At 39.1% G+C, this 113,872-nt stretch overlaps 3 protein-coding genes across 5 annotated transcripts; 2 read left to right on the top strand and 1 right to left on the bottom strand.

The window, feature by feature from the left end:
- Positions 1 to 782: 782 nt before the first annotated feature.
- DRC9 (dynein regulatory complex subunit 9) lies at positions 783 to 22,756 on the bottom strand (the record flags this gene model as incomplete). The annotated part of the gene is made up of 10 exons (XM_084232686.1): positions 783 to 923; positions 3,911 to 4,012; positions 5,412 to 5,543; positions 7,156 to 7,230; positions 8,466 to 8,627; positions 10,734 to 10,815; positions 14,436 to 14,564; positions 16,804 to 16,994; positions 19,692 to 19,941; positions 22,749 to 22,756. 10 exons carry the CDS (start codon positions 22,754 to 22,756, stop codon positions 783 to 785), a joined length of 1,272 nt encoding a protein of 423 aa, XP_084088812.1.
- A 2,395-nt stretch (positions 22,757 to 25,151) lies between these two features.
- RPL35A (ribosomal protein L35a) lies at positions 25,152 to 27,870 on the top strand. 2 transcript variants are annotated; one of them, XM_084231717.1, is made up of 4 exons: positions 25,152 to 25,176; positions 25,380 to 25,532; positions 26,791 to 26,935; positions 27,808 to 27,870. In XM_084231717.1, exons 1-4 carry the CDS (start codon positions 25,166 to 25,168, stop codon positions 27,829 to 27,831), a joined length of 333 nt encoding a protein of 110 aa, XP_084087843.1. In that variant the 5' UTR covers positions 25,152 to 25,165; the 3' UTR covers positions 27,832 to 27,870. The 2 variants fall into 2 exon arrangements, with proteins under 2 accessions (XP_084087843.1, XP_084087842.1); XM_084231716.1 differs by having other exon boundaries at positions 25,155 to 25,532.
- Positions 27,871 to 30,827: 2,957 nt separating this feature from the next.
- LMLN (leishmanolysin like peptidase) lies at positions 30,828 to 81,522 on the top strand (the record flags this gene model as incomplete). 2 transcript variants are annotated; one of them, XM_084232049.1, is made up of 17 exons in its annotated part: positions 30,828 to 31,043; positions 34,692 to 34,789; positions 36,026 to 36,056; positions 36,956 to 37,038; positions 37,815 to 37,932; positions 40,401 to 40,579; positions 45,429 to 45,534; positions 47,514 to 47,608; positions 51,828 to 51,945; positions 53,315 to 53,422; positions 59,713 to 59,789; positions 62,875 to 62,985; positions 64,306 to 64,438; positions 66,476 to 66,635; positions 68,516 to 68,646; positions 73,708 to 73,918; positions 81,422 to 81,522. In XM_084232049.1, the coding sequence occupies 17 exons, from the start codon at positions 30,828 to 30,830 to the stop codon at positions 81,520 to 81,522; spliced, it is 2,076 nt and encodes a 691-aa protein (XP_084088175.1). The 2 variants fall into 2 exon arrangements, with proteins under 2 accessions (XP_084088175.1, XP_084088176.1); XM_084232050.1 differs by lacking the exon at positions 62,875 to 62,985 and having other exon boundaries at positions 30,852 to 31,043.
- Between the last annotated feature and the right edge of the window lie 32,350 nt (positions 81,523 to 113,872).

Genomic DNA, 113,872 nt, shown 5'->3' with positions numbered 1-113,872 from the left:
TCAATATCATGTATGTTATTTTAAATTGCCTGTATGCCACCTTACACATTGACATTTAAATAAAAGCCAACACTTCAATAACATGAAATAAAGTCTGATTTGAAAATGCTCATAGCATGGGTTTCCTGGCAAATCGAAAGGATATGTAATTCCCTCACAGAACATCAGTAGAAACTAGGTCCTCATAATAAACCCCTGAGATAGAAATATACTTTTTTAAGGAATTCCTGTTTCCCAGAAAAAGCACTAATGCAGCTTATAATAAGTATTCCTTGCCACCACGTTCCCCAGTAAAAACATTACAATGAGAAATCTAAATAGCAAGCAGAAACTAACCTTTATTAAAATTTTACTGTGTGAGAATTATGCTGGACATTTTATAAACGTCATCTTGTAATATCTCCTTGATGATTTCACTTTTGCTCATAAGAATTTTTCACTATAGATGAATAAAATCAGAGACATAACGGGATTTACTGAAGTTTTATTTTATCACTGCAACTAAGCCCACGGACAACTTTCCGAAGAAAGACCACGTGGATTCTTCACAAGGCTCTTAGTAATATTCCCCCAGCAAAATTTTCCAAAATAAGAAGAAGCCCTAAATCAGTGGCATAATCCTAATTCAGGGCGTGAAAAACAGGCAAGGCGAAATAACCAGGCCTCACCTGGGAATGTCCAAATAAGAAACACTGATTAGTTATCTGTGCTGATAAAATATGTTTCTTACTCTCTTCTCATCTCCAGAATGCCAGGGGTAAAGACAGAAGATAATTGGGTCTCTACTTCTTGCCTCTCCGCTTGTCCTTGGCTTTGCCTTTGCCTTTACCTTTTGAATCCTTGCCATTATCTTTGTCCTTCTTAGGCAATTTGAAAGCACCAATTTCCCTCCGTACCATAGTGCCTCGCCACCAGGCCTGGAGCTAGAAGAGAAGGGAGAAGTGAATACAACTTAGTGTGTCTGACATGCTGCATTCTTTATACAGGTGGGGATTGGTTTTTGATAAAGTAACTTATCTGAAGAATGTCTGGAGACATGAAATTGACCAAGCGTATATTTGCAGAGCAATGTTCCCCTATTATGTAGGCCCAGAGCTTGAGCCATGGACTCTAGAATAAGGTTCTCAAGAAGTAAAAATAAAGGAATATGATTAAACCAAACCTTTCCTTTTTACTCAGAAACCTCCCTTGTACTGCTGCCCTTTATGATCATCCAAGTTCCCTGTGTCTAATATCCATTTAATCCAAAAAAGATGTTAGTTACCTAGACCACCTAGCAAAAGTAAACCCTCAGTTTAAAATGTGCAGATAATCTAGGTGATTTCAGTAGGCTTTCTGGTGTATACAGTATCTTCAATGATTGATTAAAGGATCTCTTTCTATCAAAAAGAATGTAGATTGCTCCCTTGAATATCTTAGACACAACTTCTGAGATATAGTCTGGGCTGCTTTATAATCAGACCAAACAAAAGTAAAAATAAAAACCATCATAATATCAATAGATGAAAAGAAAACATAAGATCCAGCATATATTTATGATAAAACTACTAAAAAAGATGGGAACAAAAGCAACCTTTTGCAACATAATAAGGACCATAATATATGGTCCACATATCATAGGGTCCACATATCATATGGCTCACCATATGATTTTAACTTAATGTTAAAAGATTGAAAGCTTTCCCTTTAAGATCAGGAACAAGACAAGGATGCCCACTATCACCACTTCTATTAAATTTAGTATGGAGGTTCTGCCTACAGCAATCAGACTAATAACAGGAAATAAAGAGAATCCAGGAAACAGATTATGGAAATGAGGAATCCCAGAGGAAGAGTGAGAGCAAGAGGAGGGAGCACATGCACTGAAGTGGTGGGCCATTTGTGCTTTAGTTGTGCTGCACAATGGTAATAACACTTGAAGGGTGTGGGGGGAGTTCTATATTCTCAAAATACAGACACTGATGTAAACCAACATTACCTCAACTAACAACAATAAAAAAGGAATCCAGGTTGGAAAATAAAAAGTAAAACTGTCATTACTATATACAGAAAACCCTGCTGATTCTACCAAAATAATTAGAAATAATACATGAGTACAGTAAAGAGGCAGGTTACAAAACAACACAAAAATTTGTTGCATTTTTATATACAAAAACTGAAGAAGAAAAATTAAGAATACAATTCTAGGGACCTACCTGGTGGCACAAGGGGTTAAGACACAACCTATGAAGCTGACCGCAGGCACTGCAGCACAAGTTCAATCCCCGGCCAAGGAGCAACCCACATGGCGCAGCAGAGCTCCCCTGGGTCACCCACTGCTCCCCTCAACAGTGTATTTCGGTCAGTCTGCCTGTTCTGTTCCCCACTCTGTCTCTGGTGAATCCTCTCACCCCACACACACCTCTGAACTGTAAACCCGTTATTGCATGCATAAATAAATAAATCTTAAAAAAAAAAAAAGAATACAATTCTATTCACAATTGTGTCAAAAAGAATCAAATATCTAGGAATTAATGAGGTGAGGCAAGGACTTACACAATGAAAACAAGCCATTATTAAGGGATTTTGATCATAACATAAGGAGATGGATAGACATTATAGGCTTATGGAATAGGAGAATCAATAGTCACAATGACTATTCTACTGAAAGAAATGTATAAATTTAATGCAATCCCCATCAAAATATCAACAATATTCTTTAAAGAAAATGAACAAAATAATTGAGGTCTATATGGAACCATAAAAAACCTTGAATAGCAAAAGTCATCCTGAGAAAAAAGGACAGAAATGGAAGCATCACACTATCTGACTTTGTATTATAAAGCACCAGTAATTAAAACAGTATCATATTAGAATAAAAATAAATGCATGGATCGATGTAACACAATTGAAAGTCCAGAAACAAATCCATATATGTATATATATATATAACAATACTTAATTCATGAAAATTAACTTCCACCTCTGAAAACAACTCTTACCAGAACCTAGTAGATAAACTGGACTGACTTATAAAAAGGACTTTAAGAAGTAGTAGGATATTGGGCCTCCCTGGTGGTGCAGGCAGTTGATGCTGCACTGTAAGCTGTGTGCAGCCTTTGTGGGCAGGTTCGATCCCCGCTGGCTGGGGAGAAACCCACTTGGCGCAGCAGAGCTCTCTTGTCTCGCCCGCTGCTCTCCTCAGTGTATTACATCAGTCTGCCTGTTTTGTTCCCCACTCTGTCTCTGGTGAATCCTCTCACCCTCCCACACATTTGGCCTGTACCTTGGTTCTTGTATAAATAAATAAATCTTCAAAAAAAATTAAGAAGTAGTAGGATATTAAAAAGAATTCCTTCAAGAATTACTTTGCTTATTAAATTTGACCTCTGGGCACAAGTTCTTGGTTTTGCTTCCACTGCTGACCACCTTTTTTCCCCTCCATGTTAAGAGTTGGGGGCATGAATTTTTCTTTGTTTACTGTCTTTCCATACCATGGACTATACTGGCAAATTTCCAGTATTAGCAAAAGACCATGCTTCTTCACAGATCTCCTGTTCTGTGTTTGATAATAAAAGAGATACTTAGCAATCCTCAGTACCAGTCAGCTGTGGCATTAAAGGAGCCCCGTGATGCTAGTTAAGACTTTCCACCTTGGGCCTCCCTGGTGGCACAAGGGGTTAAGATGCAACCTATGAAGTTATTCGCAGCCACTGCAGCACGAGTTCAATCCCCACGAGGGAACGACCCACATGGCGCAGCAGACCTCTCCTGACTCACCCACTGCTCCCCTCAGCAGGGTATTTCAGTCAGTCCTACTGTTCTGTTCCCTGCTCTGTTTCTGGTGAATCCTCTCACCCCCCACACCTCTGGCTTGACCCCAGTTCTTTTATGCATAAATAAATAAATCTTTAAAAAAAAGACTTTCTACCTTTATGATGCTCTTTAATTCCAACTCATCCTGATCTATCTTCTTCCTGAGCTTCTCCTTTTCAATGCGATCTTCAATGATGACCTGTTCATACTCCCTTATCTGCAAAAGTAGGCAATCATTTGTTACAGTACTCTCTTGACTATGTTTTAACCCAGCCAGCACTGAACTTTTAATATAAAATTTTAAAATAAACCAAAGAAAAAAACTTACTAGATTCCTATATTGTAAAATGTACATATTAATTTTATAATTGTTCCCCAACTTTTTTCAGTTTGAATGACTCAAATTTTCTTTGAAATCATTCATAAAAATTAAATACTAATGTAATTTGAAATAAATAATGGAATTTTTTAAACTGACAGAATATATATACAAGTAATAGCCATCTTTTTAATTTTTTTAAAGATTTATTTATTGGGGGCCTCCCTGGTGGCACAAGGGGTTAAGCGTCAGCACTATGAAGCAATCCACAGCTACTGCAGCACGAGTTCAATCCCTGGCCAGGGAGGTGATCCATATGGCACAGCAGACCTCTCCTGCCTCCCCTGCTGCTCCCCTCAGCAGTGTATTCCAGTAGAACTGCCTGTTCTGCTCCCCACTCTGCCTCTGATGAATCTCTCACCCCCCATACCTCTGGCCTATACCCCAGCTCTTGTATGCATAAACAAATAAATCTTTAAAAATTTATTTTAAAAATAAAGATTTATTTATGCCTATGGGAACTAGGGTGTAGGCCAGAGGTGTGGTGGAAGGTGGGGGTGGGGGAATGTTGATTCACTAGAGACAGAGTGGGGAGCAGAACAGGCAAATCAACTGAAATACACTGCTGAGGGAAGCAGTGGGGCAGACAGGAAAGGTCTGCTGAGCCTGGTGGGTTAGCTCCCTGGCCAGGGATCTAACTTGTGCTGCAGTGGCTGCTGATTGTTTCATAGTGCTGATAATTAACCCCTGCACCACCAGGGAGGCCCAATATCCATCTTTTTTAAAAAGAAATTGAGAAGTTGTATACTTATTCAATGAACCAGTTTCTGTAGTATAGTGATTCTCACATTTGCATGTCATTTACTCAATAATGAAATCAATCAGATGTTTTTCAGAAAACACAAAGTGTTTTCAGAACTCATAGAATATAAATAATAATAGTATATATCTCAAGAGATTCTTGTGAAATACTAGATAAGTACCTACAACAAAGTAAGCACTATAATATAAAAGTGTTAGCTGTTGCTATTTTCTCTATCATCTAATACTGTCATCATCATCATTTTAAAAGAGCCCCATATTGGGATATTGGGGTCAAAATAAGGGGGTTGCAATTGTATGGGGAATATAAAAATAAAATTTATTAAAAAAAAAAGAGAAAAAAGAAAAGGGCCCCATTGATTTACAAGCACAGCTCCACACTGTGACGAAAAATAGCATTACCCAGTTATTGTAGCTTAGCTACTACCCACTCCTCAGTTCTCAACCTTATATGGCTGAGACTCTTCTTCCTTACCATCTTTGCAAGGTCTTGAAGGTGTGATAAGTCAATAGCCTTAGCAGTTTTGAGAGCATTTAGTTCATTCTGTTTCATTTCTGTATCCTTATCAAATTTCTCCATCCAGAACTCTAACTTCTCTTCAAGTTTCTATTTGGAAAGAACATTAAAATATCTTTCCACCAGACATAAAACAATATCTACTGTATGAAATCATTTATATATAAGGTTCAAAAACAAGCAAAACTTTTCTATAATAATAGAAGTCAGAATCTTATTGGGGGAGGGTTGATTTATTGATTGGTAGTGGTGACTGGGGGAGTCTTCTGGAATACTGCAACTGTTCCCTATAGCTTTTTCTGGTCAGTGGCTACAGGGGTATATATGCATAAATATTCATCAAACCGTATACTAACTAAAACCATTTCAGTCATGTAATTCATATAAGGAAAAAAATTAGTAAATACACACATGGAAAATGGTCACTCCTATTAGTAAGCAAAAAATGGAAAGCAAAAACTCATTAAATTATCAGAATTTTTAAAAATATCTACAATGATGGGCCTCCCCAGTGGCGCAGTGGTTGAGCGCTGGGCTGCGAAGCTGCCCGCGGCCTCTGTGGCGCCGGTTCGATCCCCGGCTGCTCCCCGGCCACTGGAGGAGGGTCCCACATGGCGCGCAGACCTCTCCTGCCGCCCGCTGCTCCCCTCAGCAGTGTACTTCGGTTCTTCTGCCTGCTCTGCTCCCCGCTCTGGCTCTGGTGAATTCTCTCACCCTCCCGCTCTTCTGACTGTACCCAGTGCATGTATAAACCAAAAACAAACAAACAAATAAATAAATAAATAAAACATGCCTCTATAAAAAAAAAAATCTACAATGACGAGTGCTGTGAAGGATTAACAAAGTTATTGCCTGCATGCATGGCTGATGGCGGTACAAATCGGAAAGTGTTAGCAATATTTGTGCAGAGTCACAAAATACTATTCTCTCTGACATCATCATCTCACACTTGAGATTTACTTTTAGTAAATAGTTGCAATGAAGAAAAATGGTTATTTTGGCAAAGTTTTCATTACTACATTACTTACAAATATGAAATTTTGGAATTAACCTAAGTATGCAAAGTAAACTGAGGCATAAAACTACATATCTCCTAAGAATCAAAGTGTTATACAAGTACTTTATTTAATGAAGAGTGTATTAATACAAAAAAGTTTTTAAAAGTTGAAGAAACATGGCATTTTTAGAAAGATCCATTTTAAACCTGCTAATGAACAGGAATTAGGAATATGAGATAAGAAAGAACATAATTTCTCCCTAAGGTAGCCACGTTAGTGGTGCCCATCCATTTACCGTTTATGTGTTCCTAATAAATTTATAAGAATAAAGCCACCCCCAAAAAGAGAGAAAATATAATTAGCAATTTAAAAAAATCTTCACTCAACTGAGAATATTATTTTTATGATTTAAAAATTCAGTAAATTTTATTTAAAAATTATGACTACGGAGAAGTATATGAAGAAAACAGTTTCTTATATAATGCTAAACCATGAAAACAGAAGATAAAATTTTACCTATACTCAAATTACAGCTTTATAAATATTCAGATGAATAACTTGGACAGACAACATGGTCAACACCTCATTCATTAGACTAGTAGAATTACGGTTAATTTTTCTTTCCTTAAAAAAATTTTTTTACAGTCCTTGGCATTTTGTAAGTGGAACAAAAGCATCAAGATAAAAGAATTCTGGTGACGCACCTGCTGCTCCTTTTTAAGGAACATTTCAATCTCTGTATGAGTCCGATTCTCTTCTTCAATTTTCAACCTTAGTTTCTATAAAAACAATAAACCAGTATCAGAAGACCTCTCCGTAGTGTTGGAAAGGAGAGATTCTCAAGATTAGAGGGCAGCCATGACCGCAGCACAGGCTTCCTTCACAGTTAGGATCCCAAGAATTCCACATAATTTCTCCAGGGCAGCAATTCAGTTCCATCCAACCAACTCTTGTTCACAAACATTGCTAAGCCAAGTGTTTGGCATTGGGCTAGATACACGCAAGGGCCTATAATGATACCTGTAAAGTGATGCCAAGTCAAGGAGAGAACAGTGTCTCAAGAGCACAAGGTTCTGAGGCTTAGAAAAAGAAAGTCCGGAGAGCATTAAAAGTTTGTTGTAATAGTCCTAAACCACACCTGACAGTAAGCTGTCAAATCAGCTGGGGACTCCCAGCAAGGAGTCTTCTTGCACACTGATGTTCATCCACTGTTCTTGTAGCCATTTAGCCTTCTTCCTCTAGGAAAAAGGCTGCCTCTTGTTTGTTTCGCTTCATATTTTTCACTTTGACTTCTCATCTCTACCAATTTAAGTATGAATGGAGTCCAACTGTTTAGATTTTGTATTTCTTTTTTTTTAGGATTTATTTATTTATGCATACAAGAGCTGGGATGCAGGCCAGAGGTGTGGGGGTGGAAGAGGGGTGATGAGAGGATATACCAGGGACAGAGTGGGGAGCAGAAGAGGTGGATTGACTGAAATACACTGCTGAGGGGAGCAGCAGGTGAGACAGGAGAGGTCTACTGGACCATGTGAGTCACCTCCCTGGTAAGGATCTAACTCAGTGCTGACACTTAACCCTTGCACCACCAGGAAGCCCCCTAGATTTTGTATTTCTTAATGGATGGGTAAAAGATACCAGTTGGGAGAGGAAAGCAGCAGAAAAAACCTGCAGTTCCTAAGTATTTTATTTTGCCCTCTTCCTATGATTACCAGGAGAAATGACAGAAGGTTTTCATAAAATAAGATTAAAGATAAAAGGAACTTGGGGGAAAAGTACAACCCATTTTCAAGATCCTTATAAGAGAAACAGGAGATCTAGGCCACAACCTGTCAGAATCTCTCCTTGCAAATACTCAAGTCCTCATTCAGTTTTATTTTTAACTTCAAAAGAGAAAGAGAAAGGAAAAATCAGGGAAAATCTCCCTCACCCTCTTCCTGTTAGCTGAAACATTATCAGGAATGACAGTTTATACACAATATATCTGGTTCATTCCTCAAGTAGTAGTGATTACCTCAGCCTCCTCCAGTAATTGTTCTTCTGTTTTGTTACATTTTTTCTGGGTCTGGGAAACCTGCAGCTCAGTGTTAATCTTCATGTAGCAATTTTCCATGTTGGTTTTTGCTTTCATTTCTTGTAACTGGTCCTTGAGGTGAGCAATATATTCATTCTGATTCTGTAAAAGGCAAGGCAGGGTCCCGAAATTAAAAATACAATCCACCTCCATTCAGCTGTCAGTGGCTTATCTTTTCTATTTTTGCCTCATTACAGAGACTGGATCTATTTTACTATCACATTATGGAAAATTCAGCCACTAACATAGAATAAATGAAAGTGAAAGATATGTAGTGCTAAGAATCAGAGTTGTGATATTCTGTCCCAAACACTCTATCTAGGTAGTCCAACACAAATTTCCCATTACTATCCACACAAGAGTTCCCATCACTATCTCATTTTGGTAGAAAGCACTGGTCTCAATGATCAAGCCCCATCAGCTGTATGAACTTCCCACCAATTCAGTTAAACTCTCCAAGTCTTACCTTCTATAAAATAGAAAATTTGATAACTATCCTGCTTGAAAGTTCAGCAAGTGGATTATAAGGATTAAGAATATGTGCAAAAAAAATTCCTTGCAAGTTACAAAGTGCTTGACAGTTTTGAGACCTCAATATTCATTTAAAAGATATTTATTCAGTACCAGGCCTTGAACTGGATAGTAGGTAAATAGTGGGTATCTAAGAAGACATGCCCTAAGTAGTCATTGCCCTCAGAACCATCCAGTGGGAGTGATGTAGTTAAAAGGAAACCATACACTTGAAAATTTTTAAGATGGTAAATTTCATGTTATCTGTATTTTACCACATTTTAAAAAATTATTAAAAAAGAATAATGGCCTGAAAATATACAAGTTTTATAAAAGACACAAATTTACATATTTAAGAACCCCAGTAAGACCCAAACAGTGTAAGCATAAAGAAAACCACACTAAGCAAAGAAAAGCCAAACTACTGAAAACTAAAAGGTAAAAATAAAATTCCAAATGCAAACACATTATATACAGAACAATAATTTGAATGGCCAATATCTTCTTAAAATAAATAATGAGGGCAGAAGATAGTGGATAGCCTTAAAACACTGAAAAACAAAATCTGTGAACCCAAAATTCTAAACACAGTAAAAATACCTTTCAAAAATAAAAACATTTCAGGGCAAAAGAAAACTTAAGAGGACTTCTCTGCAACAAACATGAACAAGAAACAATAAAGGAATTTTTCTAGGCTGATAGAAAATTACACCAGCGGAAAATTTATTGATAAATATTTGGGTAAGTATATGACAATTATTTTCTTGTTAATTCTTAAAAACACATGCAGTTATTTTTTGTCAAGTGTGCATTAAATGTAATATATATTATAGACAGAAGATAAAGAACAGTGGCAGAAGGGGAATTAGGATTTCAACATATTACTTTGTGGAGAGTAGGGGGACCACAAATATTCAGTCCATAGCAACAACAAAAAGCCTTGTCACTAAAGGGCATCTCTAAGTACTGCTTACTTCTCAGGATTTTTAGAAACCGCATACTTAACTAGAATCTTGAGATTGTAAATGCCAAAACAATCTATATATTATGTACTTCCCATTTATAGATTATAAGGAAAAGACTAAAAAGATGCACTACAGAAATAAATTAGATATAAAGTTAGGTCCTAATGACCACAAAAGCTCATTAAATCCATTTTGTACTTGAAACAATACCATTGAAACAATTGACATTATTAAACCTAACAAGATTTGTAATGTGCTTAATGTCTAATCTAGAACTATAGCAGGAACCTGAAATGCAAGAAACTGCCTGAAGGAGGCCTGTAGGGAAGGAGTGAAGGGTAAGGTTGGATAAGATGGAATCCAGAGAAAAGGGATCTAGAATTCTAATCTGGACAAACTTGTACATATCAGACCAATTCCCTCTATATTTCCAGTAACAAAGGCAGCCCAGGAGGAATAACACTTTTTTTTATATAATAAATTTTATTTTTATATTCCCCATACAATTGCAACCCCCTTATTTTGACCCCAACCCCTCCCCTCCCGCCCTCTACCCCCCATAGAGTATCTCTGGTTCATAGTTTTTTGTTGATTTTGATTTTCACTTTCTTATAGTTATTCATTTAGGAGGAACAACACTTTTTCAGATAGAACTTTTATTTGCTTAAGAAAGATGACTTCTCTATAGCTATTCTAGATCAATAATTTTTGGTACTGCCTCGGTAATTCTTACCTGTATTTCAACTTGCCATTCTCTTTTGACATTATGATGCTGTTTTTGAAGAGATTTTATCTGTTTTTTTCCATTTTCTTCCCTAAAAGAAATAAGAGTACTTTGTGTTTAGAGCAGTACTTCTCAAATTTCAAAATTCTGTGCCAGGAATTACCTGGGTATTAAAAAGTGGTGCTAATAGTGCCAGCCAGTGGAATACAGTATCAGGAACCCTTTTTAAAAAAAAAATAGTGTGGGGGCCTCCCTGGTGGCGCAGCGGTTGAGCACTGGGTTGCGAAGCTGCCTGCTGCCTCTGTGGTGCCAGTTCGATCCCCGGCTGCTCCCCGGCCACCAGAGGAGGGCCCCGCATGGCGCACAGACCTCTCCTGCTGCCCGCTGCTCCCCTCAGCAGTGTACTTCGGTCCTTCTGCCTGCTCTGCTCCCCGCTCTGGCTCTGGTGAATTCTCTCACCCTCCCGCGCTTCTGACTGTGCCCAGTGCTTGTATAAACAAAACAAACAAACAAATAAATAAAAATCATAAATAAATAAAAATACATGCCTCTTAAAAAAATTAAAAAAAATGTTTAAAAAAATAGTGTGGGGGGCCTCCCCGGTGGCGCAGCGGTTGAGCGCTGGGTTGCGAAACTGTGCGCGGCCTCTGCGTCGCCGGTTCGATCCCCGGCTGCTCCCCGGCCACCAGAGGAGGGTCCCACATGGCGTGCAGACCTCTCCTGCTGCCCGCTGCTCCCCTCAGCAGTGTACTTCGGTCCTTCTGCCTGCTCTGCTCCCCGCTCTGGCTCTGGTGAATTCTCTCACCCTCCCGCGCTTCTGACTGTACCCAGTGCATGTATAAACAAAACAAACAAACAAACCAGCAAACAAATAAATAAAGCATGCCTCTATAAAAAAAAAAAAAATAGTGTGGGGCCTCCTTGGTGGCGCAAGGGTTAAGTCTCAGCACTATGAAGCAATTAGCAGCCACTGCAGCACAAGTTCGATCCCCAGCCAGGTAGCTGAACCACATGATGCAGCAGACCTCTTCTGTCTCGCCTGCTCTCCCCTCAGCAGTGTATTTCAGTAGATCTGCTTGTTCTATTCCCCACTCTTTCTCTGGTGAATCCTCTTCCCCCGACCCCCTGCCCCTCACACCTCTGGCCTACATCCCAGCTCTTGAATGCAAAAATAAATAAATCTTTAAGAAAAAAAATACTGTGATTTGTTTTAGTACACTGGAGGAGGATTTTCTGGCTTATCAGTATTGTATCTAAAATTGCTGCTGAAACATGGATGGAGCTGGAAGAGATTATGTTAAGAAAAACAAAGGCCTTCCTGGTGGCACAAGGGGTTAGGACCCAGCCTATGGGTCTATCCACAGCCACTGCAGCAGCACAAGTTCGATCCCTGGCCATCCAGTGAGCATCCCAAATGGCGCAGCAGACCTCTCCTGGCTCGCCCGCCACTCCCCTCAGCAGTGCACTTTGGTCAGTCTGCCTGTTCTGTTCCCCACTCTGTCTCTGGTGAATCCTCTCACCCCCGCATCTCTGGCCTGTACCCCAGCTCTTGTTTGCATAAATAAATAAATCTTTTAAAAAAAAAAGAGTAAGAAGAAAAAAGATAAATATCAGATGGTTTCACTTATATGCAGAATATAGAGAACCACACAAAATGTCGGGAAAAAAGATACTTGCAAGCTGACCATATCTGAGGCATACAGCAAGGGAAGGGGAGGGAGAGGGAGAGGGGTTAAAACGGGAGGAAAGAGCACAAGGGACTGTGGTGATACATGCCAGGGTGATATGGTGGAGAGAACTACAAAGCGAAATTTTAGAAAATACTAAAAAGTTAAAAGACTTTTTGAAAAAACACCCATGTTGTCAACACATTGGTATTACTTCCTTCCAGTTCATATTGCCTACACATATACCCATGCTAGTTTTATTATATAGCTATAGTATATACTTTTTCTACTTAAAATTGTTCTTTTTCCACTTAAAATTGTGACATAATTATTTCCTACATATCATTACAACTAGATAAACAGTACTTTTAATAGTTTCATATCATCCAGTAAACTATAGACTATCTCTTCCATTCTGTAATTCTATAAATAGAATAGAATAATAGCAGATTATTAGAATAATAATAGAATTACTCTGTTGTAGAATAACAGATTCAGACATTTGTTAATGTGTATTTACATAAAAAGATAAACACTGATGCACTATTTGCTGTAGCAAAAATTGCAAACAATGTAAATATTCAAACACAGGGAATGTTTAAATGCATTATAGAATTATACATATTTGATAGTGAATATTATAAAGTTAAAATTAGGTGTATTTATTTTATTTTTGTAAATGACTTTTAAAAAATTTGTGCCCCTTCATTTCCCACCAGCAATGTTCACAAATGTCCGTTTCTTTGTGTCATTGCTAGCAATGGATGTGGAGTCTAGAATAGCAGTTATTTTTTTTAAGTATATAATAAATATATAAAAAAAAAACAGTATATAAGTACTTATACACACAACAGCTTATGACATGGAACATTGCCACAAATTAATTCTCCTATGTTGTCTTCCCTAGCTGATATTTCTGTGTATCCCCAGCACAAGTAGCCACTCTACTAAATTTCTTGTAATGAACCTCTGGCATAGAATAGCAGTTATTATTGTTATGAGACACTTACAATGTGCCAGTACTTTAAGTACTTTACATGAATTTATCTAATCTTTGTAATAATACTAGCATATAATTTATTATCAATATTAAAGTGCAAAGGAAGAGAAAATGTCAAGGAAAAACCAAAAAAAAATATGCAGACAAGATAATTACTTATTCTGACGACTCAAGTTCTACATAAAGAGAATTTTATATTGGGGCCTCGCCGGTGGCGCAGCGGTTGAGTGCTGGGTTGCGAAGCTGCCTGCAGCCTCTGCAGTGCCGGTTCAATCCCCAGCTGCTCCCTGGTCCCTCTGCCTGCTCTGCTCCCTGCTCTGGCTCTGGTGAATTCTCTCACCCTCCCACACTTCTGACTATAGCCAGTGCTTGTATAAATAAATAAAATCTTTAAAAAAAAATGTATGCCTATGTTTTTTTAAAAAAGAGAGAATTTTATCTTGGTCTCAAAGCATTTTTATTGTGTTGAATTTCTTTATTTTTTTTTAAAGATTTATTTTATTTATGCATACAAGAGCTGAGGTATAGGCCAGAGATGCATGGGGTGAGAGGATTCACCAGAGACAGAGTGGGGAATAGAACAGGCAGACTGAATGAAATACACTGCTGAGGAGAGCAGTGGACGAGACAGGAGATGTCTTCTGTACCATGTGGATAGCTCCCTGGCCTGCAGGGGGTCAAACTCATGCTGCAGGGACTGTGGATAGCTTCACAGTGCTGTGCTTATTGTGCCACCAGGGAGGCCCCCTGTGTTGAATTTCTTAAAGCATAAAAATCTTTGGACATGCCTTTTATTATCACTTGTTATTATCTCAGGATATTAATCAGTGAACTCAGTATTGAGAAAGATTAGAACAGGAAGATTATTCTTGATATAGTTTAAAACAGATAACTGAGGTCCATAAATCTGAGTTATTGTCCCAGCAGAAGAGGTATAGAACCCCTGTTTGTGACATGTAGTTCTCTTCCTTGGTAGACATAAATTTGATTTATAAATCAAAGACTTCTGGTAATACAACAAAATAAACTTAATATTACTCTGACCTGGCAATGATATCATAGAAATGCATTTTTTTCTCCCTTTCTTCATTCAAAGCATTCAGGAGATTGGTGAAAGTGCCTGTATCTTGCAACTCTTCCATAGTATCTATAATCACTTCACTGAAAAATTCCCTGTAAGGAGAAACAAAAAAAAGAAGTTAGTAAGATATATGTTTTTAAGTTCAGCAAGACCTAAGGAAGTCACAGAAGTTAAGACCTAGAAGGACTATCATAACTAAGTTAGAATTGCCCCTGGAATGCAAGAGCAATTCAGTATTAAAGAATAATCTATTAATAGAATTTTATTTATTTATGTATATAAGAGCTGGGGTACAGGCCAGAGATGTGGGGGGGAGGTGAGAGGATCCACCAGAGACAGAGTGGGGAGCAGAAAAGGCAGACTGACTGATACACACTGCTGAGGGGAGCAGTGGGCGAGACAGGAGAGGTCTGCTGCACCACGCCGGAATCTCCCTGTCGGGCCAGGGATTGAACTCGTGCTACAGAGGCTTCTGATTGCTTCACAGTGCAGTGCTTAACCCCTTGCACCACCAGGGAGGCCCCTATTAATAGAATTTTAATACACAAATAAAGGCAAATACACATTTAGTAAAGTAAAAAGGAAAAAAATCATATGGCAATCACAATAGATGCAAAGAAGTATTTGGGGCCTCCCTCGTGGCGCAAGGCATTAATCTCAGCACTATCAAGCTATCAGCAGCCACTGCAGCACGAGTTCCATCCCCAAGTTCTATCCCCAGCCAGGGAGCTACCCCAAATGGCACAGCAGACCTGTTCTTTCTCCTCAGCCTCTCCTGTCTAGCCCGCTGCTCCTCTCAGCAGTGTATTTCAGTCAATCTGCTTGTTCTGCTCCCCACTCTGTCTCTGGTGGATCCTCACACTGCCACCCCCCCTTCTCTGGCCTACACCCCAGCTTTTGTATGAATAAATAAATAAATCTTTTTTTAAAAAAAGCATTTGGCAAAATTCAATATTCACTCACCACTGAAAAACAAACAATAGGGCCTCCCTAGTTGCGCAGGGATTAAAGTCTCAGTGCTATCAAGATATTGCCAGCCACTGCAGCATGAATTCCATCCCCAGCCAGGGAGCTAACCCACCAGGTTTAGCAGATCTCTTCTGTCTCACCCCTGCTCTCCTCAACAGTGTATTTCAGTAGATCCACCTCTTATGCTTCCCATTCTGTCTCTAGTGAATTCTCTCTCACACACACACCCCCAGCACCTCTGGCCTACACCCCAGTTCTTGTATGCATAAATAAAATATATCTTTAAGAAAAATAAATAAAAACAGACAACAAAAACCCCTTGCAAACTGGAAATAAAAGAGAAGTTCTTTAACTTGAAAACGTTTATGTACTAAGGACTATAACAAACATTGAATGTGCAGTATATTATACATACAACATTTTAAAACTATATGCATTTATTTTAATGCAACATATATACATCTAATAAAAAAATTACAATATGCAATATGTACCAAATTCAGAGAGAGTTCATCTTCACGGGAAGAGTGGAGTGGAGATTTGGATCAGAAGTTTCCATTGCATCTGAAGTATTTTAGTTTAAAAAAAAAAATAAAAAGCCCTAAAGCAATTGTGGCAAAATGTTAAGATTTGGTAATTTCATATTTGGACATGCATTATTTCTATTTTCTATATTATTTTATTTTATTTTTGTACAATTTTGAAATAGTTCATAATTTTATTTTTTTAGTATTTAAATTTTTTTAAGATTTATTTATTTATGCATACAAGAACTGGTGTACAGGCCAGATGTGTGGGGGATGAGAGGATTCACCAGAGACAGAGTGGGGAACAGAACAGGTGGATTGACTGAAATACACTGCTGAGGGGAGCAGCGGGCGAGTCAGGAGAGGTCTGCTATGCCATGTGGGTAGCTCCCTGGCCAGCAGGGGATCGAACTCATGCTGCAGTGGCTGTGGTTAGTTTCATAGGTTGCGTCTTAACCCCTTGCACTACCAAGGAGGCCGTTTAAAATTTTTTTAAAGATTTATTTATTCATACAAGAGCTGGTACAGGTTTGTACCAAACACCTGACTGAAGTATTATTTCTAATGCTTGCACTGATATTGAGGGTGCTATCATTATTCTCAATCTTAAAAATTGGAAACAAAAGACTCAATACTTGCCCAAGATCATATAGTCACCATGCTTCTCAATTGTACCATACAGCCACAAAACATCTTCAACTATAATCCTATTACCAGCAATGACTTTGCATATAACCACCAATCAATGAGAAAAGGGAGCAGTTAGCCACTCTTGCACACATTCTTCATCCACCTGTAAATACATTATTACATTTCCAAATATGTTCTTCATTACCTATCAATCTGAATTTTCTTCATTGTCTCCACAGACATTATGGTCTGCCTTACAGGTTTTTGGAAGACAAGATCTTGCATTTTGTTAAACTCCTTTGCAAATAGGCTTCCATTTCTGATTGCTGACAATTGGGATTCTTCTTTAGGTATGGATGGACCAGGTAATTTTGTTTTTGAGACCAGTGAAACTTTCTGTAATTTTTTTCCTTCTAAATCCATTTCTTTGTTTTTCTTCTAAAAACAATAAATGATGCTTTATGTAAGAAACTACAAGTTTATTAACATAATATATTCTAATATGTATCAAAGTTTAAGCAGGTCATTTTTAATCTCAACATACAATGTTAAATAAAAACAAACCAAAAAAAGGGTTTGGTGGTAGTTATTCATGGGTATTAGTCCAAAATGAAAATAAAGAAAATCTTTACTAAATTATCCAGACTTCTAAGAGTAAAGAAACAATGCTATATGAGGACCTCTGCTTACATTTTCAACTTCATATTCTCCCATTTATACTTTATACCACATGGAAATGACTCTTTTTTCAGCTACCCCACACTATACGTCCTGCCAGTTTCGTGTTGTCCTGACTTTAGACAACTTTTTTGCTCTCTGTCAAAACCCAACTGTAACACCTGGTAAATGGTAAGTCTATGAAAGGTAAAGTTCTTTGTGAAGTATCTCCATTAGCAGACATTTATCATATTGTAATTATTTGTATAACTCTCTCCATTAGATTGAAAATTCTATGAGGGAAGGGACAGTATCTTAGGGATCTTGGATCACCACAAATTCCTTTTAGAATGAGATAGGATATTAAATAAATATGGTCACCTTTTTAGTCCCATTGCTTAGAAAAATACCTAGCATATAACAGAGACTGAAATGTTCATTGAACAAATGAATCTTAAATATGAAAAAAGAAAGGAGAGTCATATCAAAAAGCAGAAGTTGAAAAAAAAAAAAAGCAGAAGTTGATAGTATATTTAGTGGTGTGAGATTTTGAAGATTTTTCAGGGTCCTGTGAGGAAAAACCAAAATAAATTTTTCAGAGCTTAAATATAAAGGGTAGGAATAACAATAGGAACAGCACATATGTAAATTAATGACTTCTATTTAATCTGTGACTAACAGTTTGAGTTATTGAGAGGCCCCATAACATAATGATTGCGCATATGTACACTGAAACCAGATTTCCATGTTTGAATCCTGACTCTATCTCTTACTAAAACATATTGACTTTAAGCAATTACTTAACCTCTCTATACTTCCATTTTCCCATTAATAAAAAACAGGATAACAATAGTACCTACCCTCATATAGTTAATATGAGGATTAAATAAATGAATATACTAAAGCATTTAGAATAGTCTACAGAACTGTTATGATTACCAATGTTAGTATAATATCATTAAAACTCCAACAGAATTTACAAATGATAAAATTATGACCAAGAAATTGAAATGAATTGCTATAGCACACAAGTAAAGTGCAAAGCCAAATGACTCCAAATAATAGTTATTATTATTATTATACTTTAAAAATTGTAAGGGACAATGAAAGCAAAATTTAAATCTCTAATCACAATATAGACTTCTGTTAAGTATTGAAAAAATAAAATCTTTTATCTATGTTATCAATTTTCATTTGTTCTAAAATCAGAAATAAGAATATATTCTTTACATATTATGTAATATATTTTATTACTTAGGAAATCTTTATTTCTATTTATAAATTGTTTCTACTTTATATCTACATGCTAAATCATAAAAATTTGCTTGACTAAGAATTTATAAAAATGTATAAAATTTGGGGGCCTCCCTGATGGCGCAAGGGGTTAAACAGCACTATGAAGGAATCTACAGCCTCTGCAGCACTAGTTCAATCCCTGGCCAGCCAGGGAGCAACCCACATGGAGCAGCAGACCTCTCCTGTCTCACCCGCTGCTCCCCTTAGCATTGTGCTTTGGTCAATCTACCTGTTCTGTTCCCCACTGTCTCTGGTGAATCCTCTCACCCCCCACATCTCTGGCCTGTACCCCAGCTCTTGTATGCATAAATAAATAAATCTTTTAAAAAATTTATAAAATTTGGGCCTCCCTGGTGGTGCATGGGGTTAAGCACAGCACTGTGAAGCTATCCGCAGGCATTGCAGCACGAGTTCAATCCCCAACTAGGAAGCTACCCACATGGTGCAGCAGACCTCGCATGACTCATCTGCTGCCCACCCCTGCAGTGTATTTCAGTCAGTCTGCCTGTTCTGTTCCCCACTCTGTCTCTGGTGAATCCTCTCACCCCCCACATCTCTGGCTCATACCCCAGTTCTTGTATACATACATAGATAAATCTTTAAAAAAACTTATAAAATTTTGCTCACTACAAAGCTGACTTTTTAGATAACTCAGTGGTGCTTTGAGGAGGAATCCATAACATCACTAAAAATATAAAGACTGGATATTCAGAAAGGTAGGTTGCAATATATCCAGCAATGACAACAGTCATGTTAGATTAAAGTTATTTTAAGAGGGTCCAGTTGAATTTCTTCTCCCTAGTTGTTTTTAGTAACTAAGAAATATGACATAGATGAGACAACTCAGTAATGTGTCTGATTTCCTCAGAGTTGTATGTATATAAAGAATATATTACCTCTAACTATAGATCTTTTTGAACAATATCAATATATTGGAAGAAAAGGATATTATGAAGGGTAATGTACTTGAGTAATGGCTGTTTTACGCCATCAATTCAGAGTACTTATCTCCGATAATTAGTGTAGCCCTTCATCTGAGATAAAAGTGCTATTTCCCAGGTTAAAGTTAAAGGCATAAGGAGTATAAGTGATGGAGAAGTAAAAGGAAAGCAAAATATAAGTATTGGTGAGTGTGTATACCTTGCTGGAGCTTTGTCTTCCTTCATACTGAACTGGCATGATATAGTTTAGAATAGAGAGCTGGACAGTGGTGTCCTCCAGAACTGCAGAGATCCTCAGCACATCCGGAAGGGAGAGTTGTTCTATGATTTCTGGAGTGACTTCTATTTCTATTTTTTCCTCTACTGCAGAGGGTGGTTCACCTGTCACAGATACTGTTATTTCAGAATGCAAAGCATTTAGAGGAGGAGTTGAGTCTTCAAGCCCATCTCTAAAAAAGAATAAAGAAAAAAATCACAAATACCGGCAGCATATAGACTGGCTCCTGCAAAGTCCATATCATCATATACTGGATGAAGAATAAAAGTAGGAATTTTCATGATTCTGCTAAATACAGCCCAGGAACATTTCGACCAATTAAAGGTAAGCAACTTACTGTTTAATAATGTTATGTGACCTATGCTATTTGGCTTAGTTTCATCAATTTGAACTTCAGCCAAAATTAACTCTTTTCTAGCAAATTAGCAACAGCTTTAGAAGCTTACCAAAAGTGTGATGGCCAGTTTCTAAGGATCCATATGATCCTCATTTTCTCATATTTATGCCTTTTGTAGTTTCCCCGATACCAAACAGGACTAACTTATGTAACCAAATGGATATCATGGGTGATGAAAAACAATGCAGTTCTCTTACTCTGGTATTTTTTGTCTATGGGTAGCTAGTTGCCTTCTCATAAGCATAACTTAAACTGCCCTGTGGAAGGGTCCATGAGAGTGAGGAACTGTGGCCTCTTCTCAAGATCTAGCATGAAGTTGCCAGAGGGTGGTTTTTGAACAATATCAATATATTGGAAGAAATGAGGTTAACTATAACCCTGGCCAACTTAACCTTGTCAGAGACCCCAAGCTAGAACCATCCACCAGCTAAACTATTCCCAAATTCCTCAGCCATAGAAGCTATGTGAAACAATGTTTATATTTGTTACCAAGCTTTAGAATCATTTGTTTCCAAGCAACATACAAATAATACACAGATATGTAGCATAAAGCAATGCCTTATATTATACATATATAAAATAAATTTAATATATGAATTTTATATAAGTAGAATGCAAAAAAGAATACATATCAATAAATGATATAAATTGGAATTTTGAACATACTCTTCCATTCTTCTTTAATTTTGGTAACCTCCTTGGTACATTTATAATCTCACAAAAATATAACAACCTAAAATGGGAAGAAAAACATTGACATTAGTATAAAGGAGCGTTGAATGACATTTAAGTTATTTTTATGCCCTTTCATTAAGAGTATGTAAGAATGACTAGTTGTGTTTTATCTTCTCTTTTTGCTGAGCAGAATAGTTCTAGAGATGAAAGAACCACAGACATAATATGGCACAGGTCTGTTCAGTTGTCCTAAGCTTAACTGTTGGCAGATAAATGCAACCTTCAAACCTTTTCTTAAAGTTAATAAACGTCTAATATGGCTTTTTAAAAAAAATTGTATTCTGATTTTTGAATGGTAATATATATTTATGTTTCTGTGATTGTCATTACTAAAATATTAAATATGATCAATCCTTTCCCCTGATCTGCCAGAAAATAGAATATATTGCACCTGGACTTAGAAAACAATTGGAATTGAACTTAGAAAATTCTCCGCCCCACCACCACAAGCCACCATCATGAGCACAAGTCTAGCGCAGCCCATCAAGCTGGCTAGAGATGCCAAGTGGTGGGCAGGACCAGCTCAGAGACAATGCAAACAGGTGTGCATGGATTCCATGGCTGATATCAGCTGCTCCAAAATCCACAAAGTGAAGGACATGGTAGGCAAGGGTGACATGCTCATGCTATTGGAGTCAGGCCTGACAGGTTCTGAGGCTGCGCCGAATTTGATGCTGGGCCAGGGATGATATGGGGGTCTACCACCTGATCTTATGGGAATGACTTGCTACTGTTAATAAACCATTTCTAGTATACGTAAAAAAAAAAAAAAAGAAAGAAAAAGAAAACAGGGCCTCTCTGGTGGCACATAGTCTTAGCACTATGAAGCTATCCACAGCCACTGCCAGCATGAGTTCAGTCCCTGGCCAGGGAACTAACCTACATGGTGCAGCAGACCTCTCCTGTCTCCACGGTTGCTCCCCTCAGCAGTGTATTTCAGTCAATCAGCCTGTTCTGTTTCCTCTGTCGCTGGTGAATCCTCTCAACCCCCACACCTCTGGCCTGTACCCCGGTTCTTGTGTACATAAATAAATAAATACCTATTTTTTAAAAATAAACTATAATTAGCAAAACTTATTATCATGAAAATCAGGATATTACTAATTGCTGTCAAGATGTTATGTCTCCTCAGTAAACCAAAGACCTTTAGGCTGAAATAAATCTCAGGATGAGAATATACCATGGAGAATTTTTCTTTACCTGAATTTATAGTGAATGGTAAGTTTCCAGCATGGATGTTTTTTGTGACTTTTTTTTTCCCCACAGCAAAGTGGTCCTGAGAATGATGCAACAATTTTATATTAAAAATTCAAGAAAATTTATGTAAACTGACAAAAAGGGTATTCTCAATTTTGTTTCTTTTTCTTTGATATTTATTTATTTATTTATGCATACAAGAACTGGGGTGTAAGCCAGAGGTGCAGGGGGCGGGGGTGACAAGATTCACCAGACAGAGTGGGGAGCAGAACAGTCACATTGACTGAAATACACTGCTGAGGCAGAAGAGGTCTGCTACTCCGTGTGGGTTGCTGCTTGGCAGGCAGGGGATGGAACTCGAGCTGCAGTAGCTGGCAATAGCTTGATAGCGCTGTCTTTAATGCCTGCACCACCAGAGAGGCCCTCTATTTCAAGTTTTCTGGTGCAAGGGCAGTCTTAAGAGGAAGTAGTAGCAAGGTGTCAAGTATATTTTGTATTTGTGTTGCTTTTTGAGGCTTGGAGCATAAGTAAATGTGCCTCACAAGGTAAAACAAGGTTGTGCTTATGCAGAATCTAGTGCTTTCATGCCATTCTGGCTTTTTATTCCTCAACTTTAGGAGCCCAGGAGTCATTCCTGTTTTCTCTTTTACCTTGACATTCCCCCATCACTAATCCTATCAATTTTACTCTTATATCCATATCCCCCAACATGCTAGCTCTTGCTGAATTCTGAGCGCAGGAACCACAACAATGAAGTTCATTATTGTATCCTACATTATTGTATCCGCTGTACTCAATAATAAGTATTTGTAAAATTAATAAATTAATGAATAAAGGAATGAAATTCACAGCATTATTCCTCCCAGGAGTACTTACATTTGGAATCCTAGTAGTGAGATTTTTAATACACTTCATAGTGAGGATTCTAGTACATTGCTGGGAGAAGATTGGATGCAGTAGTGGGCTATAAGGTCCCAAAAGTATCCTGATGTATTTAAGAGAGGATCTGATTTTAACTGAGATACAGATTTCACAAAACTTTGGAATTTTTGTTCTCTTGCATTCCTCATTCATCAGTGAATCAAGTCAGCATTATATTTAAAATATATTCGGAAATTCTGGTCTCAATCACGGCTGTCTACCCACAATAATTTCTCATCAGGATGATTACAATAACTTCCTAACTGATCTCCCTGCTGATGTCCTTGCTTTCCTTCAGTCTCAAGTAGGTGACCCTGTGAAAATGGATCGGTTCACTCCTCTTACAGAACCGTCAAAATGACTTCCCATCCCAGAGTAAAAGTCCCCTTAACTTTTCTCAGTAGAGAAAATTTATCTCCCATCACCTTCTAATGTGTCATATATTTTACATACTTATGTCCTGTTTCCCCTACTAGGATGTTAGTTCCATGAGGATAGAGATTTCTGTTGTTTTGTTTACTTCAGTGGCCTGAACAAAGCTTGGTAAATGGTAGTCATTCAATATACTACTTGTTGAATACATGAACGAATCCATAGGGCAAATCGAATAAATGTGCAATTATCAGGAAATGCAAACCTCTGACGTCCACGAATCTATTTCATTTTCGTCTACGAGTATTTATTTACTACTGGTGGCAGCTGTGCCAGGAGCCACCAGAGTTTGGCAGCTGAACCAGTTACCCCTTCCCCCAAGCAAAACGAAACCAGTAAGATTTTTCTAGGGCAGTCTTCCTCGCCCTAGGGGTCAAAACGAACGATGGGTGCAGAAACTGAAGTAATTTGTTGAAAGAGATAAAGGGAATAGAAGGAAGAAAGATATAAGGAAAAAAATGAAGGACGAACACCCCCGGCTTTCCTGCTCTCAGCCTTTGTCTTTCAATCTAGAGCCCGAACGTCTCTTTTCGCCCTAATCTTGTGTAGAAAGAGGGAAAGACAACCCCTCCCGCGCCCCCGCCGCATGTTGGCAAATCAAATCAGGGTTACCGAGGCAGTGGATAGCCTTCGGGTCTGGCTTCACTGCACCACCTACTGCACCGCACCACGCAGGAAGCAAGCGGAAGTGTTTCTAGGGCAACGTACAACATTGAAGGACCCTTTCTGCTTTAGCTGTCTACCACTCTGCCTAACTCTGTTCCAAAAGAATACGTACTGCAGCTTACAAACACGAAAACATTCATGGTGTGAATTACGAGGGTGCTCCTGAGTGTTCTTATTTCAGTCAGCGGTAAATTTATGAGGCTTGTTTGTTTTGGCGATCTCGAAAGATGCCTAAACAGCGGATGGGGCGGAGAGGTTTCTCCCACAAGGCTGCGCGGCGGGGCCCTGCCTTTCTCTTTCCACCATCTTGGTCGCTGTGGAGGTGAGTGAGATTCCTGCCGCTGAACTTTGGGAACAAATATTTAAGGTGGGCCCCACCATCTGACTCCGTGAGGCACCGGTGTGTCTTGGAGGGTCTGTCAGCTAGGGATGCCTATGGGTTACAGCAACCGGGAGGATAGGATGGAGGGGATGTGGGACGGATGGTGGTAGTCTCCCTGACGCCCAGGGTTCGGGATACTTCCTGTGCCCTGGTGGAGTGAAATATGAAATACTTGGTCTGCAGTTACCGTTTGGCCCAGTGGCTCTCTTGGGTTCCTTTGGCTGTTTTTCTCCCCCTATTTTCATCTATTTCAAACCCAGTTTTACTGGTCTACAATCTCTTCCTCAGCTTTCGCATTCAGTGTTTAAAAGTCTGCGAGTGTGCCACTTTGAGAAGTATTTTTTTCTTGATGATTGCATGAATCTTACTAGTGCTTCATTTTTTAGTTTCTGGGATTATTTATCAGTGTGTTTTGTCACTTTTTTTTGGTCTTTTGGTGTTTTGTCACTTTTTTTTTTTGGTTCTCTGAGGTTTGTATGTCTTGCCAGATTGAGCTTTATGTATCTGTCATGCCATAATTTTGCCCACACTGTTAATTTGAAATGCCGATCAAAAAAGAATTTGTCTAACAAGCTTAAATGAAAGGGAAGAGATGAGAAATTTGCGTTATTTTAATCTGACTTTTTTGGTTTGTTTCAGGCCTGCTGGGAACAGGACTTCTAAAATATGGCTGGAAGGTACGCGTTTTCAATATTGTGGGTTTTTGTTTCCTGGCTTAGACCTAAATGAGAGCCTAAAAAGTGGAGGAGGCAGAGGAATTAGATTTTTGTTATAGGAAACTTTTTGGTAGTGATCGTGATACATAAGATATTGGTGGTTTAAGTTAAATGAGCTGTTATAGGTGATAACTTATGATTAATATGTATTTTGTGTGTCTTAGGTTATGGTCCAAGGCCATTTTTGCTGGCTACAAGCGGGGTCTCCGGAACCAGAGGGAGCATACAGCTCTTCTTAAAATTGAAGGTGTTTATGCCCGAGATGAAACAGAATTCTATCTAGGCAAGAGATGTGCTTATGTGTACAAAGCAAAGAAGTAAGTTTATTTTATTACGCATTTTCAATTTTTACTTAAAAGAACTAAAAATGTTGGTAAAGTTATTGGTAACAGCCCTGGCTGCTACCCTGGGTCTTTAAGTTCATGGGAGCTTTTAGAAGGATGTCACTTTTTTGGATTCTGTCATAATTGGGTATCTTCTTCACTTGGACAAATATAACTGTAAGTTGTTTTCAAGGAAAGAGCCAACATATACTATGATCCTCCTAAGGTTTATTAGAGCACTTATATAACATAATTCATTTTTTTCCTTGAAAATACTTTTTTTTAAAAAAAGACTTATTTATGCATACAAGAACTGAGGTGCAGGCCAGGGTTTGGGGGGGGTTGAGAGGATTCACCAGAGACAGTGGGGAACAGAAAAGGCAGACTGACTGTAATACACTGCTGAGGGGAGCAATGGGCATGTCAGGAGAGGTCTGCTGTGCCGTGTGGGTATCTCCCTGGTGGGAGATTGAACTCGTGCTGCAGTGGCTGCAGATAGCTTCATAGGTTATGTCTTAACCCCTTATGCTACCATGGAGGCCCCGAAAATACATTTTTAAAACATGCTCTAGGGCATTGCTTCTTAATCCTGGATTCCTAAGCACATTCTTAACCTATTAAAATCTGGTGACAGACTTTTATGTTTGCCCTTTCTTAAAAACTCAGAGTGACTTTTAAAATAAGATTATACGAACACTGTATATAAAGTCCCTTCCAGTAAGTGCCAGAGTCATTAAGGAGCCTCTAAGACCTAATGTATTCAGGCTTTTTCTATTTCTATCTTAAACCAGGTAGGAGTTTGTCACTTGGTATTTTCTGTCCTTCTGCAAGCTAAGGGACATACCTTAGACACAGACTGCTTCCTTAGTTTCATTTCAGTGTTAACTTACCAGAGGTCTCATTTAACTATTTAAAATTGCAAACAAATTCCTCCCTCTTGCTACATACAAGCATCCTTATTATACTTGTCTCCCTTTGCTTCATTTTTCAATATCAGTTGTTACCAGCTGACATTCTATGTATTTATTTATTGGTTATTCTCTGAAAACGATTGTTTTTAAGCTATATTTTACAAAATTAGAGAATTAGATTACAAAAATGTCTGGCATAAAGTAGGAACTCAAATATTTGATGGTGTCTCAGATTTTAGTTTCAGAGCTAACTAAGTGGGTAATGAGTTAAGAGCCACTGGTCTAGAGGTTGCCTGGTTACCTGAGTTTTCATGACACTCTTTATCTCCTTTTAAAATCAGCAACACAGTGACTCCTGGTGGCAAACCGAATAAAACTAGAGTAATCTGGGGAAAAGTGACACGTGCCCATGGAAACAGTGGCATGGTTCGCGCAAAATTCCGAAGCAACCTTCCAGCTAAGGCCATAGGACACAGAATCCGTGTGGTAAGTACAGTCTTGGCAATATGGCACCATGCTGAGTCAAACTAAGCTCAAAGATTTGGGCTTTAACTTAGAAGGGCTATTATAAAATGTCAAAAGTAGAATATGCTGCAAAATTAGGCTTCTGTTTACATATATTTTGTAACACCACATTCTTTGTATTATAGAAGATAAAGGCAAAGTGTTTAAATGAATTGCCTCTAGATTTCAGATTTTGCTTGGGCTGGGGGTGGGGAGTGGTATTTTAATAAATAATTTGGCAGTAAAATAATTAGTAGAAGATAAAACTTCACACCCTCCCAGTCATAATTTTTAATATTTTTCCTTCTCTTTGTTGTCACTATCTTGTTAAAATAGGTGTTATTAGCCTTATTTTGTAGAACAAAACATAATCATGTTTCTAAATCTCAGGACTTTGGCTCTAGGTCTTCAAATAGTTCCTGTTTTTCTTGGTTAGAATCTATTTTTCATAGATGTGGCCATATTTTGGGGGCCATGGGGTACTGATGAACCCTGCTGAGCAGTTGAAATTTCTCACCAGAGGGAATTTTTGTTACGAGGAGCAAAATTAAATGAACTTGTAAGTGTTCCCAAGTACTGGTTCCTCAACAGGCATGCTCACCTAGAAACTGAAGGCTATAAAACACACACCCTCCTCTGTCACTATTCTTAATGTTTTTCCTTCTCTTTGTCATCACTATCTTGTTGAAATAGGTGGTGTTAGCCTTATTTTGTAATTCCCCATCAGAATTAAAGTCGTCATTTAATAACTTCCAGAGATGAATTTAGAAATTTATCCATATTGTATTTTATATTTGTGAATTTGTATGTTACTTGCACCTAATGTTTTTATTTGTTCTTTTTTCCCTACCCAGATGCTGTACCCCTCAAGGATTTAAATATACTGAAAGCCCAATAAAAGTGCATTTGTTCTTGTATTTTGTTAAATGGTGTTAAAAACTGTCCTAAATATTGCTGATGTGTGCTTAAAATGGTAGCAGTAATCTGTCATTTTCAGGGTGCATAGATAACAACTGTATATAATGGTGATTACACCGATTTAGACAAGGATTTTAATGAGATCAGGATGTCAGTATCTTAATACAAGGCCTTACATGGTAGGGGAAGGAAAATAAACTTCTGTTTGGAGACCGGAAAGGAGAAGGGTTTGTATTGATGGAGCACTTGAACCAAGCCTTTGAAAAGCTTACAGACAAATGGAGACAACTGGGTATTCCAACGGTAGAAAACAGATTTCAGTCAATATAAATATATACCATGAAACATGAAAAGATTTCTACATCAAAATGGATTCCTAACTTCTCCATAACTAAGTTTACTTCAGCTTGGTTATTGTGATTTATTGCATGTACTGGTAACTACCTTCATTAACTTAAGAGTCAGTGAAAGAAGCTTAAAATGATCCAGGCCTCTTAAAAATCCTTTTAATGTGTACTTGCTCAGTATAGATTAGCTGGGAAACTTAAGGCTTAAAAATGGTAGTTGGCAGAATATTGGTGGTAATGGGCAGATTGTTCATGCAAGCAGAAATGAAAGATCCTTGGGATTTGTGACTGGAAGAAGGTGTTCCAGTATTGAACCAAGGCATCAGTTTGCAGTATGGTCCCTATAGACTTAATTGATGCAGTAGCCACGTTCTTTTATTAACCACATCTTGATATTCCACAGAAAAATTTCATCAGGAATCTGAGTTTGCCAAATTGAGGTTTTTAAAGTTTTGAAATGAATTTGCATTCTTGAAGCAGATGCCAGGAAACAAATAGCATGCTAAAAGTGGACTAGCATGTGAGAGGAGAGGTTACAGAAAAGGAATAAGGGCACTAACTAGTATGTGGCAGTTATAAGATCAGTGGAGGTCTTCAAAGTTACTCTTGTAACTTTGGGCTTGTGTGTATTGCCTTGGGCTAGCAGCAGTTGGAAATTTTGACCCCAAGCAAATGGCGCCATTGGGTTATTGCACCATATTTAACCAGTGCGATTCATGACACTCCCTATTTGGAATTTGAAAGTTGAATTTGGGCAATCTGGGGTCAAAGGGTAGGAAGTGCTAATTTACTAGAATGAGTTCTCAAAAAGCTAACAAATTATAAGTACCTTTATTGTGCCAGTTTAAGGGAACTCTATCTACTGAAGTGGCCACAGATAAGAGGGGCAAAGAGAGACATTTCAGAAAAAGGAAAAGACTTGAAAGCAGAAGTCTTACAGTGATAAAACACCAGGAGTAGTTGGAAAGCGTGTCTACTGAATGAAATGGCCAGATTATGAGAGATCTTGTGTACTGTGGAATTCAGGCTATTGCAGGTAATCAAGTGGTTCTTGCGTATCCACCTTTACTATTTTGGAACCCCCAGAAGCAAACCAGTATACACCAAGGAAAAGGAAAACCACATAGGCTTTGCTGTCTGAACTGAAATTTTTGAGCACTGAAATAGAGCAGAATCTGTAAACACTGAGAACTCTAAAACCAACTAATTGTGAGGAGTCCCATGCTCCTGAATTTGGTTGTTGGATGGTTCGCTACATTTGTAAAGCCAGAACCAGGAAATGGCTTTTGGGGCAGGGGAGGAGTGTGGAGGGGATGTTGAGGTTGAGGGAAAAGGGTGCTCAGCTGTGAATTTGTGCGGGAAGGCAGATGGTTATTCAGGACTGGGTAAGGCACACAGGAGAGGGAAAACGGTACTTGTCACGTTTAAAAAAGTACAATGTGGTATTGTGAATGTGATTAATGGTAGAAGACACATGGGAGTGGTTAAGAAAATGGTTAGGTGTTGAGCAAAGAAGGGAAAAAACCCTTGGAGAAATCTGAGTAAATGCAGTGGCAAGTGAATAGAACAAGCAAATTAATGCCTGCTTTCCACTGGTGGTATGTAACACTTGTAAATGAGAGGATGTGTTGTTTCATGGCTCCCATACTGAGGTTTTGGTCAACTGAAGATAGACTTCAAGCCAAAGTTAGCACTGAAGGTGTGTATTTCACAAAAATGAGTGTGCATGGCTAAGTCCATTGAAAGCCTCACCTCTGCAGGACTAGTGTTAGAACTAGGAACTTGAAGATGGCTGCTGCTGTTTACAGTGCAGTTTTCTTTGTGGTAGTGTTAGGGGGAAAAGGATGTCCTAAAGCTAATTCCATACAGGCTTTGTGGACTCCACCCCCTAACAGTAGTCCTCTTGTGGAAAGAGCACAAGTTTTGAAATCGACTTGGGTCCTAACAAATAGTGGGATGATAGACACATTACGTAAGTCTACTGGTAAAGTGGAGTACATACTCCAATAAATTGTACATTTTCGAGGATTTTCTCCTATTAACATAGTTTCTAGTAATTTACAAGATTCAGTTTCTGTTGAGTAACTTCCAGATCCTGGTTCTCATTTTTTTTCATGGCCTCACGATGATTTGTACAAATTCTCGATCTTGTAGTCCTTACAACTGTTTTAAAGGTAGAGTATCTTTAATGCAAAAATCCAGTCTCTTCTTGGGTAATGCAGTTGCAAATCTTGGTTTTATAAGAGTTAAGGGATGAATATTAATGGGTATATCGTTGGTTTTATTAAAAATTAGCTAAGTGGGACTAAAATTGATAACGAGTCATTTTCAAAGTGAAAATTATTCAGCCTTTTATAGCAAAACATTGCAGCTGTTTCTCAACTGCCTGAGTAAAGACGCCCGCATACCACCATCCCATTACCATCAACAACCACTAGTCTCCCCAGTGGCCGGCTCACATGTTCCGCCCAACGGGTACCGAAAGCCGCGCGCAAAGAAACGAGATGGACGTGACGCAATTCTCCGCGGGTGACGCTAGCCAATTGAGAGGCTTCTTTCCTCCGGTGAGGGGCGGGGCTGGCGCCCCGCGCCGAAGCGTCACGTACTCCATGGTAACGACGCTCGGCCCGAAGATGGCGGCCGAGTGGGCTGGAGGCACGGGTTGCTCTGGGTCAGGCCTAAGCCCAAGCCCGTGGCTGTGGAGCGGTTCTTTGTGGGTCCGAGGGGTTTTACTTCTGTTGGGCGGACTCCGCGCAAGCTCCACGTCTGTTCCTGTCTCCTTGGACAGTTCTCCTTGCCGGCACCACGTCCCCTCTGACACTGAGGTAGGGCGACGGAGGGGCTGTGGCGGGCCTTACCGGGGTAAAGTATTATGGATGGGAATGGCATAGATAGTAGTGATTAAAATAAGGCTATCTGCAGCAAAAAGCGAAATTGAACCAGAGACTGAACTCTTTCAGGACTGTGATCTGCTATCAACTCTCTTCTGGCTCCCAGCAAAGTGACTGAGTTAGGCACTAAGAACATCATCACTTTCTTGTGCGGAGGGTTGTGCTTAGCAGGTAATTCAAGAGCAGTGGTTTTCAAACTTAACATCAGAATCAGCAGGCGGGACTTGTTAAAATACAGATTGCTGCCACACTCCACTTTCAGAGTCTTTAATTAGGTCTGGTGGATTTCCAGAATTTGCAATTCAAATTCCCATGTGGTTGATGCTGCTGCTTTTTCCAGGACCACACTTTGGGAATAGCTGATTTAAAGGTTTGGGAATGAATAGACCCAGATAAAGGCTTTCAGGGAGTCTCTGGAGACACAAGTCAGGTTAATTTTAAAGTGACTTCATCCCATTGCTTGCGGTACCTTGTTCACTAGCCCTGGAAGTACCTGCCTCTTACCCACTCTATTTTTCTCTCTGTCTGAATTCTTTTAGTCTAAATTCACTAATCTCAAGGCAGCCTGCTGAAAATCCCAGCAGAATGCTCTTTTCATTTCTCACTATGTCTTCTCTGTCCTGTCTTATGGCACTTAACCAGGTATTGCTATGTGGCGATGGATTTTTTTTCAAGCATGTCTTGCCTTTGTTCTTAAATTGTAAGGTTCCTTGGAATAAGGTCTGTATCTTATGGAGAAATCTTTGATTTCTCCGCAGTGCATAGCGTAGAGGAGTCCCACAATAATAAGTATTCTTCGAGCAAAGGAGACACGGTACTTGGTGGAGGGGTGCAGATTGTGATTGGGTTTATGATTTATCTTATTACTTTGTTATCAAGAAAGATCAGTTTAGAAATTCTCAGTTCATTCCAGAAATCTAAGACCACTCATTTTTATGGTAATTTCCAAAAAAGTTCTTGATACTGTTCCATGTGGACGAAAAGAATAAGTTTGGGTTTATAGCTGTATTGCGGCTTGTATCATGACACTGCATGTTGGCTGAATATATTTATTTATTTGGTCTCAGCAGCATTGATGTTTAGAGTACATTATTGTTTATCATTATCATTATTGTTTATCATCACTATGCTGGATTTATTTATTTACTGGTTGCAAGTTTATTCCTTTAAGTGACATGTCCCCAATTCTTCCACCCCCCCTCGACTCCCCCCTCCTTTGAAAAACATTTCCACATAGTCCTGCATTTCTCTCTTTTAATTTGGATTAAAACAAAAGAAAGCATTTCAAAGAACCTCAATATTTCAATGCTAAAAGAAACTTAATAACTTTTCTTCTGGTGGTCGTTGCAGGTTTACAAATCTACAATTTGTTATACTTGAACACCTCCATGAATACGGAAATTATCTTGAGAGACAGTTCTTTTGCTTTTTTCCAGCTCAATGGAGCTGAAAACTCTTCCTGAACCTTCTACCCACTATTCCTATTGTTTTTATGTTTTTTCTTTCTTTTTTTTTTCTTTTTTCTACCACTATTCCTGTTTTTGTCTCTTGGTTGAGGAAACTGAGTAGTGATACTGCCTCAGATAGTTAAAGCACGCTACTTAGTTATTTTTGAGAGTTCTCATTCCTAGTTAGTTTTTCTAATTCATTACAGAGTATGTAAGAACAAGCCCTCCTAACCATTCTCTTCAAGCTGGACGCAGATATAAGCAGGAACTGTTTATTGTATCAGTTCAAGTAATTGCACCTCTGTTCATTGCTAGCAGGAAATGACAGTAACGTTTTTTGGTGGTGGTGAAGAACTACAAGGAACTACAAGACATTTTGACTTGTTCTCTACTATAACCTCTAAGTTTTGTTTTTACTTAATATTATGTAAATGACAAGAAAGCCAACACCAGAATAGTATGATTAACTCCCATGGATCTATCATCCAGCTTCAACACTTTATAATATTCTGTCATTTTTGTTTCATATATATACTTCTCTCCATTTCCCACACTTCCAATTGTTATTGTTGCTTTAAAAAAATTTTTTTTAAGCTTTATTGTATTTATTTTTGCATACAAGAACTGGAGTATAGGCCAGAGGATTCACCAGAGACAGAGTAGGGAACAGAATAGGCAGATCCGCTCAAATACTCTGCTGAGGAGAGCAGTGGGTGAGACAGGAGAGGTCTGCCATGTGGGTTAGCTCCCTGGCAGGGCATCCAACTCAGGCTGCAGTGGCTGGTGATAGCTTGATATCACTGAGACTTTAACCTCCTGCACTACCAGGGAGGCCCCTCTTTGCTTTATTTTTTAAATTGAGATATACTTAACCTACAATAAAATGCAATGTATTTTTGACTGTTTGCTGTGGTTATTATATGTAACGTGTATTTATGACACATAGTAAAAGTTTACATTCATATTAAATGTAGGAACTTTCCAACAATATAGTTTTAACTGCATTTACATCCTGCCCTATTGCAATTAGTCTTTGTATATTTTGAATAAGAAGAGACAAATGTAGTGTTATATCTAGGTAGTTTCCACCATATCCAAGGTCATCCTATGATATAAGCATTTTATAGTTTTTCACTTTACATTTAGGTGTATAAGCCATTTTGAGTTTGTTTTTGGGAAGGATGTAAGGTGTGTCTCTATATTCAATTTTTTTTTCTGTGTAGATATCCTGTTGTTCCAGTGCCATTTCTTGAAAAAACTATTAGCTCCAATGTAATTCCTTTGTTTTTCTGTCGAAGATAATTTGACTTTTTTTTCGTGGGTTTATTTCTGGACCCTCTATTCTGTTCCTCTGATACATTTGTCTCTTCTTTTGCCAGTAATATACTCTCTTGATTACTGTAGCTTTGTGGTAAATCTTGAATTCAGGTGGCATCATTCCTCCAACTTTGATCTTATTCTGTGTTGTATTGGTTTTTCTGGGTCTTTTGCCTTTCAGTATTAACTTTAGAGTCTTGCATAAATAAATCTTAAAAATATATATAAATAAATAAACTTTAGAGTCAGTTTGTTAATATTTCCAATATAACTTGCTGAGATATGTTGAATCTATAGATACTGTTGGGAAGAACTCACTTCTTGACAATGTTGAGTCTTCTTATCCATAAATATGGAATATCTCTCATTTATTTTTTCTGGATATTTTATTTGAAATTTGGTTTATTAATTTTATTTTTTTTTATTTTTTATTTTTTTTTATAGAGGCATGTTATTTATTTATTTATTTGTTTGTTTGTTCTGTCTATACATGCACTGGGTACAGTCAGAAGCGCGGGAGGGTGAGAGAATTCACCAGAGCCAGAGCGGGGAGCAGAGCAGGCAGAAGGATGGAAGTACACTGCTGAGGGGAGCAGCGGGCGGCAGGAGAGGTCTGCGCACCATGCGGGACCCTCCTCCGGTGGCCGGGGAGCAGCCGGGGATTGAACCGGCGCCGCAGAGGCCGCGGGCAGCTTCGCAACCCAGCGCTCAACCGCTGCGCCACCGGGGAGGCCCTGGTTTATTAATTTTAAATTGGGGCTTCAATTAACTAATCTGTGCAACATTTTAAAAAATTTCAAATCTATTTCTTTTTTAGGTCATAAATAAGGTCCATCTTAAGGCAAACCATGTTGTAAAGAGAGATGTTGATGAACATTTAAGAATCAAGACTGTCTATGATAAAAGTATAGAAGAGTAAGTACACCTTTATTTTTCATCTTTTTCGTTAAGAGTTTAAGTATTAAAGATCTTTTCCTGAATCTTGCTATATTGTAGATTTGCTATAGGTGCCTCTAGTATTGTAATAAATTACAATTACTGGGAAAAAAAAGATAATTTCACCTGAAGTTTATGTAATATTATATTGCAGTCTTACTTTGATTTAAAAATATGGGGGTAAAGGATATTTTCATCTTTTGCCCAAGTTCCACAGGTGCTAATGCACTTTCAAAATGGAATTAAATTAAAAAATGCTTTTAAGTTTGGAAAAATAAAGACCATAGGATATGATTAAAATCTATGCATTGGACTGTTTACAATAACTAAGCTTTGGAAACAACCCAAAAGCCCAAAAATAGATGACTGGATCAAGAAGATGTGGTACATATACACCATGGAATATTACTCAGCATTCAAAAAAGATAAACACATGCAATTTGCAGCAACATGGATGGCGCTGGAAGGGATTATGCTCAGCGAAATAAGCCAGAAAGAAAGAAAAAAAAAAAAATACCGGATGGTCTCACTCATAGCAGGAATCTAGAAAACTTAAATAGTTCCTTAGGACCAGGAAAAAGAATAACTATAAGAAAGTAAAAATCAAAATCAACAAACAACTATGAACCAGAAACACTCTATGGGGGATGGGGAGGGGAGGGATTGGGGTCAAAATAAGGGGGTTGCAATTGTATGGGGAATATAAAAATAAAATTTATTTTAAAAAAATCTATGCATTTGATAGTTTAAACAGGATAAATGTGGATCTACTTGTGTGTGGACAGTAGCAGACCTGGAAGAAACCTCCTCACTAAATACTTGGGAGGAAAAATAGAAGGAATTATTAACATGCAAAAGAAGAACACTTACAAAATTATTAACCAGAGAGAAGATATATTGATTTTTTATTTAGTATAAGAAGCATCCAGAGAACATATATTACGACTCCGTAGTGGTTTATGTAGTGATGTTAGGAGTGGTTGATGTCTTCCCCCATGTTTAACTTTCCAAATGAATGGATAACATGGGATCATGCCTAGCATTGTGCTTTTGCACAGAGTACACGCTCAAATGCTCATTGAGGTAAATTGAGATTTAAGGGCATTGATAATGCTTCCACATGACATTTCTTGGGGCCCCAGCCAGATGCATTGTGAATAAATAAGTGGTGCTCTGCTCTAGCATGGCAATTCTTATGTATTGTGTCATTTTCAGGTTGCTTCCTGAGAAAAGATACCTTGTAAAGGTATGTAATAAATACTAATGGCTTCAATTGTATATTAAAATGTGTGCATTTTATTGTATGTAAATTGTACTTCAGTAAAGAAAATATACACATGACTATTTTGCAGATGACTGAGTCAAAGATGTAGGTAGTATATATGTTTGTCATTTTTTCCAAAGGTGTTTTTGTGAGGCACTTGCCAAAACTTTGTTAGTACAATCCTCTCATTTTTTCACTTCTAAGTTTTAGGAGAGCAGGACATGCTGAGGATAGGGTTAAATTGATGATTTTTGAAATACACTGAGAACACCATTCTCTTGGAGGAAATGTTTGTTTTCCTGAAGATTAATTGACCTAATAGTGTGATATGCCAAAGTTGTTTATAGAGGTACCAACCTATCAGTTTTTTTTAATGGTGCAGAGTTTTATACTCAAATTAAATCAATTCATTATGGATTATAGAAGTTTCTAAGAAGTTTCTAAGGTTAAAGTACATCTTATAAGTACATCTTATAAATCTTATAAGATTTTCTTAACATATACTCCTTTAAAAAATTAACATATACTCCTTAATGTTGGAATCATCTAAAATCAGTCTCAGATTTGAAGTAATTTAGATTAGTAACTGAGATTTAGGTTTTCTAATATTCTATTTAAATGGAGGTAGGGAAGAAAGTTTCTACCTAGTGGTCTTTCTCCAAACTCAACTAGAAAGCAAGGAAAATTCCTTTTGTCTATACTTACTCTCTCCCCTATCCCTTGCCATGTAACCTTTACTAAGTAGTACCTATATTCCAGAATTTTGAGACTTTTCCTTTTTATCTCTCAGTCACTAACAATTTATGCTTATTTGTTTAAAATGTAATTTACCCCTTAACTATAATTCTAACTGGGTTTGTTTTTCTTAAACTTTTGTTTAGAACAAACTTTTCCCACAAGCTATTTCTTATTTAGAGAAGACTTTTCAGGTTCGTAGACCTGCAGGAACTATCTTACTTAGCAGGTATGTCACATTAAACATATATCATTTTCTTTAGTTATTTAGTATTCTACCCTCCAGCCTACCAATATGGCAAATTTTGAATTTTATACTAGGATATTTAATATACTTATATATACTGCAAATATTTAAAAATAATTAGAAACAAGGCCTCCCTGGTGGTGCAGGGGTTAAGTCTCAGTGCTATCAAGCTATAGCCAGCCACTGCAGCACGAGTTCGATCCCTGGCCAGGGAGCTAACCCACATGGTGCAGCAGAATTCTCCTGTCTCACCAGCTGCTCCCCTCAGCAGTGTATTTCAGTGAATCTGCCTGTTCTGTGCCTCACTCTGTCTCTGGTGAATCCTCTTACCTCCCACACCTCTGGCCTACACCCCAGTTCTTATATGCATAAATAAATAAAATAAATCTTTATAAAAAAATTAGAAAGCATTTCCTGGGTAATCATTCTTTGTCTGATTTTCCTATCATGAGGTAGCCCACTCGATCTTTTCTTAGAGTGTAGTTGTCTCCTATTTCCCACAGCCCCTTCCTCCCTCCTTCCTGTGTTGACAGTATTGATTTTATGAAGTATTTGGGTGTTTGAAATCCCAGATCAGGAAGATTTCACATAGAGCCAAAATTCTTTTTTAGTTCACTTATCTAACTGAAATGGTAACCAGTATTAATGAGCTAATAATATAGAACTACTAGGTTTTTTACAGTTTTTTTAACTGCTGTGAATTTTTCTTTCTTGTTACTTACTTATTTTTGTAATTAAACTTTGATGTACAAATGAAGACAATGTGCAACAAACCAATACCTCCGGAGGGAAAATGACCCCCATAGATACTGTACTGGAGAATGTGCAGAGCATACGAAATGTGGCCCTGTTATAGTTCCTGAGGAGCACCTCCAGGTAATTCATCCTGCTCTTAACCAATGTTTTTTGCTCTTTAGCATAAACTTAGGCTAGCTTTCAAATCTATGTGTCACCAAGAAACTTTTACAGACTTAAGTTCAAAAACTTCTCTTCTACCAAAAATAATCAGAGGTGTGCTGACTTCATTCTTTCATTGGTTTTCAAGAGAATTTAATGATATTTTTTCTTTACCCCCATACCCCTTTTTTCAACTTATCTCTGGGGTTGCTGAATCATTTCAGCTTAGAACTTTATCTGTCAAACATCTTTTAGAAAAACAACATCAATTATTTTGGCTGACAGTTTGACATTATCTGTTAAAATAAAAAATGTCTGTATGCTTCTATCCTACCTGGAAATGTATTCCATAAGAATACTTACAACTGTATGATATATGTTCAAGGAGATTCATTGCAAAACTATAAAAATACTTATAGTCATATTAATTAAATTATGGTGTAACCATATATTGTAATAGTATGCAACTATTAAAGTAGATCTCCATACACTGACTTGAAAAGATATTTTAACTCTTAAATGAAAAAAAAAATAGCAAATTGGTATGTGTAGTTAGCCCATTTTATTTAAAAATTGTAATAAATTATTCAGATTTCAGTAAAGTTTAAAAACATGAAATACAAGTTATGAAACAATCTAGAGGTATATGTATAGTTATAATTCTAGACACAACAAAATGTTGATGGTTTTCTTTAAGAGTTGGGTTGTGATTTTTTCTTTGTTAAGCTATGTATTTTTGTAATGTTCTGAGTATTTTATAATAAGCATATATTACTTGTATCAGGAAAGATAAAAGTTTTAAATGCATATACCAGAAAATCAATTTATTACAGATATGTATTTGAAAATATTGGTATAAACTTTTTTCTTCTAATGAACTATGTTCTCTCATTTCTTAAAGAAAAAGAATACATTAGTGAATATTGACTTTCTAATCAAAATAAAGCATAAATTGAGATGTTTATTTTGTAATTTAGTAAAGGCTTTTAGAACCTTATGTATTGGCATGAATACAACTAACTTACACAGCTTTTATTTCTTCTCTCAAATTTCTTGAGAGTACAAATGGTTTTAAGGATAAACTGCACTGTAGGAAATCCATCTCTTTCCCGAGACACTTAGAGACATTTCCTAGACACTTTAGGATATACTTATTTTCCTTTTTTAAAGGTATTTTTTCTTTATAATTTTTTTGATTTTCCAATTCTGCTTTCTACTTACCTTTTTGGGAGTCCTTTTTTTTTTTTTTCCAAATAAATGAGCGATCATGGAAAAGAATGCGTAAAAAGTCACAACTTTTTGTTACATCATTAGTAGATTAAAGTAATTGACTTTAAAAATTGTAAATTCATGTATTAGAGAAGCAAGAATGAACAATGTAATAAAATGGGGGTTTATGTTTTTTCCTCTCTCTACATACTTCCCTTACAGCTAAAAAAAGAGAAAGAATCACTTCATTGATTTTTCTATTTATAATTTGGAAATTATGTTTCTTTAGAAACTTTGATAGAAATCCTCTAAAAAGCAGACATAACAAGGGCAGTGTAAGATTCGCTTACAAAGTTAGAAACAAAAGTAGTATTATAACAGGACTAACTTTTTAGCATAATATATTTTATCTAAATTTTTAATATGATAGAAGAATTACTTTGTAATAGGAAATATATTTTTGTTACATAAAAAGTTTTATTATTCAATTTTGAAAAGCTATAGATTTGCATGAAGTTGCAAAAAAAATTACAGTAGTCCCCCTTTATCCATGGGGGATGCATTCCAAGACCCCCTAACTAGAAGCCTGAAACTGTGATAGTACCACACCTTATATTTTGTTTTTTTCCCAGCCTATGATAAAGTTTACGCATACCTATGATAAAGTTTAATTTATAAATTAGGCACAGTAAAAGATTAAAAACAATAACTAAAGCAGGATAATAATAATAAATGTTATGTGAATGTGACCTCTTTCTCTAATTCTCAAAATAATCTTGTAGGTAATATATTTTGACTGTGGTTGACCATGGGTAACAGAAACTGTGGAAAGTGAAAAAGCAGATCAGGGGGAACTACTTGTATATGCAGTAAAGTCCCTTTCACTTACTTTCAGGGTTTAAAATCCTTTTCTGTCTTTTTTGCATCCTGATTGGTGCTCTTTATGAACAGCAATTGTTTTGATTATGATTATACGTTTATGACCATTTTATATGAAGTTCAAGTTTTAATAAAATAAAATCAAAATTAGAGATAGAAAATGAGTAGGAGGAGATATGGATTTAGACAAAAGTTCAGGGATAATAAATAAAAATAAAAATAAATAAAAGTAAAATGAACTAATAATATTATTAAAAAATAAAATTGCATATTTAAAGTCTGGATTTAGTATTAGGCTAAAAGTCCCTATAGCTAACCATATCTCTGGTCTGCTTTTCTGTTGCCCCTCATGGGTGCAGCCATGCAGGGTCTGCCGTGGGGGTAAGTGGCCCTGTCCAGCAGTGGGTGCGCAAGACCAAGAGGGTATCCGGGATGCAGACTTTGTTCTTTATGTTGGTGCTCTGGCCACCGAGAGGTGCAGCCATGAAAACATCATCTCTTATGCAGCCTATTGCCAGCAGGAAGCAAAAATGGACAGGTAAACTCTCCCCTGAGACGTATTTCCCAAGACATAATATAGAAACTCATAAAATATACCATATTTTATTATTTAGAGTACAGGAAGTTTGCATAGGCTGGACGGCCTCCAGCAATGAGAAACTGCACACTGCCTGGATTTGGGATGTGGATGGCAGAGACCAGGCGATAGGACTGTTACTTATAAGGTTATGCCAGTACCCACTCCAGAGGAAAAGTTACAGTCAAGTTAATTTTCTTTCAAAGTAAATGCCTTTCTAGGGAAACAATTTGAAGTTTAATTTTAGCACTGATGTGCTAAAACTAGCAAGTGAGGTGTTAAGATAGCTGTTTATCTAATTATCATGTCATTTGATATGTGCTACTTCTAGCTAAATTTTCCCTTAAAAATTCAGAGTCCTTTTTCTTTAATTTACAAAGGAGTTTCCAAAACAAGTTTCCAGTGAGGTAACCTTGAAATCAAAAGTCATTATTTGGGCCTCCTTGGTGGTGCAGGAGTTAGAGTCTCCCCTATCAAGCTATCCCCATCCACTGCAGCATGAGTTTGCTCCCTGACCAGGGAGCTAACCCACATATGGTGCAGTAGACCTCTCTTGTCTTGCTTGCTGCCCCCCTCAGCAGTGTATTTCTGTAGATCTGCCTGCTCTGCTCCCCACCTTGTCTCTGTTGAATCCTCTCACCTCCTCACACCTCTGATCTATACCCCAGTTCTTGTAAGCATAAATAAATAAATCTTTAAAATAAAGTCATTATTTAGAGTACAGGAAGTTTGCCTGTACTTTACAGGCAAATCAATTAAAGGCAATAAAAACCTCCACTTCACAGAATAGATTTTATATAACATTCTGAAATCTAGGAGACTTAATGTGACTAATTTAGGAGAATGGTAGGACCATTGCCTGAGATTCCGAATGCTTATCTGTCAAAAGACTAGCTTGCTTTGAAGAACCATTTTATAGATGTATAATTCATTTAAGGAAAAACATAAAAGTATTAGTTGAACCAAGTGGGCAATATAAAGGAAACACTGGTGTGTGCTTCAGAATTATATTGCCAATTGTGAAGGTAGTGTAGAGGTCAAATAACATTGTGAATTATGAAAAGCAGTCTGTCATGAAAATAGTAATTATAATTTTAAGATTTTTTAAAATTTTATACAAGAACTGGAGTATAGGCCAGATGTATGGGAGGGTGAGGATTCACCAGAGACAGAGTGGGCAACAGAACAGGCAGACTGACCAAAATACACTGCTCAGGAGAGCAGTGGGTGAGTCAGGAGAGGTCTGCCATGCCATATGGGTTGCTCCCTGGCCGGCTGGGTATCAAACTTGTGCTGCAGAGGCTGCGGACAGCTTGACAGCACTGCGCCTGCGCCACCAAGGAGGCCCATTATAATTGTTGATGCATGAAATATACTCAAAAATCTTTAGACTTAAGTTGTTGAAAAACCTTAGGGTCAAATACTGAGTGGTGTTACTAAAGGGGAAAGCACTGTGTTTTTTTGCAGCTATATTGTTTATTACTGTTTTTATAATTTGTAGTAAAAATAATGTATTTAATATTTTTCTTCTTCCCTGGGAAATTCATTAAATTTTATTTTTTTTATAATTCATGGTGCTTCAATGTCAAGAAAATATGGTATCTGAAGTGCTAAAAGAATGATAAATTAAGTTACTTAATAAAATGAGATGTTTTCTTGAAGTAGATGACTTTCAGAATATACCTTCTTAGTAGTGTGCTGTAAAATCATTCTTTTTTTTTTTAAGATGTATTAATTTAAGCATAGAAGAACTGGGGTGTAGGGGGTGAGAGGATTCACCAGAGATAGCGTGGGGAGCAGAACAGGCAGATCTACTGAAATACACTGCTGAGGGAGCAGTGGGCAAAACAGGAGAGGTTTGCTGCACCATATATGGGTTAGTTCCCTGGCTGGGCATTGGATTCAGGCCACAGTGGTGACAGACCTGAGACTTAACCCTTAGGTCACCAGGGAGGCCCCCAAATCACCATTTTTCATCTTAACTTGAAATAAACCATATGGGGGCCTCACTAGTGGCCCAGGGGTTAAAGACACAGCACTATCAAGTTATCACCAGCCACTGTAACATGAGTTCAATCCCCAGCCAGGGGACTCACATGGTGCAACAAACCTCTCCTGTCTCTCCCGCTGCTCCCCACTGCAGTATATTTCAGTAGATCTGTCTGTTCTGCTTCCCACTCTGTCTCGGGTGAATCCTCTCACCCCCCACACCTCTCGCCTACACTCCTGTTCTTGTATGCATAAATAAATAAATCTTTAAAAAGAAAGAAACCATATGGATTGAAGATCTTCTCATACACACATTCTTTTTAGTATGCTGTTGAATGTCAAAATAACATTGCAAAAACAGTGCGCATAATGATTCCATATTTGTTTTAAAGTCTTCTGTTTATACTAGAATGTGCTCAGGAAAAAGATCAAATAATTAGGGTTACCATCATGTCAATTTGCGAAGGACAAGTCTTGTTCTAATACTGAAAATCCTATATCCTGGAAAACTCCTTACTCCTGGACAAACTGGAATGGCTAGTAACTAAAAAGTAAAGCATACCAAATTACTGATAGTAGTTACCTCTGATAGTGAGAATGGGTTATAAAAACAAAATTTTCACTTTTTTATTTGTACATTTCTATGTTGTTTGGATATATACTTTTTTACAATTAGCTTTTATTACTGTTTTTTTTTTAATAAAAAACAAGTTAAAGTGAACCTCTTTTAAAAATAGAATAGCATTCCTGGGGAGGGGGATTTATAATCCTATGTTGAGATAGGTCTAGATTAGTTCATCCCCTTTTAGCATCTGATAATACTGTAAATACATAAGTATTTAGTTGTCCCTTGGTAAGAGAATCCAGTTTAGGAACTGTCCCATAGATGAGAAATCCCTAACCCAGAGGTACATTTCAATATCATTGAACTGCTATTATGTTTGTGTAAAGTACTTTTACATTTGGTTCACATTTGATATGAATGAGTAGCTGAAAGAGTAAATGTTCTTTGTATCAGTGAATATAAAAGTCCTCATTTACATATATATGTTTTTCATATCTGGGGAGAGATTTTCAGTTTCTTCTGAGGAGAATGTTGATGGTGGAAGAAAGATTGGTATCTTTGAATCTTTTTTTTCTTTGAATCTTTTTGATGGAAGCAAAACTTTCCTTCAGAACTGCTCTTACTTTAATTAATTTCATGAATATTTGAGTGCCCAATAGGTTGCCAGCAGACCAGGTGAACATAGTAGACACCTGTGCCTGGCTCCTAGAGCTTAGAAATTATGAGGATGACAAATACTGGTAAAATAGATTGACAAATACGGGGTATCCAAATGTAATAAATACCTCTTAGAAAGAAGGGTGCTGCAACAAAAGAGGGAAACAATTTAGAACAACTGGTCAAAGAAGGCCTCTTTTAAAAAGTGAAACTTCAGTTATAACTTAAGTATTGCTAGACATCAACCTAAATGTTGATAGACTTCAGCCAAAGAATTTATATTAGGAATAAGCTATGTGGACTGTTGTGATTAGAAACCACTTTCATGAATACTGTGTTGGAGGATGAGAGCTTCAGAGATGCTAAATGTTTTGTTTTAAATGTTACAGGAAGTCCCTGGAGGGCTTTAAGCGGGGCTGTGACATCCATTTTATATTTTAGAGGTCACTGTGTGTATGTTATTGTAGTCCTTGAGTCTCATTATCAACATCTTTTAAAAAATGTTTCTAATGATATATCATTGACTGAAAGTTCCAATAATTTTTAAGTTCAGTCTTCACTGCTTCATTATAACACATTTACATTCAATAAACTGTGCATATCTAATATGTAAAATTGTGTGAATATTGACATATGTATATATATAGTAAAATGGTTTTTAAAGGTAAAAAAATTGAGGTCACTTTGGCACTGTTTTGGGAATTCATACTTTTTCTAAGTGTGTGTTGTTTCAATTTTGAAGAAATTATACATACTGTATTTTTTATTTAAATAAGGCAAATGTTCTTTGTAAATAGGTGATTACAGTTTGGTTTGGTTTGTGGTAGTTCTGTGGTAAAATGTTAAGGTAGTGGTAGGAGAAAGGACCTTGAGCTTCCTTATCATTCTTTGCCACACCTTTAGAAAAGACTAGTAGATGCATTGTGGAACTGACTCAGTTACTCTAGGTCCTAGTCAGTTCCTGAATTATAAGCTTCCAGGCACAAAGAGATATGTAGAATTACATATATTCTAGAAAATGTACAATATGAAAGAAGATAGAAAGATAACTATCTTTGTGTGAATAAAAGGTAGTGTTAAGATGGGAAAAAGGTAATAATGAGATGGAGATAAGAATTCTCAGCAAATTTCAGCAACATGAGTGACTTGCTTGTTGTCCTATGTATAACTGGTTCTCCCTTTTACCTACTTGTCTGTCCCTCTGCTTGTAAACATAGTGAACTGTTAAAGTCAACTATAGATTTTATGAGTAAAATAGTATTAGAATTTGAGTTTTTTAGTTCATTCTTGTTTGGGGCATATATTGGACATATTTTAAAGATTCGCACTAGAATATAATTGACTGTATCCTCCTGTGGATATGTGTGTTCATTAACCATGCTATACAAAAAAATGTATATGTCTCAAAAGTAAATGATAGTGGAAGTTAGATACAAAGTAACATTGGTACAAAATAACATTTTGATATTTAGCAAAGATTTTTCTCACCTTGGGCAGTTTTTGATAGAAAAGTATAGGTTAGTAGTATTATAAGTTAGCAAATATCATAATACATATTCTTCTGCAATACAATTAAAAAATTAATGTCTGTTTTAACAGGCCAATAGCAGGATATGCTAACCTGTGTCCAAATATGATCTCTACCCAGCCTCAGGAGTTTATTGGAATGCTGTCCACAGTGAAACATGAAATTATTCATGCCTTGGTAAAGTTTCCTGTTAACTGCTATTCATTCCTTTCATGACTTGATTTTCTGCTTATTATGTTTTCATCTTGATGTTTGTACTATTATTTTAAGATTATATGGATTTTTAGGTTCTTGTTCACTATATATATTGTGTACTTGGAATACTAGATAAGCCTTCAAGAATGTGAATGCTTAGAAAATTTTAAGGTTGGTAGGGTGAAAAAAATGTATATTTAGATTATTTCAAACAGTGAGGCAAATCATGTTATATTAAGGTTTACATAATTCAGTGAATTGTATATGAAAAATGATTTTCTTAGCTGACTTCATTATGTATCCTTTGTATTTTAAGAGGTTAAAAAAGAAATATAGAAATAAAACAATAATCTGGATTCCATTAATCATTTTGGCAAGCCTTGAATGAACAGGCTACAGTTATGTAATCAAAGACATTTGACAGGGCCTCCCCGGTGGCGCAGCGGTTGAGCGCTGGGTTGCGAAGCTGCCCGCAGCCTCTGCAGCACTGGTTCGGTCCCCGGCTGCTCCCTGGCCACCGGAGGAGGGTCCCACATGGTGCGCAGACCTCTCCTGCCGCCCACTGCTCCCCTCAGCAGTGTACTTCGGTCCTTCTGCCTGCTCTGCTCCCCCCTCTGGCTCTGGTGGGTTCTCTCACCCTCCCGGGCTTCTGACTGTGCCCAGTGCTTGTATAAATAATAAACAAACAAATAAATAAAATTTTTTAAAAAAAAGACATTTGACAAAGAAATTGATTAAGTGATCATTAATGATTATTTGTTAGTTTGATAAACTATAGCTTTCATTCTTACTATACTATGCTAAATATTTCATTCTTACTATACTTAATGTATAAAACATGTATAGTTACAAAGTGCTCTGTTATAGTAGATTAAAAAAGAAATCTCACTTATGAAAGAATTATCAGAGGTTTTGCATTATCCTCTCCAGATGCATCTATGTTGTTGCAAATGGCAAGAGTTCATCCCTTTTTATATCTGGGTAGTATTCCTGTATGTGCGTATCTATACCATGTTTGTCTGATCTAGTCCTCTGTTCTTGGGCATTTAGGCAGTTTCCATAACTTAGCTATTGTAAGTAGGGCTACAGTGAACATAGAAGTACCTATTTCCCTTCAAATTAGTGTTTTTGCATTGTTCAGGTAGATATGAAGAACTGAGTTTTAGTGAGAACTCTTAGGAACATTCTTTTTTTTTAAGAACTGGGGTACAGGCCAGATGTGCGGGAGGATGAGAGGATCCACCAGAGACAGAACAGGGTACAGAACAGGCAGACGGACAGAAATACACTGCTGAGGGGAGCAGCAGGCGAGACAGGAGAGGTCTGCTGCACCATGTGGGTATCTCTGCGGCTGGCCAGGATCGAACCCCATGCTGCAGAGGCTGCAGACAGCTTCACAGCGCAGCACTCAACCGCCTGCACCACCAGGGGAGGCATCTGAGGAGCATTCTTTTTTTTTTTTTTTTTAATGTGTTTTTTTTAAAAGATTTATTTATTTAAGCATACAAGAACTGGGGTACAGGCTAGACATGCTGGGGGTAAGAGGATTCACCAGAGACAGATTCTTGATAATCTACCCCCTACTCTAAACTGCATTGCTACTTTTTCTTAATAGTAGCTTTGCCTGGATACAGTTGTAGAATTCAGTACATTCATATGAAGAGGATCAAATGTGAAAACACATTCTTAAATATATTGTCTGTGTCATCACCAAAGAATGTCTTTGTTAACCATTATTTTTGATTTCCTCACAATTATCTCAAGTTACTGGAATTTAAAATTCATTAATATGAAACTCTTCATTATTGTCCAATTCTATTATAAGAGAAAATCCTGTAGGATTATTTGCATGTTGCTTTTATATGATAATACCAATGTTCTTTTTTGATAATGGCATGTTTTGATGTTGTAATCAGACTTGATGTTTTTCACTCTGAGGCATTTTGAACTTTTTCATACAGGGTTTCTCTGCTGGGCTATTTGCATTCTACCATGATAAAGATGGAAATCCTCTAACTTCAAGATTTCCAGATGGTCTTCCACCTTTTAATAATAGGTATTTGATTTTTTTTTTTGTTCGTGTTTAAATTATAGTTTAAATTATAGTTCTTGTTAAATTATAGGCTAATCTAATAGGATTGTAGTTTAACAAAGATAGGATGTAAGAGGATGTTTAACTATAGATGAAGTAATTGATATGCAAGAAGCTTAAGTGACAGGTCAAAGAGCCAGGATTTTCTTGCCAGGCAGGGCTTTTCCACACCACATTGCAACTTCAGTTCCTTTATTGTATAGTCAGGGTGTGAAAAAATGTGGCTTGATTATATTTTGGGTTTATTAATAATTATTGCCTGTAAATGGCAATATTTTCATGTTAACTGATTTAGTTAGCGCAGCATATTAGCAGTCATCTAGAGGTTTAGAGCCTAAAATAAATTATATTAAGAAATACTAAAAGAGGGCCTCCCCGGTGGCGCAGCGGTTGAGCGCCGGGTTGCGAAGCTGCCCGCAGCTTCTGCAGCACCGGTTCGATCCCCGGCAGCTGAATGAGGGTTCCACATGGCGTGCAGACCTCTCCTGCCGCCCGCTGCTCCCCTCAGCAGTGTTCTTTGCTCCTTCTGCCTGTTCTGCTCCCTGCTCTGGTGAATTCTCTTACCCTCCCGCGCGCTTCTGACTGTACCCAGTGCTTGTATGTATGCATAAATAAATAAATAAATAAAGCTTTTTTTAAAAAAAGAAATACTAAAGGAATTTATGGAGAATTTTGTATAGAATACCATTCAAAGAACTGTAGCCAACCATTTGCATGTATTTGTATTAAATATTATCTAAAAGACATGTAAAACTATACATGGGATTTTTGTTATTAACAGCCAAAAATTAGAAACCGCCCAAAAATTTGTCAATAGTAGAAGGAGTAAAAAATGATACAGTCTTATAATTGAAAGCTAACAAACACTGCAAAAAACACACTGTTGGGCCTCCCCGGTGGCGCAGCGGTTGAGCGCTGGGTTGCGAAGCTGCCCGCGGCCTCTGCGGCGCCGGTTCGATCCCCGGCTGCTCCCCGGCCACGGAGGAGGGTCCCACATGGCGTGCAGACCGCTCCTGCCGCCCGCTGCTCCCCTCAGCAGTGTACTTCAGTCCTTCTGCCTGCTCTGCTCCCCGCTCTGGCTCTGGTGAATTCTCTCACCCTCCCGCGCTTCTGACTGTATCCAGTGCATGTATAAACAAAACAAACAAACAAACCAGCAAACAAATAAATAAAGCATGCCTCTATTTAAAAAAAAAAAAAAAAACACTGTTGGTACATGTAATAATGTGTGTGAATATCACAGATAAAATGTTGAGCAAAAGAAGTCAGTATTATTTGTATTGGGTTAAAAAAAAGACAACAGCGGCAGCACTCCGTTTGCCCACCTGTGACTATGCAGGTGCTTCTTTCACCAACTCTCTCTCAGCAGGGCAGCAGCCTCCCTGCCTGCCCGGGACCTGTACCATGCCAGGACTTCTCTTCACTGACCTCCGTCAGCGGAGGCAGCTCTCCTCAGGGCCGCCTACCTGCAACCATGCAGGCCTCTCTAAGCAAACCTGTCCTTTCGGGGCAGCTCTTCCTGCCTGCTTGTGTCTATGCAAGTGTCTTTTACTGTCCTATCCCTTTTTTAATAAACCTACTCTTTAAATATTTAAAAAAAAAAAAAAAGACAACAGCAGAGACAGATTGGTGTTTTACTTGCAGAGGGCAGGCTGTCAAATATCACAAAGATTGAGTACACATTGGGAAGGAGCATGAGGACATCTTCCAGGGGTGCTGGCACTGTTCTGTGTCTTTATCAGAGTAGTTTTTAAGGATATAGAATAAAGTTAGTCAATCCTTACACTTAAGACTTGTTTACTTTATGTATATTTTACTTAGTTACAAAGATCTCTATTAAAATAGCTAGAATTAAATCATTATTAAAGCAGATAATACTTCTTCATATCTTTTAGAGTATGTGTGAAAAAATGAAATTCTAATGTAGAAATAGATGTTTTCATTACTAGATTATGTTTGGTGGTGTGGGAGAAGTCTGGCATTTCCTAACAATTATGGTCTTTGTGGAAAAACTTATAGTGATATAGGCATCATCTACATAGTGATGTAGATAAAGAGGAAAGATATACCCAGATACAAGAACCATTGGTAAGCTGATATATTGTTCTACTTTCTTACATTGAGGGTATTCATCCATAGTAGGAAATCTCACAATATAATTGGTGATCTTAGGGGTATAAGAAATTCAGTTATTAGACATACAGAGTTGGACTTAGCCCTAATGTAATTACTTAGAGTAATGGTTAATTTTGAAGTGTGAAGTATGAGTAGTGAGGAGATACTGGAGTGTTTAATAAGGTACAGCTATTTATTTTTTTGTTGACTTTGTTCACTATTACATTTTAAAAAAAAAAGATTTATTTATTTATTTATACAAGCACTGGGTACAGTCAAAAGTGAGGGAGGGAGCCAGAGCAGGGGACAGAACAGGCAGATCGACAGAATCCACTGCTGAGGGGAGCAGTGGGCTCGGCAGGAGAGGTGTGTCGTGCCATGTGGGACCCTCGCCGGTGGCCAGGGATCGAACCGGCACTGCCAAGGCTGCGGGCAGCTTCACAGTCCAGCGCTCAACTGCTGCGCCAACAGGGGAGGCCCTGTTTACTATTACATTTAAACATTCATTTGCAATGGAAAAAAGATGAAAAGAATTAAAAATACCCTCTCTAAAGCTTGGGTAGATAAACAAATATATGATAGAACAGTAGCATCTTAGTGATGAATATTGGTATATAGAAGTTCATTGTATAATTCTGTCAGCATTTTGTATGTTTAAAATTTTCACTAAATAATTGTAGGATCTCTTTATATTTTGTTGGTGAAAATGAGAGTTACATAGGGTTAATGATAGGATTACCTAGAGAAAAATCAGAGAAAATTATTTAGGTTATAGAGAGAATTCAAAACTGTTCTCCAAAGATCTATGAGTGATTTTGTATCACTTTACCAATACTGGATATTATAAATTCTCTTTAGGCCAATCTGATGGGTAAAAGATGGTAATTCATTGTATTTTCAATACTACTAGTAAGGTTTTAATCACATGTATTTTCTTTTTATGCTATTTGTTTTATTTGTCTAATGTTGAGGTTATTTTTTCCCTCTATTCACTTTGTAAGAGATCTTTATAAATAAAGGATATTCTTTTTCATGTTTATTGAAAATATTTTCTCTTTTAGTTATCTTTTTATTTCATTGATTATATTTTTGCCATATAGAAATTTTTTTTTAAGATTTATTTATTCATGCATACAAGAGCTGGGGTAACAGGCCAGAGGTGCAGGGGGTGAGAGGATTCACCAGAGACAGAGTGGGGAACAGAACGGGTAGACTGACTGAAATATACTGCTGAGGGTAGCAGTGGGCAAGGCAGGAGAAGTCTGCTGTGCCATATGAGTTGCTGGCAGAGTCAGCAGATTGCTCCATAGTGTTGTGCTTAACCCCTTGCACCACAAGGGAGGCCCCATATAGAAATATTTTTAAATTTCATATTATTAATCTATTTTTCCTTTATTGTTTAAGAACGTTCCTACCCTCCAAAGATTATAAAAATATTATCCTGATTTTTTTCTAGTGAATTATTTGATATTTTTAGTTTCATAGACAACTAAACCATTCAGAATTTATTTTTGCTTCATGTGTTTTGGAGTTCTTTTGTAAAACATTTGTGTTTATAATTGTTATATATTCTTGGAATTACTCATCAATATAAAATGTTGGTCTGTCATTAGTACCAATTATTGTCTTAAGGTCTATTTTGTCTGGTTAAAGCATAGCCATCCAGCTCTTTTTAATATTCTTTGCATAGCATATCATTTTAATCAATTTACTACATTCAACCTATGTGTGTCCTTGAGTCTGATCTGTGTCTTTTTTGTGGATATGTAATTGGATCATATATTTTTTAAATGCATTCTGCAATCCATTATGCCCTCTGGTTTTTCCAGGATTGTGGGCTGTTGGTTTTCAAATTACTTCATCTCTGTTTTTCTTCATCTGCAGAATATCGATGATAATCTTATAAAGTTGTTGAAAATATTAAATGAAAACATACTATCAAGTTCTTTGGGTGGGCTTAGTAAATAATAAAATCAAATATTTTTATTTCAATATTTGTATTATAAATACTTTTACATTTAAAGCGGTGGTGAATTAGTAAAAATGACTTTTTATTCTTTAATTGCAGTCTTGGATTATATCAGTGGAGTGATAAAGTAGTTCGAAAGGTAGAAAGATTATGGAATGTTCGAAATAATAAAATAGTGCCTCACACTGTGTACCTCCTAGTAACACCTCGTGTTGTGGTAAGTGTTGCTGAATCTCTTCATGTCTCATAAACCATTTGCTCTTTTCCTTCATTATTGTCCTTTCTTGTTTTTTAAAAAAGATTTAAATAAACTTTTTAAAAAATAATCTTTTTTTAAAGATATATTTAAAAGATTTATTTATGTACACAAGAACTGGGGTATAGGCCAGAGGTGAGGGGAGCGGGGTGTGGTGGATAAGAGGATTTACCAGAGACAGAGTGGGGACCAGAACAGGCAGATCTGCTGAAATACACTGCTAAGGGGAGCAGTGGGCAAGACAGGAGAGGTCTAATGTGCCATGTGGGTCAGCTCCCTGGACAGGGATTAAACTCGTGCCACAGTGGCTGACAATAGCTTGACTTTACCCCCAGTGCCACCAAGGAGGACCAAAGTCCACTTATTTAAAGTAACACAGGGATGTTACTCTCATCCAAGATAGTCCTCAAGAAAACATCCAGAATAAAATTTGACCAGATATCTGGCCATTGTGGCCCAGCCAAATTGACACATAAAATTAACTATCACAGGGTTTCTTTCAATACCTTACTTATTTGACATTTATTTAATGACAGAAACCTGTTCTGCTCTCCCCATTCCCTGATAACACACAGCTCTCTCTGCTTTCTGAATTTTTGCATTGCTCTTGGGATATTTCCCATCCCTAGACATCTACTGGAAAAATAGATAAAATCAAATGAGCAAAATTTCATTCTAATAAACAATTTTTTTCTTACAAAAATCTATATCCATAATAAGGACATTTTATAACTGACTTAAAATTATTGACATGAAATTTACAAAGTACAATCATACTAATCCATAACTTTTTTGAATTATATGTGACTTAAAGTCAAATTTTCAGAGCAGGAAAAAAAAAATAAGTGAAATATTAATTTACAAGCAAAGAAGAGTGTGACAGCTTCAAAATATTTTAGTTATATTTAACACTTAGGAATTTTCTCTTTTCTCACCAAAATAATTCTTTAATGTCTACTTTATTATAATATATTCAGTGTGATAAAAAGTTTGCTGTTGTCTTATTGTACTTTTGTTGGGTTTATTTATTTATTTATTTATTTATTTATTTATTTATTTATTTACACAAGCACTGGGTACAGTCGGAAGTGCAGGAGGGTGAGAGGGTTCATCAGAGCCAGAGTTGGGAGCAGAACAGGCAGACTGACGAAGTACACTGCTGAGGGGAGCAGTGGGCGAGGCAGGAAAGGTCTGTCGTGCCATGTGGGACCCTTGCCGGTGGCCAGGGATCAAATCGGTGCTGCAGAGGCTGTGGGCAGCTTCTCAGCCCAGCACTCAACTGCTGCGCCACCGGGGAGGCCCTGGGTTTATATTTTTTTGTCATTTTTAGGATGAAGCCCGAAAACACTTTAACTGCCCAATTCTGGAGGGAATGGAACTTGAAAATCAAGGTGGTATGGGCACTGAACTCAACCACTGGGAAAAGCGGTTATTAGAGGTGAGTTTATTTTAAAATTTTATTGAACATAATTTTTCTTTTTTTTAGAAGATTTATTTATGCATACAAGAGCTGGAGTGTAGGCCAGAGGTGCGGGGAGTGAGAGGATTTACCACAGACAGAGTGAGAAGCAGAACAGACAGATCTACTGAAATACACTGCTGAGGGGAGCAGTGGGTGAGACAGGAGAGGTCTTGCTACACCATGTGGGTCAGCTCCCTGGCCTGGGATTGAACTCCTATTGCAGTGGCTGCTGATAGCTTCATAGTGCTGACGCTTAAACCCTTGTGCCACCAGGGAGGCCCCACCTGAACATAATTTTTCTTTGATAAAAGCAATTCTTACTCATAAAAGTTTTTCAATGCAATAATATGTTATAAAGTAAAAAGTTAAAAAAATCTCATTTCAATTATCTAGCTCCACTTCTGAAATGTAACCATTTTTAATTTTTATATGACCTTCCAGAAATGGTATATATATTAGAATATGTATATATGGCAAAATACATTTAATACTGTGGGAGCTAGGTGTAACACTCAGCCTAGAGTTGAAAATCCATACATAACTTTTGACTGCCCCAAAATTTGATTACTAATAGCCTGTTGCTATTAGGTTTAAAAACCCAACCATTGATATGGTTGATTAACACACATTTTGTATGTTATGAGGCTTTTATGCTGTATTCTTACAATAAACTGGAAAATAGAAAATGATATAAAAATATCATAAGACATACTACATTTACAGCATTTATCGATACCAAAAGTTTATGTCATCTGTTATAAGAAATCCATGTATAATTGACCCATGCAGTTCAAACCTGTGCTGCTATAATGTCAGTTGTTGGTTTGTTTTTTAATGGGTTCATACTTTCATACACTTTTTCACTTAACGATGTATCTTTGACATCTTTCCAAGGCAGTAATGGTACCTCTGTCATAATGCAGTATGTGTTCTTCTGAAAAATCTTTCTTTAAAATTGTGTGGGAGGAAAAAAAAAAAAAAAAGAAAAAAAAAAGAAAATTGTGTGGGAGGGGCCTCCCTGGTGGCGCAGCGGTTGAGCGCTGGGTTGCGAAGCTGCCCGCAGCCTCTGTGGCGCCGGTTCGATCCCCGGCTGTTCCCCGGCCACCGGAGGAGGGTCTCCCCGGCCACCGGAGGAGGGTCCCACATGGCGCGCAGACCTCTCCTGCCGCCCGCTGCTCCCCTCAGCAGTGTACTTCGGTCCTTCTGCCTGCTCTGCTCCCCGCTCTGGCTCTGGTGAATTCTCTCACCCTCCCGCGCTTCTGACTATACCCAGTGCATGTATAAACAAAAAACAAAAACAAAATAAAATAAATAAGTAAAACATGCCTCTATAAATAAATAAATAAATGAAAATTAAAAAATAAATAAATAAAATTGTGTGGGAAAAATAAATACCAGCGCACTAACAAAACCAATAAGTAACAAAGTACAAGTTCAGTTTAAAATGTTATTCAATAAAAAAACTGCTATATTTAGTATTTCTTTACCCTAAGCAACAACAAAAAACATTGGCGGCTGGAGAGGAATATGTAAATCTGCATAAGGAATGAGAGTGAAATATACAAAGATTAGAGAGAACCATGCAATAAGCACTTCCACTTACTGTACTGAACTAATGGGGAAAACATGGAGTGAATTGGCATCGTGTGATTAGCATTCTTCTCTTGACTGTACTTAACTGTCTTACTGTACTTTATAGTTAGCAATTATGATCCATTACACAAATTATTAAAATTCAGGGGAAAATCATTCTGAACAAATTTAATTTCACATTATACTGATGTCATTTCTTTATTTACCAGTCTCTCACATGAGCTCATTTATATTACAAAAACATGCACTTTGGCAGAAAAGACGTTATATTTTTTTGTTTGTTTGTTTTTTTATTTATTTTTTATTTATTTATTTATTTTTAATTTTCTAGAGGCATGTCTTATTTATTTATTTATTACTTGTTTGTTTGGTTTATACATGCACTGGGTACAGTCAGAAGCGCGGGAGGGTGAGAGAATTCACCAGAGCCAGAGCGGGGAGCAGAGCAGGCAGAAGGACCGAAGTACACTGCTGAGGGGAGCAGCGGGCGGCAGGAGAGGTCTGCTCGCCATGTGGGACCCTCCTCCGGTGGCCGGGGAGCAGCTGGGGATCGAACCGGCTGCAGAGGCTGCAGGCAGCTTCGCAACCCAGCGCTCAACCGCTGCGCCACCGGGGAGGCCCTGTTTGTTTGTTTTTTTTAAAGATTTATTTATGCATACAAGAGCTTGGGTACAGGGCAGAGATGTGGGGGGGGTGAGAGGATTCACCAGACAGAGTGGGAAACAGAACAGGCACACTGACTGAAATACACTGCTGAGGGGAGCAGCGGGCAAGACAGGAGAGGTCTGCCTCACCATGTGGTTTCTCCCTGGCCCACCATAGATCAAACTCATGCTGCAGATGCTGCGGATTACTTCATAGTGCAGTGTTCAACCCTCTGCACCCCCTGGGAGCATGACTATTTATATTTAGATCTGCTAGTTTTCTAACAGCTGCATAGTATTATTTGGTTGTAACTTAACAACCCTGTATTAATGAGTAGCTATGTCTTAATTTTTTATTTAAAAAATATTATGATGAAAAAATTCATCTTTCTTTTTTTTAAATATTTATTTATTTATTTATACAAGCACTGGGTACAGTCAGAGCGTGGGAAGGTGAGAGAATTCACCAGAGCCAGAGCAGGGGGCAGAACAGGCAGACTGACTAAATACACTGCTGAGGGGAGCAGCGGGTGCGGCAGGAGAGGTCTGTGTGCCATGTGGGACCCTCGTCGGCAGCCGGGGATCGAACCAGCGCTGCAGAGGCTGCGGGTAGCTTCTCAGCCTAGCGCTCAACTGCTGCGCCACCGGGGAGGCCCTGATATCTGCAGTGGTTTCCAAAAGTGGTGTTCGAGTGGGTGTTCTTAGCTTCAATTAAGCAGTCAAACTCATCACACCCAAATAAGGCCACATTAAATTAACTTACACTTAGAAAGATACCAGAAAGAAAAGTGCAGCAGGCAGAGACAGGTATTCCCCTTGTGCTTTCCTTAACCTCTCATGTGTGCCTCTTACCCTCTCTCTCTAGCTGCTATACAGGAGTTCAAGACCACAACAGATGGGTACAAGAATCAACCTGGCTGAGAAATACCATGTCCCAAATGTGATCAAATACCTTTTTTTAGACAGGTCCATATGTATAATTTCCATATTCCTGTAAGGATATACCCAAAAGAGTCACTGCACACCGAGTAGTTTCAAACTGTGACTTAGCAACAGGTGAACATGTTCATTTACAGTAATTTCAAGTCAAGAGTCACATCAGGAGGTCTTTTTTTCCTTAAGTACTGTTACCTGGTAACAATGGTTGACATCTTTATTAGGCTTCCAGGGGAACAGAACTAGAAAGGTAACTTATGGTGGTGATATTTGCTTACACAGAAAGAGAAAAGGTAAATCCCCAGAAGTAAAATTCTGGATCAAAGGGTATACACACTTAATTATGGAGGACACAGTCTAAAAGCAGACATGTGGAGAGAAACAAAAAAGATTTTTTTTTTATATACAGCGAGTGAAGTAAAGAGAGAATGGAGAGGGAGGAAAAAAGGAAAAAAAATATTGACTGGCACATGGTCAGATGCTATCTGTGCTACCAGATATCCTCCACTAAGCAGAGACCAGGATCCAGGCTGAAGCCACACATTACCAGATGGTGGCTTCTCTACTGACACCCCACCTCACAAGCAGTTCAGTTGCCTGCACCAGCCCCACACCTATCTCCCCTCAGGCCCAGCATAATATATCAGGGGGTGGAGTCTGGAACATCACCCACTGACACTGGGAGTTGTATTTTTTATTTTTCTTACCTCCAGCAATTTCATTGAATCCTCCTTCCTCTGATAACAACTCTATGTCCTGGAACAATTTTTTTTTTAAGGATGGCATTAAGGTACTTGAGATGACCATCCATTGTTCAGCATAAAGATTTGAAGAATAATTAGAGCTGCCCAAACACGGACTGTGCTTCCTTAAAAGGCAGCAAATTAGGTAACCTCCTGGTAGGAATTTTATGTGATGAATTTAAAAATGGGGTAGATAGTAGACTTTGGTGGTATTTTAGTCCCTTTATCCAAATTATTTAATCTTATGTTTCTATCATACTTGTTTTGTAAAATTAGTATATATTTCTGTGGTTACCAAGATGTATGAGAGCATTTTCTATTTAATTCAGTCTAGTATTGAAACAACAAACCCAGGGGACGCAGATTGACCCAGCTGGTGGCTCCTTAACTGCACTTAAGAATGTAGAACACAACCCAAAAGCAGACACTTGGAGATTTATTTACATTATGAGTAAGAAAAGTGAAAACTGAGTGAGAGAGACACAGAATAGAGTGGCACTTGGTCAGATGCCATCTATCCTGCATTAGTGTCTGCTGAGCGGAGACCATGTGGCAAGTTGGTGGCTTCCCCATAGATACCTCTTCTCACGAGCGGCTTAGCTGCCAAAGCTCTAGCAATTTAACTGCCAATAGCCTTAACGGCGTTTTAACTACCCAAAAGCCCTAGCAGTTGAACTGCCAAGATCTCCGCTCCACTTCTGTTTTTTATCAACCCCCAGTCAGGGGTGGGGTCAGGAAAACTCCACCTTCTACCACTGAGTTGGTTAGGAGTGCTATCAACTGGCTTGGAGGTTGCTCCTCACCATTCCTCTTATACAAATGGCTTTAGTATTACCTGTCTCGCTCCCCTCAGAATTACCTGGCCATTTGTCTCAGCTACTCAAATTTGTATTGTCTAGAGGGTGTAATACTTTATAAAAATTTTTGTTTCCTATATATGTATCTTCATTTTCAGCAGAGTTCTAAATGTCAGTTTTTTACCGTTTCAGTAGAGAGTTGTGTCAATGTATACATTTGAGGCAGAAAATACATTTCACTTTAATGTCTTATCGTTTTAAAAAAAGAGGCTTAGTTTGTTTATCATTTTTTTTAACATTTGTGAATTTTAATGACATACAAATAAAAGATAGAGCAGTTGCTACTCTAATAGAAAAACTTGTTTATAATGAAAGGGAATGAATGTTCTAGTTAATTGAATACTCTATTTAGCTGAGATATACCACACAACATAGACAATTTCAGAATCTTTAAATCATAAATCTCTTGTTCACTGAAGTATGTATCTCTGTGTTCATTTGGGCACAATCTACCTGATCTTTGATGTCCAAGAGTTAGTTGTTCTTGTTTCTCCCCAAGCAATAGGACACTCCACTGGTTAACCTACATGATCCTCTGGGAAAGGAAGCAAGGAATTTCCTCTGATGCCTTCTTGGATTCACTTTCTGCTAGTTACCATATTTAAATAAATTATTTTGCCAGGTTTTCACACTTCAAACACTTTAAATATGCATCAAAAGAATAACAAATTAGGCCAACAGACATATGAAAAATGTTCAACATCACTTGTAATCAGGGAAATGCAAATCAAAACTACCATGAGATACCATCTCACACCAGTGAGAATGGCACATATTAAAAAAACTAGCAACAACAAATGTTGGCGAGGGTGTGGAGAAAAAGGAACTCTTCTGCACTGTTGGTGGGAGTGCAAACTGGTCCAACCACTATGGAGAGCTGTGTGGAGATTTCTGGACCTACTAAACATAGAGCTTCCATATGAACCAGCAATTCCACTCCTAGGTATTTACCCAAAGGACACAGAAACATCAATTCCAAAGAACACCCGCACCCCTATGTTTATAGCAGCACTGTTTACAATAACTAAGCTTTGGAAACAACCCAAATGCCCAAAAATAGATGACTGGATCAAGAAGATGTGGTACATATATACCATGGAATATTACTCAGCATTCAAAAAAGATAAACACATGCAATTTGCAGCAACATGGATGGCGCTGGAAGGGATCATGCTCAGCGAAATAAGCCAAAAAGAAAAAGAAAAATACCGGATGGTCTCACTCATAGCAGGAATCTAGAAAACTTAAATAAGGGACCAGGAAAATGAATATAAGAAAGTGAAAATCAAAATCAACAAAAAACTATGAACCAGAGACACTTTTTGGGGGGTGGGGGGCGGGAGGGGAAGGATTGGGGTCAGAATGGGGCGTTTGCAATTATATGGGGGAATATAAAAATAAAATTTAATATTTAAAAAAAAAAAAAGAATAACAAATTATTGGGAGTTGCAACTAGTCCAGTCTAACAATTAAAATCTGTTGGTGATTTTCAGAATGAAGCAATGACTGGCTCTCACACCCAGAACCGAGTCCTCTCTCGAATCACTCTGGCATTAATGGAGGACACTGGGTAAGATAGCTGTGAGATTATATTGTTTATTAAGATGAAATGAATATTAAGATTTAATGGATATTAACTTAAGAAAATACTGATACTTTATATTAAAGTAAAATATATTCTTTGAATTTTGTGCATTTATCCATTACCTTACCATCTTCATTTATATAATAAATGTTTGGGTCTCTGGGGTATATAATAAACAGGACCAAATCCCTGGCATTATGAGATTTATTTTCTAATAAGTAGAAACCATGCTACTATCAATTTTAATTAAAAATGTGTTGTGATGTTTATATTCCTGGTTTTTAAAGCAGTAGAAATTTCTGGTAAAGCAGTAGGAAAACTGTAAGTCACTCAAATAGGTATTATTTTACTTGTTGGCTCCAGAGCCCTCTGTGTGGCAAGATGTGCCAGGCAGATCCTAAATCTTGGCCTCTGTCAATTTTTTAAGGAGCACCACTTCCTTTTTTTTTTTTTAAAGATTTATTTTTATTTATGCATGCATGCAAGAGCTGCAGTATAGGCCAGAGGTGCAGGGAGGTGGTGAGAGGATTCATCAGAGACAGAGTGGAGAGCATAAAAGGCAGACTGACTGAAATATACTGCTGAGGGGAGCAATGGGCGAGACAGGAGAGGTCTGCTGCGCCATGATGGGTTAGCTCCCTGGCCTGATAGTTTCATAGTGCTGAGACCTTTGCACCACCAGGGAGGCCCAGCACCACTTCCTTTAAGGGAGAATGGTTTTGAGAGACCACAATCTGAACACTGTGTGTGTGTGTGTGTGTGTGTGTGTGTGTGTGTGTGTTTGTTTGTTTGTTTTTAAAGATTCATCCATTTATACAAGAGCTGGGGTACAGGCCAGAGTCATGGGAGGGTGAGAATTCACCAGAGACAGGAGCAGAACAGGCAGACGGACCAAAGACACTGCTGAGGGGAGCAGTGGGCGAGGCAGGAGAGGTCTGCCACACAATGTGGGGATCTCCCTGGCCAGCCTGGAATCGAACCGGCGCTGCAGAAGCTGCGGACAGCTTCACAGCGCGGCACTCAACCCGCTGTACCACCAGGGAGGCCCTGGACACTGTTTGTTGCTACCAACAGTGCATGCTGCTGTGGGATGTGTAGTGCCCTTATTTCCTTGATAGTGTCCCGTGGTGAGGTTAACAGTGTCAGCATTGATCTTGATTTTGATTTTGCTCTTTTCCTCCCAGACTTGTCTAGCTATTTCTGACATTTTTCTATGGGTCCCCACTGAAAGGTACTTTAGACTTGTGGCAGGCTTCTGGGCCTCAGTGGCCCTGCTTTCAGCCACCCCTGTTTGGCTGAACATTTACCCGCAAGGGAATGGGTAACTTTGGGTACTTGCTTTGGAAACTCTAATCTTTCCCTTTTTTTAATAAATAAAACTGAACCAAAGTCTCATGAAACAATTTTTTCCTTGCTGCATACAATGCAATCCTCTTTTTCTATTTTACTGATTTTAAAAGATGTGTTAAGATCCACTAAATTGATTTCACAATCCTCTAATATGCTAAGAAATCAAGTGCCTAATATATAAGTGTTTATATATTGACTGATAGTACAGGAAGAGCTGCAAAGAAAAGTTATCAAGATTTCAAGAAATGTAGGTTATATGTCTCAAATGTAGGTTATATGTCTTGCTGGTGATTGAGTGACACAGTGCTGATACTATGTCTGATACTATGTCCTGGACTCAACAGCTATATTAGATATGCTATCTAATTTTTTTTGTATTTTATGCATAGGGAGAAGGACTTCCTGACCTAGACACTGCTAAAATTATTCCAGTGTCCAAGATAGGGAACCTATTACTCTCAGCACTACTTGACCTGCTGTGATACCAAGTCAGCTAATTAACTCACATCGCAGCTGCAGAGGTTGGAGTGTTTTGGCATTGTAGTGCTGAGATTCTTTTCTTCAGAACTTCTGAGTAAGAAAGTTCTGTTCTTTAAAAAGGGAGATTTTGGGAAAATGCTGTATCACTTGTTTCTTTTTTTTTTTATTTTGTGAAAAGGTGGCTAGTTAAGTGGATGATATTATCACTCCTCTAGCTTTGAACCTATGTTTTTACTTGTTTTGTTATGCTAAAGAGACAATATAACACAGACAGGTAAGAAACTCTTTTTGTATACTTTTATAACTTTTGTAAACTGATCTTGCTATTTAGAATAAAAAAGTAAAACTAATAAAAGTAGGATTTCACCGTTGATTAAAATGGTCAGGAGACTAGATCAATTTTTTTCCTGTTATTAGAACTTTTGTAAGTATTGGACATCATATTCATTTGTCTTATTATAAGATAGTAATATATAGTCATAAGCAGAACTTGTATTGATGGAATATCATTAAGAAGCAAAAAGGTAGGGCCACTGAATCAGATTAGGCATAGGTTAGCTGATCAGTCATTTCACTATTTACTCCTGAGTCTACTCCATTTGCTCCCTTTTCTTTTTCTTGCTCTCTTTATTTATTTTATTTATTTGTGTGTACAAGAACTGGAGTGTGAGCCAGAGGTGCAGGGGGTGGGGATGAAAGGGTTCAGCAGAGACAGAGTAGGGAGCAGAACAGGCAGATCTACTGAAATACATTCCTGAGGGGAGCAGCAGACAAGACAGGAGAGGTCTGCTGTGCCACATGGGTTAGTTAGCTCCCTGTCCAGGGATTGAACTCATGCTGCAATGACTGGCACTAGCTTGATAGTGCAGAGACTTAACCCCGGCGCCACCAGGGAGGCCCTACTCCCTTTTCTTTTTCTCTTATTTTCTTCCTGCTGCTTTGGGCCCTTGACTTACACCTTAGTTTCGATTCTGTATCCTGTCATCTTGCAACTTTACCAGGAAAAGTTGGTTTTGGGTTTTTTTCCAAATATGGAAGTACCCTCACTGTGAGGCTGAAGTTTCCACTGCTCCAGGGCAGTGATCCCAGGCAGCAGTCCCTGGGCATCCTTCTCATCTGTGGAGGTGCTCACCACAGTCCTTTTTGAGGTCCTAGTGCTCATGTTGAGATTTGTAATTGGTTATGCTGGGTTGTTTTTTAAAAAGACAGTAATAAAAAGCTCTTTGAATTATTTCCACAGCTGGTATAAAGCTAATTACAGCATGGCTGAGAAGTTAGACTGGGGCCGAGGCATGGGCTGTGACTTTGTCAGGAAGAGCTGTAAATTCTGGATGGATCAACAGAAACAAAAGTAAGAATTCATTTCCTCCTATTGTCTTTGATAATATAATGTATTTTGAATTTGTCTTTATCCAGAGCCTAAAGTATCTCTATTTTATTTTAGCTATTCTGAAAGAGAGCTAGTGATAGTTTATTGTGGTTTGCTTTTCCCTATTGGTTAATGATGTTGAACATCAGCTCATGTGCTTATTTACTGTCTATATATCCTCTTTGGTGACATGTGAGAGAAGGAAAACGCCAGTAATCCCATTACATTTTGGATATCAGTCTTAATAAAATTTATATTGTTTAGGAATACTGAAATTTCATTTATAATATTTCTCTTGTGACATTAATATAATTGTAATACAATTATTAACATGGCTGATCACAACTATAGATGTTCTTGAAGGTTTTTGTTTTTTTTTTTTAACATCGTCATTCCTCTCAGGTGTAATCACCATAGAATTCCCACCACCAAGTCATCCTTGAACCATCACAATGGTCTCTTATGCTCTTCTCTTCTCTGTTCTGAATCCCTCACCTTCCCCTCCCCTGCTGAATAGCTCCAATTTATCTTTTGTCTGCTAGTTTTGTTTTTGGTTTTTTTCCTGATCCCTTGTTTGGTTCCCCTGTATTCCTCCTATAAGTAAAACCATCTGATGATTTTTCTTTTTCTTTGCAACTTACTGCACTGAGCATAATCCTATTGAAGGTTATTTTTATATGTGGTGCAACAGATTCTAATATCTTCAGAGAATTGCAGGGTCCCCCTTCCCAAATTATACTTCCAAGAATAGATTTAAGAGAAAACAGAACAAGTTGTTACAATTCAGACTATTAACACACTTCTCATTTGGTGCAGGAAAACAAGGTTGTCCTGTGAATGTTTTTAGTTTAATGAACTGTCAAACAAGATTATATGAACTAGATTATAGCATAGAGGAAAATGTCATTCTTTGTAGCTGCAGAACAGAGAAGAATATTATCTCCATCTCTTCCTGAGACTCCATTTGTTAATGATGAAGATTTGTGTTTTTACACAAGATGTGGAATTTCATTATTTGTCATTAAAAAAAAGAGGTTTGCAGCGCCCATTTTACTGACGAAAGTGGAGAAAGATAAATAGTATTTTATTAATAATTGACACTGTGTTATAATGAATTTAGCATTAATCTTTCACATCTACATTTCCTTTTACACTTTGAAAAATAAGTATATAACCTGATTCAGTAATTAGTTTTAAGTTGTTAAAATATATTGAAATTATGATGAAAATGACAAAGTTCTGGAAGAGACTTACAATGTTTTCTTTAGGGTTTAATACCATGGTACTTACCTTTTTGTACAGGATGCAAATGCTGAGCCCTTTCTGTGACATGCTCAGAAGTAATCCACTGCAGTTAACTTGCAGACAGGACCAGAGAGCTGTTGCAGTGTGTAATTTGCAGAAGTTTCCGAAACCTTTACCTGAAGAGTACCAGGTAACCCTTGTTTTGGGCATAGTTTTAGGAATTAATTTTTTAATTCTCTATTTTGAATCAAGAGAGTGAATTCTCTTTGACTTTTTCAATTTGTAAGGCTCCATTTGTTTTTTTTTATAAGTTAGGGGGAAAATACTGGAAGAACCCCTCCATTTTGATATAACCAGTATACTAATTGATAGTTAATACCTTGCAATGCCTTGTAGTAATGGTGAAAGGTATTTGGGATATTTGTTTTTTTGTATTTTTAATTTGTATTTTCTTTCTAAGTGTTTCTGTTACAAGGTAGGGAGAGGGGCACCCCAAAACCCCCAAACCTGCCCCCTCTAAATAGATTCTGCCATCTGCCGCATCAGGACAAAACATATAAGACCTTTAATGGAAGGGAACTTTAATACAATTAGTGTGCAATACAAAAAAGGGAAAGATTAGAGTTTCCAAATCAAGCACCCAAAGTTACCCATTCCCTTGTGGGTAAATGTTCAGCCAAACAGGGTTGGCTGAAAGCAGGGCCACTGAGGCCCAGAAGACTGCCACAAGTTTAAAGTACCTTTCAGGGGGACCCATAGAAAAATGTCAGAACCAGCTAGACAAATCTGGGAAGAAAAGAGCAAAATTAAAATCAAGATCAATGCTGCCATTGTTAACCTCACCATGGGTCTCTCACCCACATCTGTTTCAACCAGTCCAGGACCAAAAAGCAAGTGCAGCTTCTTCACATGTCTCTCTGCTCCACATGCCTCCTCCAGGTCTCCTTACTCTCCATCCTGCTTCCTTCCTTCCCCAGTTTCCCCTCCAGCTTCTCCTCCTCCCTGCTCAGCTTTACCCTTCCTTGGGTGGGGCAGGGAACCTGTAACCTCCCCGTTTCTTGGGGACCACCCTGTTATATTTCTAACATCTTTGCCTTTAATTTCTTCTGATTTACCCACAAAAGATGCTTCTTTAAAGAAATAATTTAGGTGCTCTAATTCAGTTAACTAGAAGACTTGGAAGTTTTGCTTTAGAACAGGTTTCACTAATGGTACCTGAAAAGTAAAGGAAATGGTCATATATGTTCAGTGTGAATCTCTGCGTTGCCTGACGTGTTTTGTTGCCAAGATTATCTCTAAAAAGCCTCAGCTTGCCTGCCAATTACAAAAAGTCTTTAGAGAGAAATATCTTAGAAGCAAATTTAAAATTGTTGCTGACCAGACTGAGTCCTTCAGACACCATAAGATGTCAACTATATTTCCACATACAGTATTAGAAATCAGTGAATTGGAGTAAAATGTGAAATCTTTGAAATATATCTGTTCTTTTGGTATTCCAAGTATTTTATAGATATGCTCTCATTCATTTTCTCAGTTTTATTTTTTCAGGTTTGTCAAAGCAATGGATAAATTATCTCCTAAAAACACTTGAATCAGAGGGCCTCCCCGGTGGCGCAGCGGTTGAGTGCTGGGTTGCAAAGCTGCCCGCAGCCTCTGCAGTGCTGGTTCGATCCCCAGCTGCTCCCCGGCCACCGGAGGAGGGTCCCACATGGCGCACAGACCTCTCCTGCTGCGCGCTGCTCCCCTCAGCAGTATATTTCGGTCCTTCTGCCTGCTCTGCTCCCTGCTCTGGCTCTGGTGAATTCTCTCACCCTCCCACGCTTCTGACTGTACCCAGTGCTTGTATAAATAAATAAATCTTAAAACAAGCAAACAAACACAAAAAACCACTTGAATCAGATAACTTAATTTTATGCATCAGTTTTGTGTTTTCTCAACTCCTAAAGCTCCTTCTACTCATTGTTTTAAAACATTAGTCAAATTTTGTCATCTAATAAATAACTTAGACTAATTTACTAGATTACCTTATTTCTAATAAGCAACCACAAACTCAAAATACCCCTCAGATGTTATATTATTATCTTTGTGATATATAATATATAAAGAAAAGTAGGTTATTATCTTCTTTGTGTTATACAGCAGTAGAGGATTACTGTAAACTGTGGACTTTGCTTTGATTATGCAGAACGTTTCTTATTCGTATGTCTTCCCAATAATTTTTTTTTAGTACTTTGATGAACTCAGTGGAATACCTGCAGAAGCTTTGCCTTATTATGGTGGCTCAGTAGAAATTGCTGACTATTGCCCTTTCAATCAGGAATTCAGTTGGCAGTTAAGTGGTGAATATCAACGGAGCTCGGACTGTAGAATATTGGAAAACCAACCAGGTTAGTAGTCTAGTGAAATGAAATGTTATTTATGTATTAAAATTAACTATCAGCTATATAAAAGAGTGTTTAGGGCCTTAGATCCTAAAGTCAGACTGAGTTTGTATTGTGGTTCCATTGTTATCCATCTGTGAGAAGTTACTTATATGTGCCGCCATTTCCTCTTCTGTACAAGGGAATAATATAATACCTATCTCATAGAGCTGTTGTAAGAAATAAATTAATGGAATAAAATTGCTTCGAACTATGGCACATAGAAAGGATTGCTGTCTATTATATATACTTGTACATACATGCATACACATTCCACTTTAGTAATAGCTTACATTTGTGTGACACTTTATTTGCAAAACACTTTCATTTTTATTTTATTTAATTTTTTATCTTTTTTTTTGTTGTGGTAATATTGGGTTACAACCTGTATAAGTTTATCACTTCACCATCAACCACACCTACCACCTACCACAACCACTTCACACCTACCACCAAAAATCTAGTTACCATCCACCACCATCTAATCAAATCCCTCTACATTTTCCACTTACTACCTACTCTCTTCTCTCTGTTCTCTCTTCAACTATTCTGTTGTCAGTCTGAGGGTTTTCATTTTGTTTTATTGGCTTTATTTCATTATATTGCACATATGCATGACATTATATAGTATGTATCTTTTTTGTGTCTATCTTATTTCAGTTAGCTTACTCCCCTCAAGTTCCATCCATATTGTCATGGATGGCGAGATTTCGCCTTTTTTTTTTTTTTAAAGATTTATTTATTTATGCATATAAGAACCCAGGTACAGGCCAGATGCGTGGGAGGATGAGAGGATTCACCAGAGAAAGAGTGGGGAACACAACACGCAGACTGACTGAAATACACTGCTGAGGGGAGCAGCGGGCAAGTCAGGAAAGGTCTGCTGTGCCATGTGGGTAGCTCCCTGGTCAGAGATCGAACTCATGCTGCAGTGCTGCAAATAGCTTCATAGGTTGCATCTTAACCCCTTGCGCCACCAGGGAGGCCCTGGTGACTCCTATTTAGTCCATCAGTGAAGGTGATTCTTAGTGCCATTTCCTTTATATATCTTAACTCAAAAACTACAAACCCAGATTTATCTCTTACTGCTGCTATAATAATTTTTCCCACTAATACCTTTATTAAGAATACAGTTTGATTCTGGATTTCTATTTCTCTTGTTTTTTTTTTAGCTGAAAATTTCCATTAAACAAAAATTTTTTTTAAAGATTTATTTATTTATTTATACAAGCACTGGGTACAGTCAGAAGCCCGGGAGGGTGAGAGAATTCACCAGAGCCAGAGTGGGAGCAGAACAGGCAGACTGATGAAGTACACTGCTGAGGGGAGCAGCGGGTGCCACAGGAGAGGTCTGTGTGCCATGTGGGACCCTCGCCGGCAGCTGGGGATTGAACTGGCGCTGCAGAGGCTGTGGGCAGCTTCGCTGCCCAGCACTCAACTGCTGCACCACCAGGGAGGCCCTAAACAAAATTTTTTTAAAAGATTTATTTATTTATGTATCTAAGAACTGGGGTGTAGGCCAGAGATGCGGGGGCTGAGAGTATTCACCAGAGAGAGTGGGGAGCAGAACAGGCAGATCCTCTGAAATACACTGCTGAGGGGAGCAGCGTGTGAGGCAGGAGAGGTCTGCTGCACCAGGTGGGTTGCTCCCTAGCCAGCTGGGATCAAACTAGTGCTGTAGTGGCTGCTGATGTCTTGATAGTGCTATCTTCAACCCCTGCACCACCAGGGAGACCAACAAATTTTATTTTTGAAACAACTATTAATTATAAGAATAGATTGCTTCAATTTCTTGTTCTTTGAGTCCAGAAGTCAATTTTTAAGAAAACTTTTCTGGTTTGCTGCAGACCTGTATAAAAACTATGGTGCTGAAAAATATGGACCTCATTCCGTTTGTCTAATTCAGAAATCAGCATTTGTTATGGAAAAGTGTGAGAGGAAGCTGAGTTACCCAGACTGGGGAAGTGGATGTTATCAGGTAAAGCTATGTGATTGCGAATTATTATGCAATTTATAATTTTGTTATTATATGATTTTTATATTTTAAGATAAACTTTGTATCTTTATATATAGGTAATTTGCTAATTAACATTTTAACTTATCTTGTTTATGTACATATTAGATTGGATTCTTGCGTTTTGTGAAAATACTATCATTTCTTTGAGAGAAAATGCCTTCTCCATTTCTTTAAAATCTATATATAATTGCTGTCTATCAGCAAGTTTTATAATGACTTTACTTCTAGCCTAAACAAATAATGATAATATGTAATTTTATTTTTTTTTTTTTGGTAATTTTATTTTTGAACAAATATTACTTTGTAGTGGAAAAGATTTTTAAATTTTCTTTCATAAGAGCTGAAGAAATTAGATGTTTTAAGTTAATAATTATCAGCTACCTTCTAATATTAGATTTTTTTCCTTTGCAATTAGAAATCCAAAGGGGTCAAACTCCTATTTTCTTGTTTATCTTATTTCTACATCTGATATTATTTTTTTGGAGGTATATATTTTTTTAATGCAGCTTTAATCCTTTCTCCTACCCCTTTGGAAACTATCTTTTTTTTTAATATTAGTTTTTTGGTTTTTTTTTAATTTTTTTTTTTAATGATTTCTTTTTTTTTTTTTTTTTTTTAAGATTTATTTATACAAGCACTAGGTACAGTCAGAAGCGCGGGAGGGTGAGAGAATTCACCAGAGCCAGAGCGGGGAGCAGAGCAGGCAGAAGGACCGAAGTACACTGCTGAGGGGAGCAGCGGGCGGCAGGAGAGGTCTGCGCGCCATGTGGGACCCTCCTCCGGTGGCCGGGGTGCAGCCGGGGATTGAACAGGCGCTGCAGAGGCTGCGGGCAGCTTCGCAACCCAGGGCTCAACCGCTGCGCCACCGGGGAGGCCCTAATATTAGTTTTTTTATTTTTTTACATCATTGTTCATTTTTAAACAATATTTGCTCACCCCTCCCCCTCAGGTGTAGTCCCCATAGAGTTTCCTTCACCAATGCACCATCACCACAGCCCCCCTGTGCACCTCCCTCCCTACCTCTGATCCCTCTCCTTCCTCCTCCCCTGCAGGATGTCTTGGATTTATAATTGTCCATTTTTGCTTTGCTGTGCTTTGTACTGTTATTTTTTTTTTTACACTGATGTCTTATTTGGTTCCCCTATATTCCTGCTATAAGTAAAATCATCCAATATTTTCTTTTTCCTTCTGGCTTATTTCACTGAGCATAATTCCTTCTAGTTCCAACCATGTTGCTGCAAATGGCATGAGTTTATCTTTTTTGACTGCTGAATAATACTCCATTATGTATTATATGCCACATCTTCTTGATCCAGTCATCTATTTTTGGGCATGTGGGTTGTTTCCAGGTTTTACTTATTGTAAATAGTGCTGCAATAAACATAGATGTACAGGTATTCTTTTGAATCAGTGTTTTTGTGTCCTTTATTTAGATCTCTAGTAGTGGAATTGCCAGGTCATATGGTAGCTCCATTTTTAGTAGACTGAGGGACCTCCAGACAGCTTTCCATAGTGGTTGGACCAGTTTGCACTCCCACCAGCAATGTAGGGGAGTTCCTTTTTCACCACATTTGTTGTTGCTTGTTTTTTTGATATGTGCCATTGATAACTTTTTGATATCTTGCCAACATTTGTTGTTGCTTGTTTTTTTGATATGTGCCATTCTTACTGGTGTAAGGTGGTATCTCAATGTGGTTTTACTTTGCATTTCCCTGATTATAAAGGATGTTGAACATTTTTTCATATGCCTGTTGCCCATTTGCATTTCCTCTTTGGAGAAATGTCTTTTAAGTTCTTCTGCCCATTTCTTGACTGGATTGCTTATTTTGTTTTTATTGAGTCATGTGAGTTTTTTGTATATCTTTGTGATCACTCCCTTATCAGTTGACTGGAGTACAAAGATTTTTTCCCAATCAGTAGTGTCTCTGTTTTGGTTAATGTCTCTTGTGCTGTGCAGAAGCTTTTCAGTTTAATGTAATCACAGGTGTTTATGTATTCCTTGACTTTCTTTGCTTTGGGTGATGAGTCTTTAAAGATGTTATTGTGATATATGTCTTATAGTGTTTTACCTCTATTTTCTTCTATATATTTTATGGTTTCAGGTCTTATGTCCAGTTCTCTTATCCATTTTGAGTTGATTTTTGTGCATGGTGAGAGGTAGCTAATTTCATTTTTTTGTATGTGGTGGTCCAGTTTTCCCAGCACCATTTATTGAACAAACTGTCCGTATTCCATTGCATATTCTTTGCTCCTTTGTCAGAGATCAGTTTTTCATATAAGTGTGTTTTTATTTCTGGGCTCTCTATTTGGTTCCATTGTGTGTCTGTTTTTGTTCCAATACTAAACTGTTTTAATTATTATGGCTTTGTAGTATAGCTTGAAGTTTGAAAGTGTGATACTTCTTTTCTCCTTTGTTTTCATCCCTAAGGCTTTGGCTATTCATGTTTTTTTGTGGTTCCATATGAATTTCATCAGTATTTGTTCTATTTCTTTGAAGAATGTCATTAAGATTTTTATTGGAATAGCATTGAATCTGTATATTGCTCTTGGTTGGAAGGATCTACATCTGATATTAAATGACTCCTTCAACTTATTAAGAACTTATTAAGATACAATTATCCTGTAACTTAGGAGGATCCAACTTAACGAATATTCCATATTCTTTTTTTTTTTTTAATAATAGTGGCTGTGGGCCAGTGTTTTTTTTTTTTGTTGTTGTTGTTGTTTTTTAAAGATTTATTTATTTATTTATACAAGCACTGGGTACAGTCAGAAGCACGGGAGGGTGAGAGAATTCACCAGAGCCAGAGCGGGGAACAGAACAGCCAGACCTACGAAATACACTGCTGAGGGGAGCAGCGGGTGGCAGAAGAGGTCTGCGCACCATATGGGACCCTCGCCTGGTGGCCGGGGATCAAACCGGCACTGCAGTGGCTGCGGGCAGCCTCGCAACCCAGCGCTCAACCGCTGCGCCACTAGGGAGGCCCTCTTTTTTTTTTAAGATTTTATTTATTTATACATACAAGATATGGGGTACAGGCCAGAGTTGTGGGAGGTGAGAGGAGTCACCAGAGACAGAGTGGGGAACAGAACAGGCAGACTGACTGAATACAATGCTAATGGGAGCAGCGGGCAAGTCAGGAGAGGTCTGCCTGTGCCAATTGGGTGGCTCCCGGGCTGGGGATCGAACTTGTGCTCCAGTGGCTCTGGCAAGCTTCATAGGTTGCGTCTTAACCCCTAGCACCACCAGGGAGGCCCAATAATACTATTCTTTATGGTTATAAAACATTGCTTCATTTTATTATTTTTTTAAAGATTTATTTATTTTTGCATACAAGAACCGGGGTACAGGCCAGAGGTCTGTGGGGTGAAAGGATTCACCAGAGAAAGAGCGGGGAACAGAACAGGCAGACTGACTGAAGTACACTGCTGAGGGGAGCAGTGGGTGAGCCAGGAGAGGTCTGCTGCGCCATGTGGGCCACTCCCCGTCCAGCTGGGGATCGAACTTATGCTGCAGAGGCTGCGTACAGCTCCATAGGTTGCATGCCAACCCCTTGCGCCACCAGGGAGGCCCTTTCTTCATTTTATATATTGGGTTAATTTTTATTTTTACTATGCTTTTATAACTATATTTACATGCTTTACCTGTTTTTTAATTTACTTTTGAAATAAATTCCCCAAGTGAAAATATCAGGTTAGAAGGGATAAAGCCAGAACAATGACAATGATAGTAAAATGTCTTTTTTTAGGCTATTTTAATGTTTTATCCACTGTACCACCACAAAAGGATTGTTCAAATTTATAATGTCTACTAAGACTGACTGCCTATATTTGGCTTCCCTGTGTCTAGTATTTTCAGTTAATTTTTCTAATTTAATACTAATAACATGTTATTTGGGAAAATACATATGATTTCTATTAATATATGGCTAGCTGTTCTGTTTTCATTGTTTGTTTTATTCTTTTGACAGAGAAGTTGCAAGAATGATACAAAATATTTTTTTCTGAGTCATCTAAATGCAAATTATTGACATACTTTCACCCCCCAAATACCTTTTTGCGTGTTTCTTATAAACAAAAATAGCCTCCTATATAACCACAACACTATTAAAACAAAAATTCAGGGCCTTCCCTGGTGGCGCAGCGATTGAGCGCTGGGCTAAGAAGCTGCCCGCAGCCTCTGCAGCACCAGTTCGATCCCCAGCTGCCGGCGAGGGTCCCACATGGCGCACAGACCTCTCCTGTGGCGCCCGCTGCTCCCTCAGTAGTGTATTTCGTCGGTCTGCCTGTTCTGTTCCCTGCTCTGGCTCTGGTGAATTCTCTCACCCTCCCATGCTTTTGACTATACCCAGTGCTTGTATAAATAAATAAAATAAATCTTAAAAAAAAAATCAGGAAATTAGCATCGATTCTTCTGATTTTCAGACCCCATTCAGGTTTTGCCAATTGTCCCAATAATGTCTTGTATTAATAGCATCTGGACAAATTTCACATGTTGTGTAATTATCATGTCTCTGGTCTCCATCTGTTCCAGAACAGTTTCACAATCTTTGCTTGACTTTCATAATAACCTTGCTACTTTTAAAGATTATAAGACATTTCTTTCTAGGCTGTATCTCAATTTGGGTTTGTCTGATGTTTCTTTTTGATTAAATGCAGGAAGCGTATCTTGGGCATTAATTTCAGAAAGTGATGTTTGTTTTTCTGGTAGTATTTTTTATTTATCCCTTTATTGGTAATGTTATTTTATTGGTATCTGCTATGTTTTTCTGCTGTCAAGTTACTCTTTTAATTAACTCCCTTTGTAATTAATAAATATTTTGGGAGAAGATGCTAAATTCTTTTAGAACCAGAAAAACCTAATCCACTTTTGATAAGAGTGAAAATATGTATGCCCACATCCCAAATTGTGATTTATTGCCAATATTTTTAGTAATCCTAATGTATTTTCCTACAATTAAAGGAGACGGCACATGTACTAGAATCTTAATGATCTGATGGTGTTTTTTTTTCTGTTTGAAGATTTCTTGTTCACCTCAGGGTCTGAAAGTTTGGGTCCAGGATACTACATATTTGTGTAGTAGGGCCGGGCAGGTGCTCCCTGTCAGTGTTCAGATGAATGGCTGGATTTACAATGGAAACCTACTCTGCCCATCATGTTGGGACTTCTGTGAGTTCTGTCCTCCAGAAAGAGATCCTCCAGCCACTAACTTGACCCGAGCTCTACCTCTGGGTAAGTAAAGAGGGGGACTTTAATTATAAAATGCTGAAAATCTCTTCAAGGCAGCTTTAAAACTGGTTGAGCATTTACTCTTATAATTGCAGTTTTATGGGAAAATCTACATTGTTAGAAATTGTAAGTAGGTAAATTAACACTTCTGTAAGAGCAAGATAAGAAACCATTCTGTGCAAGTCATGTCTGACTTACACAAAGAAGTTCATTGAAAAAAACAAAAACAGCAACAAAATTCATTGAAGGTTACGAAAAGTAAATGTTTCCTTTATTCATTTTGAAATTGACTAAAGGAAATTTTGCTCATTAAATGCAAAAAGCAAGTAAATATACTTTAGTTTCATTATAACTAGTTGGGGAGAAAGAAAAGGAAAGGCACTGGAAAAGTTTTTTTTTTTAAGATTTATTTTTATTTATTTATACAAGCACTGGGTACAGTCAGAAGCGCGGGAGGGTGAGAGAATTCACCAGAGCCAGAGCAGGGAGCAGAGCAGGCAGAAGGACCGAAGTACACTGCTGAGGGGAGCAGCGGGGCGGCAAGAGAGGTCTGTGTGCCATGTGGGACTCTCCTCCGGTGGCCGGGGAGCAGCCAGGGATTGAACCGGCACTGCAGAGGCCGCGGGCAGCCTTGCAACCCAGCGCTCAACCGCTGCGCCACCAGGGAGGCCCGAAAAGATTTTTTTTTTCAATTTTTCGAATAGAACTGGGGTGTTCTCCAGAGGTGCAGGGGATGAAAAGATACACCAGAGACAGAGTAGGGAGCAGAACAGGCAGATTTACTGAAGAGACAGGATAGGTTTGCTATGCCATATGTGGGTTAGCTCCCTGGCCAGGAATGGAACTCAGGCCTTAGTGGTGATAGCACTGAGACTTAACCCATAGGCCATGAGGGAGGCCAGGAAAAGATTTTTTTTAAAGATTTATTTATTTATGCATACAAGAACTGGGGTGCAGGCCAGAGATGTCAGGGGGTGAGATGATTCACCAGAGACAGAGTGGGGAGCAGAACAGGCAGATCTACTGAAATACACTGCTGAGGGGAGCAGCAGATGAGTTAGGAGAGGTCTGCTGTGCCACCTCCCTGGCCAGGGATCCAACTCGTACTGCATTGGCTGCGGACAGCTTCATAGTGCTGCACCTTAACCCCTTGTGCCACCAAGGAGGCCTGTGAAAAGTTTCTTAAGAAGGGTTGGCATTCCCACAAAGAAAGGTGCAGGGAGACAAAAACACACAAAATAAGATAGATAAACTGGCAAAGACAGTGATTTTCTTTGAGGGATAGCATACTCTTCCTGTGAGGTTCCAGATTGTAGAATTGAGACAAACCTATTATAGGGAGACAAATTCCTGTTAAATCCCTTAGAACCCAAAGAAGGGTGGAAGGACAGTCGTGAAAAGAATGCCTTCTCCATTGTTGAAGATGCACAAACTGAGGCCAATGAGTTATAAAAGCATAATTCATGGATTTGAAATTGAATCTTTGACCTATGGCAATTTGACATTTTAGATTATGGATAATAAAACTCTTTGCAGTATTTCATTTTCTCTTCTGGAGATATTATTAAATGCACCTGTGTAGCCCTTTGCTTGTTCATGGTCTCATTGTAAAAGGAGGGCTACATTCATTTTACAATTCAAAGTCTCCACTTTCAGGATTTACTATTCTTTATTCCCATGTCCTGGGAGTTTTATCTAGCTATGAACTGTAAGTAGAGGTAAGTTTTAGAAGATCAGTAATTGTGTTAGGACTGCCCAAGACCACCCCAGGTTTAGTGATTCTCCAGCACTCACAGGACTCAGCCTCCAGTTGTACTTACAGCTAAGATTTATTAAAGTGAAGGAATAGAAAACGAATCACCAAAGGGAAAAAGGATAAGCAGGTGAAGTCCAGATGAAACCAGTTCCCAGATACCAGCTAAAACCATGCTTCCTGCGGGACTTTCAAAGGGTGGCAGTGTCAAGCTAGCTCTGTTAACTGTTTTTTACAGAGTGTACTTCAGTATCATAGGAGTTTTTAAAGTGATGCAGTAATGGCACAAGGAATTTTTTTTTTTTAAAGATTTATTTTTATACAAGAACCAGGGTACAGGCCAGATGCGTGGGAGGGTGAGAAAAATCACCAGAGACAGAGCAGGGAACAGAACAGGCGGACTGACGAAATACACTGCTGAGGGTAGCAGCGGGCGAGACAGGAGAGGTCTGCCGCGCCATGTGGGACCCTTGCTGGCAGCCGGGGATCGAACCCATGCTTCAGAGGCTGCGGGCAGCTTCACAGTGCGACGAGCAACCACCTGTGCCACAAGGGATGCCCACAAGGAATTGTTTTAAATGCTATAAGATGTTCCTTTTTTTTTTTTTTTAATGTTTTGTTTATTTATTTATTTTATTTGTTTGTTTTTGTTTATACAAGCACTGGGTACAGTCAGAAGCACGGGAGGGTGAGAGAATTCACCAGAGCCAGAGCGGGGAGCAGAGCAGGCAGAAGGACCGAAGTACACTGCTGAGGGGAGCAGCGGGCGGCAGGAGAGGTCTGCGCGCCATGTGGGACCCTCCTCTGGTGGCCGGGGAGCAGCCAGGGATGGAACCGGCGCCGCAGAGGCCGCGGGCAGCTTCGCAACCCAGTGCTCAACCGCTGTGCCACCCGGGAGGCCCAAGATGTTCCTTTTGATGTGGTAAATGCAGTGTTAAGACTCTTACTTAACTTCTAATGTGAAGCTGGTAGGATGACTCCATTTTGTTATTAAGAAGGCAGCAGCAGGTTCTCCCTGGTGGCGCAAGGGGTTAAGTCTCAGAACGATAAAGCTGTCAGTAGCCACTGGCATGGGCTCGGGTTCAATCCCTGGCCCACATGGCATAGTGGATCTCTCCTGTCTTGTGCACTGCTCCCCTCAGCAGTATATGTCAGTAGATCTGCCTGTTCTGCACTCCACTTTGTCTCTGGTGGATCCTCCCCCCCATCTCTCTCTCTCTCTCTCTCTCTCTCTCTCTCTCTCTCTCTCTCTCTCTCTCACACGCACACACACACACACACCAGCTCTTGTATGCATGTATAAATAAAAATAAATCTTTAAAAAAAAAAGAGGTAGCAGCAGAACCACAAAGATAATTGCGATGGAGTTCTCATTCTTATGTATAATCTCAGGGTTAACTATAAAAAAAAAATCACCATCATTGTCTAAGAAAGAGTTGAGCAGGAGCTGAGCTGAGCCATTAGCAGTAAAGAAAGTTTTTGTTATTCAGATGTTTGAAGGCTGAGAATTTTAGGAGTAAAGTGGAAGACTATGTAGGAACGAGAAGAGCCAGAGCAGATGAAGGGATATGAATTTTTTGTTCTTTAGAGCATGACAAAGACTAGTGAATCTGTTAAAAGGAGTTGAGGAGAAGACACTGCCAACTACCTCACCCCCTCCACTGACTTGTTCCTTAGGCTCTACTTCCTAACCTGCTCCCTCTTTATCAGTCATCCTTCTGAGATTATTTTACTATCGTGATTTTTTTCCTTTAAGGAATTCTATGTGGAAGCAGGCTCAAAGACCATTGAAACCTTCAAACCATTACCACAGTTTTAAAAAGTATAAAATATTAGAAGAATAGATACTTTCAGGTGTGGCAGTTTAAACATTGTAAGCATCACTGTTAAAAAGATAAAATATCCTGTTTTCCCATAATGTGTGCGAATAGAGTGCACTCTCTTTTATGAACATTTATTAAACCATGTGCCAAAGACTATGGCAGACTTTATATATGTTGTTTCTTTTAGGTAAATAATTTGTTTCTTTTTAATACTGTTTTTATGACTCACAAATCTTGTAAAAAATTTGATATTTTAAATGTAGTTGTATGAGAAATGCAAATAATTCAAATTAACCTATGATAGAACTGATTAAATAAGTGATCTCCCTAATCTGCCTCATGAATTAAAGTATTTTTTTTAGATTTTTTAAGTATACTTTTGAAACATTGAATGTTCTATATTCTGGAGGAAGTGTAAAAAGATATTCCTCTCCTCAAATTTTTCTTTGTTCTGTTGTTCTCAAGTGGCTAGTCCATATAGCCTTTCTCAGATTTGTAACTTCCTTCAGGGTAGAAAACCCTCATATTCTTTCTTTTTCCTTTTCCCTAGTCATCACTTCTAAGTGGTAGTGTGTGATTAGATAATTGTCCTATATTACCTAAGACAGTTTCCATTAATGAATATGAAAAATCTGTTTCTGAATTCTTTCTAGTCTCTTCAGATTGTAGAAATTGTTTCCATTTATTGAATGTTAAGCACTTTTCTAAGTACTTCATATATTTATCATTGCGTTTAATCACAAAACCTAGTGAAGTCGGACTTAGACATTTTACACATGCAAAATGTGGTTATAGGTATAGAGGAATTAAGTAATATATCTACTGTCAAATCAAGGCTCGGATCAGAACCCAGATCTGCTCATCTCTAGTTCATTTCGAAACACTCTTAAAAAATCTTTTCTTTGTAAGGAGTACTTTCACAGAAACTGCAGTGTTTTAATATTTTCCTATGGGCCAAACTGAGAATCAGGAGATAAAAGAATAAGCCCGTTTCATTAGTGACTCCAGGGGCTTATTACTTAATTTTGGCCATGGCTACTCTCTACATGATCCTCTAGGCCAGATTTTAACCAATAAAACTTTCTAGGATGATGGGATTATTCTGTAATCTGCACTATCCAATACAATAGTCATTAACTACAATATGATTATTGAACATGTGAAAGTGGTTAGGGTGACTAAATAGTACTGCATTTTAAATTTTATTTCATCTTAATTTATATTTAAATAGCACATATAACCAGTGGTTGCCGTATGAGATAGTGCAATTCTCAATCAGAGGTTCTCAACACACATCTTTAGCATGAATCGGAATCATGTAAAACACCCACTGCATGTTAAACCACTCCCAGAGTTCATAATTCATAATATTTGGGTTGGAGTCCCAGAATTTTTTTTTTTTAAAGATTTATTTTCTTTTATTTATTTACTTATTTGTTTGTTTATACAAGCACTGGGTACAGTCAGAAGCGCGGGAGGGTGAGAGAATTCACCAGAGCCAGAGCGGGGAGCAGAGCAGGCAGAAGGACCGAAGTACACTGCTGAGGGGAGCAGCGGGCGGCAGGAGAGGTCTGCGCGCCATGTGGGATCCTCCTCCGGTGGCCGGGGAGCAGCCGGGGATCGAACCAGCACTGCAGAGGCTGCGGGCAGCTTCGCAACCTAGCGTTCAACCGCTGCACCACCGGGGAGGCCCAAGAGTCCCAGAATTTTTAACAGTTTTTCTGGCAATGCTGATGTTGATCCCAGGACCACATTTTGAAAATCACTCTTCTTGGTTAAGTAGAATTTTTCTAGGATTTAACAAATAGAAACTGATTCCACTGGGGAAGAATAGAAGTTCCCCATGGTTTACCTGTATTACATGCAGATAAATAATTTTTAAAATATTCCATAAATAAACTAGTGGCAAATCAATTAAACTTTTAAAAATTGCATTATAACAATTAAAAAAACTGGAACAAGAGAAAGATAGGCCTATATGCATATTGCAGCATTGTTTGCAATAGTAAGACAATTTTTAAAAACTATATATTCATTTATTTATTGCCAAAATCAAGCCATAGCCCTGTGGCAAAGAACTATATTGTTCAAAAAAAGTTTCATAGTTTTTGTGCTAACATGGAAAAATTTCAAATATATATTGTTGAACAAAACAAAGGCCAAGTGAACAAGAGCATGAAGAGTGTAAATCATGGTATTTTTAAGTATATTATGTAAGTATGAAAATTATTATTATTAATTAAAGCTATTAATAATGATTACATCTTAAGTCTTGAGCTCGGGCAAGAACCATGTATATGTTTTAATGTTAAACATTTCAACCATTTATATGTGTATTCCTTTTATTTAAATCAATTATTTTTTTTCATTAAAAATACATTAGAAGTGTAGGTCTATTAATGTGGGCCTTCTATGTACTTGGCACATGGACCAATTTTTCGCTCTGGTCGATGCTTTTATATTGTAGGTATACACCTAACTTTATTCCTTGCCACTTAGGAAGTATTTATCACTTACTTGTATGATAATTGCATTTAAATATTACATGAGTGATTGAAAAATAAGTGAAATCAAAAAATAAAATACTAAATCCATACATACAATGCTCAGAAGAGCAGCACGTGTCTTGGCATTATCATCTGCTCATTGTGTAGCTGAAGACCAGCCATGATTTTCTTACCTTTGAAGCAAGTCAGTCTTGGAGGCTTGTTGGTTTTTGTTATTTTTTTTGGTCTAAATATAAAAAAGGACAGTTTATCTTAATGTAAGTTTGACTTGGTCTCTTGACTGCTGTAAAATGTTTTCTATTCTGAGAATTGTTTGGGGAAATAGGTTTAGCTGTGAGAACAACTCATGACTAAAGTGAAATTTACTTCTGTGTCCAAAGCCCATAGTCTTCAGCTATTTCCAAATCAGGCTTGGGGTGATATGGATAGATGGGTAGATTTTAGTAACTGGGGGCCATTCCTATGCCTGATATCCTGATATAATTATTAATCATATTCCCTTATATTAAAATAATCAAAGGGAACAATTTAGTTGATCTAAGATTATATTTCACACCTCATAAAGCAAGCAGTGTCCACTCTTAAGAATACAATGCACTGCGAAAAAGGGAAAAGGGGCTGTAAGTTTTAAGAGAAAGGGATGCAGAATACAGGGAAGAAATACTCTGCTTATGTTGATTTGCAGAGGTTGCACAGCTCACCTTATTTAGAAAGATCAAGAAACAAGGAAATAACTGTAGAACCCAGAGCTGGCTTGGCAGTTGGAGACTGACTGAATATACTGTGTTTCTGGTCAAGTCGAACATTTATAGACTCGGAAGTTTGGTTTGTTGATGTGGCATCCCAGGTAGGAGAGACTTCATCTTGGGCCTAGAAATTTATTTCATTACTTGTATTCCCAAAATGGTGATAAATTATATGGTCACCCTGCTTATAAGAGACAAGAAAGAATAAAAGAGAGTCCACATCCTATCTTAGAATAACCAAGACATTTATTTACTTTCCTGGGTAGCCAGTTTAGCTTTCCTGGGATACTACCTTAAGACATTTCTTTTCATTCCTTGGGTGCTGTTTTTTAACCTTGGTAAGATGGATGCGTCTTCTTTTCTTCCTCCATTAATATTTTGTTCTTTCTCCATGGGGAAAAAAAAAAAACTTTGTATATCTAGGTTTCAAGAAGTCACTCCTGGTTCTGCTCTCCCAAGTGGTCTTTGTTCAATAAACAAGTGGTTCAATAAACCACTAATAAACCAAGTGGTTCAATAAACAAGTGGTTCAATAAACCAATAAACAAGTGGTTCAGTAAACTAGTGGTCTTTCAATAAAACCACCTTACTGATCTGTCAATATTTAGTTTGTATGATTTATTCCAAAAATATCTGTAGAAAGTCAGTTTTCTTCAATTTTTTGTTTTCAACCCTAGATCTCTGTTCCCGTTCCTCCAGCTTGGTGGTTACCCTCTGGCTTCTGTTAGGCAATCTATTTCCTCTGCTGGCTGGATTTCTTCTGTGCGTGTGGCACTAGGACTTGAAAAGTGAATTCTCAAGATATTCCTTTATATCATGTTCCTCTGAATAAAGCACAGAATCTGGGTGAGTGCCAGCCTATGCAGATGGCAGAGTGGCATCCCTGACTGACTTGGAAGTATTGACTACAATCAGACCTTGAAGCTGAGCTTCATAACAGTCACGCCTCATCAGCAACACAACAGCCTCTGGGCTTGGAGAAGAACAAATTCCAAGTCACCAAGTCTCTTTATCTTTCAGGATACATAACCTTCTTAATGTTTTCCTTTGAAAATGGGATAATTGGTGAAATTTTCAGAGTGATAACATACCTCAGCATTTTCATGAACCTAAAGTGATGGAAAAGTTCATCAATACGTTAACAATTTAAAGAACAAATAATTATTACAAGGTTATAAATTATGGGCCCTGTCCTCAGAAGTATAAATTTCCCTTTAACTTAGGAAAAACAATTGAATTGGGATTTCTAAATCACTATTATACCTATTTTGAATGTAATGATTGTTTATGGTACACTTAAATCATTGCTCTAAAGAGTTTCTTTTCATTAGATTTTGTTAAATCTTATTTAATCATGCCTGCCTTTTTCAAAACAGCTGTATGGCAGTTTACTACTGAAGAGCCGTTGTATGTAGCCCTCTTCCATCTGTGTCTGTGCACACTGATCTTCAGAGCTCCACTTCCAATTGTATTGACTTTTAGATTTGTGTAAGCAGAGAAAGTAAAACACTCTGCCCTGTAAAAACATTGAAGTCCGACCTGCAAAGAGAAGAAAACATAATTATGTTTTTCAAATAATAGTGATGACAACTATATCCCAACAAAAATAGAACTATTCCTTTTTGACCAATGAAGATAAAAAGAAATTCTAGTATAGACAGGTAAGCAGTTATTTTCAAGTAGGCATAGAAATTATTACAGAAAAATCTCTATATCTGAAAATTATGTTTAAGAAGAAAAATATAAGTCAAAATAAGATTGTCTGATTGATTTACGAATAGCAAAGTGTAGGTTTGGTGTCGGGCCTATCCAGTAGGGTCTACTTTACCACACAATGTATGGCTCAGTCCCCAGAAGTCTGAGATTGTCTTTGCTTTAAAGGGAGGCAATGTCCTTTACCTCTTGCGTTTCTTACTCCTGTTACCACAGAAATTGTGGTCCCCAAAAGCCATTCTGCTCTGGCACCAGAACTTACCAACTCTACCTAGTAATTCCAGTTTGAAATTTTTCAATGATGAATGATGTCAATTTTTTTCTCTCTAAAGCTAATGAAGTGCAGTGGCTTTATAAGCAAAGCCTTTGGACAGTATTTGTTCATTCATTCATTCATTCATTCATCTATTGGTTGGCCCTTAATTGAGCCTATAGTTATCAAACACTGTACCTAAGGAATTGTGCTAAGCGAACAAGCAGCATAATTATTAAGGAGAAATTCTGACTTCTTGGCATTAGAGCCATTCATCAAGCCCAGGATAAAGGAAAGTCACCATTTTTTTTTTTTAATGCATAACTTTAAAATACATATTTGCATGCAGCTTTAAGTTGGAGGTATTTGTCATTGTGAAAAGCTGGGAGTCTCTAATGTAATCAACTTCTGCTACAGAGAAGCTAATAGTAATGGTGTCAAGCCAATTCTCTATTTTCAGCATATGTTATGTTTAAATTGTGCCAGATCAGAGAAAAAAAAGTATATTTTTAAAAAGAAAATTATAAAAGTCTAAACTTACATTCCTATTGTGATTATGAACCACCCTGCAAAGTATAAAGAATTTAACCAAAAATACTATTGATTGATATATTTGAGATTTACAGTGATAAGTTGGATATATTTTGACTGTTGTGCAGTAATGCCATTTAGGTAGTATTATTTCCAAGCATGGTGCTTTTTATACTTGAAATATATTTTTGCTTTATTTTTTATTGATATAATTATATTTGCACTAATGACTTTCTGGAAAAAATATTATAGATGACCTTTTTTTCTATACTTGTTAAGCTTGGAATCTTGCGACCCAGTGTTTTCTCTTCACAAATAATGAAACTTGATAAAGTATGTTATAAAATATTGAGTTTCTGAGGGTAGCTAACTGCACTGGTGTCTTCCTTCTTCAACAAGTCTTGAAAATGTTTGCTTATCACTGGTACTACATAGAATACTTGGTCAACACTTAGAAGACCACTGAACCTGTATGAAATTTTAGTAGGCACTCTTTATCACTTAGAATATAACGATATTTTTAAAAACAAATATTTTTTAAATTGGAGATTTCAATGCAGAATTAGTGGAATTTGAAATGGCCTAAATATATCCTGTGGCAGATTATGCCCTTCATCTTAGCAAAACCAGTTCACCAAGAAAGAGACTGCAGACTGCAGTAGTGAAGTGAGGTGTGGGACAGGGATATAGAATGGGCAGTGCTTGATTTGAGGTTAGTAGGCTGGTGTCCCTTTCTGACTCAAAACTGACTACTTCAGTTTTTAGAACAGATGTAGGTTCATTTTGATAGTATTATGGTTCCAGTTGTCAAAATTATCAAGTGACTTTGTCTCTTGGGTTTTAAGAGAATTTATAGGAAGGAGGCAAAAGCCATGTCATTAGATTTGAACTAAGGCTTTCATGAAACTCATAAGCAGTTAGGTCGTATTAATGGAGACCCCTCTAATATTTGCCTGAAACACATCCTTTTCCCTTAACTTATTTCTGAAGAATAATTATTTTTGTTAAGGCTAAATACACGTTCTAAAAATATAAATTATGCTTAAAATTAGTTTCAGCCTAATGTATTGGCTTAGAGTTTATCAATATTTGATAAATTAATGAAATCTAATAGTTTTAGGAAGGTACATAAATAAGTATATCTGAATATTCCATGCAATTTTATCAATATTCTCTTCAATATTAGAAGACTCACCAATTGAGTGTTCACTAGATGCTTTCTCAGAGTCTTTCTAGCTCTAATATTCCAAGAGTAATACTTGTCCTGAATTGCTAGGTCACGGCTGGCTCTGTAGCCCTCCAGGAGTACGCCATCCTGCACATCTTATTCATCACAGTGTCTTGTGCTCGTTGCCTTGGCCCTGTCCAGGCCTTTGGATATTAATTAGAAAGAGAACAGCCCACCTTTGAGGGCAGTTAGGTAGTCCTGGTAGAAGAGGTGGACTTGGTGGACTTCATCACAACTCTGCAGACGCATTTCATAGTGGGCACCATTCATGCCAATATCCTGTGCCCCAGGAGAGTAACATTGTAATAAAATCTGCGCTACTTGTTCCTAAGAAAGAATTTACCTGAAAGGACGATCTTGTTTTTCCTTTAATACATTTAGTCAGGGTTGAGGAGAGAGTGGTAAATTATTTTCTTTTATGTTTACATTTTTGACAAATAAAATAAAAAAATTTAGAACTAATCTTTATTTATGGTATTGAACTTTAAGTGTAATATATTCCCTAGAAAAACTTTAATAAATATGGAAACTAATCTGCATTTTGTCTTTTTTTTTTTAAAGATTTATTTATTTATGCATATAAGAACTGGTGTACAGGCCAGAGGTATGGCAGGGGATGGTGAGGGAATTCACCAGAGACAGATGGGGAGCAGAACAGGTGGACTGACTGAAATACACTGCTGAGGGGAGCAGCGGGTGAGTCAGGAGAGGTCTGCTGCGCCATGTGGGTAGCTCCCTGGCCTGGGATCGAACTCATGCTGCAGTGGCTGCAGATAGCTTCATCGGTTCCATCTTAACCCCTTGCACCACCAGGAAGGCCCCTGCATCTTGTCTTTACTTAACGCTGTCAATTTTTCTAAAACCTGGATGAGGATCACAGACACAGCCATGCACTCTTATTTTGGGAAGATGAGGTGCTTATTACAAAACATACATCAGTTTTTATTTTAACTGAAGTAAGATTGTTCTATTTAGACAAGTGGAATTGGTCTTATGTAAAGCTGCAGGGAGTAGCCCTCCTTAAATAGTTAAGCAAGAAAGAGCAGACTAAAATTTACAGTGACCAGTCCCTGGCTGAAGATTTTTCCTGTCCTTTTTGTCTCTGCTGTGGGCCTGGAGTCTCATTGTATGATCTCTCTGGAGCATATAGGTACCTGATCTTCAGATTGTCAGCTGGATTGTGGCTGGAGTCATGGAGTGTGACTCTTCATAACCTCAAGGTAGTGCAAGAGCGTGTACCTAGGTGTGCCTTTACCCCGAGCGCTTAGAGTCACTGTGCCCTACAGTGTGGAGCCAAGCACTTTGTGAAACTGATTGAACCCAGTCTGTGAGACCTAGTTGCTAAGCTATTTGTGGGAAATTTTAATAACATTTATTTTTTTAAGTTTTAAATATTGCATATTGTAGCTAAAACTATAATAAATTACTTCAAATTGTTGTTGCACAGACTACTGAAGATAAAGCAGTTTACATCTCATTACCTTGTTTACTCTGCCTTTTGGTATATTCATAGGATATCTTAGAAGATATCATTGTATAAACTAGTCTTTTGTTTACAACCTCTCCAGTAGATTTGCTGAAATGAGAAGGCTTATTTTTTTTTTTTAAGATTTATTTATGCATACAGGATCTGGGGTGTAGGCCAGAGGTGCAGGGGTGGGGTCAGAGGATTCACCAGAGACAGTGGGGAGCAGAACAGGCAGATCTACTGAAATACACTACCAAGGGGAGAAGCTGGTGAGACAGGAGAGGTTCTGCTGCGCCATGTTAGCTCCCTGGCCAGGGATTGAACTCATGCTGCAGTGGCTGCTGATAGCTTTGTAGTGCTAAGACTTAATCCCTTGTGCCTCCAGGGAGCCCCCCCCCCCCCCGAAGGCTTATTTAAATCAGCTTTGTTGGCATTCTGCTAGAAGTTCATTCTTTAATGTATAAGATAAATTGGACATGTTTAGAACTAGTCCAAATATGTTATCTGATTTTTTGGGAAATGCCCAACCAGTACCTTTCCCATTTTATATATATACAACATTTTTCCCATCTATGGAAACTAGTATCTTAGACTCAATGCTACTTAAAAATTCAATGCATAACAGTTAAATTTTTCTATTTCAACAGAAGCATTAGTGACTTAACAACTTTATGACATTTTCTCACTTGAATATATTTAAATCATGAAATCTGAGTACTTCTGGCTTCCCCACCCCCCAATTAGAGCTCCTAATGACATTTCAAAAGAGCTACAGGTTTTTTGGAAGAGATTTCTCATGTGTTTACATACATGAGTGTACATGAATGTGTATGCAGTGAAATTTTGATGTGTTTGGCTGGGGATATGAAAATGTAATATAGGTGAGGTTACCACAAAGAATAAAGCAAATGTCACATGCCTCAGCATAACTTGTCAGACCAGTCCAGAACCTTGAATCTTAGTAGAAATTAAAACCGTATGTCACTGTTATAAAATTATTTGGTTAATTGTCAAGCTTTGTGCTTGTTACTAAGTAAATAAAATGTGTAAAATCTGCATTTCTTATCATAGGTTTGACAGAGGAGTAATGAGGGCACCAGTAAGTTCTTAGGGATAAGTATCATCTCATGGAATGAAGAAGTGAAAGGTCTGAGGCAAGTTGGTCCTCACTGGCAGGTGAGTCAATGGCTTTTCCATGCTGGGATTTTGCCTAAGAACCCCTTACCAGCAGCATGCACTGTGTAGATCTTCACAGAGGGAGGTTTTTCCAGCATTTTTTCTCTTCTCAGCCATCCCAGCTGCCTTCACCCCAGTGTATGGCCACTCCTCCTGCCTCCCCATCACCAGTTCAAAACACGGCAGTTTCCCCAAGTATATGTATGTATCCATTCAATGGTTTTGTGGGTTTTTAAAAAATATTTATTTTTACGTAGAAGAACTGGGGTATAGTCCAGAAGTGCGGGGGGTGAGAGGATTCATCAGAGTCAGAGTGCGGAGCAGAACAGGTGGACCTACTGAAATACACTGCTGAGGGGAGAAGTAGGCAAGGCAGGAGAGGTCTCCTGTGCCATCTGGGTTAGCTCCCTGGCCAGGGCTGGCGATAGCTTCATAGTGCTGAGATGCCCTATTCAGTGGTATTATTGCCTGGTGGTGAGGGGTCTTATCCCGCCATCATTTTTCAAGGATTGATTTTTAGGAAGGGTGGCAGCAGCCCTGGTTAAATTACCTATTTGGCAGAAACCACAGCTCCCTGTCTCCTGCAGATTGCTTCTGTTATTTTATAATGTCCATACCACTATTTAATTCCCAGGTTGGGAGTGACAGTGCCCTGTGGGTCTGTCCGTGCACCATGGCAGAGGAGGCACAGTAATAAGCGGATTAGGAGGCACAGAAATAAGCAGATTGATGTCTGCTGAGCTGAGGAACCACAGAGGGGCTCTAGGGTGGGCAGGCACCGACCTGGGTGCTAAGAATAAGCCAAGAGCATGGACACAGAAATGTCTATAGTCCAGAGAAAAACAAACAGTGAAGGTGAGTCTAAGTACTTGGGAAAATGAAGGCCTTGGAATTGAATACTAAGAAATTAGTCAAAAATGAGGGAAACAGGAAGGCCCAAAGGAAAAAGAGTGTGCATGCAGAATGACCTGAGTGAATCCTGTTGATAGGGAGGTGCTGCCTTGCATTCATGACTTCTAGGTTGAAGTGCACTGAGGGTGCCTTCTGATATTTAGCATGGTGGAGGTGCTCACTGAAGCGGTGATTTAATATTGAAAAAGTTTTTGTTGGGTACTTGCTATTCTACTGGGTCATGAGAACCCAAGCCACCAACAAAACAGAGTCTTCGTCCTTCGGGTGCCAGTGAAGGAAGGGAACACATAAGCATTTATAGTTAGTATAAACTTGAAATGGTGTGATGAAATTTATAAAAAGCTGATGAGAAAGAGTGGATAGAGCAAGAGCAAATGGTAATAAGGACTCAAGTGCTCAGTAAAGCTTGTCTCTGAGGAGACAGAAGCTGAGACCAAACTGTAGAGAGGGGACCATCCCATCCACTGTAAGATGGAACATGGAAGGAAGCTGGAGCCATTTGCTAGGCTTGGTGACTGGAAGTTGAATTCCCAGTCCTGAAAAGGAAATCATCATTGTCTGCCATGAATGGGATCCAAGATCTGCAGTGTATTGGAGGTTTAAGCTTCGGCAGAGCTGTTTTGGTGATGACTCTTCTAGTTCGTGTTTTGTGGAAGATAGTATGTGTGCCCTTTTGTCCCAGAGATTCAAGTCTTCTTTTATTGCTAGTAACTTTTGAATTTTGTCTTTATTTACTGTTCCCAGTTTTCCTCTTTAAGAATGACAATTATGTATATGCTTCTCTTCAATTACTGTCACTTTTCCTCTAACCCTTATTATTAATTTTTTTAAATAGCGTAGCTTCTTTTTTTTTTTTTAAAGATTTATTTATTTATTTATACAAGCACTGGGTACAGTCAGAAGCGCGGGAGGGTGAGAGAATTCACCAGAGCCAGGAGCAGAGTAGGCAGAAGGACCGAAGTACACTGCTGAGGGGAGCAGTGGGCGGCAGGAGAGGTCTGCGCGCCATGTGGGACCCTCACCGGTGGCCAGGGATCGAACCGGCGCTGCAGAGGCTGCGGGCAGCTTCACAACCCAGCGCTCAACCACTGCGCCACCGGGGAGGCCCCCTTATTATATTTATAAAAGATTGATTTATTTATATGAGAACTGGGGTACAGGCCAGATGTGAGGGAGGGTGAGAGGATTCACCAGAGACAGAGCAGGGAACAGAGCAGGCAGACTGACGAAATACACTGCTGAGGGGAGCAGCGGGAGAGACAGGAGAGGTCTGCCGCACCATGTGGAATTCTCGCCTGCTGGCTGGGATCGAACCCGCGCTGCAGAGGCAGCGGACAGCTTCACAGTTTAGTGCTCAACTGCCTGCACCACCAGGGAGGCCCTTCCTCTAATCCTTATTTCATTGCCTTTTTATTTTATTTCTGTTCACTGTGTCATTCTTCGTGTTTTCAATAGTGTCTATGCTCCTTTATGATATTCCTTTCATTTTTGCTCTTTTCCGTGGCTTCACTTTTCTGTGGGGTATCCCTCCTGAGCCCACAGCAGCCTCTCAACATCCATAAAGCATTGGTTCCAATGCTTGGCCATTGGAATGCTGAATCTAGTTACAGCTGCCTCTGAACACAGGTCTCCATAGTCCTGATTGCTAATAGCAACAGAAGCAGAAAGATGGTCTCTGCTTCCAGTGTGTCTTCTAAATATTGTGAGAGTGCATCTGATCCACAGAATCTAATTCACATCCACAATCTTGGCTGCAGAGACTCTTAGAATTGTAGCTTTAAGGTTCCCACCCTGTATAGGCAGAAGCATGGAGGAATGAAAGTTGAGTGAGCTACCTCACAGTATCTACTGCAGTCTTCTATGTTGCAAATACCTTTCTAATTTTGTCATTTGTTAAATGGTAGTTTCAAATTTTAGAATTATTTCTTCTATGGTTTTATGTTGGTGTTATGCTTAGAAGAACCTGCTTGTCCCTATTTTATATTTTTTTCACTTTTAAAAGTGTGCTTAATTTTTTTCTTGGAAAACAGAACACAAATAATAGAAATAATAGAAATGATTCTACCACTCTTAAAAATATATAAAGAAAGAAGTGAAAGTGTCCCCACTTTCCTAGTCCCTCCATTTCTACTCCCAATAAAGGTAAACTAGATGATCCTATTTTGCTGCATTATCCTTTCAGACTTTTCTTTACTGTTTTATAGATCAATAAATATAATAGTATTCACACTGCACGTATTGTTTGGAATCTTGTATTTATTGCCTACAGGTTAGGCACTGTCATACTTCCATGTCAGTAAACTTAGGTTTACTTCATAGCTTGTAATCCATTAAGGATATGGCATTTATTAGCCACACCCCCCATGATATACATTTCTTTTATTTTATTTGTGTATTTATTTACATACAAGAACAGGCGGATAGGTCAGAGGTACACCAGGCACCTCCAGCCTGTACCCCAGTTCTTGTATGCATAAATAAATCTTTTTTTTTTTTTCAAAGTTCCATTTAGAAGTCTAGAACCCAAACTTGGTACAGGGAACTATTTCTTCTTGTTCCTCATCTGTCTTCCTCCTTCAGGCTCTGTCTTCGCTCAACTTTTTCTTGTATTTCTCCAGCAAGAGGTGGCTTAGACTTCTGGCAACCTTTCAAGTGTGACCTGCCCAGCTTGGGGCCAACCCTGTTTGTCTGGGCATTTACCCACAAGGGAATGGGTGATTTTTGGATTTTTATTGGGAAATTTTTATTAGGAAAATCCTCTCTTCCTTCTCTATGCATACCAATTCTACCAAAGCTCTATCTCACACACACACAAACATACACACAAACACACACACACAAAAGATCTATCACATGTAGAGTCTTCTTCCTTTGTCTTTATGTGGTGTCTTTACAGGACTCTGCTAATTTGTCAACTGCCAATCGTATATACCTCATTTTGCAAATCTTTGCTAAGCATACATGACTGTATTCCCCTTGACTTGTATATTTTACTATTCCCACTAAGCTAACTCACCAAACCATGAATGTCCTCCCAGATGTTTGCTCAGTCAGTACACCAATAGGAAAAACCCAAAGAATGGGTGACGTCCAACAAAAGCAATCAGCCGTGGGTTATTCTGAAACAAACAACAGAAAAGAAGGTAGACTGGAAAGTCCATTCTTGGGGAAACCCACATACACTTCCCTAAATCAAGGTTAACAGCTCCTGAAAGAGTTTCTGGAAGATTCCCCCCCAGTTCTGCTATAAGGGGAAACAGTGTCACCTCCCATAATAAATGCCAAGTATATTGGGGCCTGTAATTTTCTGGTTTACACATAAATGGACACTCTTTATTGCTTTCTGACTTCACTTAAATATGGTTTCTGTGTATTAGTGTTAATAGGACTAGTAATATAAGTGCCCGCTTTGGGCCAGGCATACGGCTTCTGTTCATTCCTCAGTTATCCAGTGAGACGGGTGGTGTTTTTCCCATTTGGCAGATAAAGAGTTAAGGTCCAGAGAAGTCAGGTAATTTGCCCAGTGTACCAACCATAGTAGATTCTATCACATTCGAGAGCCTACTATTTTACTATACCAAGAGCAGCCTTCAGTTGAAAGAAACCTCATTTTCTCAAAAAAAGGTTGTAGAGTTGTCTCACTAAGCATAGGAGAGAGCTCACACTATTGTCTTAGGAAGATAATCTGACCACTCATCCATTGGGCTTCCTATGGTTCTGTTGCTATGCTGTCAGGGCTCTGCACTCAGAGTTCATTTATAATCACCTTCTGAAGTGGTCCATGAGAGTGGGAGGGGCAGTGTAGATGAACAAGACTTTGTGCTGGGAGGCAACCCTGTGTTGGGTATCTGTCTCTGCTCCTGATCCCTGTGTCTTTGCTTCCAAGTCCATAAGTTAGGAATGTTAAATCTTATCCATTCTGCCTCACAGAGGACAAAGAGGAGGGGAAGACACTGCTGAGAGTGTGTCCATGAATGGGTGTGACCATGAATGGGTCTACACACCTCAGGAGCCAAGGTCCCCCACTCACCCTTAGCAGCATCCTTCTGATGACAGAAGAAATGACAGATTGAAAAACTAATACAGATGCTTCTTCCAGGTGTCTATATGCCTCTCCTAGCCCTACATACCATAAATTCTACCCTCCCCTAAGGCAGAGGAAGGATCTGGTGAGACAAGCCAAACTGCCCTAGCCTCCTTTAGGTCACCTTGAACCAGGATAAACAAGGCTTCAACCTTGTTTCCCTGAACACAGAACAAAAGGACAGGGATGTGATTAAGTAGTTAAGAGGGGGAAATGAATGACTACCCCCAACTGTAGACTCCCATATCACTCTGCTATTATAGCACATAGGATACTATCTTTGTTTTCACACCTGTCTCCACTAATAGATTTTGAGCAGTTTGTAGTCACAGGTCCTTTCATGTTATACAAGAAAAAAACACAAACACGTTTTCCTTGTTCAATAAAAATCAAAACATTGAGAAGACTGAAGTCCTCTTTGACCCTCTTTTGGTTCTAGCGCCTCAATATTAGTCCTTACCCTGGAGGTAACTCTTTAGGAGGATGAAAGTGTTTTTCCTATGTGTTTCATGAAATGGATGTCATATACATATTTAACTTGCATAAACTGAATTTTAGCCTAGACAAAACAGAGAAATATAGCAATTTAAATAGTACCATTCTACACACTAGTCAATAGCCTGGGTATTGTAAAAAGTAAGGGACACAATCCCTCAATTAAAACCCAGGTTCCCCTACCCAAAAAAACCCAGGTCTCTCAGCCATCCTTGTGTTTCTCACAGGTACATTTCACCACCTTTGAGGATAATTTAAAATATTTTTGTGTTTGCTTTGGCAGCATATATACTAAAATTGGAACAATAAAGTGTTCTACATTTAAATAAATTAATAAGGGCCTCCCCTGGTGGCGCAGCGGTTGAGCGCTGGGCTGTGAAGCTGCCCGCGGCCTCTGCGGCGCTGGTTTGATCCCCGGCTGCTCCCCGGCCACCTGAGGGAGGGTCCCACATGGCGCGCAGACCTCTCCTGCCGCCCGCTGCTCCCCTCAGCAGTGTGCTTCGGTCCTTCTGCCTGCTCTGCTCCCCGCTCTGGCTCTGGTGAATTCTCTCGCCCACCCGCGCTTCTGACTATACCCAGTGCTTGTATAAATAAATAAATAAAATTAAAAATTTTTAAAAATAAATTAATTAATTAATTAATTAATTAATAAAATATGTCCATGGCATAGAGTGATGCTCATTGCAACATTTCGAAACATAAGGATGCTCTATAAGTTTGCAGAACACAGGGAAGAAGGAAGGACACTGGGTAGGTGATGCCTTACAAGGGAAGAAATCCTGGCTACAGATCTTTCTAATTGTATTTCTGACTTTGCAGAGACAATATTCAGAGTGAAACACCACTCTGCTTGTGTGTAAGATGGACCTGAGCAGTGGTAACTTGGTGGCTATCCTAAGGAGCAGAAAATGTGGAATTTCTGTTTTGAACATGGCATCATTCTAATAAGGCCTCGATCAGGGGGAAATACCAATAGGCTGACCCCTGTCTATATTAACTTGGTGACTCCAAAATCTGACTTGAGCCAGTTGTACTTTCTACAGTTATACTTTATTTATTTTTTTTAAAGATTTATTTATTTTATTTATACAAGCACTGGGTACAGTCAGAAGCGCGGGAGGGTGAGAGAATTCGCCAGAGCGGGGAGCAGAACAGACAGACTGACGAAATACACTGCTGTGGGGAGCAGCGGGTGTGGCAGGGGAGGTCTGCACACCATGTGGGACCCTCGCCCGGTGGCTGGGGATCGAACCGGCGCTGCAAAGGCAGCAGGCAGCTTCGCAGCCCAGCGCTCAACCACTGAGCCACCAGCAAGGCCCTACAGTTATACTTTAAAAGAAACAAAAAGACAGGCTATATTTTTTCTCAAGACCAGGGAAACTTTGGGCCCAGCTCCCCTCACTACATTCTTGGGCACCTGGTCTCCTGGAAGATACTTGGGGCATTCATGGTCCTTAGGGCATTCACTATCAAATTTCTCCTACCCACCAGCTCTTCCTTAACCCAGGCAGTCACTTTACTATTTGTTATATTTTGTATGCATTCCAGGCAATGATTTTTGCAATGGGAGTCCTTTCCAAAGGAGAAGAGGAAAGGTGAAAAAATGATTCTTACAATATTAAAATTTATCCCAGAGTTGGCATAATCAGCTCAGGATTGCCAAATAATTCCCCTTCTGATCTAGCCATGTGAGGGAAACAGCTGCATTAGGAGAACATCCAAGCTTCTGCCCAGCTGTTCTGGAGATGGAGAAAAACAGAGCTTAGACCAATAGACCAAATTGCTAACTACCCACGGTATGAATAAGCCATTTAGCCCAAGCAAAGGCATCAAAACCAAAATTGTGCATCCACTAGAGCAGGATAGAGATTGGGGATTAGAAGGACTGTTACAAATAATCTAGTAATGTCATATTAGATTTTTATTTTCAATTCTTTCAACCTACAAATGGGGAATTTGAGGGTCCAAAAGGGGAAGTGTCTGGTTAAGATCACACATTTGCCTAAGTGGCAAAGGGGAAATGAGAACTTAGGTCTTCTGACTTCTAATTTAGTGTTGGTTCCATTCCTCAATAGTTTGCTTTGCAGAGCCCCATTGGTGAGGTGGTAAGTGACTTTGCACTCCCACCACCATCATTCAGCAACTTCCTCCCCACTTCATGATAGGACTTTGGATCTCTTAGGTGGTTATGTGAAAAGCAATCCACTGTGGTTTAAAAAAAAAACAAAACTGTGCTATGAAAACATTAAGTGAAACAAAATTAAAACATGTTCTGTAGCATTATACTTCTGAGACTTTAATATGCTAAGATGGACTGTATCTTTCTAAGAGGATAAAATAGCACTCATAATTTGCTAAATTTATTTGACCAGGTTACTTTTTTTTTTAAATAATAAATTTTATTTTTATATTCCCCATACAATTGCAACCCCCCCATTCTGACCCCAATCCCTCCCCTCCCGCCCCCACCCCCCAAAAAGTGTCTCTGGTTCATAGTTTTTTGTTGATTTTGATTTTCACTTTCTTATAGTTATTCATTTTCCTGGTCCCTTATTTAAGTTTTCTAGATTCCTGCTATGAGTGAGACCATCCGGTATTTTTCTTTTTCTTTTTGGCTTATTTCGCTGAGCATGATCCCTTCCAGTGCCATCCATGTTGCTGCAAATTGCATGTGTTTATCTTTTTTGAATGCTGAGTAATATTCCATGGTATATATGTACCACATCTTCTTGATCCAGTCATCTATTTTTGGGCATTTGGGCTGTTTCCAAAGCTTAGCTATTGTAAACAGTGCTGCTATAAACATAGGTGTGCAGGTGCTCTTTGGAATTGATGTTTCTGTGTCCTTTGGGTAAATACCTAGGAGCGGAATTGCTGGTTCATATGGAAGCTCTATGTTTAGTAGGTCCAGAAATCTCCACACAGATCTCCATAGTGGTTGGACCAGTTTGCACTCCCACCAACAGTGCAGGAGAGTTCCTTTTTCTCCACACCCTCGCCAACATTTGTTGTTGCTGGTTTTTTTTAATATGTGCCATTCTCACTGTTGACCAGGTTACTTTTTTATTACAGTGTTTATTTACATTCTTGGAAGTATTGGAGGATTCCTAGTAACATTGGCAACACTGCCTTACATCATGCTGTTATTAAGTACCACACACAAAAAATTACCTGTATATAATCCCAACAATTCACATTGTGCAGCATAGATGTTAAGACACAGTGTACTCAAATAGTCACAAACATCATCTGTCATTCTAAAGGTCAGCAATGAAGTCTGCATCTCAAATTGCAGAAGTATGGGAAGTGGTAGAGAGAAAAGTGGGTAGAATAAGGGTTAATGATTAGATCTTTGCATGAAGTCCTCTCAGGATATCTGGGGTTTATGACTGGTCATCCTTCATTCAACCTGCACTGATTTTGCTTCTATTACCAACCTAATACAGTCATATTGCTTGCCACTCAAACAGCCAGACTCTGAACCAGGTTGTTTGCACAAAAGGAACCACTTATTAATGAGTAGCATCACCACAAGAGAACAGCAGAGTTAGCACTCTAAAGAACTATCTTCCCAAGTGGTGAGTGAAGGAAGATTATAAAGGAAAGAAAAGAATGAGGATGTGTGGAGTGTGAGGAAGATTTCTTCTTTCTCAGGTTTTGGAGGGCATCAGGCAATCAGCCACAGGATTATCAATGACCTTCCTGAAAAAGTTGCTCTCTTCTGCATTATCAATTTAAAACAATCTAATGATGTTCCTCAGGCATGGATGGTATCTGCATCCTTAGAAGGAACAAAAATATCTAACCATTCAGAAACCCATCAGGAATGAGGTATGCGCATTAAGCTAAATTAGCAGGTTAAAGACTAAGGAAGGAGGACCTCCCTGGTGGCACAGCAGTTGAGTGCTGGGTTGCGAAGCTGCCCGCGGCCTCTGCGGCGCCGGTTCGATCCCCGGCTGCTCCCCGGCCACCAGAGGAAGGTCCCACATGGTGCACAGACCTCTCCTGCCGCCCGCTGCTCCCCTCAGCAGTGTACTTCGGTCCTTCTGCCTGCTCTGCTCCCCGCTCTGGCTCTGGTGAGTTCTCTCACCCTCCCGCGCTTCTGACTACCCAGTGCATGTATAAACAAACAAACAAATAAATCAATAAAAATACATGCCTCTTTAAAAAAAAACAAAAAACAAACAAAAAAAAAAAGACTAAGGAAGGAGTGATGTCATTGTCACTGACCTAGCCAGGATGTACTGCTTACCACTCAGACTCTGAGACAGGAGGTTGCTGTCACAAAGGACCAGGTGGTGTGACTATGGGATGATGCAAAGTCAGTACTCTAAGAAACCATCTCTTCCTTGAGTGACAAGTGAAGGAAGATTATACAGGAAAGAAAGGACTGTGAGGACGTGAGGGTTTGGGGTGTGTTTTTTCATTCTTAGGTCCAGGGAGTTAATGGGCAGTCACAGGAATATTGATGACTTCCTGGAATAATTCCTCTCTTCTGTGTTATTAGTTTAAAATGGCCTGTGGGTGTTCTTGAGGTGTTGATGTTATCAGCATTCTCATAAGGAACAAAATATCTCCTAAAGCTTTAAGCAACCCATTGCATCCCTGAGAAGTGTGACACAGTGTATTAAGGCAGAGGTCATGTCATCTTCCTTGCATCAGGCCCATCCACACTTCTATGATGTTTTCTTAGATGTTGCCCTCAAGATTACATTCTTAGTAGGAGACTCAGCATATAAACAGGGAGAACTGTGATGACAAGGGTATGTATAAGGCCAGCTATGGGTACTGAGGAAGGAGAGAATGGTTTAGCTAGGCCTGGAGAATAGGCTGTGGGGCAGGAGCAGTGGCTAGAAAAACTTCCCAGAGGGAGCCTTTTCATTGGTTGTTAGAGGCTAAGTAGCAATTGACTAGTTGGCTAAAATGTGATGAGGAAGAGAATACAGCATATTTTTTAAGTGTTTTTAATTTTTTTAATTTATTATTTTTTTAAAGGTTAACAAAAGGTTTATTTACAAGGGAAGGGGATGAGGAAATGAACAACTCAGGGAGAAAAGAGGGAGCTAAATTCTTAAATGTGTCCTACCTGTTCTTCTGACCTGGAATCCCAAATGACCCACTGAGACCAAACCTGCCTAGCCAAGAGCACGAGCCAAGTGTGCCCGACCCCACTAACATGGCTGGTTTTTATTTACAAATAGAGAAAATGGCTGCTTAACTCTGCCCTTAGGTCCTTGCCACCTCCCTTTGGGGATCCTGGGATTTGTAGTTCCTGGTGTTTTGATGGAGTGGTGGCGGCACCCACAAAGCCTGTATGGAATTTGCTTCATAAAGTGTTTTTTTAAACAGGGTCAGAGTTGTCACAATGGAAAAACTGTTTATTGTCTGCTTACACTAAGTCAAAGACCTTTGGACTGGACTAAAGATCAATTGTTTCATGAACCATGGTTTGGGATCCTAGCAGAATAGACCCCCTGATCACAAGGACTGATGATTATGGATTTAAAGACAATAACCAATGATGTACAGCCAAGAATAGTTTAAATTTCTTTATAATTTAATCATTTTACCTCATCAACATCTTTTGTTCCCATAACACTTTTCAGCTTTTACCTCTTCTACATACTAAGTGTGGAGGAGATAGCTTTCGATGAGAATGGTGCCTGCCCGACAGAACCTCCCAGGATGGGCACCCTTCCTAATGATGTCCAGGTCTACCAGGTTACTCGGTGAATGTGCCAAGTAGGGATGACACATATGCCAGCTCCCCTACCATGCCCATAGTCATCCCTGAAGCAGTCTCTCCAGAATTGTTCTCAACATAGCGCATTTCATTGACCACCTGGTAAGGAGTTGAATCCATCCCTGCAAGAAGAGTAGAGGCTTTGGAAACAGGAAAAGTCAAAATTCAAACCCCAACTCCAACATTATTAAATGTGTAGTGTCAGGGAAAATCCATAGCACTTCTTGAGCTTCAGTTTCCTCATCTGTGAAATGAATGGGATAATCCTCACAAGAAAACTAAGATTGGAACCATTAGAGTTCCCACTTTATAAGTTGGAAAACTGTGCTACAGATAGGGTAAGAAAATGGCCCACAATTGCAGAATAGAAAGAGGAAGAGCCAGAATTCAAAGCCAGGAGATCTATTTTTAGAGCCCATTCTGGTAACTACTCCAGCTCTTGGACAGGCTGTGCGAAGCTCTCTAGGAGCTAATAAGCACAAAACTGCCAGACTCAGATAAGATACTTAACAGAGGACTCATTGTCTGAGACTTCAACTCTGCTCAAAAACAGCTTTTTTCTCCCCTATTTTGTAGAGATATAATTGTTAGAGACAGTTTGTTTTGTCCTAAAATAAGAAAGAATATGGTGGAAAGACCTACAGGGTTTGCAAATAGAAAGATATCATATTTAAACTAGTTGGCAAAGAATCTGATGCTTGAAAGCAACTCGTGATAACAGAAATATGAGAATGATCACTTGACTGAGGCCCCAAATCCTCTGATTAAAAAAAATGCCATGGGGGAGTACTGTTAAAATCACTGTTAATTTCCAAAATGACACCACAGTAACCCAGGCACAGGTTGGTTTTTTTTTAATAGATTTATTTATGTATGGAAGAACTAGGGTGTAGGCCAGAGGTGGGTGTGTGTGTGGGGGTGATAGGATTCACCAGAAACAGGTGGGAACAATAGGCAGATCTACTGAAATATACTGTTAAGGGAACAGCAGGCAAGATAGGAGAACTCAGGCCATTGCAGTGATAGCGCTGAGACTTAACCCCTTGGCAACCAGGGAGGCCCCAGCCACAGGTTTAAAAGTGAGACAGAAAAGACATGACTGAGCCATAGTAAATGGGCTGATATTTATAAAACTCTTAGAACAAGGCCTGCACCTAGCAAGTCTAGTGAACACTAAGTGTCAATAAATAAAACATAGACAAGTAGGTGTTGAAGGAAATCTAGTTGGAAGCACCCATACTTGGGTGGCCATGGAGTTTCTTTTCACACCATTTTCCTCCACCCGCAACTGACTGGAGAAAAATTATTCATTTCTGAATCTGTTTTCTTGCCTGTTAAATGAAAATTCTAACAAATACCTCAAGAGGGTTGTATGAGTACCAAGTGAGACCAGTGAGATATTAAGATATGACTACCATAAAGCAATATACAAATATCATTACTGTAATTATTTTTTTCTCAGAATTTTTATAAGCAGGGACTCCCTAGTGGTGGAAAGGGTTAAGTCTCAGCACTATGAAACAACTGCAGCTGCTGCAGCACGAGTTCAATCCCCGGCCAGGGAGCTACACACATGGCACAGCAGACCTTTCCTGTCTTACCTGCTGCTCCCCTCAGCAGTGTGTTTCAGTCAGTCTGCCTGTTATGCTCCCCACTCTGTCTTTGGTGAATCTTCTCACCCCAACTCCCATACCTCTGTCCTACTCCCCAGCTCTTATATACGTAAATAAATAAATCTTTGGGGAAAAAAAAATTTTTTTTTAAACCGTCAATTTTTTTTTTTAAGATTTATTTATTTATTTATACAAGCACTGGGTATAGTCAGAAACTCAGGAGGGTGGGAGAATCCACCAGAGCCAGAACAGGGAACAGAACAGGCAGCCTGGATGAAATACACTGCTGAGGGGAGCAGTGGGCACCGCAGGAGAGGTCTGTCGCGCCATGTGGGACCCTCACTGGCAGCCAGGGATTGAACTGGTGTTGCAGAGGCTGAGGGCAGCTTTGCTCAACTGCTGCGCCACCAGCAGAGGCCCTGGGGAAAAATTTTTTAAAAGAGGAATTTTGTGAGCAAAAGGACTAGAAAGATGTCCTAAGGTAGAGAATCAAGTTGCTGGTGCCAGAATTATTTGTCTTTCTCACCATCCCCCTCCCTGGCAAGGCTCTACCCCTAGCTGCTGGCCCAGCCAAGTAGGGAGAGGGGAGAGCTGTGTCCCTGGCACCCAGAGTTAGAACACAGAGTGCTTGCTCTCCCTCTTACAGAATGATTAGAGGGTGGGGGAAGAGGCCAGAGCATCCAGCTCCTCAGGTTGGCAACATTCAGGATTAGATAGTTTTGCGGACTGCCTGGGAACCTGATGACACAAGGTAACCTCACTTCTGTGGGCACTGGAATTGTGTGTTTTAAATGACTGGTTCTGTAAGTACACATTGGGATACACAGCCTATCCCAATGTGTATAGGCTGCTTGTACACTATCAAAGTGGGGACTGCTTGTACACTATCAAATCAAACTGCTGGAACTATGGTGTGTACTTCAAAATAGATTGTAAAACCATGACATTACTGTAAACTGGAGATAGTACCCTTGGAGGATTTCTCTTTCTTTTTCTCTTTTTCCATTTTCTTTTATTGTTTTGGAGAGAGCCAGGGTTACCTATTGATTTGTCTCAAGGATTAAATTAAGTGGAAAAACTGAAGTGACTCATGAAGATTATGTGAAAGACAAAACTCTACAGAGGCCATGTGTAGGAACAAGCTGCCACGAAGGGTTAAAAACAATATAAAGCCACCAAGAAAGATGCATCTGAAAGGTAAAAGGAGACAGTTTCATATGACACAAGAGTTCAAGAGAGAATCAGAAAACCACAGGCTGATGGGATCCCCTTGTGAATATAGCTTTTAATCAACTTTTCAATATACTTACAATTGCAGAGATCAGATGATCAGAAGTATTTAGGTTAGGTTTCTTTACCTGAAATAATGTTGGGAAGGTAACTAACATCAGTTGTTATTTTGTTTTTATTCTCCAATAGGTAAGTATTAACAATCAACCTTTAATAGATCCCAGAATTGATTCTTAGAATCAATCTGTGTGCCTAAGGTCACACAATTATAAAATAGTGGGGCCTCCCCGGTGGCGCAGCGGTTGAGCGCTGGGTTGCGAGGCTGCCCGCGGCCTCTGCGGCGCCAGTTCGATCCCCGGCTGCTCCCCGGCCACCAGAGGAGGGTCCCACATGGCGTGCAGACCTCTCCTGCCGCCCGCTGCTCCCCTCAGCAGTGTACTTTGGTCCTTCTGCCTGCTCTGCTCCCCGCTCTGGCTCTGGTGAATTCTCTCACCCTCCCGCGCTTCTGACTGTACCCAGTGCATGTATAAACAAAACAAACAAACAAACCAGCAAACAAATAAAAAAAGCATGCCTCTATAAAAAAAAAATAATAAAAAAAAATATATAAAATAGTGGAGCAAAGATTCAGACTCAAAGTTTTCTCCCTTTAGTCCGTTTTCTCCCTTTAGTCCGATTTTTCAACACCACCATCGTGTCTCCACTATACTGAACTTCCAAAAGGCAGACAGAAAGAGAATCAATCTGAAGATTAGAATAAAATTTGGCCCTCATTACCAGTAGGGGAATTCAGTTCACCTATAGCTGTCTGACAACTGATGGATGTTTTATTTGGAAGATGCTGGTCTTTTTGATTAGCTTATTCAAAGACCAATCATACATTTATTCAACAGGTGTGTTGTACCATGGATTTTTCTAGGTATTTTTTTCTACTTAACAGTTTTTAAAAGATTTATTTATTTCATACATGCAAGAATTAGGGTATAGACCAGAGGTATGGGGGGTGAGAGGATTCACCAGAGACAGAGTGGGGAGCAGAACAGCCAGATCTACTGAAATACACTGCTGAGGGGAGCAGCAGGCGAGTCAGGAGAGGTCTGCTGCACCATGTGGGTCACCTCCCTGGCCAGGGATTGAACTCATGCTGTGGTGGCTGCGGGTAGCTTCATAGTACTGTGTCCTAACCCATTGCACCACCAGGGAGGCCCTTATGTAACAATTTTTTAAATAATTTATTGAGGTAACATTGGTTTATAACATATAAGATTCAATTGTATAGCATTATAACTTGACATCCGTATATACTATGTCATGATTGCCACCAAAAGTCTAGTTTCCATCCTATGTATCAATTACTATAGAAAAAAGAAACCTACCTGCCCTGTGGGGTTTACTTTCCAGTGGGGCTGTAGGGGACCAATTCTAAGTGCACTCTAAGTGGTGTACTAGCAGCATTGGGGAGGTCAGTGCTGGGGTCAGTATCTGTAATTTGCACACATATGCAGATAAGGCAATCTAGGAGGGTTCATTTTCACCATGTTTGGAGTATTTTCATATTTCAAAATTGTTTGTGTAATAGGTTTCTACAAAACAGACCCCAATACCTGTGCCAGCCTGTGGCAAAATCAAATGAGATGAGTCGGGTAGACTGAGTTTGGGCCCAAATCCTGAGATGATCTCCTAAATACATATTAATAAGATATAGGAGTTGAAGTCTGAAAATGTCTTCGAAGTGCTACAGATTTCATGGAGATCCACAGATCCACAGATTGGCTTTATGACTGTGAGGGGACATCCTTAGGAGGGTTTGAGCTTAAGACTGGATGTGTTGCATTGGACCTCTCTTCTCTCAGCCCAACATTTTGTATATATAAATATAGTTTTAAGTGATCAAGTACAGCCTGAAACAAACACCAGATGCTAATAGATACAGTATTAGCTATAGCTTTACATATAGTTAGCTATAGAAAAAATGAACAATAGATATAGTACTAGAAGAATTACATATTTGTTCACTTATTTATTTATTCATTCAATATTTAGCATCCAATAGAGCCTATGCTTCTGTGGGGGGAATATGAGATGAACATACCTCTCAGCTCCCAAGAACAGACATTGTAGTGAGGCAGATATAACACCAATGTAGACAGCTTCCCACAGAGTGTGCTAAGAGCCCCTGGGCACTGTTGGAACAAAGTGAGTTTAACTTTTTTTCCCAAGGACAGCTTGGATTTATTTGCTGCTAACTAAACATATTTTGAACAAAGCAGAAGTTAAGGTCTGTCAGGAGACCATTTCTTTCCAGCGGGTAAAGACAGTCTCTGAAGAATAACTTAAGCATCATCTTCAAGCTGAGGCACTGGCCCTGGGCAAATAGCTGGTATGTGGAGCTGGTCCTTCTAGCCTGTGTAGTGGTTTCTGAAGAACTACTGATTCTCATATCATACTTCTACTTGGTGTGTTTCCACAGCTAACTCTGGTCCATAGATTGTGACCACACCTTGATCAAAGGTCCGCTGAAAGACTAGGGTGCCCACAGCAATGGAGGACAAAGGTGGAGGTCCTGAGGAACATCAGGAAGTATAACCTCTAGGAAGGCATGGGGGCTGCCACGTTTCTTCATTGCCAAATTCTGGCTTAACTTTTCTGAAGGCAGAGAAGGATGGTAATGTTTGAATTTGATTTTAGAGGAAGAAAGTACTGAAAACAGAGCAGAGTAAGAGCAAAGCAAGGTGGTCTTGAAAGAAATTGAGGAGTATGGAGGTAACTCATGTGGTTGGGAAGTAGAGCACTGGCATGTGAGATGAGGCTGAGAGGAGAAGCCCGATCATGGGGGCTTTTAACACACATTGAGGCCCTTGGGATATGATAGACAAGATAATGAAGAACAGACCAGAAGAAAGATTTAAGCCCTGAAGCACCACAGTCATATTTGTGTTGTCTTTTAGATCACTGGGAATTTAAAGGGCAAGAGCAAAGGTAGGGGACTGGCTAGAAGGCTCTAGCAATGAGTTGACACAGTAATATGAAATCACTTTCGTTAACAATAATTTAAATAATTAAAAAAACTATTCCAGAAACAACAGAATATCCTACTAATGGACATTTAGGTTATTTCTAATTTTCTTATTATAAACTATGAATGTGTTTGTACAGATTTTTGTTTGATAAATTGCTTATGAAAAAGATTACTTCTTAAAATGGACTTTAAAACATTAAATAATCACCTTCTTAACATAGGCAATTAGATTTTTTTCTATGGATAAGATAATAACTAATATATTTGAGATTCAGTATCAGCCAAAACATGACTGAACTAGTACTACAGACAAATCCTCAGATGAACTCTCACAGTTGTTGTTCTGAACTGAATGTTTGTGCCCTCAGATCTGTATGTTGAATTCTAACCCCCACCACCCATGCTCTGATATTAGGTAGGGCTCTTGGGAAGTGATTATATCATGAGAATGGAATCCTAATTAATGGGATTAATGTCCTTATATAAGAAACCAGAGAGAACTCTATCTCACCTTGCTAACCAAGTGAAGACAGTGAGAAGACAACCATATTGTTGTCTATGAACCAGGGAACAGTCCCTCACTAGATACAGATCTGCTATGGCCTTGTTCCTGGATTTCCAATCTCCACTTTCCCCTTTCTGTGGCAACTCTCTTATTAGCAGTCTTTCAATCCTTGAAAAAATGGAAACCCTTCTAAGGTTTAGAGTCAGATTTGTTTGGTGTCACACCTTCCTTATGGTCTGTACCAACCCAATTCCTGAGAAGAGATTCTATGGGGACTAAAGAAAACTGCTTCAGATGACTAGTAGTCCATACTCAAAATGTCATTTTCTCAAATTTGCAAAAGAGAAAAATCATGGGAAGAACTTGGCATATGCAAAGCAGATTCAGCCAAAGTGGTTTTAATTTACCTGCAGCTCTGTTCTTATGTTTGGTTCACAGATAGGTTACTTTAAAGTCTTCCTTTCCCCTATCCCATTTTCTCTTGACTGATGGAGAAGAGCCTGGTGCTCTTGGTTGTGCATATTTCTTTTTTTTTTCTTCCTTAAGATGTATTTATTTATGCATACCAGAACTGGGGTACAGGCCAGAGGTGTGGGGGGTGAGAGGATTCACCAGAGACAGAGTGGGGAACAGAACAGGCAGATTGATCAAAGCACACTGCTGAGGGGAGCAGCGGGCGAGTCAGGAGAGGTCTGCTGTGCCATGTGGGTTGCTCCCTGGCTGGGGATCAAACTTGGGCTGTGGTGGCTTCGGATAGCTTCATAGGTTGTGTCTTAACCCCTTGTGCCACCAGGGAGGCCCTGTGTATATTTCTTGTCTCTCCAAGTAGATTGGAAGATGTTGGACAGCAGAGACCATACTGTTTTTGCTCAATCTCTAACTTGTTTAAAATTAAGACTGCTAGACCATAGGGAGGGAAACTGCTGTATCCACAGGATTTCTTTTTTTTTTGGGAAGTTCAAGGGAAGGGAAGGCAAGGGAAGTTCAAGAATAGCCACAAGATTTCAGCAAAAGCTCTTACAGCACCCTTTTGAATAAAGTAGAGGAAAACTAGCTGGGTAAGAAAGGAGACAATCCACCCTACCAAAGAATTCTGATAAATTGGACTCATGTGAATCCAGAGAGTAGCACCTACTCATACTCTGTCCTGCTCAAAATTTTGATCATTACTTTGTTGAGTACAGGTGTCAACCTGGTGTATCTGTAGGCAGCATGGAGAGGAGACAGTGAGTAGAGATGTCAGAATCAGAATCCAACATGTTGAAGCAATGGAAAAACTCTGGTGAGATGAAAGTTAATGGGAAAAAAAGCCAAGGACCCGGGCCTCCCCGGTGGCACAGTGGTTGAGCGCTGGGTTGCGAAGCTGCCCGCGGCCTCTGAAGCGCCGGTTCGATCCCCGGCTGCTCCCCGGCCACTGGAGGAGGGTCCCACATGGCGAGCAGACCTCTCCTGCCACCCGCTGCTCCCCTCAGCAATGTACTTTGGTCCTTCTGCCTGCTCTGTTCCCCGCTCTGGCTCTGGTGGATTCTCTCACCCTCCCGCGGTTCTGACTATACCCAGTGCTTGTATGAATAAATAAATAAATCTTTAAAAAAAAAAAAAAGCCAGGGACCCATGCGCTAGGTGGGCAGAAGAATTTTTCATAACCTGCATGTAAGGGATTTTAGACTAGGTTAATATAGGAGGACAGAGAGATATATTAAGATAATGAAAGGCCATATTTACAATATAATAACAAAAGTTAATGATTGACCTGATCACTTAATGCTAATTGGCCATATCTGCAAGTTAGCTTCTTCCATTCTGTATAGATCCTGTAAGATGATAGATGTAAGGGTGTATACAGGACAGCGATGACATTTGAAGTCATATCTTAAAAGGAATATTCAAAGGAATTGAATATTTACCTAGAATCAAAGATTTTAATCTAGAAGAAAAAGTATTTCTGGTGGCATGAGCTCTGTCTTGAACTATCTGGAGACAGGAACATGCACATGTGAAATGAATTTGGACCATATGGAAGGAACATTTTAGAAGAAAGAGATCCCTCAGAAGTGGCAGAACAGATGATTCCAAGGACCCATCCAGTTCAGAGGCTGTGAACTTATCTCCCTGTCATGTGATAGAAACCTTCTGTGTCTTATTTTCTCATCTGAAAAATGCTTTCTAATAACTCTGATCTCCAAACTCTTTTTCTGCTCTGACAGAATGTGCTTGACTTGTTCCACTAGGTGGGGGGCAGTAGGGTGTTCACACATGCTTGTTCCCAGGCTACCTGGTTCCCTTAAATGAGAACAATGGATAGAGTGTGCGCCACTCTGGGAGAGCTTATATAAAGATATAACCTTATGGACTGAAATGTGTCCTTCTAAAATTCATGTGTTGAAGTCCTCATCCCCAGTATCCCAGAGGCAACTGTATTTGGATATAAGGTTTTAAAAGAAGTAATTAAGTTAAATTATGTCTTATGGGTGGACCTAATTCAATTTAACTGGTGTCCTTATACAAAGATGATGTTGGGATGCACACAGAAGGAAAGCCTTCAAAGAGAGAGGGAAGGCAGCCTTCTAGAGGCTAAGGAGAGAGGACTCAGAAGAAACCAAACCTGCTCACACATTGATCTCTGACCTCCAGCCTCTAAAACTGTGAGAAAATTAACTTCTGTTTGTTTAAGCCATCCATGGTGTAGTACTTTGTTGTTTTTTTTAAAGATGTATTTATTTATGCATACAAGAACTGAGATACTGGCCAGAGGTGCTGGGGGCGAGAGGATTCACCAGAGACAGAGTGGGGCATAGAACAGGTAGACTGACTGAAATACACTGCTGAGGGGAGCAGCAGGCGAGAAAGGAGAGGTCTGTTGTGCCATGTGGGCAGCTCCCCAGCCAGCCAGAGGCTATGGACAGCCTCACAATCCTGTGCTCAACCCTTTGCCCCACCAGGGAGGCCCGTGTGTGATACTTTGTTAAGGCAGTCCTTGCAAATTAACATACCTGATATTTTCACCTTTTCTTTGCTCCCACATATGGCTGGGAGAAAGAATGAGAAGGTTCTATTTATGAAAATCTCTTTCTAAAAGTGACAAGCCATAAGAACACTGCTAAGATTTACTTTGATTTTACCAGTCCCTCTCACGAATGTGAAGTTTTTCTCTGGTTGCAAATTTTTGCAGTTAGAACAGGCTGTAGACCAGAGATCCCAAACTGGTGACCTATGGCCTATACCTGGTCACAAACATTTTATGTTTTCTTCCCTACACATAAAAACTATTTTTGAAATAGTAATCAACTTTTAATACTTGAGAAACTTTGGGCTTCCTTAGTGGTGCAAGGGGATTAAGTCTCAGCACCGTGAATCTATTGGCAGCCACTGCAGCACCAGTTTGATCCCCTGCCAGGGAAGTGACCCACAAGGTGCAGCAGACCTCTCCTGTCTCACCTGCTGCTCCCCTCAGGAGTTTCAGGACTCTTTGGGCCTAGATGTTGCTTGTCTAACCCTCCTATTATTGAGCTCCTAAGCTAATAGGAATTTGGTCAGTCAGACCCTCCCTCCCCCCCAACACCCTGCCTCTACCCCACAGAGGCTTCCTGCTTTTGAGCAACAGCTCCAGAAACACCTCAAACTTAATAACCACCTAGACAGCAAAAGACCTGACCTGGAAGTCCCCCATGACTCATGATCTTGCTAAAACACACACCTCTTAGTGGGGATTTAAGATGCTATGGAGACCTGCAATGTATTAAGAAGCAGGTAACCCATCTCTACATACCCCAGTGTAGACCCACACACTGCTAAGAGCCTACTGACACTGCTCCCTGATAATCCACCCTGGTAGCCAGCCCCATAAAACCAGGGACCCCCTCTGCTCTCAGGTCAAGAAATTGTATCAAGGCAGCCATCCTTCTCTTATTATATTATCTACAATAAATTTTCTTTGCTTGATACCCATTGACTCTTTCAAAATTTGTGAGGGATGAATTGGCAAAAGTCAGAAAAAAACTCTCAGAAATCTATAACAATACCACATTTGACTCTTTAGATCTGATCAAAAGCTGAGCATGAAACTGGGAGTATGATTCCATGAGAAAGGGTCATAAATGTGTGGAGAGAGTTCAGACTTACAGGAGATTGAAGATAGAAATCAGACTAACCGACCTTGGTCTCTGGCAGCCTGACCAGACTCCAAATAATCAACAGCCTGCCAACAGTATTGCAAAGGGTAACTTAAATTGCCAACAACAACAAGGAAATTGTTGCCTCAGGCTCCCCAGGACTGAAGCTGGTGGAATCATACCTTGCATGACTGAGGACACTAGTTCTCTGTTACATTTCTTTGAGATGAATCAATACTATTAGAGTGTGGTCTGCATGAAATGCCTTCATCTATTCTCTTCCTAGAACATACAAGGAATTGTCTAAGATCTGATGAGCTGAATTCTAAAACACCTGGAATAGTTCAGTGCTAAAATAGGGGTTGTTGCATGTGAAAGGGCTAAGATTTGTAAGAATAGCTTATGATAAAGCCAAAATTGCCTCCAGAGATGGGAGGAAGAAGCAGAATGTCCCTTTATGCCATGTCCATTGTATTGAGCAACTTCTCACAGGGCTGTGTGGTTGCCCAATACCACTTTAAAGAATAAAGCAATGGTAGGGGAAGAAAATGGAGCAACTAGGAGGTAATTTACATGCTTTTTTCTGGTTAAACAAGATTTAGGAAATTAGAAATGCAAGCTGGTCCTACAAAGATCTATCACTTTTGTTACAGTGATCAATGGAAGACTACCTCCTTTTTAGAAATTTCTGTTTTCATATTATGATTTGCAAGACCCAGCAATGCAGCCAGGTGCCATGTTTCTGCTTGAAATGCAGCAATGTGAGTGGGAAAAATAAATCTTCCTAAGAGCCTAATTCAGCTGTACTTAGGTCCCCATAGAATATAAATCTGGAAATAATGTCTCTATAGTGTTGTTTTTTTTTTAAGAAAGGAAGAAACTGGCCCAACATGTAATTGTTATACCAAGTCCTACCAAGACTTAATACCTAATGTATTTGTAGTTTCAGCTTCTCCTAAAAGTGGAATTTTAAACCAGTTAAACTGGAATTTCCAGATCAATGCTAGTAAGATAATTTGCCTGGTAAGACTCTTCTTTGCCTTTCCCTAAGGGGTAGGGCTTTCCCTAAAATCTTTCTTTCTTTTTTTTAAAGATTTATTTTATTTTATTTTTTAAAGATTTATTTGTTTATTTATACAAGCACTGGGTACAGTCAGAAGCGCGGGAGGGTGAGAGAATTCACCAGAGCCAGAGCAGAGAGCAGAACAGGCAGAAGGACCGAAGTACACTGCTGAGGGGAGCAGTGGGTGGCAGGAGAGGTCTGGGCACCATGTGGGACCCTCGCCCAGCAGCCAAGGATCGAACCGGCGCTGCAGAGGCTGCAGGCAGCTTCGCAACCCAGCGCTCAACCACTGTGCCACCGGGGAGGCCCTAGTGTGATAGATTTTAATAAAATTAACGTGTGGTGGCAGGGGAGAGAGGAGAGAAAAGGATTTCAAATAATAGTTTCCCAATAAAACTCCCCAAGTTACCCATCCCCTCATGGGCAAATGCCTAGAAAAACAGGCTCCAACCTAAGCGGGGCCATTGAGGCACCAAAAGCTTGCCGCAAATCTTAAGGCACTTCCTGACAAGGAACCACAAAAAAGGAGTGAAGCTGGTGTGAGAAAGCTGGGACAGAGGAGAATCTGAGAGTAAGGAGGTGGTTACTCCCTTTTTATCTGCCATATGAGGTCCCCCTTCTCTGTTTGTGATGTTCTAGATCCTAAAATGCAGGATTCCTGGTCCTCTCCATTATTCTTTAGAATTTTCCATACAAATGTTATTAAATTCATTCTTTTTCCTTTGCTAACCCATTTAATACTGTTTTGATTACTTGTCCAGTCTGAGAAGAACCCAGAGGATTGCAAGGTAATTTATTTTGCACTCTGACAACACTATTCCTGGGGGGTGGTCTATGTGAATGGAGTTCTGTGGTGAAATAATTTTTTTGAAATATTGCACCTTTTATTTGCCTTATAAAAATTCACGATGTGCATCAGCACAGTAACTACTTCAAGAAGTTCTGTAATAAAGGGAGCAATGTAACTTTAAAAAAAAAATCAGTGTTATTCAAATGTAACCAATCACAGGGAGACAAATATTTAAATCAATTAACACCTATTAATATCCTGCAATGTTGTGTGAAGTGCATATTAAAAAGTGCTACCCTGTATTTTCTTTTCTTTTTATTCTCTCTCTTTTTTTTTTTTTTTTGGTGATGGGATGAAGGTTTTTCAAAAGAGGTAAAATATCCCATGTTCTGCAACAAACTCATTTTGTGAGCACATGGTATTGAGTTAAGTAAGGAATTTTCCCTGTTGGAGGTCACCAGGTATAAGTCACATTGACCATAAAAATAAAACCTAGATAAGAATCATTTCCATGGGCCTCCCTGGTGGCACAGGGTGTTGAGATGCAGCCTATGAAGCTGTCCTGCAGCCACTGCAGTGCAGGTTCTATCACCGGCCCGCCAGGGAGCGACCCACATGGGGCAGTAGACCTCTCCTGACTTGCCCGCTGCTCCCCTCAGCAACGTGTTTCAGTCAGTCCACCTGTTCTATTCCCAGTTCTGTCTCTGGTGAATTCTCTCACCCCCTGCACCTCTGGCCTGTGCCCCAATTCTTGTGTGCATAAATGAATAAATCTTAAAAAAAAAAAAAAAGAATCATTTCCATGACAAACTTTCATGTTTCCCTGAAGGTCGTTTTCAGTAGACTTCCCTGAACAAAGAGATGGACCAGAAGATGCTGGCCACTTTTGCTATCTGCTTTTCTTGTCACAAGGAAAGAAATAACTTGCCCTTAGTGCGTTCCATGTTGCCACGTCTTTTATTCAGCCCAGAGACCCACAAGAGAATGGAATCATCAAGTTTGTTCCAGTTTGATGGAAAAAATGAATTTGCAAATCGACCCTCAGAATTCATACCTGAGTGATTTCGTGATAAAGCATTGTTGACCTTTCTCTCTGTTTCCATGGTCTTTGCTACTTGTGAATGGAAGGGTCACATGACTCCAGTTGACTGTATTTTTATGGGCTTTTGTCAGGAAATCATTATCTGCACAAGGCAAAAGAATACTCAAATGAGTATTCTCATTTTATAACACAGTTTTAAGACCTAATTTTACCGTACTGGGTAGTTAAGCCAAATGTTTTAAAATTCAATAGACATTTGGGAAAAAGTGTTGGGAGAAGCAAAGAAAGGGGGAAAAATTTGTTTTATCAAAATCTGAGCACAACAGCTACTCCATTCTTTTTTATCCCACTTCCTTCCTTGCCTCAAAGTCACTGAGTGTGCCTATTTCTTTTTCTCCCAAAACAAGTTTTGAGTCCCTGCTGTTCTCCTGGAATCCTTAAATGGAATCACCCCATTAGAGTAGGACATTGTTAACGGTTTTCTCCCTAAGCCAGAGGCGGGAAGGCAAAAGTTCCTGGTTATTTGAAAGCGTTTCACCACAGTAGTGGTACCAAATTTTGTGAATGTGAACATTTTGCCCTCTCAGAAACTCTTACTTTGTTCTCTTTCCTTCATTTTTTAATTTTAAATACAAATTGTGGGTCCACAGTGTTATTCTCACAGTGGGTCTCCCGAGGTCAATCCTGTTCCCCACTACCCTGCCCCGAGTTTCTCTGTGGCTTATTCTCTTCATTCCACCACTGCAGACTCAGAGAAAGCAGTTCTTGTGGTTCAGGGAAATAAATCACCCTTCCCTCCCCTATACATCAGGGTTAGAAAGAGAAGATGGAAATAGAAGATATTTTTTCAGTGCTTTTATGCTAGGCACTGTGCTGAGCACTTTCTCTGTATTTTATTTCATTCTATTTCTGTAACAAGAGTTTTGGATCTGGCTGCTCACCCCTCATAAGCCAAAACTCAAGAGGCATGAGTTGGTGAAAGGAATTCAGGTTTAATGAGGTGCCAGCCGACCTGAGGACATAGCAGACTACTGTAACAAAGACCATCTCCCCAAATTGGGGAGAAGCAGGGACTTTATGGAAGTAGCATCTCAGTGTAGTTTTGAACTATATTTCCTTTTTTTACTAATGAGATGAGAATCCTGTAATACACTTAATAACCTTTTGTATATCTTCTTTGGTTGGAGAAATGCCTCCTCAGCTCTTTTGTCCATTTTTAAATTGGGTTGTTTATATTTTTATTAATGAGTTGTACCCATTCGCTATACATTCTGTACAGAACACACGTTCTGTTTCTAAGCTCTCATCCTAAAATGCTAGCACTGAAGGGCCGAGGCCTTATTAGGAAAATCAGAAGTCGCACTCCACAAGGGCACTATTTCGGACCGTCCCTTTGTTTCTCGGTCCCGAGCTGTTCCACCTGCTCCCTCTGTCTCACCCTCCCTTTCTCTTTCTTCTTAGTCAGCCGCCCCAGCACCGCAGTCCTCCGAGGCTCCGCCCCCTTCAGGGCCGCGCGCCCTGATCCAAGATGGCGCCGGGCGCTTCTGCCGTAGAGGGAAGTGAGCTCACGTTACTCCGGAAGGGAAGGCGGGGACCTAGCAGTCGGGCGTGTGACCCGCCTTGGGGCTGTGGGTGGGGCGGCGGCCGCAGCGGTGGCTTTCAAGCTTGAGGCCGGAGAGAGGGCGAGGGACTTGTCCGCCCCTGGAAGCCTAGTTGAGAGGCCGGGGTCGGAGCCATTCGAGGAAGTCGCCCCGAGCGACTCGCCTCAGACCAGCGGAAAGAGGGCCCTGGGAGCCGGCGTCCCGCCCCCGGCGGCCTCCTTTCCCGACCCTCCTCCGCGGCTTGGCGCGGGCGGCCCGGGTTCAGTCTTGGGGGCTGCGGCGGGAACGGCCGAGCGGTCGGGACAGGTCCCCGCGTGTGAGGACCGGCTGGAGAAGACGAGGGAGCGCGGCGGGTCAGCCCGCCAGCCCCGAGGTCAGGCCGCGGGGTCCCCTCCCCGTGGTCCTCCGTCCTTCGCCCAGCCCGCTTGACTGGAGAGCCCGCGACCTCCCTCCTCTGCTGCTGCTGTTCCTTTGAGTATGTCATCAGATTCCCTGGCTAGTTGATGTTAGTCCTGCTTTTGCCGGGAAGGAGATATTTATTGAAAGGATA

The sequence above is a fragment of the Talpa europaea genome (genome assembly GCF_964194135.1).
Source record: "Talpa europaea genome assembly, chromosome: 4".
In the NCBI taxonomy this organism is placed as follows: domain Eukaryota; kingdom Metazoa; phylum Chordata; class Mammalia; order Eulipotyphla; family Talpidae; genus Talpa; species Talpa europaea.
The sequence above is the reverse complement of the archived record's forward strand: the minus strand, read 5'-3'. Positions and strand labels throughout refer to the sequence as shown.

Coding starts and splice junctions, on each gene's coding strand:
- RPL35A (XM_084231716.1), top strand. CDS start 25,351: ATGATTAATATGTATTTTGTGTGTCTTAGGTTATGGTCCAAGGCCATT. Junction 25,533..26,790: donor TATGTGTACAAAGCAAAGAA/GTAAGTTTATTT, acceptor TTTTAAAATCAG/CAACACAGTGACTCCTGGTG. Junction 26,936..27,807: donor TAGGACACAGAATCCGTGTG/GTAAGTACAGTC, acceptor TTCCCTACCCAG/ATGCTGTACCCCTCAAGGAT.